Source organism: Amblyomma mixtum, chromosome 8 (assembly GCF_055824585.1).
Source record: "Amblyomma mixtum isolate Tamu chromosome 8, ASM5582458v1, whole genome shotgun sequence".
Taxonomy (NCBI): Eukaryota; Metazoa; Arthropoda; class Arachnida; order Ixodida; family Ixodidae; genus Amblyomma; species Amblyomma mixtum.
In genome coordinates this window covers 53854402-53998580 of record NC_143019.1, presented here as the reverse complement: position 1 = coordinate 53998580, position 144179 = coordinate 53854402, and the positions used below count along the sequence as shown (strand labels likewise).

Here is a 144179-nt window from a genome sequence, read left to right as displayed (position 1 = left end):
GTAAAACTGTATTCGTCGAAAGAAACCGAAAATTGCGTTCAGAAATAAACACTGAAAACAGTTCACCAAATTTTAAAACACTAAAAACCGAAAAGTTCAAACTCGATGCCAAGATACGCTAGAAGGCGGTCGAAAGTCGGTTCATTCGCAAGCAGGACGAGTAACCATACGTTTTGTCCTTTTAGTTAACTTTTAGTTAACTTTTAGTTGAGCTCTGTTGATTCACTGATCTGAAACGAATAGGGTAGTTAGAAACGTTCGCACCCGAATTACTACGAACAGATTCAGGCTCCGTGACGTAACAAATCATGCTCTGTGTTCATCATGCTGTTCATCATGCGATCCCCGTGAATAAGCATTCGCTCTGTCAAAGCGAGGTATCAAACGACGCGGTAAGTCAGAACGGCTCCCTGTCACGATCCTGATAAAAAAAAAAAACGCTTAAATTTCGCGACCGCTGAACAGAGTACTTTCCCTAATATGATGCCGTTCTTTATCTCTTTAGAGTCTGACAAACGTTTTCTTTGCCGTTGCTTGTTTTAGGTCAGATCGCGAACAGACAAGAAAACTTAATGAGGACCGCAAACGAGCTTAAAAAAGATAGAAAGGTTTCTCCTTGAAAAAGCGGAACCAAAATAAGAAAGACGGTCACTGCTACTTCGACGGCACCGCTACCACAGACACAAAACTGACAGCGTACAAGATGCTTGTACGACCCTTACTTGAGTATGCGTGTGCAATGTGGGATCCATACCATCAAAAGCTAATGTCTAAACTTGAACAGGTACAGAGAAGGGCCTTACGGTTCATTTTCTCTCAATACCGAAGGCTGGACTCCGTGACACCCCTTTATGCGAAAGCTGATTTGCCTTTCCTTTCTCAGAGGCGAAAAGAAAAAAGACTAAACCTTTTTTATTATGTCATTAATAGTTTAGTGCATGTGAGAAAAGAGCGATACATAAACGAAACAAGAACACGCATAAGCCGCAATAAACATAGTAGACATGTCCAAATAGAGAAATTTCACAAGGACTGTTTCAAATATTCCTTTTTTCCTGTAACAGCATCCGAATGGAATGGGCTGCCAAACGAAGTTGTAAATGCGCAATCTCCAGAAAAATTTTCCGTCCGTCTTGCTAAGCATATAAAGCATTAATGTATATAAATGGAATCTTTTCTTTCCTGCCATTTTTTCACCTGTATTTTATGACTGTACTTCGGTTGGTTTATTGGTTTATTGGGGTTTAACGTCCCAAAGCAACTCAGGCTATGAGGGACGCCATAGTGGAGGGCTCCGGAAATTTCGACTGTGGAGGGCTCCGGGAATTTCGACCACCTGGGGATCTTTAACGTGCATTGACATCGCACAGCACTTTGTTAACACTGTTTTATTCTTTCTACTGTATTGACTGCGTCTTGTTCCTGCTGGTCTGCGTATGTCACAAGTACGCCGTAGTGGAGGGCTCCGGGAATTTCGACCACCTGGGGATCTTTAACGTGCATTGACATCGCACAGCACTTTGTTAACACTGTACTTTGTTAACACTGTTTTATTGTTTCTACTGTATTGACTGCATCTTGTTCCTGCTGGTCTGCGTATGTCACAAGTTTGATGTTGTGCCCACTCCTATCTTGGTCCAGGTTGGACCGATAGTGTGTACAAATAAATAAAAAAACGGCCACCTCCGCAGTATCGTATCTGCGCATGAAAACAAGGCCAGAGAGACGAGGGAGTTGTGAACGAGACTGCTGAGAAGAAACCGAACGTGGAGAGAGTGAACGAGAGAGGAGAAAAAGAGGAGGCCAAGAAGAAGGACAGCCTGTTCCCAATTTGTTTGGCTTCCGAAGTAAAACAGAGCCCTGGCCGACGATCCATCACCGCTCGTCGGCTATAGCCCCCACCGGCGCTTGCGTGCGGGCAGGGTCCCGGGGAGTATAATTTACGGAATGGACTCCCCCGAGCCTATACTGCTAGCTGCGGTCTACCGAAGGAGGAGCAAGTATTACGGGAGCCAAGGAATCATTAATCAGGGACCGCTACCGCCGTCGCTGTGGCGAAGATGCTGGTTCGGATATGCGGCGAATTAGCCGTGGTTTTGGTTGGCGCTTGTCCACCGAGGCAACGGACTTTGCCTGCAAGGTTGTCGTTATAGTATGTACAACCACTGCACAGAGGAAACACTACCGAATGACTGCTCACGTCCCACAAACACAGACACCACCCTCCTCGCTTGTTTTTTTTTTTCTTTTGCTGTTCCCGGTTGTCGTCACGTGGATGCCACAGTTGGGCCGCCGAGCGTATTCTCTAGGTGGTCGTCGCAGCACATAATTTTTCTTTGAATCCGTATGACTCCGTGACGCAGTGTCTCTAAGGTGTGGCTGAAACCACTCGCCGTAATTAAGCTTAGCAGGGCCTAAATCACTCTTTCCATTCAGCTTATGCGTTTATATAGCCCGCATAGGATGTTTTAGATGAAGTGTCGCCACAACGGTTGGCACCCGCTGGACTTGCTTTCTTTTGTTCGTTTATTACCACATGTTTCACTTTTTCTTTTAATGTAAACGTCTTGAACGATTACACCACGCGCAATATGCACCTGTGTTTCTTTTCTGTCGCCCTTTATATCACCCCTTCGTTTCTTCCCTCCCAGCCCAGTTCACGGCCTGTTTCCCGGATGCCTCAGCTAAGTAGACACGCCCACTTCAGCTTGCGCCGATTCGTTTGAACCCCAAATACGGAAGTGACGGCTGCTTAACGATAACTTCCATGTATTTCCTGTTGCGTCACATCGTCTAATATTGTGCATGCCATTGCATCAAGAATTGTATTCCAAAATGAAATGTTACAAAACTTTTTGTCCAGCTTTTTCTATTTTTTTTTTGGCTGTGCACTTGCCTGACACCCTGTTTTATAATGTGTTATATAAATATCTATTTTTCTATAGCTATATTTTACATATATATCGCCCTTCAATGGAGCATGGCCAATGGATCTAAACCTGTCCCTAGCTGTTCATTCTACAATTTACATACATATTTCTCGCATATTTTTTTGCATTTAAACATTTTTTTTCTTGCAAAATTACATTTATGCTTCAAGTGATCATCAGTTTCTTTTTCTTGTTGTTTTCATACAGTCGCTTTACAGTTGAACCTCGTTATAATGAAGTTGAAGGGGCCCGACAGTAACTTCACTAGAGCCCGTGCTGACCAAGCTTCCAAGAGGATAACAAAGCGTTCGAAAGCATAAACAGGTGTTTGACTTGAAAACGGAGGGAGCTTCTACGCAACTAACACAATCGAAGAAATTATATTGAAAATTGGTTTTAGAGAAAACGAAATGGCGCAGTATCTGTCTCACATTTCGGTAGACACCTGAACCACGCCGTAAGGGAAGAGATAAAAAAGTGAGTGAGAGAAGAAAGGAAGATAGAGGTGCTGCAGGGGAGGGCTCCGGAATAATTTCGACCACCTGGGGATCTTTATCGTGTTCTGACGTCGCACACCACTCGGGCGCCTTTTGTGTTTCGTCTCCATCGAAACGCGGCCGCCGCGGCCGGAATCGAACACGGAAACTCCGGATCAGTAGCCGAGTGCCCTAACCACTGAGCCGAAGACGGCAGTGTTTCCTATTTACTGGAACATGTCCGTTTAGTATACAGAACACGGGCCCAGGTGTCCACCCAGAGTAAGACCATTATTACGTCCTCCTTTCATCATACCTTTCTCGAAGTCTGGAAATGAAGGAAAGACTCGCAGAGAAACTGCAGCTTTGATGACTAATTGTTCGAGGTACCTGTAATCGGGTAAAACTAGCCCAAGTGACACGGTCGAACCGTCAGACTTCCATGCCCCTCCTTTTTCTTTTCGTTTGGTCTTATCGGCGAGTCTCTTCAAAATAAAAGTCTAAGCACCCCCCCCCCCCCCCCGCCCCCCTTCTTCCACAAAGCACATAGAAAACCAAGCTGTCCAGCCGGTCCAGTCAGCCGTAGTGCACTCTAACTAAAGGTCACCGCGACTTCCCAATCACCGGTATCCTCAGACGCAACCACTTTCTTCCCTCAACGAAGCCCGCGAGGGCCGCACCGCCAAACTTCCGCCTAGCGTAAAGCGAGCGTGTGAAATTAGGTGCGACAGGCTCCTAACAAAAACAAACAAACAAAGAGGCCACGGACTGGACAACTCCAGTGGGGACCAGACTTTCCTAAACGAGCTCGAGCTGCCAAAAACCCCAACGAAAGTCAAACAGAATGACGTCGTGTTCGTCGTCACTCAAACACACGCACACAAACAAGGCTCTCTTGCTTCACCAGCCGAAAAACCCACCCCCCGTTGAGTGTAGTCGGGACCACCGACCGGACTCAGCCTGTCAGGCCTACACCGGTGTCGTGATCCTCGTTTCATCGAGTCCGAGAGGAGCCAAACAGCGGCGTTCTTCCGCAGAAAATCGGAGCGGGTTCCGCTTGCTGACTGGTAGGGAGAGCAAAGGTTTGAAGAAAATAGAAAAATCGAATGGGGAGAACAGAACCGCGAGTCCGTTCAAGAGTTCCGGACTGTCCGTCCAACTAATCACCGCGCCTCTCTACTCTTTGCCGGTCAAACTATGCCGGCGTCGTTTGCGCGCTTCGCCCTTGCCGGGTTTCCTCTCTTTGCCGTTTAATAGAGACAAATCGTTTAAAGCAGACACCCCGCATAAAATGAAGTGGCGTGCCTTGGTATTCTTTCTTAGTGTTCTGGCGTGGTGCGGGTGAGAACCGAAATATGAATAGAGAGACTTGCCTTCACTGCAGATTTTCCTCGTTTCTCGAAAGACGCGGGTTCAATAGCGGCAGCGGCGGTCGAATTTCGATGGAGGCGAAATTCTAGACGCCCGTGTACTGTGCGATGTCAATGCACGTTGAAAAACCCCAGGTGGTTGAAATTTCCGGAGCCCTTGGCGTCTTTCATAGCCTCAGTCACTTTGGGACGTAAAGCCTCCATAAATCCTAAATCAATAACTGGACAACTTCTCGCAAGGCATAACAAAATAGATTAAGCGCTAAAGTTCTAGGAATAGGAGAGAGTAGCGAGCAACATAATGCGAACAAGACGCAGTGTGCCTTCTTCGCATTATGTTGTGTTATCTATTATTTTGAAGGAATAGACTCATAACACCGCCACTGTGGGTACAAACACGAGTTTAAGACATCCGAAACAACCTGTAAACTGTTTCTCAATAACTGGAGTTCTCATTAACTGGCTTTCGCTTAAAAGTGGCGAGGAGGATCTTTTCTACGAGAGGCAGGGGAAGCACTTTCTCCGCAAAGCGGTGCTCACCGCCCAGTGCGGGCGACAGAGGAGTCGAGGTGGAGATGAAAAGAGGCGCGTGGTTTTTACATAAAAATGAAGAGAAGAGCAAAAACCTGCTTCCGCGCCCTCGTGTGGAGGGCTTTGTGGTCGGCCTCCGATGGAGTTCATTAATTCCTCGCCGCCGGTCAAACACGCGGTCCAGTTCGAATTAAAATCAGGTGGGAGGAAGCCCTCCGGGAAACTATATGGCGAGAGCGACCGACGTCGGACAACAGCGAAAAAGTTAAGAGGAAGAAGGGGGGTGAGTAAAACTGGGCCAAAAGATCAGGGGTCAGCAGAAGAGGCGGTCATCAAAGGCAGCGACTGATTGGAAAGCAGCGCAATTTCTTATTCTTCGGTTATTAAGGGCGGCCGCGAAGTTTTCCGGCTTCATCGCATGCAGGGCTTTCCCCTTGGTTCCTTTAACCGGAGTGGGTGGATGATGACGATGACAATGGTAAAAAAAAAAACTCAGGGGGCACTTTGACTGTCTATAAAGCACGTAGAGCCGAGAGCCGAAAGCGCTTTCCGCACCACTTTGACTGCTTCTGTGGCACTGGTGACGTCACCACTGGACGACGTCACCCATAATTAATGGCCAGTTACTAAGTAAGGAGGAATTACTAATCAATGGTTAATTATCGATTAATTACTGAACACTAACTAACTGCTCATTAATGACGCTTTAGCTTCGACTTTAGGTGTAGAACGCGAAAGCGTGCTGAAGCGCTAACAGAGAGTCCACGGAACGCCACCACCCGTTCGGCGCGATGCCTCGCCCTTTGAACGCAACGCCTTTTGAGGAGAGGAAATGGCTCAGTAATTCTCCATCTCGTCGGACACCTGAACCGCACCGTACAGGAAGGAAGGAAGGAAGTGGAGTGAAAGAAGAAAGAGAGGTCGTAATGAAAAAAATGAAAATTGCATTTGAGGAAAGGTAATTAAGCAGTAACTGTCTCACATATCTCGGTGGACACCCGTCAAAAGCGTGACACCTCTGCTGACAAGCTTCTGCTGACAACCTTCTGTCGACGATGAGGCATTAAAGGCTTTCGCCTTAGAACCTTCTCCTCTTTAATGCTTTTGGTCGCTTGAGTTCGCCGACCTAACTCATGCAAAACAAGAACTATAAGTAAAGGAATGCATACTGAGCTTCAGGGTGTATCTGTTCTCGCTTCGGCGAGCGCGGCTTCGGCCGCTTATCTGTTTTTTGAGCAGCGTCCGCTCCGGCGGACGCAGTTGTTGCTGCGACGCGCGTCTTTCCTTTCCTCTCTCTCCTTCCTCTGATCTTTTAACTCTCCTCTATCTGCACATGGCAGCGGTGGTGGCTTGGCTCTAGCCAGTAGCGGGCCCGTGCAATTTCCTTTTCATCCTTCTCTCAGTCACAACAACAACAACTTCAGATAGAGCGAAGAGAACTTTATTGCTGAAAATGTTCGAGACGAGAACGAGTAGGTGTGTTCTCAGAAGTCTGGGATAACTTGGACCGAAAGATCCACCTCCAGAAAGAGCACAATCAAACTCATCGGGAGTGATACCTCACCTATCACTCAACAAAACAGAGGCTCTTTGCCTGGACAAAACTACAAACGCACGCATAACCAAACCTGCATCAGAAACGAAAACTACTCCCTAACTTATACCCAGATATTGAACTTCAGAATCAAATTGAGATTGAGATTTTATTTTGCAGTAGTCACCGGTTGTATTCCCGGGTTTGAAGTCATATATGTGGTTTTACTAAGGCCCAGAAACCATTTGTAGGGCAGCAGAATGGAATGCTTACATTTTCATGGCAGCTGGCTGTAGTGTGTCTATAAACAAGCAGTGCATAAAAAAATCGAACACAAATTGCGCGGTAAGAAGAATAAACCAACTGCTATTGCCTAACTGAAGCTTTCCAACGCTACTAGAGTGACGAAGAGTTTGAGTACAGTTATGCTGTTTTCTTATTCCTGTGCCTTATTTACGTGGAGAAAGATCCTCAACAGTCATCAGAGGTTCGCTAACTCAGTCGGCCTTTATCACAGAAGTGGCAAGAAAGGGTGGGTATGAACATCCTATTGTAGACGATGCCGCGCATTGCAACCGCTACACTGTACGGATCGTAAATGGCCTGCACAGCTGGCTGTTTTACTCGCAGTTCTTTGATAGCTCCAATTATGAAACCCTGAAATGGAAACCACTGCTTTCACCGGCGCCACCCCATGAGATGCGCAATAAGTTATCGGCGGTGTTTTCCAAGCTTTATTTTCCGCATTTTTATCGGTGACGAGCGCTCCAGTTCACAACCGCCAGTGGTGCAACAATCAAATAGCCGCCAATGTTTGAACGAATCAGAAAAAAGGATTCTGGTACACTGTCCCCATGGCAAGATTCGCGACTGGTGTCATCAAAGATTCGCGCTTGCGAAGGCTTCTCGCCGAAGACGTATATTTTTAGTGCAGTAAACGCACCGCTCTACTTGATGTCACAAGTGGAATCTTTGAAGCACCCACTATGCTCCTTGCAGTCGTTGTTCCTGTAGCTCACCTGGGAGAGTCATTGCCCCACTACACTGGCAAGCGGCTGTGGGTTACTGTTCTGAAACTCCGGTCGGCAGCGATTGACCACACACGTGTTTGCACTCATAAAGAATTATCGCTGCATCTCCCCCAATTTTTTTGTGAGAAATGAGATTAGAAATTAGTTCATTCAAACTCGGTTAATTTTAACTGCTGGTTTATTCGAACCGGTGTTTTGGTCACGCCAGAACCAATTGTATTGAAGGGGCTCTCGTTAATTCGAATTCTCTTTAATTGGAAAAATCTTCGATATCCTTCGCGTTTTAAATTTTCGACAGTAGACTTCACCTAGGAAAGTGGTGCGATATGCAAACAACACTGCATCTCTGTTAGTCGTTTTATTAATCTTTCTTAAGCTTAGAATTTATTGACCACTCCTCCTGTTCGAAACTTTCGTTTCTACTCGCAACAGTATACTTTGTGTACGTTTCCATTTTTTCTCTTTCTGAAGGCTAGAAAACATATAAAACGTACTGCGTGTTTCGCAGTAGCAATTTTGCGTCTGCCTGTTCTCTGTTTTCTTTATGTCTGTTTTCTTTATTTTGCGTAATCGTTTGGCATTTTATAAAATTCACCGTCGCGGTGGCTCAACGGTTATGGCACTCGGCTGCTGACCCAAATGGCGTGGGTTCGATCCCGCCCACGGCGGTCGAATTTCGATGGAAGCGAAATTCTAGTGGCTCGTGTGCTGTGCGATGTCAATGCACGTTAAAGAACCCCAAGTTAGTCGAAATTTCCGGAGCCCTTCACTACGGCGTCCCTCATAGCCTGAGTCGCTTTTGGACGTTAAACACCCATAAACCAAGCCATAAACCATTTTATTTAATTGTACCTGCCGTCAGCGTGGCGTGGCGTCCTCGGGAACTTTTCAAGTCTTTCACTATACCTCCTAATGTAATCACCACAAAAATTCCTTAAATCAAATAAGAAGAGGGTCCACAACATTACGTAGTCCTCCTAACAGGAATGTTCATACATTCAGCATTACCGTCGTTGATGTCGGCGTAATATCACCCGCCAGTGAAGTAACTCAGCAACGCATAACAAAACCAAGGACGTCTCGTGGCGCGCACTGCATCCGCGAACGCCGCATCGATTGCGAGACCGCTCGCGCGCACTTGGCGTGTAGGAGAACGATCAGCTAAGAGCGCCCATTAATAACGAGCCACGCATGTGTCAATCGAAGCGCGTATCTAAACGCGGCGCAAGAAGCGAACAGGGGGTCTATACAGTGGCGGCCAGCAGCAGAACTGAGGGGGCACGTGCAACAGCCGCTCCGGCCGCTGCCTTATCGGCGCCGGCAACGCCGTTAGAGAAAAGTAAAGGCGAGAGAAAGAACATTCAAGAGCAGACTGGCTACTACGACGGAGGCGTCTACGTCACAGTCCTTTATTTTTTTCCTACCCCCCCCCCCCCCCTTCCCCCGACGCCATATACATACACGTAGGCAATACGGCGTGAGAAGCAACCATGCGCCACGCTAGGCTGTCTGTGTGTGCGTGTGTGTGTACCCGTAGATGCCGTGTCTGGACGCCTTTAAACGCCGGGGCACGAATCGTGAGGAGGCGAGTACACACAGGGGCATCGATTTGCGGCTTTCGCGCCGCACGCGGCAATACTCGTCCGCCCTTTGCATTAACGAGCTGCTTCCCTCTCCTTCCTCACTTATACACCTCTTCTCCATCGCACCTCTTGTGACGTGTTCTCAGGAAGACCGCCGTTTTCTTTGCAACACCTCATGCCCCCCCCCCCCCCCCCCCCCCCGACTGCGGTATAAACGGTGTTGGTGAGAAAGAGGGAGTAAGAAAGTAGAGGGGGGGGAGGGAGAGGAGGCAAAACCATTCCGTCACGCTACGACGACTGAGTCGATATGGAGTCGGGAACGAGCAGCTCTGCGCCGTCTTCTTCCCTCCGACGTTTCGTTTCTCTCTCTCTCTCTTCATTCGACGACAAAAGTGCCGTTTGCAATGCAAATTCCCGCTGGCGGAACGGCGCTGGTGTCTACTCTGAAAGGAACAACACGCCGAGTGCGGAGCATTCGTGAGCCGTCCAAGCAAGCTGCCGCTGCGAGAGCCACTTCTTTGTCACGGAGACTCCCGCTTTACCTCCGATGAGTTCCCCCGTCTTCAGCGCCTAGAGATTCGCCGTTTTTGCCCCGAAGCATTATTGCTACGACGCACTTGGCGGGTACTCGCGGGAGTGATAACAACGCTGGACACTGAGTACGGCTCGGGGAAGATACCTTCCTGGGCGACGGCTGTGGCAGGTGTTGGGTAGAATCGCTTGGGCACTATAGTTAACACAGTGTGGCAATTGAGATGAAACACCTGCAACGAATGGGCTACGCCATAGTCATTCTCACACGATAATATTTTAATCACATCTGGTAAGGACCCCGCCGCGGTGGCTCAGTGGTTGCGGCGCTCGGCTGCTGACCCGAAAGACGCGGGTTCGATCCCGGCCGCGGCGGTTGAATTTCTATTTGGAGGCGAAATTCTAGAGGCCCGTGTACTGTGCGATGTCAGTGCATGTTAAAGAACCCCAGGTGGTCGAGATTTCCGGAGCCCTTCACTATGGCGTCCCTCATAGCCTGAGTTGCTTTGGGACGTTAAACCCCATAAAAACCACTAAAACCAATAAACATCCGGTAAGGAGCATGGGTGTACCTCCTCTCGTGCTCGACTTCTTCACATTGACACCCCCTCCCTCCCTCTTTGTTTTTTAACGCTGAGAGCTCCATTTTTACGCGAACGAGCAAGTGGTTACTTGCAAGACAGCATAGTAAAAAAAGTGGGAAAGGAGGGAGGGGGGGGGGGGGGGAGGGGTAGAGGCAAGCGGCCGGCATAAGCCACATAGTTTAGGCTGGAATCAACAGCAAGATGGTGTTCGCATATAAGATGCTGCAGATGAATATCAGTGGAGTCGGGTATATTGTTCTCCTAGAAGTCGTAAAGAAACACAGCGGTGGCTAGAGAGCTCAAAGCAGCACTCTCACACTACAACCATCTAGGCAAGCCAAGCGCGAGCAGTAAGCGCCAAAAGAAGGTTGCAAAGTTCCCCTGATCAAAAAAATTAGTAGACCTAAGCTTAGCGGCTTAGCGCGTTAATTAGCGCAAGCTGACTGGCATTAGTGGCCTAGAGATCCGGAGATGCAGCTGCCTGTTTTGACGCGTCACAGGCGACTGTCCGGTTCGACGTCTCTACGCTACGTGCATACTAGGCCTTCTTCTGCTTGCGGTCTCGGTTCGACCGCGTTCTCTGCTCACTTTAAATAGCGTTGCTTGCGGGTTGAGTGCAGGACGGAATTAGAAAGCGCTATGCACGAACAACGACGCCTGCCTTATTCAGAGCGTTGTTCTGAATCATGAGCTGCTCCTTTCATTCCTTCCCGGCACAGTCCAGGGCCCGCTTGCATGAAGCAAATTAGACTGTCTAGTTCCCAGTCCAGCTTTCCTTGCTGTTTTGACCACATTGCTAGAATTCTTCCAGGCCCTCCGCTGGATTTGAGGACGGGAAAGGCGCGTTAACTAGTTTATTTTGTCAGTGGACATCTCAACCGCGTCATGAGGGAAAAAATTAGCTGTGGCTCAACACGGATGAACCTAGTAAGACCAGTGAATGCCCTCATAAAGTATGCACACGAAGATGAGGTGCTGCGACTGAAGGAAGGATGAAAAGGAAAGTGCATGGGCCTGCCCACTGCCTCGAGCTGAGCCACAATCACTGCCACGTGCCGACAGAGGAGAGTTGAAATATGCGAGAGGAAAGGTTGATTGATTGATTGATTGATTGATTGATTGATTGATTGATTGATTGATTGATTGATTGATTGATTGATTGATTGATTGATTGATTGATTGATTGATTGATTGATTGATTGATTGATTGATTGATTGATTGATGGTAAGCACGTACGTCGCACGCCTTTATATAGCGAACGGTGCGTCACGCGATTTTCAGCAGTTGCCAGAGTGACGTCGGCGCCGCATACGCGGCTGTGGCGAGGTTCAGCATGTCACGTGATTCGATAGTTGCGTGGCGAGCGCCGTCGGCTCAACGCGCGTAGCTGTAGCGAGGCGTGGTGAGTCGCGTGGCATGACGTCAGAGCCAAGCCTCCTCACCTCCTGGTTTGAAGGTCAAATTTCACAGCCACATGACCTTCAGCTTTGTATGGGAGGAATAGAGCTATCGCTCTGAAACACGAACGCTAGCTGGAACCAATCTTTTAGTCGGCGTTCGTGTGCGTCTCTCACGGCGTGGTTGAGGTGTCCACCGGCAAAGTGAGGCAGTTATGCGTCTTTCCTTCGCTCAAACCCAGCGGAGCGTCTAGACTGCGAATAAGGCTACAGTGAGAATCTCCGCGGTCTAAACACTCTCGTGGTTTTCAGGAAAGAAAAGGCGCACTCCTGGCTCACTTTGTGGGTGGACACAAACCGCGCAGAGAGAAAGTTCAAAAGCAGCCAGCGCAACATTACGCGCGACGCGTTACGCCTGCCGTTGTAGCCACTAAATGGCTTCTAACAAGGCTGGCGTAGCCTTCACGGTAAAACGCAGGGACTCCTTTTTATGCGAAGCATACTACTAGAGCTACACTACAGCCCGTCGAGCGCGGCGGTGGAGCTACCATTGACCTTTAGCGTGACCACGTGACAACATGACGTCACAGCAGAGGAGAGATGGGCTGCCGGCTCGCGCGGTCGGCCGCGGCGCTGGAGGCTCCACATCAGAGGCGCTGCAGCTGACCACGTGACGAAAAGCCATGTATTACCAAGCCTAGCCATCAATATGCTTCGCATCTGACTAGGCTTAACCTTAGCTAAGCCTCAGCCATTTTTTAATGTGTGTTGGCAATGCGATGGCATTGGAAGCTGTTGATGTCTTTGCCGGATGTGACTGGGGGGGCTTATGAGACCCTGATTACTTTTCCCCAGATATTCCGCAGAAAACTTATTCAGTGACTGTAGATATTCCAGTGCGCCATCTGTCACATGCCACGGTTGGCAAATGGAGGCTTCACACAAACCACGACCGGCTTCCGGTCGTGACACAGACGAACCTATCCTAGTGACGTCACTGTCGTTCTGGTGACGTCATGTCCCTCCAGCCAGAGGTGAATTCGTTGCTATCGCATAATAGCGTGTAATGCTGCTGGCACTAGCTTTCACCTGAGCCGCGTTTCCTTTTTTTTTTACGGAACTCCGCAGCTCCATGGCTAGAAGCGCTCTGTGCCGCGTACTTCCGCGCGCTCCCTGTCGGACAAAGACAGCGAGGCTCACATGATGACATCACTAGACATGACATTGATTGAATTATTGTACCAAACACTTTGTGAAACAAAGCTCGTAAAGCGGTGGTCGCACAACACACGGATGCTTTTTACGTTTCACCGCCGCATAAACGTGGTTGCCGCAGTCGCGATTCAACCCGGGTCCCCCTTCTCAGTAGCCGAGTCACCACTGCGGATCGAAATTTATTGATGCGATAGAAGCCCCACCATGAAGAAAAAGTTGGTTTAGGTTGGTTTATTGGATTTAACATCCCAAAGCCACTCAGGCTATGAGGGACGCCATAGTGAAGGGCTCCGGAAATTTCGACCACCTGGGGTTATTTAAGGTCCACTGACATCGCATGAAGAAAAAGTGTCCAGCGTCATCCGGTGTGCGTTGTGCACACTTGAAACCTGTTACCACCATATAGTTTCTTACTGTTACCTAGAGGGAAAGCTGGCAGCCCGTCTATGGGAGTTTGCATGGCGACCCCTCGAGACCACTTCAGCCACCCTGGGCGCTCAAAGCTACTTGTTGCGGAACTGCAACTTTTGGCCAAAAAATAATAGAAAAATTAAGCTTTTTGATAACTACAAACGTCCTAATATTCAATATCTTGTCTAATGATTGCAACAAACGAGCAGAAAAGCATTTAAGTGCAAAGTTTGCCCAAAATAAGAGACGACTCGCTCTCCTATTGGCCTAGTAATGAACACTATAAAAACTAATATTTCGTAATTAACAGGCGCACTTTGAAAAGTAAATAGGTTTTCAAAAAAGATGTTGTTGCTTAAATACTATGAGAGGTTTTTTAATGGCATTTCGGAAAAGTGAAACCTTTTATTGGCGTCGTGTGTCGTCGCGTTTTCACTACTATGGGTTTTGCACACTGCGTTCGCGCGAAAGTCGTCTGCGCACACACGAACAGCGTTTTCGGAATGAAACATCTTAGTAGTGCCACTCCATGTTCCCGAAAAATTACGACTGTGCCGCAACAAGTAGCTCACCGCCCCATGATGCTTTGGGCGTCCATGGTGGCTGAAGTGCAGCGCCGACAGCTTTCCCTCCAAGTAATAGTAAGAAACTCTATGGTTACCACCTGTAAGGTGGAAAGAGGCACCTGGCAAGGTTGCCAGGTGACAAAGTCGAAAGAGAAAAAATGCCCTTTCCACTTGTAGCCGACAGGAAGATTCGACGTGAATGACTCAGCAAAATGGAAAAGACAGAGTGACTATGCAAAAATGAAAATAACTAAAATGACTCGATAAACAGGACCGTATAGTTTCTAAATAGTTTCCTCAGCAAAGTTGAGTACAGACTTTTAATGAGGAAATACATGGTAAAGTACATAAGAAAATATGAAGAGAAGATAAGTAGTAGAAAAGAAAGAATTAAAAGCAAGACCTAAAGCTAACGCATTGTAATCACGTTATGATAATTAAGCGCCCGCGTAATATTTTTTTAGCCCTGCATCATGGCGCCTTTTACTACCTTCTTACACTCCCTCCATTTCTCTCTTCCCTCAAGGCGTGGTTGGGGTGTCCACCGAGAAGTTGACAGTTTGTGCGGCATTCCGTTTTTCACAACGAATTTATTTTATTGCCCTCGGCGTCACCGCTGTGGTCCGAGTTTCTGCCGTTCTCAATGATTTTGTGGTGCACAGCTAGACGGACTTTTTGTTCTGCTCTACTCGTTGCATGGGTTCTGTTTAACAACTCCGCGCAAAGTAAATTTGCAGCGTTAAATAAGAATGCCCGGAGAGATTTCTGCGGGGAGATTCAAACCCTTAGGGCAAACATCCCATTATACCTACTGGAGCAGTTTGCGCTCTTTAGTAGAACGTGCCGCAGTGAAATGTGTCAACGCTGGCTTTGGCAGCTGTTCTCTGTCCGTTCTGATCCGTTATATTCTAAAGGTGTACGTGGTCGGGCTGGCCGCGTTAGGCTGGAATGGCCATTTTTAAGGCGGAAGTCTTTAATGTTTCATCGTTGTAAGCTGGAGTTGTCGACAGAAATGTCACGCTTTGGATGGATGGATGGAAAAAAACTTTATTGTCAATAAATTGGTGTTCTTGACCCTTACGGGTCACTGGGCGCCGTGGTCGATCCTTAGTCCAGGATGCCGCACTTGACTGCTGCCATCGTGGCTCGGCGCACAAGGAATCGTTGCGCTTCCTCGTCCTCGCTGGCCAGCAAGTGCTCCCACTGCATCACACTCGGGTTCATTCTTGGCTCTAAGTCTGCCTTAGGGCAGGTCCATGTGATATGTTCTAGTGTAGGTTTACCCTGACACCACGGACATTCGTCTGCATATTGTGTAGGGAAAATGTTGTGTAGTTTGTGAAGGTGTGGGTAGGTACCGGTTTGTAATCTGCTCCATTCTACCGCCTCCTCTTTGGTGAGCCTTTTGTGTGGGGCTGGGTAGCGTTTCCGCTGACCCTTGTAATGATCGAGTATATCTGAGTACGTGGGGGTAACTGGGTCAAAGGTGCCTGTGGTGCCAAGTGCTGAGTCTGCTCGGTTGACGTATCCTCGAGCTAACTCGTCTGCTGCCACGTTGCCCCTCATCCCCTCATGTCCCGGAACCCACACTATACTATGTTTAGTGTTTTTGTGTCTTCTCGTCGTGTGTAGAATATGATTGCAATAGGTCGTGACGTCACAGTGGTGCTCCAAGTAAGTGGGAATGAGTTTTCTTAATTGCTTAATGACCCAATTAGCCTAATTAACCTTTCCTGGTCAGACCAGATAAATAAAACCGAGTAGGAAATTGGTCGAGTTCGGGAATCGAACCCCGGTCTCCGGAGTGCGAGACGAGCATGTTAACCACTCCGCCATGCCAGCTCGATGGTTTGCAATGAACAAAGGCGTGTCTAGTAAATTCAGTGTCTTCGTTCACTCCCATCTTCCTCCCTTCCCTTTACGGCGAGGTTTAGGTGTCCACCGAGATATGCGAGACAGATACATTTCCTTTCCTCAAAAACCAATTTACCCGCGAGCAAGGCGTAGAGCTGAACGAGCGATGGCGTTCTGTGGACTCCCTGTCAGGTTTGCAAGACGCTGCCACGTTCCACTCGAAGCTTAACATCTTAACCACACTTCAGTGACACAAGCAGCAACATCGCTGCGAACGGCAGCTTATCTTGATCGAGCTCCTGCTTTTTCAAAATAATTTGTGCTTCTGTGGCCTTCAAGGCAACCTCGCCGTCCCAGGCGATGGCGGATGACCCGCCGCCTCTGCTGCCTTCTGTGGTTAGCAGTGTGAACCGCACAGATCAACCTGGATGCAGTATGGATCTCCCCTCAGAGCTCCCGGGGTCGTCTAGTTTCTCCGACTCGGATGACATGGAGCTCGACGGTGGCTACATCGAGATTGTGAGTCGGCGCCTGAAGAGGAAGCTTTCCAAAACCCCGACTGAGTGTGGGCCCAGTGTGCGTACGAAGCGGGCTAACAAGTCCATTGTGACCACGAAGATGCCTAACCAACACAGTGTGAGCAAGAAGACTGCTAACGAGGCCAGTGTAAGTGAGCAATCTCTCACTTCCACAATTTCATACATGCCTGTTGAGGATTTAGAGAATCTCAACTCCATCAACAGGCAGACTTTGACTCTTCTTCTTGAACGACTGGTTCCGGGCCAAGTCAAAGAAGTGCGTATTAATGCAAGAAGGAATATCCTCTCTGTTGATGTCTCTAGCCAGGCCACCCTGGAGAAGTTGAAGACCGTGTCTGTCCTTGGCAACATACGAGTCCGCTCGTTCTTCGCTCATGGACTTAACACTACTGCTGGTGTGATTTCTGATGTGGACATAGAGATCAAGGATATGGACTTGGTGCAACTGCTATCAAGTTCTGTTCGCATAACTGACATCCACCGTTTCGGCCAATCACGGTGTGTCAAACTAGTGTTTGAGGGTACTACTTTACCATCCCATGTGAAAGTGGGTTTTGTGAGGCACCCAGTGCGTCCTTATGTGCCCCGACCGGTGCAGTGCCGAAAATGCCAGAAGATTGGACATGTAAGTGCTGCGTGTACGAGCACTAAAGCATGTCCGCGTTGTGGTGGCGTGCACGAGGGACCTACATGTGCGATTGAGCCTCCAGTTTGTGCCAACTGCAAAGGTCCTCATGAGGCAACGTCTAGGGAATGTCCGAAGGTGAAAACAGAGATGAAGATCTTGAAGAAAATGGTGAGAGACCATTCTACTCACCGAGAAGCAGCAATCGCGGTACGTCGCTCCAGGAGGAGGACACGAAACCGGCAGAAGAAATTGAGCTCAGTAAATGACGTGTCAATACATCAGGAGGACCGAGACCACTCTGCCGCGCAGAAGCCACCGCCTCCAGCTCCGCAAGAGCCAAGACTGTCAACCACCCAGGAGGACTCCGCAGAGTGGCCACCTCTACCATCGCGTACTGTAAGCTCTGTGACACGTCCGCCTGTGCGTCCGCCGGATGTGTCTACAACAGATGATCAAATCAGGGCGATGCTGAAACAGCTGATAGGCACCTTACGGCTGATAATTGCTGGAGTGGACACGCCAATTGCTAAGGCTGCTGTCCAAATTTTAGACGCTATTGAACCGGTGCTTGCCACCCTTTAATAGCAGTCAAAAATTATGGCTCTACCGTCGTCAGCACCCTCACTACAGGAGAGAATCTCTCGATCGGCAGTATTACAATGGAATGCTCGAGGTCTGCGAGGCCGCCTAGCAGATTTCAGGCAGAGGATTTTAAAGTACCGATTTCCAGTGCTTGTAATATGTGAGCCTAATATCACATCTCCTTTTCGACTGTCTGGTTATGAAAGTTTCCTCTCTGAAGCGGCTGGGCATTTGAGCAAGGTACTACTATGCGTCCGTCGTGACCTCACTTACATTCGGCATCAAATTCCTGGGGGCAGTAGCAACGAGTATGTTGCAATCACTGTGACTCTGAATGGGCGCACAATCTCTATTATAGGTGGCTACATACCACCAAGGGGTCGATTTGATGCCCTACGACTACAATCGCTACTCGACAGCGTTTCAGAGCCCCATATAATAGTAGGAGATTTCAATGCGCATCACCACGGCTGGGGAAGCGCCATTACGAACGTTCGAGGACGGGATATCGCCACGTTCATGGACAATGCAGGTCTTGTTTTGCTCAATGATGGCGCGCCGACATTTCTACGAGGGACTACCTACAGCAGCTGCCTGGACCTTGCATTTGTATCCAGGCGCCTCTCATCGTTCGCAACGTGGTGTGCTGATATTGAAACTTATGGAACTGACCACATACCAACGTATGTGCAGCTACGGTGGTTTCACCGTCTTCCAAATGCCAAAATACGTTGCACCGACTGGAGTGCTTTCCGCATTGCTCTAGAAGAAACCTGTGGTAACCTCGCTGATCCAACAGATGTGGAACAGGGTATTATTTCGGCCATGCAAGATACAACGCGCAACATCTCAGCGCCCAATTCCACAGCTCCAGTGGATGTGATCTACGCGCAGCTTCGGGCGATTCGTCGGCGCGCAGAAAGAAAATACCGGAGGACAAAGGATGTCTCGGATCTCCGGGCCTCTCGACGGGCCCAGAAGCAAATACAGCGCTATTTGGAGAACCTAGGCAAACAACGGTGGCGGTCATTTTGCAGCAGATTGGATCCCCGCAAACCACTCTCCAAAATCTGGCACGTCGTTCGAGCACTGCCGACATTTCCCCAGCAGAAACACCCTTTCCGTGCATTGGCACTTTATGAAAGACGGCAAGAACTAGAGGTGGCAGAGGATTTCTGTTCGAGAATTGCCGGAAGCGCTTCTTCACCTCGGCAGCATCGATGTGCTCCCCCCACGATGGACGATCGACTGGACATCCCCTTCACAATCCAAGAACTGAAAGCGGCTCTTTCTGCTTGTACGCATCCTTCGTCCCCAGGACCTGATGGAATAACATACAATGCGCTTCGTCATCTAGGCCCACAGGTAATGGAAGCCCTCTTAACATTTTTCAACCACTCTTGGGCCTCTGCCACTGTTCCACAGCAGTGGAAAAGAAGCCGCATTGTGGCCTTGCTCAAACCAGGGAAATCGCCGCTCGACTTAGCATCCTACAGACCAGTAGCTCTGGCAAGTTGTATTGGCAAGACGATGGAGCGTATGGTGCTAACCCGTCTAGAATGTTTCCTTGAAAAACGTGAACTGTACCCTTCCACAATGACGGGTTTCCGCAAAGGCCGGTCTGTCATCGACAGTGTAATTGATCTCGTGTCAACGGTAGAACATGAAAAACGCCGTCACAGGTTGACTGCTGCTCTTTTCCTCGACATCAAGGGCGCATTCGATAATGTTCAGCATGATGCAGTACTAAATGCACTCGATGAATGTGGCATAGGCGGACGTCTACACAATTGGATTGCAAGCTATTTGACAAACCGGACAGTCTACATGGAGACTCTTGAAGGAGACACAGCAGATCATCATGTTGCTTGTGGTGTTCCTCAGGGAGGAGTGCTTAGTCCAACGTTGTTCAATCTCGTGCTCATTGGCCTTTTCAAACAACTGCCGAAGACTGTTTCGATATCCGCCTACGCAGACGATATTTGCAAATGGACATCAAGTGTCACGCGTCCCCAAGTGCAAGCAAGATTGCAGCGTTCGGTTTCAATTACGTCTGCGTACTTGAGCCGTCAGGGGCTTGAACTTTCGCCAACTAAAAGCGTAGCATTGGCTTTCACACGCAAGTTAATGGCGTGGTATCCGGTCACAATCGACGGGCAAATTGTTCCATACGTAACACATCACAAATTATTAGGTGTTACGATAGACCGTGACCTGTCCTGGACGAAGCACATTTCTGTGCTCAAGTAAAAGCTCGACAGCTTTGCAAGCATTGTGCGGTGTATGGCAGGAAAATGTTGGGGTCCCTCTGAGCGATCTTTACTACACGTGTACCAGGCGCTGGTAGTCGGTCTTCTCAGATACAGTGCACCCGTTCTCTCGGGAGTCAGACTATTAGGCCTGCATGTGCTTGAAAGCGCGCAGGCTCGTGCTTTAAGAGTATGTTTGGGTTTGCCATGTAAAACTTCTACATGGGACACATTTTATGAGGCCCGCGCCTGCCCAGCACGAATTTATTTTCAACAGGAGCCACTTCGTGTGCATTTGCGGCATCTGACCAGGCATCGCCATCACCCCCTGACCAACATCAGTGCGGCGCGTCCAGATGCAGCCTTTTCCAGAGCCCTTAGGATGCAGCGCAATGCGGTGCCTTCGAACTACGCGCCACACCAGATTGCGGAGGTGCCACTTTGGGCAGTACCAAAACCATCTATACGGACAACAATCCCAGGGATAACAAAGAAGACGCACAATCCAACAGTCGGACTGAAACAGCTGGCGCTGTCATACATTACATCTATGTATACTAACACCCAGCATGTTTTCGTGGACGGATCCGTGACGACCACTTCTTCAGCTGCAGCGGTGATAGTGCCAGAAAATGCCTCATGTCACCGTTTCAGGCTCATGCACAAAATGTCCTCTACGGCAACCGAATTGGCAGCCATACGAGAAGCCGTCCTTTATATTGGTCACCAGCCAGCGCAGCAATGGACTATATTCTGCGACTCGAGATCGGCATTGCAGGTCGTACAAACTTATCTAAAACCAAGGGCATGCGAGCAGCTGGTTCAACAAATTGTGGTTTTGTTAGCCGAAGCTTTCCACCGCGGCCATATCATAAAGTTTCAATGGATACCGAGCCATTGCGGCATAGCGGGAAACGAGCGTGCTGACGCCGAGGCTCGGATGGCACATAGTGATGGTGCTTTCATTGAGATAGCCTTTTCTAGATCAGACATTGGAGCCTTGTTGGCGCATTTAATGCAAGCGGCAATGCAGTCGCACTGGCATGATTCGAGTCATCAACAGGACCGCGTCTGTAAGCTTGACGCTGGCTCACGATTACATTTGCCATCTATGGTGGTGCGACGTCATGGGACTTTACTCCACCGGCTACGGCTTGGCGTTGCCTACACCAAACACTATCTTCACAAGATCGGCATCGAAAGTAACCCAAATTGCGCACAGTGCCACACTCCAGAGACTATTGGACACCTTCTTTGCGAGTGCCCGAACTATACTGCTGAAAGAACAACATTGGAGGCGACTGTGAAACGACTGGACTCTCGCCCTCTCTCTGAGGAAACTCTTCTGGGCGCCAGGACGAGACGTTCTGATTGGTGCCGTGTGTCAAAGGCCCTGCTCAACTTTTTGTGTGAAACAGGCCTGGATACTCGTCTGTGACCGCCTGTGCACAACCTACATGGTTAATGACATGTGTCGGTGTTTGTATTGCTGACACCAGTTTTATGAGTTTTATGTGCGTCTACTCACCGCGATGCGAGTGCCAGCCAGTGTGGTGTGTGTGGTGTGTGTGTGTGTAGACATCACCCGAGAAACTCATTGTATTATGCCATCATCAGCCTTCATTCGCACTTTCCTTTTCCTCCTCTTCCCTTTCCCCTGTGTGGAGTAGCAGGCCAGGGCCATGTTACCACCGGCTGACCTCTCCACCTTTCCCTCATTAAAATTCCTTTCTCTCTCTCTCTCTCGCGCTCAAGGCTTTCGCCTCACCGCACTTTAGGTCAACAAAGTGCCCCCCTAAATTTTTGTGTCTGTTAAATGTGTTCATTCCCCAAGGGGACGTCGTGTATGAACAGTGTTGTATATATATCTGTCTGTCTGTTCAAATAAACATCTTTACATCTTTTTGTCTAATCAAGAATTTCTTTTCAAGTCACTATGACGCACTTACTATGATAACCGTACAGAAATACAAAGGTATACCAGTATCCAAACTTCTGGTTTCGCCTCGCGGGCCGTAATGCATTCTCTGCAGTCTTCTAAGGAGAAGTGGCAGCGACAGGAAGAAGCGAGAAAGTGACAACGTGCACAAGAGACGCCAGAACAGCGTGAAGAACGTCTTGCAAAGCGTCGTGCTAAGGATGCAGCTCGGCGACAACGTTCTACCTCGCAGAGTGGTTCCACGTCATCGGTCATCAATGAATCTCAACAATTGACTGCTCAGGAACGCCGCAATGCTACCAGGAGAAGGCAACGCGCTGAAAAATCGCCAGAAGAAAGCGCGCACGTTTGCTTACGCAATTTACCCGGTTTAACCAGAGCTAATTCACTGCCAATTTTTTTGGTTGCTTTAAAAGAAAGACCAGAAGGAATTTATTTCGAGCAGGGGGCCTCGGACGACTGCTCTTCGCAATCAGAAACGCAGCGCTAATCCACCGCAACACAGAACCTACAGACATGTGTGCTTTAAATTGAGCTCTTATTCGTTCCCACGAAAGTTCTCCTGTTTTCCACTAAGGGGAGCTGCTTAACTAGAAAAATTCAGGGGGGCACTTTGTTGACCTAAAGTGCGGTGAGGCGAAAAGCATCAAGCGCGGTGTTGCTGCTTGTGTCACTGATGTGTGGTTAAGATGTTAAGCTTCGCCTCTAAGAGTGGAACGCGACAGCGTCTTGCAATGCTGCCAGGTAGTGCACAGAACGCCATCGCCCATTCGGCTCTACGCCTTGCTCGACGGTAAATTAGTTTTTTGAGGAAATGAAATGTATCTGTCTCGCATATCTCGGTGGACACCTGAACCTCGCCGTAAGGGAAGGGAGGAAGGTGGGAGTGAACGAAAATGCCGTATTAGCTAGACGCGCCTTTGTTCATTCCAAACCACCGAGCTGGCCTGGCGGAGTGGTTACCGTGCTCATATCGCAGTCCGGAGACCCTGGTTCGATTCCCGAACTCGACCAATTTCCTACTCTGTTTTATTTATTTATGTGGTCTGACTAGAAAGATTAATTAGGCTAATTGGTCTTTATCATTGTTCTAGTGCCATCCATCATGTCCTGTCACTCATCTGTCAAGTGATGGAACTCTCTGGAATGTTTGACACAATGTCTATGAAACATCTAGCAACGTCTAATTATTAATGATTGTTAATGATAGTTAAGCATGACTAGCACATTTCGTGATACTAGTTAATGTATGGTTAGTGATAGTTAACGTCACCTTAACTAGTACACTGATTAATTAGTGTTAGGGTACAGGCGCAGTGCAGTCCCACATGCCACTTCTTAACTACTACTAATTACCAATTATTCATTTAGTCATTAAGTGCAATGATATAGTCATGAAAATCCTTTATATCATGTTCTGATGTCTTTCGATAGCCCCCGATTAAGTATTGATTGGCATATGCCCATATAAGGCATGCGTCCGAAACGCGGACACATTTGCTAACACGTCTTCGTCACGACAGTATTAGGCATTAAAGGCTTTCGCCTTAAAATGTGGAACTGTGCCGTTGAGTGAACATAATCGGGCTTCTGCGGCAGGCGGTGTGTTCTTGCATGTTTATCACGCGACTGCGCGTTCCAGTAAAAATGTTATTCAAATAGGACACTGGATGAGCGCTGTAGACAACGCGCCCCGTGTGATCATCATGTAATCCAGATGAGACTAGCCCATGTGTGCAATAAAATAAACGCTCTCACGAAGTCCAAAAGTAATAATGCTAAGCGGGACTCATATTCAGGCGCCTGAAGAAAGTGACGAACACTTCTGAGACAGCTGAGTAATAACCGGCCCGTCCTCCCTCCAGATGTCACTGCCACTCATGATGGATGGAAAAACTTTATTGAGCAAGTGAGTTTGGACCGTACAAGGTCTCAGGGCCACCGCACAGCCCTCACATTACGCGCATGTGTCCAGGCCCCGTAGGGCCATGGCACTGGCACCCCGGTTCACACAGCGAAGTTGCGCGTCCGGGTCCTGCGACGCAAGGAGGGCCTCCCATTCCTCCCATGTACCGATGGCGGGCTGTCCCTGCGGGGGAGGATCGGCAGGGCAGCCGAAGAGGATGTGGTCTAGGGTGGCGTGCGGTTCTCCGCAGAGAGTGCACTCGGGGGAAACATGGCGGAAGTGGGATAGAAGCTGAGGGGTAGGAAGAGTTCGGGTCTGGAGTCGCCTCCAGAGGATTTGTTGGGAGTGGGATAGGCGGGGGTGGGGAGGGGGATAGAGTCGACGGGCAAGGCGTGCTTGTTGAGTTAGTTCTGAGAACGTGTGTGCCCGCTCCCTCGAGAAATCCCGGCTGGGGTCGCCATTTGCCCGGCAAATAAGTCCTCGGGCTATGTTATCGGCGGCCTCATTTCCGGGATTGCCAGAGTGAGCCGGCACCCACACGAGCTCAATACGCCTATCGGGATTTAGGGTGCACATTCTCAATATCTGCCACGCAGGGGGATGGACGCGTCCGCGGGCGAAGTTAAGAATGGCTGTTTTGGAATCGCTTAGTATATAAGCCGCATTGGTTTGGGCAATGGCTATTGCTATAGCTGCTTCCTCTGCTTCTTCCGGGGTACAAGGTGGGTCTATGAAATGGGTAAATGGGGGGGCTGCTGGATGATAAGCCACAGCTACTGAACGGTCTGTACCACACGCGGCGTCCACCCAGCGCACATCCTCTAAAGTGCCATATTCTTTATGGAGAGCTTTGGCTCGCGCGACTCGGCGAGATTGATGGTATTCAGGGTGGACATTCTTAGGAAGGGGTTTCAGGATAAGCGCGGAGTGTATGGCGCGAGGGAGAGAGATGAAGTCTGTCGTGTGTGCTGGTATGCGAATTCCCAGAGAATCCAGTATATATCGTCCAGTTTCCGTGCCAGCCAGACGAAGGTACTGTGTGTAGCGATGTGCATCTATAAGTTCTTGTATAGTGTTGTGCATTCCTAATTTTAAGAGTCTGTCCGTGCTAGTGCTCTTTGGTAGGTTTAGCGCTGCTTTGGTAGCCATGCGGATAAGAGCATTGATCTTTTCTTTATCCGAACAGGAGAGGTTTAGGTAAGGAGTGGAGTAAAGAATGCGGCTAAGCACAAACGCATGCAGCACCTTGAGATTATCTGCTTCATCTAGACCGGCTCGTGAATGTGAAACCCTTCTAAGAAGATGGATGACGGAGTAGGTGGACTGTTTTAGTGCTTTCAGTGTAAGGTTGTTTTTCCCCGTGTCCTGTAAATGCAGGCCAAGAATGCGGAGGGTAGGTGTTTGCGGTATGGGAGTGTCATGCAGGTAGATAGTGATGGGGGAGGTAGGGACGCGCCGCGGGCGGATTATGAGGAGTGCTGACTTTGTGGGGGAGCATTCAAGCCCAATGTTTGCCGCGTGAGTAGCGATAGTTGTAGCGGCTTCCTGAAGGGTCGATTCTATGTCGCCATCCGAGCCGTATGTGGTCCAAACCGTTATATCATCCGCGTAAAGTGTGTGTCCTAAGTGCGGGATGCGGCTGAGAGCCTTGGCCAGGGGGATGAGGGTGAGGTTGAAGAGGAAGGGAGATAACACCGCCCCTTGCGGGGTACCAATGTTACCAAGCGTGAAGGGGGGGGTCTGTATATCATCTATATGCAGTGAGGCTGTGCGACCGTTTAAGAAGGCCCGGATATAGTTGTAGGTCTTAGGCCCCAACTGCAGCTCTTGGATGCCCTGCAGGATGGCGCTGTGCGTAACTTTGTCGAATGCTTTGGTGAGGTCGACTGCCAGGATTGCTCTGGTGTGATGTAACATGTCATTGAGGATAGCGTGTGAAATCTGCAGTAGGGCGTCCTGTGCCGAGAGGTGGGATCGAAATCCTACCATAGTATGTGGATATAGTCCATGGGATTCCATGTGTTGCGTGAGACGGGTGAGGATGACATGCTCAAACAGTTTGCCCAAGCACGAAGTCAGCGAAATGGGACGGAGGTTTTGGGCGTTAATGGGCTTGTTTGGTTTAGGAATGAAAATTATTTTCCCGTGCTTCCATTCAGCAGGTAGCGCCCCCATTTCCCAGCACTCATTGAAGTAGTCGGTGAGAAGGGAAATTGAACGGTCATCTAGATTTCTGAGCATGACATTTGTGATTTGGTCCTCCCCAGGGGTTGAGTTTCGGAGCTTGATAAGGGCTGCTCTGACTTCAACCTCCATAATGGGGGCGTCGAGGGTACGCTACATTTAGGCTTCAACTTCGGCACACCTTAAACGCAGCAAGATGAAAGAAGTATTCTGGTTTGGTTTATTAGGGTTTAACGTCAAAAAGCGACTCATGCTTTGAGAGACGCCGTAGTGAAGGCCTCCAAAAATTTAGACCACCTGGAGTTCTTTAATGTGCACTGACATCGCACAGTACACGGGCCTCTAGAATTTCTCCCCCATCTAAATTCGGCCACCGCGGCCGGGATCGAACCCGCGTCTTTCGGCTCAGCAGTTCCTAACGTCACCTGGAAGAGCGCAGCCTGTTCTTCATATCTGGGCAAGACCTAGAAACCATTAAACGAAGAAAACCCTATCGACTCTGTCGCCTAAGCTCCCAAGCTGCGTCAGGCCTTCCCGGGAACGCACGAGCAACAAACACTGGCGCTGGAGTGGGCGCCACATCCACCGCCGCCCACCCTCCTTCACTCTCACCCTCGAAAGCACCACCACCCCACACACACACACATACATTCACGGCGACGTCGGGAGAGACAATGCCCGTCAGGACTGCTCGAGTCCTTCCTCCGCCCGCCTTCCACACCCCGCCTCCCCCCCTCTCGGGTCCAGGCCCCCCTCTCTTTACGGTAAACTCGGGAAAGCGGCGGCGGCGGCTCAGCAAAGCAAGCTCCGGCCCGAGGAAACAGAGCGGGCCGCGCCGAAACACAAACAAACAACGCGAGCGGGGTGGGAAGAAGGAGAACGGGGCTGGGGTGGACGGCGAAGATCTCCACTTTCGCACTCTAATTAATTCTGTCCGGCCCCGGGCGCTCGCCGCCGCGGCCGCAGCAAGCAACCCGAGGAGCAGCCGCGTGCCGGAGCAAGCAACAAGACGAGCGAACAGGGCCATATAGGGCTGCAAACGCGGGCGCGCCTGGGGCGGACGCGCATGGAGGCGCTTGAGCGCCGCTCGCGAGGGCGCCGCGGATGGAGAGGAGGGTCCGGGGCTGCGAGAGAGAAGGGGATGTGAGAGAGAGAAGAGGAGAGGGTACCTACGCAACGCGCTCTTTGAGACGCAGGTCTGAACGCAGAGTATGTTCCTTGTCATAAATGGTTGGTTGACAGCAACCACCCGAACTAAAGACGGTTTGTTGGAATAATGTTTCACTCAATCATCCACTGCGCTGTCATGTGTATCCGCACGTACGCATCTCCCCTCCCCCCCACACACACACACATTATTCCCTCTTTAAACTCAGCTCCCCTTAGTCACTTCCGTCAGTGCACCATTAAGTTGTCCTCCCAGAGTGCGACAGTTGCCGCGCTACCTTGCACAGTAACTTATAGGGCAACTGCAGCATTTTTTTGAGAATTTCGCAATAATGGGGGATTCAAATCTATATGGGCTCTAGATAAAGCATAACAAGTGTTTTTGCACTAGCATGTAAAATAGTGACGTAATCGTCGACTGAATTTTGCGCTTCTTAATGCAAAAGAGGAGTGCAGGGAAACTCAGCGCGACGTCAGGGAAGGTACGATTTCAAATTACCTCTGTCGTCAGTCACACTCTGCCCTGACTCGTTAGACGCTGCCAAACAACTCTTCACAGGGTTCGCCTTCGGTGGCGTTGGTTTTTTCCTTCAAAGCAGGCGTTTATGCGTTGGAAATGTACCGATACCATCGATGACGTCATCATGCGCCCCCCCCCCCCCCCCCCCCCCCACTTGGCGTTGTGCGCTGCGGAGAAGCTTGAAGGGCGTCCAGATTTTAATCGGCGATTACTTCACTATTTAAAATTCTAGCCCAAAAAGACTTCGAATGCTTTACCCGCTAGTTTCACATATTCGACCCTCTTAAGCTCGTTGATTTCTAAAACATTTGCAGTTTCCCTTTAAGCTAAGGTTGGTTCTATTTGGTTTGGAGTCCCAAAGCGACTCAGGCTATGAAGAACACCGTAGTGGGGAGCTCTGGGTAACTTCAACCACCTGGGTTCTTTCACGTGCACTGGCACCGCGCAGTTAACGGGCCTATAAAATTTCGTTTCCATCGAAATGCGACCGCCGCGGCAGGGATCGAACCCGCGTCAATCGAGTCAGGTTAAGCTGGGAATAATTCCATGTGTTTCTTTCGTGGATCATGCCATGGACGGGAAGAGGTCAGTGTGTGTCAGGGAGGGAAAACGGCCCATTGACATCTTAGTCGAAATAAAGAAGAAATGAGCTTCGGCAAGGCGCGTAATATGAAGGCAAGACAACCGATGGTCGTTAACGGTAGCGCACTGTCCACCAAGAGAAAGCAAGCGTAGCAGGGGCTACCGAAGGTTGTTGGATGGACGAGATTAAGAAGTTTACGTGGATACTAACCATTTCACTGTTCGTCCATTCCAAGCAAAACACTCACAGGCACTTCATCGCTGGATCAAAATGCGTCACTGATAAACCCAGCGTAACCTTCGAGTCTGAGGAGACAAAAAGCCCGCAGGAAGGAAACATTTACTTCGACGAAAAGAGTTCAGCTTTGTAGACTCGTAAACGGTTGTTTTGTCGGTTTTCAGGCCAAACTGGCGCTAAGGTGTCCTTTTCAATGTTTCAATGTCTAATTACCGCCTTTTCGCTCTTCTGTCAATCGGTATATATGCATATGCATTCCTATTTTACATTGCCCATTCCTGTTAGTTACTTAGAAATGTTTATGGTACCTCTCTAATTGGCTCGCCTTACAAGCTTAGTCATGTGTTCTTGTAAATGTGAATGTATCTTGTAACCTTGGCATGTGTACATATGTAAATAAAATTTTTTTCTAAACATCTCACAGCAGTCCCCTAGACCACAGTGTCCAGTAAACTTCTCTCAATCTCCCGCTCCCCGGTGGAGAACTTGCTACTATTTCTCGGTTTATCATAATTTTTACGTTTCACGGCCATAGTTAGGCCTTTAATGTTGCGGGCGCACTGAAAAATAAAGAAATATGGCACCGCTCACTACCCGGAGCGGTGGCTCAGTGGTTAAGACGTTGTTGTTGCTGTTGCGATTGAAAGAAGAAAGAAATTGCACGGGCCTACCGACTAGCCCGACGTGAGTCACTGCGCTCCAGGAGCTATCCTTCGCCTTGCAAAGGTGCCTCCTCACATTGAGGGGGCATCCAAGTGCCATGTAGGTGGGGGGGGGTGGTGCTTTGACCTCACTATTTTCATCATTGCCAATATACGTTTCACCGCCACCCCCACAACCGCTGCCACGTGCAGACGTTCGTCTGCTGAGCCGTCAGGGCACGTTAAAGATCCTCGGGTGGTCGAAGTTATTCCGGGAACCTCCAGCCCGCCACCTTTCTCTTCCTTTCTTCTTTCACTCTCTCCTCCACCCATTCCCTTACGGCGTGCTTCGGTTGTCCACCGAGATATGCGAGACAGTTACTGTGTCATTTCCTTTCCCCAAAAACCAGTGGTTATGGTGCTCGGCTGCTGACCCGAAAGACGCGGGTTCGATCCCGGCCGCGGCGGCTGAATTTCGTTGAAGGAGAAATTCTAGAGGCCCGTGTACTGTGCGATGTCAGTGCACGTTAAAGAACCCCAGGTGGTCGAAATTTCCGGAGCCCTCCACTACGGCGTCTCTCATAGCCTTAGTCGCTTTGGGACGTTAAACCCCGTAAACCAAACCAAACTAGTTTTAAATATTTTCACCACTCACTAGCTTGGCCATCTCCACTTCGGAAAACAGAGTTCAAAATTCCTGCCCGGTAGGCGGACACAACCGCGCTGGCCATACGCGTCAAACAGCGAACACGTACGCTAAAAGGAAGGAGCGACTAGCGATCAAACGCCCGCCGCCAGTGGTCGCCTTCGTGAAAGGGAGCAAACGGTGCAGAACCTGAGCTTCCACCCACGAAGGAGCAACGTTGAGGCGAGCGCGGAACAGTGGGGGATATGAGGGGATGGCAGCGTAAAGGATTGAAATTCGGAGGAGAGGTGGTGTCCGTGCGGGGAAAGAGAGAGAAGTGGACGTTTGGGGGAGGAATGACTTCGCACCAGCCAATGGCAGAGCCTCCGCGTGTTTGTATGTACCGCGTTTCACCGCGACTGTCGAGGTCAGCGGAGAGACAAAGGCTTCTGGGCGCAAAAGAGCGGGAATGAAGGAAAGCCGGCCCGAAGAAGAAAAAAAGTAGCGCGCTACGCCGAGAGAACGGGGGAGGCAGGGACTTTGCTCCTGACCGGCGCAGGAACTCGTCTAATTGCGAAGGCGCCAAAGCCGATCCGATGGCCGCCGCCGCTTCTGTTTGTGACCGCCTTTGTAGAGAGGGCGTGCGCGCTCTGCAAGCCCTCTTTCGCTAGACCCGCGTACGCCCCCTCTCCCTTCGCTTCGCCTCGGGTTTTAAAATCCCCCCCTCCTTTGCACGCTTCTTTCCGAAGCGCCGTTCCCCTTATTCTGCGGCAAAACACCGTGGCGGGAGGTGATGTGGGAGGGATGCTGCTTTGGCGCTCGAGCCGAACTAAAAGAGCGACCGGAGGGTCGCTCGCAAAGCAAGCAGGCTCGTGCGGCGGGGAATTAAAGTTTGGCCTCAAAGCCGCCTCAGGGGTTCGTCGTCGGCTTGTTTCCAAAATCCGTCTTTATGTGGCGCGTGTGCGCGGGCGCGCGCGGACGAGATGAAGGACCTGTTTGGCGTGTGTCCGTGTTTCTCTTGTTTCTCCGCGACTTCGGTGGCGCCGGCCATTTCTTCGACGAGCCGTAGGGCATCTCCTCCCTCTTCCCTCTGCCTCCGCTTTGTACACCTCGGTACTGCCTCGAGGTTTCGAGCGGTCAGAGGGGATTTGCGAAAGGCAGGGCGCTGCCTCTTATGCAGCTTGTGCATGCTCGATGTGGTCCGGAACAGAGCTTTTCCCGCTCTCTCTCTCTCTCTCTCTCGCTCTGTTTTCTGCGTGGATGGCACCCGCTAAGCCTCGCTCCCTACCTCGGTCCCCCCACAACGGCCTCCGAGAAGCCGGCGAGGACCCCCCCGGGTACTGGGTGTTTGCCTGTGCGGTTATCCGCGAAAAAGGCAGTCTAACGCGCTCGCGTCCGTTGCGTCAGTTGGCATGCTTTGCAGAATGTGAGCATCGCGAAAAATTAATGCTCCGGGGATGAGTTGCGAAAAACAAGGCGACGGGTATAGTCAGAGTTGTTACTGGGCGCGCCGAGATCGTTTTCAACAAAAGCGCACAAAGTGTTGATGAGATTCGATTTGAGTGAATTATTGAGTAAATGAAACAATACCATATCTATCTACCTATCTATGTATCTACCTACCGATATATATATGTGTATATATATATATATATTGTCACGGGCGCCGGTAGAACGTTCTGTCCCTGGCGAGCACACTGGGCGGAGCGCAGCCGGCCGACCCTAGCACCGAGCAGAAGAGGACGAAGTCCGGCGCGCGACAAAGGTCGAAGACAGACCGCACGGGAGCGCTGGTAGAGTGTGGCATTGCCCCTCCCCTCTGGAAAGGCATCGACTCGATGGCTGAGATTGAGGGGGAGAGCCACGTGTGTGCGTGAACCGAGTCCCGGGCACTGAACGTGGTGAGAGTTGTTCTAGCGGGCATGGTATGGCTTGAGTCTTGCGACGTGCACAATTTCGGATGTCGGCGGGCGTCTTGAAGAACGAACACTCCCTTGCGGGAGCACTTCATACGTAACGTCGCTGAGTTTGCGGAGTACCTCGTAGGGACCGAAGTAACGGCGCAAAAGCTTCTCGGAGCGACCGCGCTGACGGATGGGGCTCCAAACCCACACTTGATCGCCAGGCTGGAAAATGACTTCGCGATGACGAAGGTTATAGCGGTGAGCATCGACTTCCTGCCGCACGCGGGTTCGTTGCCGAGCCAGCCGGCGGGCAGCTTCTGCATGGCGAACGAATGCATCAGCGTCGGCGACGGATGGGTGCGCAATATCGGGCAACAACATCGTGTCCAACATAGTCACGACTTCACGACCGTGTACCAAACGAAATGGCGTGAACCCCGTCGTCTCTTGAAGGGCAGTGTTGTAGGCAAACGTGACGTACGGAAGTATTGCGTCCCAGTTCTTGTGGTCATCGTCGACGTACATAGAAATCATATCAGCGATAGTCTTATTGAGGCGCTCGGTTAGGCCGTTGGTTTGAGGATGGTAAGCTGTGGTCTTACGATGACTTGTGCCACTGAGCCGCATAACTTCCTGAGTAAGCGTGGACGTGAACGCTGTGCCTCGGTCAGTTAAAACAACAGAAGGGGCGCCATGGCGGAGGACTATGCTGATGATGAAAAAGTCAGCAATTTCAGCAGCAGTACCGCGGGGAAGGGCTTTCGTCTCACAATACCGGGTGAGGTAGTCGGTGGCAACCACAATATACCGGTTACCCAATGATGACGTGGGAAATGGGCCCAGTAAGTCCATGCCGACTTGGTGGAAAGGAATTCTCGGCGGAGCAATGGGTTGGAGCAAGCCAGCCGGCTTGAAAGGTGGTTTCTTCCGACGTTGACACTCGCGGCAAGTGCGCACATAACGCTTGACAGCCGCAGAAAGCCTGGGCCAGTAATAACGGTGACGAACTCGTGCCATCGTTCGAGAAAATCCGAGGTGGCCGGAAGGAAGCTCGTCGTGGCACGCCTGCAAAACGTCAGTGCGGAGCGCCGTTGGAACCACGAGCAGGTAACCAGAGTCCGTCGGGCCGTAATTTCGTTTGTAGAGGACGCCATCTTGCAAGCAAAACGACGACAAGCCACGCGCGAATAGACGAGGTGGTAACGAGGCGGTTCCCTCGAGATAATCGATGAGTGGGCGCAATTCCGTGTCGTCTCTCTGTTGTTGAGCGAGGGCGGACGTGGTCAGAGCACCAATAAATAGAGGGTCATCTTCGAGGTCATCAGAGCTGGACGGAATAGGAGCACGGGACAAGCAGTCTGCATCGCTGTGTTTGTTGCCCGACTTGTAGACAACTGTAACGTCAAATTCTTGCAAGCGAAGGCTCCAACGAGCTAGCCGGCCCGAGGGGTCTTTAAGATTCGCGAGCCAACACAGTGAGTGGTGGTCACTCACGACCCGAAACGGGCGACCATACAAGTAAGGCCGGAACTTCGTTATCGCCCACACAACAGCTAGGCACTCCTTTTCAGTGGTTGAGTAATTTGCCTCGGACCGTGACAGCGTGCGGCTGCCGTAAGCAATCACGCGTTCAATACCATCTTGCCACTGGACGAGGACTGCACCGAGGCCAATGTTGCTGGCATCGGTGTGAAGTTCCGTGTCCGCCTCCTCGTCAAAATGGGCAAGAATGGGCGTTGTTTGTAGGCGTTCGCGGAGCTTTTCGAAGGCGTCCTGCTGTTCCTGTGCCCAGACGAAAGGCTGATCGTCTTTTGTCAGCCGTGTGAGAGGCTCAGCCAGCCTGGAGAAGTCTTGCACGAAGCGTCTGTAATATGCGCAGAGGCCAAGAAACCGGCGCACAGCTCGCTTATCAGTGGGAGTCGGGAACGCAGCTACAGCGGCCGTCTTGTCGGGGTCGGGGCTGACGCCCTCAGGTGTCACAACATGGCCCAAAAACTTCAGCCGTTGGTACGCGAAGTGGCATTTTTCGGGTTTTAGAGACAGACCGGCTGATCGGATTGCCGTCAATACTGCACTCAAGCGTTTGAGATGTTCTTCGTAGGTCGCAGCGAAAATAACCACATCATCAAGATAGACGAGACACGACTGCCATTTGAGGCCAACCAGGACAGTGTCCATCATTCTTTGAAAGGTGGCAGGAGCGGTACACAGGCCAAAGGGGAGCACCTTGAACTCGTACAAACCGTCGGGGGTTATGAACGCGGTCTTTTCACGGTCACGTTCATCGACTTCGATCTGCCAGTACCCACTGCGTAGATCTAGAGAGGAAAAGTAGCGGGCATGACGCAGGCGATCGAATGAGTCATCAATTCGGGGCAACGGATAAACGTCCTTTTTAGTAATCTTGTTGAGGCGACGATAGTCGACGCAGAATCGGAGAGTGCCATCCTTCTTGGCGACCAGCACAACGGGCGAAGCCCACGGGCTTGTTGACGGCTGGATAACCTCGTCGCGGAGCATTTCCTCAACCTGCCTCCGAATCACCTCCCTTTCTTTCGCCGACACTCGATAGGGGTGGCGTTGTATAGGCCTCTCGCCTTCATCAACTACAATGCGGTGTTTAGCGACCGATGTTTGCCGAACTTTAGAAGTGGTCGCAAAGCAGTCACGAAAAGAGTCGAGGATCATGTGGAGGCGGTGTTTCTGATCGGCGGTTAGGTCGGGGTTCACGTCAGTCAGAACGGGGGCGTCAGACGTCGATTCATGGGTATCGTTGAGGGTCAAGGCGCAGTGGGAGACAGAGTCACTAATTTCATCGAAATAGGCTATGGCTGTTGCTTGCGGCAAGTGGCGGTATTCGGCGCTAAAGTTGGTAACAAAAAGCTGCGTTCGCATTCCGCGGAGGGAAGCAACACCACGCGCAACGCAGACTTGTTGACTCAACAGTAACGACAGGTTACCTTCCGCAATCCCGTGAGGCGTGCGTGGGTTGGAGCATTCCACCGTAATAAACAAACTGGAGCGTGGTGGTAGCGTGACATTGTCATCACACACGCGAAAAACAGGCCTGTCGGGCTCGCTTCTGCCGGCTGTGGCACACTGAGGTGAGAACGTCACGACAAGTTCGCGGAGGTTGATTATCGCACCGTGTTCTCGAAGAAAATCAAACCCGAGGATGAGGTCCTTCGAGCAATGAGCCAACACAGCGAAGCAGGCAATGAAGGTTACACCGCGAATCTCCATTCTAGCGGTGCAGACACCTAGCGGTGTCACCAGATGGCCTCCAGCTGTCCGGATGTGCGTTCCAGGCCAAGGTGTCAGGACTTTCCTCAGGGCAGTCGCCAGACCACGACTCATGACGGAGAAGTCGGCGCCGGTATCTACGAGAGCAGTCACGCGGCGGCCATCAACGATGATCGGGATTTCAGCCGAAGCTTGGTCACCTTCGGAAAAACGCTGTGTGGGGGTGGTCGGACTTGGGGATCGTTCTCGCGGTCGAGTTGGTGCGTCAAGCGGAGACGTCTCTATTCGTCGAAAAGTCGTCGGACGTAAGGGTCGTTCACATTGTCCAATTGAAGCTTCAAGCAAAGGCGTCTCTGGGCGTCGAAAGGTCGTAGCGGCGTGAGATCGGAGGTCGGGTCGCATGCTAACGTCGGTGAGCGGAGGATGTTCGTCATTATGTCCAGTGACGGCGGCCCTACCTCCGGGGGTCGCCGTCCTCAGTTTTCCCGGCGCGGGCTGGAGGACTGCCGGACGTAGGACTGGCGGGCTGGTGAAGACAACCGTCGAGGTGACGGAGACCTGGACTGACGTTGGGCAGTGGGTGCAGGTGGGACGTTGGCCGCTAGGTACTGATCAATCTCGCGGGGTCGTTCACCATAGCGTGGCAGGGGTGCGTCTGGCGAAAAGCCGCGCAGGCCAATCCGGCGGTACGGGCAGTGACGACGGATGTGGCCTGCTTCGCCGCAGTGGAAGCACAAGGGCCTGTTGTTCGGCGTGCGCCACATGTTTGCCTTCGTGACGGGTGGGCGGTCGTCTGGCAGCGCTGCCGTGTACGGGAATCGGCGGGACGGCGCGGTAGGGGCAGGAGAGTAGAACGCCGGCGGTGGTGGCGCAGTACTTCGCAATGCCTCGCTGTATGTCATCACATAGGGCGCTGGCGGTTGGGGAGGCGGAATGGGCTGCACCGTGCGGCGTATCTCGTCACGGACAGCATCCGAGATGGCGGTCACACTAGGAGGCTGCTCCACAGAGCGAAGCTTCTGCAGCTCTTCGCGCACGATGCTCCTGATGAGCTCTCGGAGGGAGGTGTTCTCATCCCCGGGCTTCGGAATGTGGCACTCCTCAGCAGTGATGTTCGATGGACGGCCGTAGTGCGCAAACCGCTGTTGCAGGGCGCGCTCCATGCCTGCCGCTTCCTTCGCAAAATCGGCGACTGTAGCCGGAGGATCGCGCACGAGCCCAACGAACAATTGCTCCTTCACTCCCCGCATCAAATGGCGCACCTTCTTGGCTTCAGACATCGAAGGATCAGCGCGGTTGAAGAGCCGGGTCATGTCCTCCACGAACATCGCCACGCTCTCGTTTGGCTGCTGCGCTCTCGATTGCAAGGCCAATTCAGCACGCTCCCTCCGTTCGTTGCTGCTGAAGGTATGCAGCAACTGCCGCCGGAAGTCTTGCCAGGTGTGGATGGCGGACTCGTGGTTTTCGAACCACGTCTTGGCGGCGTCCTGGAGGGCAAAGTAAACGTTCCGAAGCTTGCGGTCCTCGTCCCACAGATTAAATTCAGCAACCCTGTCATACCCGTCCAACCAGTCCTCCACATCCTCAAACTTGTCACCATGAAACGACGCAGGCGTGCGAGGCGTATGAAGAAGTAGCGGTGGCGAACTCACAGATGGCTGGAAGGTCTGGCTGGCCACCGTAGAGGTCATCGTGCGGGATGGCGCGGTGAGGGGTTTGTACTCGGGAGCTAAGCCTTTCAAGCGGCGGCTTGACTTGTGGACAGGTGTCGTGTCCAGTGGGTGTGACAGGGCGCTGGAGGTTCCTGGGACCTCTTCGTACATGGATCGTACCCCGCAGCTGCACCAAAATGTCACGGGCGCCGGTAGAACGTTCTGTCCCTGGCGAGCACACTGGGCGGAGCGCAGCCGGCCGACCCTAGCACCGAGCAGAAGAGGACGAAGTCCGGCGCGCGACAAAGGTCGAAGACAGACCGCACGGGAGCGCTGGTAGAGTGTGGCAATATATATATATATATGTATATATATATATATATATATATATATCGAAATGTCTGTGTGTGTGTGTGTGTGTGTGTGTGTGTGTGTGTGTGTGTGTGTGTGTGTGTGTGTGTGTGTGTGTGTGTGTGTGTGTGTGTGTGTGTGTGTGTGTGTGTGTGTGTGTGTGTGTGTGTGTGTGTGCGCGCGCGTGCATGCGTGCGTGCGCGTGCGTGTGTGTTTAGCGCCCCTAGTACGCTGTCGTGTTTTCGCCATAACAGAAACTACTGCGAAAAGTGTACTGATGTCATATACCTTTCGAGCAGTGACTGCAGCGCCCAACGCGGCTTATATCCCCAAGAACTTACAGGTCAACGTAATGTGAAAGCGCACAATCCACAAAGTTTTATGCAGAAGTAGAAGCCAATTGGATTGCCTTCTACAATTGTCGTACCTCTAAGCACAAAAATGATTTGTGCTCTACAAAATACCTCGAAGGGTCCCTAAGATAACATGGTTTTCTTGTGCTAGTCGTGTTGGGGGCAGTATCACGTGCACAAGAAAGGTCTGGTGAGCCTGTTCGAGCGCCACTATTTTCGCCAGTTTAAGTGCACCAGTGCGGTGAAATTGGAAGGGGTTTACCTCAACATTTGATTTCAGCACCTGACACAACACGCGGGATGAATTACGTTAGAAACTGTTGAGGAGCACACCAACATGTTTCACTGCTTTTTGCTGCAAAGTACTCTGAGGGGACTAATTGGTCCGCCGTACCCATTGGATATGAATCAGATTTCTGCGAATTCAAGCGGATACGCTTGCAACTTAACTCGGATAAACATTCCTGCTTGCGCATATCGAACAATGATGTTTACTAAAAATATATTGACTTTGAAACAGTCAGGCTACGCCCGCACCGACACAAGAAAGCTTCCCTTGAAATCTACGACGAGCTTCAAACCGATCTACTTAAACATTGCCATATTAAAACAAATTGAGCCTCAGACACACCTTTCTTTTTATTTCATCGTGACAAATATCAGCCTGAAATTCCAAGTAATACTTTGCTGTACAGTCACGAGCAAAAAATATTAGCACAGATCATTGGCGATCAGAATTCGTATATCTCACCACGCGGCGCTGCGGTACGCAGACCTGCCTAACGGGCCGTTTCCATGTTTGCAGCGTAGGGGGGGACGGCATGAAGTAAGCCTTATCAAGCGTGCACCGCCCGAGCGTTGAAGTACTGTCCCTACGTGACTGTGATTGCGGCATTTATTTTGGCTCGGTTATCATGAACAAAGATGGCCTCTTTTTATTACTGTTTTTTTTATGTCCGCGATGGTTTGTCAAAAGGAACTCGCGAGAACAATAGATGATAGCGCTGCTTTTAGCCAGTAATTTTGCTAGTCCGTGACAGTCCGCTGAACCCCCCTAATACTGTAGAATGGGAACGGCCCAGCACTCTCGTTATCAGCCTCTTCGCCACCCGCAGCGCCACACGTTGTCATTCCGGCGCTCTGGTGTTCCGTCATGTGTGCTAATCTTTTTTACCCGCGACTGTACTTCCACGATATCAATAAGGTTTTCCAAGCAGTTTTTTCCTTTATAAGATCCAGATAAACAGTTTGTTAAAAAACGTGGCGCTTCGCAGACGTTTCTAGTCGTAAAGATCTCAAAATTTCTGACCGTTCGTATTTTAATTCATCTCAGCACTGAATGCCAACCAAAGCAAGTATACTCATTCCCTGAACTACTTCAGTGGTAAAAAAAAAAAAAAAAAACGAGTACCAAAGCATAGCTTCAACGTAGGACTTACGTTGTAATCAGTTATGGAAAAAACTGTCTTTGCCACAATGGCTTGGTAAATGACGTGATAGAGAAAGGCAAGGCAAGCAGACGACGCAAACCCCTCTTTACTTCAACGCAAGACACGCTCGCGCTCCGGGGAAAGCCCTCTTCTCAGACAGCCGTCTCGACCGCCTCCAGACTGAGACGTCGAAGAACTAGGCCGCAAGTAAAGAGACGCAAAAGAAAAGCCAATAGGCTCCTCTTTCGCCTCAGGCCACACTCTCACTGACGCCCACAAACAATAAAAGCGAGAAGAGAGAAGAGCTTCCCAAAACAAACAAGTGCTCGCGCAAAGGAGCACGACAGCCTTCCTCCGCAAACGACGCCAATAAGGAGAAACCGCGGAAAAGAGCCCGAAAACAAAACGCCCAGAAAAAAAAATAAAGGAACCTAACGCCTTGGGATCGCGGGAAATGGCAAAAGAGAAAAAAAAGAGTCCCCTCCTGCTGCTTCGGGCGAATAAGGAAAAGGAGAGGCTCCGATTGGGCGGATCCCCAAACGGGAGTGGAAAGATCGCTAAAGAGGAGAAAAAAATGCAAGGAAGAAAAAAAATGGAGGCATTCCCTCAAGAGGGAGGACAAAGAGGGTAAGGGAAAGATGGGGAGGACTCCTTCGCTTCTCTCCTTGAGGCCGTCTCAAGGACGACCCAAGGTCGTCAGCGCGGCGTCGGCGCTGGAGTCGCGCGCAGCTGCCGTGCCGCTTGCTCGGAGTTTCTCGGCAGCCGATCGATGCCGACAGCCCCGAGGCACCCTCCTTCCCGGCAACCGCTCCTTTCTTCTCTTTTTATTTTTTTCTTTCCTTAGACTATTTCTGAGCTCCCGGATTCGGTGGGGTGGAAATGATTGCCTTCCTTCTTCTTATAGCACCTTTCCTTTTTTCGTTTGGGTTTTTCTCTTATTACTGTGTTCTTCCGGCGTTTCGGTAATGGCAGGAGACCCGGTGACCTCTTTTTCTTCTTGTTGCTGCTGTTGTCCTTTATAGTGTTCTCTCTCGTGCGTCTTCCCTCTCGCTGATGACAAAATATCCCCGGTATTTCCTGTTTCCAGGAGCTCGCTTCCACGCTTCGTGCATCCCATTTTTTTTAATGAATTCAGAAAACACGACAGGGGTTAAAATAGAATGTTCAGCTATTGTCGTTTTAACCCTGCGCTTTATTTGATCGAGCGCTGTGCTAAAATGCACTGCTTGAACCTCACCTGCAAAAAAAAAATCTTTTCGTGCTACCCCCTGTTTGTCATTTGATTGTACAATAAAGATAATTAACAATATTATGACTAGTCTCAGTTGGTCACTGGCTAATGAGTAAAACATGAGCTTTAATGAGAAAGAGAGGGAAGTACATCCCCCTACTGACATTCAAAAGTAGCAAAATATTACCGAAGTCTGTTCGATTTTTCTTGTACACATTTCAACCACGCGAAGAGTCGCCGCGTGCGCAAGGAAGTCAGGCGCACTGGCTGTTTATTCCGTAGATAAAAAAAATAGTTTTGAACGTATCAGAAGACTAAACGCTTAGTTAGTCGTATTTTCTCCTTTTGCATTTCACATCATCATAAAATAATTACAAATGCCTCTAGGATTGAAGGAGAGCCTGAGGTTAGAAAGTTCATCTGCGAAAAAAGAAGCAAATAAACGCTCACTAATACTAGTCAAGATTGGATTTCGGAGCAAGCATTGCATGAAACATCACGGAACTGACCAGACGTTATTAGCTGTACCGAGCTGTCTGCATTTGTCCTTTTGCCGACTGAGAAATATTTACGAATGGCTTGAGGGTACGTCTACTATTTTAAAAAGTTCGCTAATTAATCCTGATTCTTGCACTTGCTCACTAAAAGAAATCTAAACGAGAAATATTCATTTATATATTTTTCCTCAGCCCCATACTGCCGTACCCAAAAGTAACAAGCTTTTGAGGCGCCTGGGAAGAGTACTTTTCCACACTAAGACTCTTTATGTGGCAAAGCAATTGCAACGCAGCTTGACGGTCGGACTAATGCTGCGTGATTTTACAGCGAACTCTGTTTTAACTTCTTTTTCTTGCTTTCGCGTCGTTGTCGACGTCCTTGGCCGCAAGGGGAGGGGGAAGAAGGAGAGGGCGGCGCCATGAAAGCGGTTCCGCGCGGAAAGTAGCGGGAGGCGCCGGAGACTCACGTGTCGTGATACAGTGGCGCCACGCGCGGCCAGAAGCTGCGCACGCGCGCATGCGCAGTGGTGGCCGTCACAGTGATAATAAAACCGCAACCGACGACGTGGCACGCCAGCTTCGTTGTGCCCGGAATACTGCAAATGTGAGGGAGGACATGAGTCCGCAAACGGGTGGAGCAGAAGAGGAGCTCGATTGAAATGCCGCCCGCAGACGCGCTGCGCTTCAAGGTCACGAAGTGCGTCCCAGACAAACAGATCGTAGTAAACACAGTCAGAGTACCGTTATGCTTTCCGCCATCATTGCGCTAATCGTTTCGCGAACATTCCGTACGAGGTGTACAAGAACATGAGTTCCGCTCTACTGCCTCAACTCCTCGCCACCATCAACAAGGTATGGATAGAAGGCGTCGTACCAGAAACTTGGAAATCGGCTATTGTGATCCCCATCCCAAAGCCAGGGAAGCCGCCGACAGACCTTGGTAATTTCCGGCCTATATCGCTTACGCCCGCTTTGTGCAAGCTTACTGAAAAGATGCTTGCCACACGCCTGTCGTGGTGGCTTGAGCACCACGGTTTCTATCATCCCGCCCAAATCGGCTTTCGAATGTCCATAGGTGCAGAAGATGGATTGGCTGTCTTGGCGTCATCAGTTCTAGCATCAACACGCAGCCACAATGTGCGTACCGTACTGGCCATGGACGTTGAAAAAGCGTACGACAATATCACTCATGCTGCTATCCTGGAATCGCTTGACTTGCTGCATTTCCCCGTTAGAGTGCGCAATTATGTAAAATCCTTTCTAGAAGTCCGACACTTTGCCATACGCCTCAGTGGTGAGGCCGTCGGATCCTTTGTGCCTCTTCGCGGCGTGCCCCAGGGATCGGTACTATCGCCCACATTATTTAATATTACTTTTATCCCCCTTGCTTGGCGCTTACATGAAGTGACTGATATTAAGTTTTTATTGTACGCTGATGACCCATCACGACCTGTTGACTCAAGCCTCCGCCCTACAGTCAGCCCTAGATATAACGTCGACTTATGCCTCTTCAATTGGTCTTCAGCTTTCAGTGAGCAAAACTACATATGTGTCAGTTGCCAACCGCTGGGGATGCCGTAAACTCGCTTCGACACCAATTCGTCTCCATCTATCCGGAACTCCACTTCAAGAAAGTTCGAAAGTCAAAATATTGGGCTTGACGATTCACGAGTCAGGAACAGGTACTGCTTGGCTTTCTCGAGCTAAAAAGCAAGCGATTCAGGCGTTAGGTCTGATTAGACGAATTGCTCCTAAAACAGGCGGCGCCCCGTCTCATGTTGCAAGGCAGTTGGTGCGGGCGGTTGTCCAACCGCGCCTCGTGTACCAAGCCTAATTCCAGCATTTGACGAGGGCTCAGTGGGATCGCCTTGAAGCCGTTAATCGAGAGGCAATGAGGGTCATCACTTGCCTTCCCCGCATCACCCCGATCGTGGCGCTCCAAGAACATGCGCAGCTGAATACTCTAGATCAGCTGGTGCAGCAAAGACGTGATGCTCGCCGGCTTAAGTCTAACCTTACACACGCAACGTGTGCACTCAGGGCGTATGCTTCCTCGCACTCCATTCGACAGCCGCCTCCGCCAGTTCTCCCTCCCTGGCATTTTGTGCAACTAAGCGATAACAAACCAACTGATCTACGTCGGCCATCATCTACCCTCGCGGCGGCGTCGTTTCGCGAACGAATTACACAAGAAGACGCCCATCTGCCGCATGGCTCCATCGTTTTATACGTTGACGCAGGCATCCACGCTTGCGAAACCACTACTGCAATTTACTGCCCTTGCAAGCCTGCCCTCAACGAAACGTCCAGGTTTCGCTTCCCAGAACCTCCTTCTGTGCGGAGATGCTTGCCGTTCAAGAGGCACTATGCTCAGTGGCCGCCGTTCCCCTACTACCTACGGCTCGCATTGTCATCCGCACCGACGCTCTTCAAGTCATACGCCTACTACGACGCGTCAGTCGCACCCCAGGCATTTGCCAGGACATCCATCGTCTCGCGGCACGCATCCTGCAGCCAATCCGAATTCAGTGGGTCCCACGAGACCTCCTGAGTTCGCAAAGCCGTGCAGATTCTGCGACCCGCCTTGTGGCCCAAACTTCGTCTTCGCCTCGAGTACTAACACTGGATGACACCACCCTCCTTTTAACAAAAAAGGAACACCTCCGGCGCCGCACACGTGCTCTAATCCCTCCGTGTGCGGTAACCCTCCCCCGTGGTCTTACCCGTGCAGAGGAGGTTGCGCTTCGGAGGATCCGGTTTGGGGTTGCCCTAACTCCGGCCGTTACATGAAAGTGGCCGCAATTCGAAGGTGTTTTTCCCCGCCCCGGGCGTCCAGTCTGCAAGAAACAAAATCTTGAGGCCGACATTCATCACCTGCTGTGGGTTTGCCCTGCGTTGAAACCGACAAGAATTCGGCACCTGGCGGCAGCGGGTCTTTCGCTCGATAATAGTGCTTCATACATCGCTTGGATACAAGGACCTCATCATCGTTCACTGATCGATTTCATTAGATCAGCAAACCTTTACTCATTTATGTAGGCATCCTCATTTATCATTACATGCCGTTTTATGCCCTGGGGCAATCAACATCGCATTAAAGAAAACAAGGTAGCGCAATGACCCACCACAATATTGGCGCAAGTGCCCGCGAAATCTTATCTTAAGCTAGGAGGAAACGCACGCAGATACAGAACCGGATTAAATGAAAAAAATAAAATAGGATGAAGCAGACGAAAAAACACGCTGTCTTTCTAACCCAAAGTATGAAGAAATGGCAGATACAATTCCATCGCCTTCGATAGGCAGGTTGTCAAGCATTGATTGAATATAAGCACTCATATCCAGCGTTTCAATAACTGTTCTATCAGAATAATCACTAGGTGGGCGCTGATCGGCTAGCGAAATCATCAGTCTTCTTTGGTCCGCAATCCTGTGACGTAATCTCGCACTCGCTCTTTTCGCGTGACCGGCCATCAGAAGGCTGCCACCCGATTTGATGGCGTCACAGGTTTCCAGTTTAAGTCTCAGTCCAGTTTGACACACACCAGGTCTGGCGGCTTTTTACACCTGCAGTTACAAAAAATAAAGCAGTCACGACCAAAACAAGCTCTGTGCGGCAATAACCAGTGTATACACCCTTATGATACAAATGTGTCTCGGCCGCCATGCTGGCGCAGTGGATATTGCGCTCTGCGGCTTACCTGAAAGACGCGGGTTCGATGCCGGCCGCGGGGGTTGAATTTCAAGCGAAGCGAAATTCTAGAGGCTCGTGTAATTCTCACATTTCGCTCATACCTAACGGTTACGGCAGATCTAACAGTTACAAGTGTAGCCAAAGGTTAAGAGTGTATTGTCTCTAAAATTCGTTCTCTGCACTCTTAGCGTACGTACAACAGCGCTAAGCACTCGATTTTGTCTCCGGAAAAATTGAACTTTTCTGAAAGAGCGCTACTAGAAAACAAGCGACGAGTCTTAAACGCGACAGAGCACTTCTGCCCTTCTGTGTCTTCCCCTTTCTTTAAACTGAAAGTTCTTTTTCTCGGCTATTTTGATGATGTTAGCAACTTTCTGCAGCCCCAATCATCAAAGCTGAACGAAGCCGGTTGGCGAAGGAAGGAAAGGGGAAGACGAAAGGTGTAGGGAAAAAGGAAATACGCCTAAGTTTTAACGGGTAGAGGCGTAGAAGGCAAAACAAAAATATAAAGAAAAGGTAACTCCAAGGCAGACGCACTGGCACACAAACAAGCACGTCTACAAACGAGACAGGTAAGAGAGCTCTACAAACGATGGTAAAAAATAGGGATACAGGTACAAAATAAAAACACGAGAAGAAAAGAGAATAAGATAAAGCAGACACCCAGCCGTCGTGGCACGAGAAAAAAAGAGAATAAGATAAAGCAGACACCCAGCCGTCGTGGCCGGGGTGGCCACAGGAGTCGTACACAGGAGCTTCACGTCGCAAACGTGAGCTGAAGCTCCTCTGCCTCTTATTCTTTTTTTCCCGGGACCTTTACTTTATCTTGTGTCTCCTGCCTCTTTTCTTCCACGAAGCTGAAGCTTCTTTCTTGTTTTTCTACTGCTCTCCTTTCTGCGAAAGCCGCTCGCCTTTTTCTGCCTTCTTTCGCTCCTCGTCACGTACGTAGGCGGCGTGCTGCTCCTGCCTGCGATGCTTTTGCTTCTGCCGCCAGGGGGCCCGTGCTGCTACTTTCACTAATTGCTAGAGCGAAAACTGGACTCGTTATACGACTCGCTCGCACACACACGCAACACACACACACACACGCGCGCGCGCGCACACACAACATCGCGCCGACGACGAGGAAGCGAAAAGAGAGTGGAAGGCCACCCTCGCCACGGAAACGACTCGTCGTCGCAAACAAAAAGAGAGTGAGGGAAGCACCGCCTCGCGGGCCAATCAGAAGAAAGCGCGGCGCGTACATAAGCTGCGAGTCCAAGGTAAACTCGCAGCACCGCCACTAACATAAGGGAAAGACACCCTGGAAGGGGGTGGGGGGTCGGGTGGAACGGCAGACGTACGAACTGCCTTCTGCGGGTTAGAGAAAAAGACGACGGAATGGCAAGCGTGAAGCAAGAGAAGGAAAGAGGAGGAGAGAAACTGACGCTTGATTCTTCTCTAGCTTTTCTTCTTCTTCTTTTTTTTTTTGCCTTTTTGCAGGCGGACGTAAGCTGGCGCATTTGCTGCTACTGCCGCTGCTTCTATGGCTCAGGTAGGTGTACAGGTAAACGACGACGCAGCAGGCGGCTAGGTTTTTCACCCGGCGAAAATACGCCGGTGTACGTGTTGGCCGGAGGCTGCCAGGGGTGTTTCTTCTGCCTAATTTGTTTCTTATCTCCGAATCTTTGCCGTTCGTCTCCCCTACTACCTCCCCCCCCCCCCCTTTCTCGCTCTCTAATTCGCCATTTTCCACTTCTTTTGCAACCTGGCTCGTAACGCTTCCAGAAATTTCGCCCAGCTAAGAGACTACGTGCGCGAGATCAAAAAGAACAAGAGATAAATAGAGCTGGAGCTAATGCGAGAGTCCGCCATAAAGCCTCATGGCAACGAGAAGCAAAACAAATTAAGGCCGGGAAACAGGCGGGGAAAAAAAGGTAGAAATATAGCATGGCTCGCCGGCAATTATCACGTTCGCTTGCTCTTTGCTGCCGCGGCTACGGAACCGGATGGTGGAATTATTTGCCTGTGCGCCGGGCATCAGAGTTCGCCCCGAACCGTAGGGCTCACGTTCCGTCATTTTTTTCGTTGTTTTATGATTTTTTTTTTGTTCGCGCCCTTGTTAGGATGCATGAATCTCGTAACGACGACGACTACTATGGAAATGAAAGGAGTTGTATCTCTCTGTACATGGGTGTACCAGGGTAGCGCAGTGTCTTCGGATGATCACAATTCACTTAGCTATTCCGCCTAATCTTGCAGCTGGAGCAACACGTGATAGGTTTGTTTTATTGGCTCCCGAAATGATAATGTAACGACACCCGGAAATAGGCAAGTTGAAGCGATCAAAAAGAACTCTAGTCATGAGAAATAGCGATTACAAATAGCAGGCCTGGATAAATATCCGGATGTCTGCAGAATGTTTTACCACAAAACAGCGGAGTTCCCCAGATAGCGCAGAAGGTATCCTCCCAAAAGCCCCCTTTTCGCCTTATGACGGCTCCCACAATTTACCTGGGAGGGAACTGAGTGTCTCAGATTTGGTCGAATCATTTAAGCGTAACATATTGCCTCCCCTAAGCGTCGTCCAGTCGTTATCTCCGGAGTGTACGGGCCCGCTGCCTACGCTCGACACAGTATAGGCTGCCACTGTGCGACAAATTACCGGCTTGTATAACCAATCGACTGAGCACGAACAGTTAAGCGTGTATCGGGAGCTACGCATCTCTCTATACGCGTCGACATTTGATTCTACCGTTCCACATGCGTTTGCCGAGTTGACGGTGTAACCCTCTCCGAGCCTCGTGCCCGCGCTGCTCCGTAATGCAGCCAGCAGTAGACAGAAAAAGAGGCGGGGGGGGGGGGGGGGGGGGACCATTTTACTAATGAACCGAAATCTCCTCAGAAAACAAAAACACAAAGTCATTCGAAACAGAAAGAGATCCCTCCACACGCCCGCGCTGGACCATTTGGCGCCGCAGGCCGACTAGGAAAAGAAAAATTATGCGGGACACGGAAAGAGGGCGAGAGAAAGAGTAGAAAGAAGGAGAGAGGGGGCAAAGAAAAGGGGAGGGTGAGGGAACGAGGGGTCGATTTCAACCTTCTCGGAATCAATAAGGCGTGTGCGTGAGAAAAGAGAGAGAGAAAAAAATCGCCTCCTTTAACGCTCCGCCCATTCTCCTATCCGCGGGAAGGCGAAAAAGAATTGAAAGTAAAGCAAACGTAAGAGATTGCGGCGGCGAAAGGGCCGTGGCAAATTATCGTAAGCAGTTCGGGGAAAGAATTAAGAAGGAAAAGTGTAGGAACTCATAAACTAAAAAGCACCGACGTTCTCGCCGAAGCCGCAGCCACCGACCTAGGGTAGAAGCCTTGGCGGCGGCTGGTGCTGCCGCAGAAGAGAGTCGCGCTCCGTTAGCCCTAAACGTGACATCTCCCCGAATGAGAACCGCGCACGTATGCTAAGAACTGCTGGCGGAGAAAGAAAAAAATAATAAATATACAAAAACGCGAGGTTCGGCCGTCGCAAACGGAGGACGCGTCAGAGGGACACAGCCAGTGTATAGGGACGAACCAGAGCTTGAAAGACAACAATAAAAGAGACAGAACGCAGTTGGAAAGGGAAGATGAATAACAGATCAGTGCTGCGTGCCACTGTTGGAGAAACGAAGAGGCAAAAAAAATTAACTGTTCTCAGCGAAGCGACGAACAGCAGAGATAGCGTCTGTTTGTGGGAAGCGTTGTTGCGTGTGAAACAAAAGCGAGGTGTCATAAAAAAAAAAAGAAAGCCAAAAGGCTGGGCCTCACATAAAGAAAGAGGAACGAGGGTAAAGGGGGCAAGGAGCTGGTCTGCAGACCGAGACGAAGATAATGAAAGAAGGCGCGCTCATTTAGTAGATGGGGCACGAATTAAGCCTGGGCGCGGAGACGAAGGCGCTACCGGAGTTCCCTTCATTCTCCCCTCTACGGCATTATTCTTTAATGCAGAGCCCTTTATGGGGAGAACGGGTGAAACATTACGACAGTGTATAGTGGTCAGGGCGCACTGGAAATGTGTTTGGCGCCGTGACTCGACGGACATCTTTGGGAACCTTTGTGCGCACAGGTTTCTTTGTTTTTGTTTTATTTTTATTTTTCGTTCCATAAGCCTCATAGTCATCCGGAGGCGGTTTAAACTACCTAAGCATTTATCCAAATGAGCGCTTGAAGACACGGACAGAAAAGTGAGACACTGAATTTTATTCATGAAGCAACGCTAAATGTGCTATTCATGAAGGATAAAACTCAGTTGTCAGTTCAGCACAACATGTGTGCGAGTCACTTATCTGCCGGTGTGTTCAAGCACTGATTTAGATAAACGCATAACCATCCAGCCCAAGAAACCACTTTGTGGCCTAAGCATGCCTTACAGGGTGGCTTAATGGGTACCCCTGAAATGTGCGACACTGGCATTGATCTTGTCTGTTGCAATATATCTCAAGAAGAACTTCTCGGTAGCTGGCAATAAATTCAACCTCAACCTCTTGCTGCATGGTTAGCTCATTGGTTTAGGGGCGCTGTTACCATAGCTTGCGCCAAAGTGGGGACAAAGCGTCTGTAAGCGTCGTGGAAGCTCGCATATTCCACGATTCCTTCCGGAGTTTTCTCAGAGCTTCATCGAGGCAGTACTGCTTGTTTAATGGCACGCGTACTGGCTTAATTTGGTCTACCACCTCGTTCCCCGGGTAGTTGTGTCTGGCGTACCCGTTCACCTAACTACCATAATCCTCTGCAGTGAAGCCAACCGCTCAAGATAAGTTCAGGTTTTGTGGCAAAGCAATTCTGCCAGGGTGCCCATGGTTCCCTATACCCATTCGCCGTAGTTAGGTGAATGGGTACGCCAGACTCCCAACTACCATTCTACGTAGTCCCCGTGTCTCATATGCACGCATGCAACGCACAGCACACAAGCACGCACGCAACACTCATGAAACACAGACAAAACAACAGACGCATGGCACACAATGCAGGCCCACAAAACTAACACCAACATCACACACCCTATACACAAACAGCGCACGCGAAGACACGCAAACACAAACTAAACACACAACACTTCGCACACGGCAGGCACAAGGCGCGAGCACCTCAACTCTCATCAAACCTCGCGCCCGGGGCCGAGCCCGCATGTTGATCATGTCGAAGCTGCTAAGCGCGCTCGCTGGTTCGCTAACGTCTTATTACGGCTCGCGCCAAAAAAAAAAAAGAAAAAAGAAACGCCCGAGACTCGACCCTCCGTTTTTCATCGACTCTGACTGCCGAGCTCGTTTTGCGCCGTCCTACTCCGCCCGGTGCCGCTGGTGGCGGAGGCGCACGGTGGTTCGGTTGCAATAATGTGGCAGTCTCGCGGGGGGCTACCGGGAGCGAGCGCCAGCGTTAATAACGGTCCGCGCGGCTTCGCCTAATTTAATGAAGGCAAGCCGAGCGAGACCCCAAGAGCGGCGCAAGTTGACCACGCCCTGGCCACCGGATGACCCCCTCCCCGCCCTCCCCTTCCTTTTCCTCTTCTGCGAGCTTCCCAGATGTGGCCGGGCTCTCAGGGTGGACGCCCCGGGTCCGCGCCCTGTAGCTTTTGCTTCTTCTTCGACGTCGTTGGCTGAGCGGTCTTTCCCGTGTTCTCGCTGATTGTCTGGGTGATGTCGCTGATGGCGATGTCTCTGGCTTTAGCGAAATGAAGGAGCAAAAGTTGGAGGTAACACTTAAGCTCCGCCTTAAGGGTATAGTGTTAATTTGTTGATTCCCATATATGCGCAATATTACATTCTCGACTTTACATTCATAGATCCCTGACAGTCCTAATGGAGCAGTGGTGCAGTGGTTAAGAGAGATGCGCCACTGCCCTGCGATGGCAGGTGCTGCAACCGGTGGAGCTCGTGAGTCCCAGGTTGCCCTTCCCGAGTGACCTCTCGTAACCAATCATTTATTTAACTGCCACCTCCCACGGTGGTCAGTATGCTCACAATCCGGTGAGCAGGTTGTGATGACGCCACACGGTCACGTGACTAAGGTGGTCCACGTTGTTTCTTGTCCGCGGATTTTTCGCTCACAACGCCGACGATGACGCAGGTGTCGGCGGCTAAGCGATGCGCCACTTACCTGACAGGCGGCTATATCAAGCACAGTCACCGGTGAGGCTTGTGAGACCCAGGTTGCTGTTTCTGAGCAAGCTCTCGAGACCAATCGTTAATTTAACTGTCACTTGCCGCGATTGGTAGTTTGCTCACAATCCATTGGACAGGTTGCCACCTACCACGGTGGGCAGATTCTGGTGACGTCATAATGTCACGTGACACAGGTGGCAGGTGGGTCAGCTGCTGTTTCACTCACAGCGCCGCCGACGACGCCAGGTTTTGTGCAGAACCGGTGCCTTAACTCTACTGCGTTAATACATAGAGCTGCAAATAAGTTTCGTCATACTTCTTCCAGAACAAAACTCTTGAGGAAACTTACTCGTAGCTCTATGTATTAATGCTACTGCGTTAATACATAGAGCTACAAAGAAGTTTCCCCGTGCTTCTTCTAGCATAAAACTCTGTAGTTTGTCTCACATCTGCCCCAGTTTTTTTGCTTGCTTTCTTCGGTACACAATCTTTACAAACACGCCCGTATTGCTGTCGTGTTGAGGAGAGAGAATCACGAGTCCTTGCAGAGAAAGGCGGCCGGCGCCGGTCTCTCCGGTAGGGACCCGCACACACGGACACACGCTCACGGGGCGTGGCCGACAGGACGTGCGCAATCTTGGGATGGACACGGGGTCGTAAAAGAGCCGCGCAGGAGGAAAGACAGGGAGGGAGACGGCGAAGGCGAGCGCCTGCTACGAGACACGGCGGCGGCCCGAAAGCAGCCGTGCGCGACGCACCGCCAGCGCGGGCCACGACACACGGGCCACTCTCGGAACAAAGGGGGGAATAATGAAAGGAAGGACCGCAGTCAAGGTGCTTTGGCAGCGATGTGCCTGTGGGCCGACGCTGGAAGAGACCGCTCCAAGCACGACCTCGTCGAGGTCAAACGAAGGTCACTTAAAAAGAGACGTATATTACTTTGAATATCCCGCAGGTGACAACTCCCCCCCCCCCCCCCCCCAGCGCATCAACTAAATGCATTCGAACCTCGTTATAACGAAAGTGTTTATAACGAAATAATGTATACAACGAAGGAATGACGATTCCCCTAGGAAGCTCGGTCAGCACGGGCTATAATGAAGCTACGGCTTCGTTATAGCCTGTAGCCCGTTATTGAAGTAGCTTCGTTATAACGAAGCTACTTCGTTATAACGAGGCTCAGTTGCAGTCTAGAGTTTGTTATCAGTGCTGTTCGAAACAAGCTTCAGAAGCCGCTATTTCGGAGTTGTAGATCCTCGTCATTTGAAACACCTCGGGGAACTCCTTGGGGATCCTTCGGGAACTTGGAATTTGTTCATTGCTTAATGAGAAGGCATACAAACACGGACTGGTGACACTACAAAAGGACCAACGCTGACGAGCTGAGTTAAAAATATGACGTTTTGACCCGCGCGCAAGGTGCAGAAACGCCATCTTTTAACTCAGATCGTCAGCTTTTGTGTCCTTCTAATGCATCCCCTCCCCCAGGCCAGATGGGGTCCCTTCGTACCTGCACCTTCACGATCTGACAACGTAGAGGTGCATCTTCAGTCAAAAGTATTCGGGCCGCGCATGGTTTCCTTCTAAGCTCTTTAGTGGGAATCTTACGACAAACTGATCATCTTTCGCCCTGAAAAGTGAGAACGCTCGTAATACTGTTCAGAGCCTTTGTAAGGGCTCCCCTACCGTAGGTAATGACTAAGAAGCACATTACCGAACCCACCCTTACGAACAAGTGAATCCCATTTTTGGCGTAGTATTTCATGGGGCACTGCACTCAACTTGACATTCAGCTCCATCTGTAGCATGGCAAACGGAAAAGGCCGTGATTGAATTCGCGAATCAAGGCTCTATCTTCTAATCATAAATTAAACGCGCAACATAAGGGTGAGTGAAAAGTCATAAGTAAACCAAAACAAGCAAGAAAAACAGCTCCTAGCACAAAGAGGGATTGCACATGTTATACAGACTCGAGCGAGGTCGGACCCATCACGACTTCGCTGTAATGATATGGAAATGACGTGTGCAGGTCGGCATGGATTCCTTTTCTATCATCGAGCCGCAGGGCGAGAGTCAAGAGAGGCTCTTGTAGAACACACCCAGGCAAGGCGAAAAAGATAGGTGCCGTCGTTTCAACTTGAGGACACAAAGGAAAGTACAAAGAGTCGAGTAAGAAAGGGGAAGGGAGAGAGGGGAGAGGGGGTTGCGCTTCGGGAGCACTATTGGCAGTCTACATGGGGCGATGTCTCAATCTGCCGAGATTTTGCGGACCAGAGCGCTCTGCTCGAACGGAGGACAGAGCAGTCACCATGTCACGCTAGCGTAATGGGACCGTCTCACGACTTACAGCCCCCCCCCCCCCTCCCCTCCTCCCCCCCTCCCCTTAAATATCGCGCTGCTGTCGGGGCGGGGCGCACAAGGGCCTGTTCCTTATTTGGATCCGCGTGCAATTGGGACGCGAGCACACCCCGCTCGATGTTGCTGGGACGTCTACGGGACTTGCTATGCGTGGGATTATGCCAGCCATATGTCATCCCGTGGTGTCAGTGAGCAATAAATTGTAAATGGCGCAGGAAGGGCGTATATGGAAAGCTGGTTTTTGAAGGGCATTATGTGTGTCTAAATTTTGCTCGTCGGCTGAAGCGGATCGAAGCGTCAATACATAATTTTCTTTCACTCAGTCTATTCAGGTATACTTTCTTTCATTCTCCTGTCTGTCTGGTGTCACACTCCACTTCTATCCTTACTACGTCTCATGAAGAAGCTAACAAACGAAACTCCTTCCCGCAATCTAAACAGAAACGAGTTGAAAAGGAGTAATCTGTCCTCTAGTGCACATCCTTTTTCACTCCCTTTTACAAAAGACAGTGCTCTAGAGGTCAACTAACTCCCTTTCTATTTCATAAAGGCCTATTCGCGTTTAGAGTGCAGTAACAGTTAAGAGTAGCGCCGATACTTGCACGATGGCTAACACTTTGTCATGTGCAATGCGCTCAACTGGTAGCAAGGCATTCATGAGTGACTTCGTACGGGGCTTTGTTACAGGCGCTCGCAAGTTCTGCACTCCATATGTGTCTTTTTTTTTCTCTCTGCATAACGTTGGCCTTCAAGGGTGGTTTTGATCAGACCATTCAAATAAATTGAGACATTCTCATTTTATGTTCTCTCCCCACATCATCTCTCGTCGTAGCCCGTATAACCTCCTTTCACCAGCTCATAGCTGCCGCCCACACAAGGGGACGGTAGTAAAACGGAAAGGTGAGCTCTTGAAAACGAAAACAGGCTGCGATATGGGGAGACGAAGGACAAGTGCTACTAACTGAAAGGTTATTGAAAAATGCATTGATAAAACTCACTCTCAGTATGCAACCAGGACCGCATGCGACATGTCCGTAAGCACTACTTCTGTACTTATCTATGACTGTGAAATTATATACCTGCATTCCCATCAGCAACGCATTCTGTTTCTTTTTGGAGAAGCGCATGGGCTCCCGGTTTTCAGTTGAGAGATGTTTTATCCGTGCCTTTTCCGATAACCTTTCAGGTGTTAGTAACGCTAGTCCTTCCACCTTCGTCTCCCGTCGTGGCGTTGTTTTTATATTCAAAGGTGGTGGTTCAAGCTTATCTATCTTCCTTCTTTCGAAAGTAAATTCTCGGTCTTCGTGTCTAATTTTCCCAATTTACAAATACGTTTTCATATAATAAATTTTAGAGACGAAATACACAGGTTTCTCCGCACCCCTCAAGTATTGCGTTGTATTGCGCAATGCGTTCTAAGTGGTTATTTCTTTGCTAGTGATCTGTGATGAAGAAAACCGAAACATTTATTTTATGAATACGTCCTGCCTATCTCTGATTGGTGTTGACGCAATTAAGGCTCAGCGCCTCCTTGGAAATGCGGAACAAGAGCTTAATTATTCTTAATGTCGCTTTCATTCTCGCTTAGACTAATACTTGTTTCACACCACACCTTGGATGCAGCATTAATGCATCTTTTTGAACAGAGAACAGATAAAAACTCAACAAACTTCATGCTTGTTGAAGTACAATAACCGCGATGTTAATTAACCCTTCCGAGCCGGAAATTACATAACTTTTGTTTTACAGCTGATTTAATAGTTGCGCTCGCTGCGGTGGCCCAGTGGTTACGGAACTCGGCTGCTGTCCCGAAAGACGTGGGTTCGATCCCGGCCGCGGCCGCCGAATTTCGATGGAGGCGAAATTCTAGAGGGCCGTGTACTGTGCGATGTCAGTGCACGTTAAAGAACCCCAGGTGGTCGGAATATCCGGAGCCCTTCACTACGGCGTCCCTCATAGCCTAGGTTGCTTTGGGACGTTAAACCCCAATAAACCAACCAACCAATAAACCGATTGAATAGTTGCTGGGACCCATGCGCCCACCACGTCACGATGGCCAGCACGTGTGCCAGTATTGAGTGCTACATAGCAGAGAAAATAAAAATCGGACCTTTTTGGTTTAACGGTTATCTCACGTTGTTAAAATTGACTCGCTATCCTATTGGGGGCAGCATACTTATCATTGCTCAAGTCTTCCTGAGCGCCTTCTGGTATATTGTAAGGCAACCACTGATAACAGGACAGCCTGTACTGAATACCGATGCATCAACACCGTTACCAAAGGAAAGGGAAAATGAATAGACTGATACGGGTGGCGACGAGCAGATTGAAACACATTAGCACCCGCAGTCCAAATGGAGCTCCAAGTATACTCCAACCCACTCCCCCTCAGCTTTCGCAGAACCACAACACGACGCGACTGTCAGGCCGCCCGATGTGCGTACTCGGATATATAAGTATGGATTCGTACAAAAACCCAATCTTCTTGAGAGACATTCCGGCCGCAACTGACTGCGGCCCGCTTTCTTGTGGCAACGGGCGATGAATAATTCATGACGCTAGCTCGATCTGCGCCTCTCCGGCGGACCAACGTCGCTACGCGACACGTTCCAAGGTTCTTTTCGTATTCTCTCCCTCTTTTTCTCTTTTATCTCCCGACGTAAATTGAGGTCGCGTGCAATTTTCCGGCTCGTATATATGGAGACTCCCAGCGCCGACCGAGCGTCCTTATGGTCGAACCGCCCCTTCCCATGCGGCGCTTTCGGCGGCAACTTCAGCGCCCCGATCGGTTTGACCTCGACCGATTGAAAACGCGGAGCACGTTTCAGACAAACTGACCCCCTGCTCTTCTGTTTCCCCGTTAGGCTGTGTGAGTGGGCCGTCAATTTTCATCGCAACCCGGCTTTTCATTAGGATATTAGGCGGCGTCACACTAAAGCAATAGTTTCTATACACTGCTGATTGATTCGAATAGAGGGCGGAACCTCAAAATTTTGGGTAGAAAAAAAAGAAGTGAAGGTACACTTGCGAAACGCTCGGCGCAATTATTGCTGAAATGCTTTTTCCCCCTATTGCTCAAATAGGAGCCCCGTATTTAAAAGAGCCCGTCTTAGCCTGCTTCGTGGGCTTCTTCCGCTGGTGCATCTTCTCCTATTCTTTCTAGCTCACCATGGATAACATGACTACCCTGTTTTCCTGCCTACGTGACAATGCATGCAGTGTACGCGCTGTTTTGAAGATGCGGGGGCTTTTTATGTTTATCCAGGCGACCTTTGACCTGCATTGTTATATAGGTCAACTCTGCAGTGCAGGCGCAACAATGCTGCCGTTAAGTGCGGACCTAAATGGGGGTGAAATTTTGGGACGCAAGCCCTGCAACGCATTTTAGGCTTTTAATAAAAGACGTGTTTAAATCAATCAATCAATTAATCGATAAATAAATCATTCAATCAATCACTGAATTAAAAAAGAAAAAACTGAGTGTTGCTACGAGTATTTAGACCCCGTTTATACCAGCCCAACAAAGTCACCTTCCCCTCATGTGAAACACGCTGAAGTATTACATTTAGTCCTTTAGTTGCCTCCTTTATGTCTCAATTCTTTGATTAGTAAGCTGTATGTCTTGCCAGCATCCTCCATCCTAAGAAACAAATTAACAAAGCGCAACGGAACGAGGACAAGAAAGAAGAAACACGAAACACAGGACGGGCGCCGATTTTATTTATTTATGTTTTTGTTGTTGTTGACAGAAAAAAGAACCCAATGTAGGAGAAATACGTTCTAAGAGGTTTCTGGTGTGGGCTAGTTGGTTCACACTTTCTAAGTAACAGATTAACACAGCGCCCATACTGTGTTTCGTGTTTCTTCTGTCTTGTCCTCATTCCGTTGCGCTGTGTTAATCTGTTTCTTAAAAGCTATGAACCAACTAGCCCACACCAGAATCCTCTTATAATCCTCCATCCCGAACACCTTTTCCGACATAACAAACACAAGCAGCCGACTTTCTCGTTAAGAAGCATTCTTTTTCGTTTCGGTTGCGGAATTCAAACTTCATGCGTGATTTTCCGTCGGATTCTCTTTGTCAATTACAAGATGGCTTCCCCGCCAGCGAGATAAAAGAAGAAAATCACAGGGGTCCTTAATTCCATTCTGTGTCGGCAATGCGATAGCGTTAGTAGCTGTTGATGCCTTTACCAGAAACGACGTTCCTTCCAGTCTGGTGACGTCTTTGCCTGGAGCCAATGAGATGCTCCGGTATGATGACGTCACTTCGCTCCAGCCAATCTGTGAGTTCCATGAACGACGGCGCATTTCGCGCCGTCGGGATTTTAATGCTATCGCACTAAAAAATAAATGTATTGATGTCTTCACCAGAAACGACGTCACTTCCGGTCTGATGACGTCTTTGCCGGGAGCCAATGAGATGCTCCGGTATGATGACATCACTTCGCTCCAGCCAATCTGTGAGTTCTATGAAAGACGACGCATTTGGCGCCATGGATCTTTTAATGCTATCGAATTAAAGAATAAGTGCATTACCTTTTCCTCCGTGTCCTTAGTACAGCGGTAGATGTAGAAAAGGCGAGAGTGCGGTTAAGACAAACGGAAATTGCTTGTCTTGAGTTGAGGCTCACAACGTTTTCCCACAGGCATCAGTGATGCTGAGAACAAAAGTTTCCTTGCAACAACGTACCTAAAATTTCGCGAGGGGATTCCATCGTCGGTTCGAATCGGATGAAAAGTAAGCAAAGTTTTCGGAAGTACGCTAAGTTCTTTCTTTCGCCGCTTCGCAGAACTCTCTCCACGAACGCTCAGAACGAAAATATGCTCTTTTCCTTGTCTTCATTCAAGTAGTAAGCCCCCGACTTTCGTTTCCTCTTACTTCACCCAAAACAACAGCTGCTTCAATTCACGTTTCATCTTGCTGCGTTTCCTCTAGAGTGTTTTGCCGTCCACGCTCCGAGCGTTGTTACGAGAGCTGTGAAATAACGCCACTGATCCCACAAGCTCTGCGGTGCTGCCGAACGAATCAAAGCAACGTCGTCGTTGTTGTCACCATGCTTTCGACGCCTCACGAATAGAAACTAAGGAGAAAGATGGGAAGTTCATTAATGAATTTTCATTTCGAGCCGGAAAACAAATCCACGGCAGGAAGAAAAGGAAACAAAGAACTGAGTACCTTCCTCATTTCCTCCCCGTCCCCGATCCGAACTAACCAGTTCTTCTCCACATACACTTTGTTGCTTCCTGGGCATTTCGCGGAACAAACAAAAGAGGCTGACGCCGCGACCCATCTTCCACGGCACCTGGCGGGAAACCCTTTCCTCGGCAGCAACGAGAAGCGTGTCTGTTGTCTCGGGGATTAAAACGGCGTTCGCGCGATTTTTCTCCAAGAACGAGGGAAGCGCTCCTAGCGGGAGAAGCAAGAAACAAGATCAGCGGCGGGGGTAAGTTTCGAGGACTTTTTTTTTTTAACTTGTTCTGAGGAAATGCGGGCTAACGAATGGTGGAGAACTTAACAGCGTTGTTGATTCTGCGTTTGCACTTCGTTTGTTGTCTCTCTTAATTCTTTTCTTTCTGGAAACGCGTTTTAATCCCAACCTCGTAGCGAAGCGGACAGGTGGCGAGCAGAAGGAAGTGGAAAGGATGGTGGGGAGGGAAGGAAACTGACGTTGTCACCCAGCGAAAAGACAACACGTTCGAAGTGAGAGCGGCTCCCTGGTTTGGGCGCTCTTGTGGGGAACCGACGAAGTGTGAACTAGCAATTGTGCAGTAGTTTCGTACTCGAGGACTGGTAATAAAACAAGAAAAGAACTGTAATGAATAATTGTTCCTCGGGTTATTCGTCAAAGATTGTATAGAAATTAAACTTTTCACCTGCTTTGCAGTGTTGCTGACGTAATTTCTCGAAACGCCCTGCACAGAATACTAAAAATAAAAACAAATGGCACTTTTGTGAGTAAGAAGACTCTGCTCCTGAATCGGGTTATAATAGATCTGCAGAGTCTGTCGAGAAGCACATTCGGTAAGTGACGACAGGCGTTTGATCTCTAGATAAGTTCTAAAAATTATACTGTAGCCTCCGTACTCTGCACTTGAGTGGTTCCCGAAATGTAATTTAACAGAAAAAAAAAATAAAGTGAAGCATTTAAAACGTGAGACCCGCCTAGCAGTCACGCCAGAACCGGTCTTCAGCCCGGCACTTGAGACCGGATGCGCAGTGGTTTCGGATCACATCCAGAACTTTCTTCCTCGAACGGCATGCCTTTTTAAGCCTCGCTAGTCATCCACTGGCGGACGCATCGGCCACGAATTGGTTTGGTTTATGGTTTATGGGGGTTTAATGTCCCAAAGCGACTCAGGCTACGAGGGACGCCGTAGTGAAGGGCTCCGGAAATATCGACCACCTGGGGTTCTCTAACCTGCACTGACATCATACAATACGCGGGTCTCTAGAATTTCGCCTCCAACGAAATTCAGCCGCCGCGGTCGGGATCGAACCCGGGTCTTTCGGGTCAGCAGCCGAACGCCGTAACCACTGAGCCACCGAGGCGGGGTTTGGTTTATGGTTTATGGGGTTTAACTTCCCAAAGCGACTCAGGCTATGAGGGACACCGTAGTGATGGGTTCCGGAAATTTTGACCACCTGGGGTTCTTTAACGTGCACTGACATCGCACAGTACACGGGCTTCTAGAATTTCGCCTCCATGAAAATTCGACCACCTCGGCCGGGTTCGAACCCGGGTCCTTCGGGTAAGCAGCCGAACGCCATAACCACTGAGCCACCGCGGCGGCGGGTCACGAATTGATCCCACGTGCGAACACCTTAGCGAACGAGACTCCGCTCCAGAACCGTTCGGCAAGAAGCCTCACTGGCCACGTGCTGCGTCGCTCCGCATGACAAACACGGGAATATCGTGCCATATTGCCACGTATCATTGCAGTGTTTGTTCGTTCACGCTCAAGGCAGCAGGAACGGGTCGTTATCACTTTTGTTCGTGGCGCGAGAAGCGACCAGACTAATCTCGATTGTTCGCAGCCATGAAAGGCTGCATCTAGGTTTTTCCAGATTACCGTAGATGATCTTGACCTGTTATCTGGAAAGTTCCTTGCCGGCTTTAAATTGAGCGATGCCGCGAGCGGCGGACATTCGTAGTTCGACGATTGACGAGCACGCTTGTTGCTTACGCCGCCGCCGAGTGATCCAGTTCTTTTGCGGGCGCAAGTCAGCCCAAATAAAGAGCTTCGTTTTCAAGTCTTTCTGGTGTCTTCCTGACCACTGGACTGCCGTCACTACAACGTGACATCTGGTGGAGGTGCGGGGTAGCCTTTCATGTTCCGGACACCCCCAACAAGTCGTGACGCCAGCCCTCTGAGTCATCTACCGCAGGACCTGAGTCCAGTCCACCGCGCAAGCCGACGCCTGCAAGGGGACGCACCTGAGTTCGGGACCCTGCCGGACCCTACCCGGAAGCGAAAGCAAGTACCAACGTCCATCATGACCTTGCCCCAGACGACCACTCCAATCATTCTGCAGCAGCCCCGGGTGCCACCAACCTTCGACGCTTCGCCTGGCGCCGACCCCGAAGAATGGCTGGAGCAGTTCGACCGAGTGGCTGTCTTTAACAACTGGGACGATGCCATGAAATTTAGGTACGTCTTCTTTGCCCTGGAGGGACCAGCAAGAGTCTGGTTTGAGAATGAGGAAGCCAGCCTCGCGAATTGGGCAACCTTCAAAGAGCAGCTTCTCAAGACTTTCACAAACGTCGTGAGAAAGGAGAGAGCCCAGCAGCTGCTACAGTCTCGCATACAACACCCAAACGAGACCGTTGCAGTGTACACTGAGGAGATGAAGCGTCTCTTCCGGCGTGCCGACTCGAACATGAAGGAAGAAGAAAAGGTCAAGCTGCTTATGCGAGGAGTTAAAGAACAACTCTTTGCCGGTCTCGTACGGAACCCACCGAAAACCGTGGCGGAATTCATAGAAGAGGCCTCCACGATGGAAAAAACACTTGACGCCCGAGCCCGCCAATATGAGCGCCAGCAGCGCGTTTTTTCAGCGAACTGCCTGGACGCCGCTAACAACGATAACCTGCGGGAGGTTATACGCCAAGTAGTACGAGAAGAGCTCCGACGATTGCTGCCAAATGGGACGCAGCCGCAGGTTTCACCACTTACTGACGTAATCCGGGACGAAGTTCAACAGGCCTTGGGTGTGACGCCGACACCCACGCAGCCTCTGCAGCCCCCAGCCATGACTTACGCCGCAGCTGTGCGCCGTCCTGCACCTCGACGACGGGACCCAAGCCCCTATCGCCCTCAGCCAGCTGCGTTGGACCGCCGCCCACTCGCCCCAACCCGCCCATCCTACGAGCGACGCGCGCAGCCGAGGAAATGCGACGAGTGGAGAACTCCCGACCAGCGCCGCCCACTATGCTTCCACTGTGGCGAAGCCGGTCACGTCCTCCGGCACTGCCCATACAGGAGACTGGGCATCCGAGGGTTCTCTTACGACGCTCCACGACCCCGACCCGGCCAGCGACCAGCCGAAATCGAGGAGTTTTTGCGTCGGGAAGAATACTCATCGCCGAGCCGCCTATCACGTTCCCCGTCGCCATCGTCCCCGCGCTTTGTTTCTCCTAGCCGAGGCTACGCCGTGCGTGGACGCTCCCCCAGCCCCCGAAGGTTAAACTAAATAAAGCAGCCTCTGGAGGTGAGGTTGCTTCTAAGCGCAATGACAAAGATCCTCCATCGACGAGTACTCAAGACCATGCCGCCACTACGACGACAACACCGACGACGACAACACCGACGACGACAACACCGACGACGACAACACCGACGACGACAACACCGACGACGACAACACCGACGACGACAACACCGACGACGACGACACCGACGACGACGCGGCCAGACTTGAAACTTTTACCGCTGCCCAGTGAAGTAACGTCGGAGTACGCCCACCGCAGCCTTACTACTCGACGAACCCGAGATCGGACACCGAAGACAACGTACAATACGAGAACGCGAACAAGTGACCTTGAAGTTACGGTCGACGGTCACGCGGTTACTGCCTTGGTCGACACTGGAGCTGACTACTCTGTCATGAGTGGCCCACTCGCTGTCCGACTCAGGAAGATAACAACAACTTGGGATGGCCCGCTGATCCGCACCGCAGGTGGCAACCTGATTACGCCGTCTGGACGCTGCACCGCGAGAGTTAGTGTAAACGGGAGAACCTATGCGACAACCTTCCTGATCCTACAGCAATGCTCGCGAGACGTGATTTTGGGAATGGACTTCCTGAATGAACATCGAGCGATCATCGACCTTCGATCTAAGTCGATCAAGCTTTCCACGGACAAAGCCATATCTGCAGCGACGACAGCGACTCATCCCGTTGCCTTGAACGTCCTCGACGAAGCATTGAGCGTGCCGCCCCGGTCAAGTGTCGTCGCCTGCATAGGTACTGGAGACATCGAAACTGCCGAAGGCGTCATCGAGGGGAACACCCAGCTACTCCTGGATCGAGGACTGGCCGTCGCAAGGGGAGTCGCCCAAATCCGAAATGGCCAAGCCCAGGTCTTGCTAACCAACTTCACCGAAGAATACCGGCATCTAAACAAAGGTACGACGATCGCTTTCCTCGACGAGCTGGCAGACATCAGAGACATATTTGCCCTACCCGACCAACCCGTAGAACCATCTGACCAACGCCATCAACCAACGTTTGATATCAACCCAGCATTACCACGGAGCAGACAAGACCAAATACGCAGTCTTCTTCAAGAGTACAGCGATTGCTTCTCATCAGCATCGAATGTGCGACGAACGAGGCTTGCCAAGCACCGAATTGTCACAGACGAACACGCCCGACCACTGCGACAGAGCCCCTACCGCGTATCGCCGCTAGAACGCCAAGCTATCCGTAAGCAAGTTGAGGAAATGCTTCGTGACGACGTTATCCAGCCATCAAGGAGCCCCTGGGCAGCACCAGTCGTCCTAGTGAAAAAGAAAGACGGCACCCTTCGCTTTTGCGTCGATTACCGCCGCTTGAACAGAATTACGAAGAAGGATGTCTACCCCCTCCCCCGCATCGACGATACATTGGACCGGCTGTGCAACGCTAAGTACTTCTCATCGATGGACCTGAAGAGCGGCTACTGGCAAATTGAAGTCGACGAAAGAGATCGCGAAAAGACTGCGTTCATCACGCCAGACGGACTCTTCGAGTTCAAGGTGATGCCATTCGGCCTCTGCTCTGCCCCAGCGACGTTCCAGCGAGTAATGGATACGGTGCTCGCAGGCTTGAAGTGGCAGATTTGCCTAGTCTACTTAGATGACGTTGTTGTCTTCTCCTCAAGCTTTGAAGACCACCTCAGAAGGCTTCGGATAGTGCTGGAAACGATCAAGTCTTCAGGCCTGACACTGAAACCAGAGAAGTGCCACTTCGCCTACGAGGAGCTGCTGTTCCTTGGTCACGTCGTAAGCAAGGATGGAGTTCGCCCCGACCCCCAGAAGACGGCTGCGATCGCAGAGTTTCCACAGCCTAATGACAAGAAGGCTATACGCAGATTCCTTGGATTGTGCGCTTACTACCGACGATTCGTCAAGAACTTTTCGCGCATCGCTGAACCTTTGACTCAACTTACCAAGGCTGACGTGCCTTTTAAATGGGAAAGGCCACAAGAGGAAGCTTTCAACGAGCTGAAGCGCCGCTTACAGTCCCCTCCTGTGCTCGGGCACTTTGATGAAAACGCCGAAACCGAAGTTCATACCGATGCAAGCGGGGTGGGCTTAGGAGCGGTCCTCGTTCAGAAAAATGGCAGACAGGAGAAAGTTATCGCGTACGCTAGCCGTTCACTGTCGAGAGCCGAAGCCAACTATTCGACGACAGAGAAAGAATGTCTCGCCATTATTTGGGCCACGTCCAAATTTCGCCCCTACCTATACGGACGACCATTCAAGGTTGTGAGCGATCACCATGCTCTGTGCTGGCTGGCCAATTTGAAAGATCCCTCCGGCCGCCTTGCTCGTTGGAGCCTGCGTCTTCAAGAATTCGACATAACTGTAGTCTACAAATCTGGCCGCAAACATTCCGATGCTGACTGCCTATCGCGAGCCCCCGTAGACGCAGCACCGGAAGAGGAAGACGACGATGCTTTCCTAGGACCGGTAAGCGCCAGCAGTTTCGCGCAGCAGCAGCGCTCGGATCCTGAGTTGCAAAGCCTAGTTGATTATTTGAAAGGCAAGACCGCCTCGCCTCCCCGGGGGTTCAAGCGCCAACTGTCGTCCTTCGTCCTTAACAATAATGTCCTCCTGAAGAAGAACTTCGCTCCCAACAGGACAGTACATCTTCTTGTCGTGCCCAAGAATCTTAGGCAAGAAATTATGCAGGCATGTCATGATGAGCCGACTGCAGGGCATCTCGGGATTGCTCGCACGTTGCACCGCATCCAGGAGAAGTACTATTGGCCACGGCTAGCTACCGACGTTTCCCACTACGTGAAAACGTGCCGTGAGTGTCAGCGACGCAAAACGCCTCCGACCAGACCAGCCGGACTCCTGAACCCCATACCACCGCCAACTAAGCCCTTTCAGCAAATAGGGATGGACCTCCTCGGCCCCTTTCCGACCTCTTCATCAAGAAACAAGTGGATCATCGTGGCCACCGACTACATGACCCGCTACGCCGAAGCAAAAGCGTTGCCTAGTGGTACCGCAACAGAAGTCGCAAAATTTTTTGTCGAACAAATTCTGCTGCGACACGGCGCCCCGGAAGTGCTCATCACAGACAGAGGAACGGCGTTTACAGCGGAGCTGACGCAAGCCATTTTAAACTACAGCCAGACAAGCCATCGGAGGACCACTGCCTATCATCCACAAACCAACGGACTCACAGAGCGTCTGAACAAGACCATCGCAGACATGCTCTCCATGTACATCGACGCCGAACACAAGACGTGGGACTCCATTCTGCCCTACGTGATCTTCGCTTATAATACTGCCGTCCAGGAGACAACCAGGTTTACCCCATTCGAGCTGGTATACGGCAGGAAGCCCACGACAACACTCGACGCAATGCTCCCGCACGTTTCTGACGAAGACAACCTCGACGTCGCCGCCTACCTTCATCGCGCCGAGGAAGCCCGAAGACTTGCGCGGCTTCGCATTCAAGACCAGCAGCACACCGACGCCCGACGCTACAATCTGCGCCGACGAGACACGCATTACAAGCCAGGTGATCGTGTTTGGATATGGACGCCAGTTCGCCGCCGTGGATTGAGTGAAAAGTTGTTGCGACGCTACTTTGGCCCGTACAAGGTTCTCCGTCGCATCGGTGACCTCGACTACGAAGTCATCCCCGACGGCACGACAGCATCTCAGCGACGCCGCACACGCCCGGAAGTCGTACATGTCGTACGCCTGAAGCCATATTATGAACGCTAAAGGACTGGAAGTTTTCATTGTCCGTGTTTATTTTCATTTTAAAGCATCGAGACGATGCTTCTTTGGAAGGGGGGTAATGCCACGTATCATTGCAGTGTTTGTTCGTTCACGCTCAAGGCAGCAGGAACGGGTCGTTATCACTTTTGTTCGTGGCGCGAGAAGCGACCAGACTAATCTCGATTGTTCGCAGCCATGAAAGGCTGCATCTAGGTTTTTCCAGATTACCGTAGATGATCTTGACCTGTTATCTGGAAAGTTCCTTGCCGGCTTTAAATTGAGCGATGCCGCGAGCGGCGGACATTCGTAGTTCGACGATTGACGAGCACGCTTGTTGCTTACGCCGCCGCCGAGTGATCCAGTTCTTTTGCGGGCGCAAGTCAGCCCAAATAAAGAGCTTCGTTTTCAAGTCTTTCTGGTGTCTTCCTGACCACTGGACTGCCGTCACTACAACGTGACAATATGTTTCCTGTGCGCGCAGCCATCATACGCACCCGGCCGCCAGGCACACTGTGTTTACCTTTCCCGCCGGCCACCGTTCCTTAATCTGGCCCGTTATCTTCAAGTATCGCAGAGGGGGCGAGCCAGGTGTCCGGGCGTGTCGCAAGAGAGCGTCGTACGCCTCTCGAGATGCGAGCTGTGCCCCGATAGCGCGGGCGCGCGCAGGAGTATTAAGAGAGGCCGTAGAAACGCCATCTGTCGCCTCGAGAGGCAACGTACGCGCCGAACGGAAAACATCGGCCTGGCGTCGAACGCCAGGCAAAGAGTCTGGGCGTCGTATTGAACGATGGACGGCTCTCTTCGGTGCCTTATCGGACATGGGACGAGGCGGCATTATTGCGGTCGGCTGGGAGAAAACCACAACTTAGGCGGCAGGTGTACAGAGGGCAAAACACATGCCTAGAACAACCAAACTGGCTGTTCCGGAGCTCCCAAAGGCGCTGCGACCAAGAAGGAAAAAAATGACGATAAAATTCTATGAGTTTAACTGCACATGTTTACATCCAGACCATTTTAACCAAACCTTATCGCTAGTTATCGCGTGTTAAGCCCAAAACACGCTCAGAGCGTGTTCTATACATGCGTTTTGCCCTCTGTACATACAAACACAATCGCTTTCTCAAAGTGCAACCCTTAGGAAATGGGATCTATTTGGTTCTTTTCATACTTGTTTTTATGCCTCTTTTTGTATCGTTTTTTTTTTAGCATACCCTGGTTTACGCGTACTGTGATATTGATTTCATCGAAAACATGTTTCGGTATTTTCACTGTTGTGATGTTTGCTTTTCGGCACGGTGAATTACAGCTCGGACCTTACTCGTCGACTTCGGGCCGTGTTATAAATGCGTGACAGTGAGCAGAGTGAATGAATATCCTCTATAGCGTCTCCTTCGTGTTCTCTTTATTGTCTCCCTTACTGCCCCGCTCGTTCACATTAGAGAGATCTTGAATGCAAGCTACCAAATGTGTCTTTTGACAGGCCTCGAAGGCCTGTCGAAAGGTAAATGATACGTTAAATGCTTCTCTATTTGAAACTCCGTCTAATGTAAAAGAAGACAGAACAGAAAAAAAATAGTTGCCCGAAAGGAAAGCACACTGTACACAAGGCCGGTAATCTGCACCGCTGCAAGGGAAGTCATATTAAGGATATAATACTCGCCTGCCATTGAATAAGCTAACCATGTTGAGTGCGCCTCTCCGATCGCCACCTATTTTGAACTTCATTGCTGTATTCACTCCAGCCCGACCGTTTCAGCTTCCTTTCGATCAGCTTGCATATAAATCCACGCACAGTTAATACACACATTGCATAACTGCTGCTTAAAGCAGCATGTACTCATTTATGAATATGACGGATTTCATGTGGTTTTGCCATTGAGCACCAAAATTTAGCACCATCTTCGCGGATCTTTAGTATAATCTTCAGTCTTTGACGCAGAGAAGCTGCACTGAACTTAACCCAGTTGCGTTACTGGTCACTTTTAAAAGCGACACTCAACGCAGTAAAACTTCGTACAGCTTCCCAGCCTTGGACTGAAGCAGGTTAGTTGCTTCGATATCGGCGCCAAAAACGCAACTACAGTGACGCATTACTACCAAGGTACAGCTCAGAGACAGTACAGAGAAACAACCTATCTCAACATCATCCTTCGTGAACTTTTTCTAGTGGCATGTTCTGAGTAGGCAATTACTGTCGAAATGAACATATTGCGGGCAGCTGTTATTCACAAATGCACGGAACGAAAATGTAAAATCCATCTCTCTGCGCAATATTTGCGAGATCGGAAAGTATCTCTCAAGTAATCGATGTTTCTTGAATGCATTCCCAAATCCTCGAAGCTATCAGGTGCTCAGGTCCGGTTCTCAGTTGGCTTGTGTCTTAAGTGCCTCCAACTTGACTGCCCTGATTAACGTGAGCACTGCGTTGGACAATTACAGGCTAAATCCACGGCCACTTTGTCGATTCGAGACCATACTTCGTAGCAATCCTTGCTTCATTATTTTGCTGTCTTGCTATCGGCAAGCATTCGCTTTGATTCCAAGGAAAACTATGCGCGTTGGTTGCTAGCTGTTGAGTGTAAGCACCCACAGGCAATGTCTATCATTGGTAAAGATGCAAAAATAAATTGGGAAGAATTTTTTTACGAAAGTACATTGTTTCTTACTTTATTTGGGTTCATCGTTTTCGTTAGTAACAGTAAAGTAAAACCCTTACAAGTGACATAGTTCTTAACTCGCTATGTGCTGGTTATCACTCTTTCAAAATTGTCTATCCGTCCGCCGCGGTGGTTGAGTGTTTATGGCGCTCGGCTGCTCACCCGAAAGACGCGGGTTCGATCCCGACCGCGGCGGTCGAATTTCGATGGAGGCGAAATTCTAGAGGTCCGTGTACTGTGCGTTGTCAGTGCACGTTAAAGAAGCCCAGGTGATCGAAATTTCCGGAGCCCTTCACTACGGCGTCTCTCATAGCCTTAGTCGCTTTGGGACGTTAAACCCGATAAACCAACCAAAATTTCTGTCCTTTTGATTTGTGCTTATGTAATTTAGCCGATTTGCTATATAAGCCTTAAGTGCAGTATCATTAATATAGTAATGATAAATTAGCAACGTTATCGTTCATGTCTTTTGGAGACAATCTTCGTAACGTAAGTTTCGTTTCATCACTACTTCTTCCTCGACGTCTGCGGTCCTCGCTGTAGGAGTCATGGGCAAAAATATGGAGGTGACAGCGAAATGTCGCCTGTTATCGATCCCAGACGAGGAAAAAAAGGAGTAGCGAAGGAGAGCGCGAAGAGTGGGGGGGGGGGGGGGGGGGGGGGGGGTGCTTTGCGGGCTCGCTGTCTGCGGAGCCCGGGCCCGCCGAGAGGCGCTGCTGCGGCGAGGAGGCATCGATCTCTCGGTCTCGCCCACGCGCGCGCCCGGCGACGTCTTCACGGCGCAGTCTCAAACCTCTCACCGAGGAGGCTAAGAAGAGCGCCTGGGACCGCCCTTCGGGAGCGACGCACCTTAGCCAATGGCGAACGCCGGCCCTTCGCCTCCGCGCCTCCCATTGGCTGGCGCACGTCTTGAGGCCCGGGGCGGCCTCCTTCGGCGATTGGACAAGCTCCTTAATCCGGGTCGCGCCCAGTCTCGAAGATGTCTTCCAATCTCCACGGGTCCCATCCCCGATGCGGTACCGCCAAGGCTCACCAATGAGACGGCGACAAGGAACGTCTCAGCTCCGCCCCCTCCTCGTGTCACGGCAAGAAGCGAATGAAATGATAGTGGCTCTGACACTGCTTCTTGTATTTTCGTGGAGACGGCGAGAAATATGATTTGGCTCGCGATAGTGAGAAAGCGAAACGAGTCAGCATATTCGGTAAGGGCAAGCAGGGTTAAAGCCCGTTATGCAGTGCCTGGAATCGAACAGATTGTGCGAATATTAACTTTTATTTCCTTCTCAGCTAATTTTCGTAGGTTTCAGCACAGGTATAAAGCGCTTACAACCGCCAAAAGCAGTTGCTAAATTCTGAACTATTCAAAGCGTTCCTGAAACCGCTCATACTGTCGAAATCGTAATGAAAATAAAAACAGCAATACCTAGTAGTTGCAGGCACATTTTCACAACCTAAACTTCTTGGATTATGTTGTAAAGGTAGTCAGGGCGTTGTGATTCCCAATAAAACAAAATGTTGGCCGCATTTGTTGCTAGGTGTGGCGTATCTTAGAAGACACTGTGCAGAAAAGGACTCTCTGTACATCTTAAACACGTTTCTGACAACATGCCACGGTTCGGCGAGTGCCGTGGGTTACCTACAGGCTTGTTATGATCTCTGGACATCCCAGAGCAGTTCTCACAAGTGTCTCTTTGCCACTTGGTAGATCTCACAAATCGTGCAGAGTCAGTCGTTGCCAATCTCATTGCGCCGCATACTTCAAGAGCTAGAAGGGCCGATAGCAGAGTTTAACGGAAGTAAACCTCCATGAAACTAACCGTACCAAACATAAAAAAGCAACCGCCTGAAATGCTTTGTGCCACTAAAGAAATAGTCCATGTACTGTTAGCACAGTATTTTCCCTGATGTTCTCAATGTTCCAAAATAGCAGCGCATGTGGAACCAGCACTCAGATGCAAATGATCGTTGTGCCGGACGGCGGAACGCTCCCAGTGAAACCCACTTCTGCAGCCCCGGAATTGGGGTCTCAATAAAATGTTCTCACTATGTCAAGTGACAGCTAAGATCATGAACGTGTCTGGGTTCGCCAAAGCTTGCTTTGCCCCAAACACACTCTTACTGCAGTGAAGCCAATTTAAATTAACAGGAGCTCGGCGGATATTTTGGAAAGCTTGCTTTTCTCCAGACATAAACGTGAAGCAGTGAAACTAACCCCTTGTACAAAGTTCGACGATTGTTTTGTTGTGGTTGATTTTCGCTGTTCCCGCGCACTAATTTACATTATTAACGGTGAAGCGACTCCTGAGCTATGACGCATGCAGTATCAGAGGATTTCACTCAGGGATATTATATACAGAGTTGGGCTAAACCTCCTATAAGAGGTGTTCGTCGTGTATGCTTGTGTGCTCGGCAAAGAGTGCTTGCTTTGCCGCAAGTATTGCCTTGCTGCGGCGAAGACGCCTTTTTGAAACACAAGTTCGGAAGTTGCGGAGTGTTAATTTTTTTTTTCCTTTCCAACTTTTCGCTTTGCTTTCACCGTTACTGAATGCAGAATAGTAAAAAAAACTTTTTGTACTACTCCGACACCTGGACCGTGGGTACTCGACAGTGGAGCGCACCGGTTTGACTTCGACTACCTGGAGAGGAGTTCCTTAATGTGCACGGAAATCTCAGTACACGTTTGCTTTTTTTTTTTTTAATTCAACTCCATCGAAGCGTTCGAGAGCAGAACGCTACTGAAGTTAATCCCTCACGACGCCCGCTCCTTTTGTACTGATAAAAAAATTCTATCACATGATCACTGCCGTAAATATAGAAATATATTTTTGACAACTAATGACAAGATGTCGTACCCACGACCGCAAAATAAGTAACCCACCCTCTCGGATGTCGTCTATAGAAGTTGCAGAACACTAGACAGGGTAAAATCAGGGGCAGTTCGCAACCAAGCGCAACCTGCGCTTAATTTCTTTTCATTGGAGCTTAGACAACGCAAAGGATTCATCTTTTAAGCGAACATTGCACCTAGTATTACGACGCCCACTGACGGTTCGCTGGTAACTTTAGACGGTACAATGCTCTCTTCAAGGCTACACTACACTATATTAGTGGTCTATCAAGGCACGTATTTATTCATTACATTATTTAATACATGCAGTTGGCCTCACTTTGATGCCGTAACAGGATCGGGTTCACACGAGATTGAAGGAGCACAGAAAAAAAGAAACAGCAGAGAAGCGTTTTTTTTTTACTTGTTTACACAGAAGCACGGGTGATTGCGCACAGTGTCAGTGTTGTCGCTAAGAATTTTCGAAGTAGCCTGTCAAAAGCGACGCAGATGTTTCAGGTAACATCTGGTTTAAAATTTCGTAAACCAGAAAAAAAAATTTCGTGACTACCGAGCGATGTTGTGAGTGTGACATCAAATGATGCGTTCTTTCGTTCTTTAACGATGTGATGCGATTGTGATGTGTTCTTTTGAAGTGAGATGTACATGGCGAATGCTTTATGCTTGTAACTCTGCCTGCGAGCGGAGGTGTCATGTGTGCTTCTTTTTTGTACATTCCCTGCTCCTCCCCACTGTAATGCCACGGCGCTGTGGGTTCCTTAATAAATAAATAAAAATAAGTAAGGTAACGAATTTGAATTTCCGATCACAGTAGAGAAAATAGGGAATTTGAGCGCATCACCATGTAATTCGTATTCAGTTAGACGTTTTGAATGTTTCGCTCTTGTGACGCCGGTATTTGGCTCAAGCAGATATCTAATCTTATCAAGTTTTGTACTGTCATTCGTATAGGCTGGAACAGCGCAACAGTGCTTTTACATATTACCCCGTCCGCATGAGACGCTCCGCAAAGAAAGGACGTCATGATCCGAGCTTTCTCGCCAGCGCGCCTTCGGAGAGCCGGTTCTAGCCGGTCCACTGCGACGCGGTGGAAGGGGAAGGGGGGGGGGGGGGGGGGAGGGGGGGGCCGGCAACGACGAAGGCGCGGGTCTCCTAGACGTTCCCATGGCAACGAGAGCGCGCCTTGCCTTGTTTTTCATCGCCACGCTTGAAGCATTCCGTTGGAGGAAATTGCGCGACCGACCCAGGCCGCCGCTGCTAGGCCTTCACCGCGCACACCGAAGAGAGAGTGAAAGAGAGAGAGAGAGAGAAAAAATAAATGAACGCTCTCTCCGGCGCGCGAGAGAAGCAGATTGCGAAAGAATCAAGATCGGGACTGTGCTGTGCTCGCATTCCTCATTTTCTCTTCTGCAGACTTCGCTTACAGAGACTTACCTGTACGGAGACACTGCTGCACAAGAAAAAGCCTGTGAACTCAAATAAAAAAATGTTGTGCAAAGACAGTGTTTGTGTACAGTAGCACTGAATTCGGCGCGTGACTTGCGACTTGAAACTAACGCGTCTTGATGAGAAGCACTGAATACCAGAATATACTGAACGGAACTCAAGCTTTCACTATCCAGTTTGAATCCTCGATTGTGAATGGCGCTCGTGCGTTGCAGTTCGTATTGAACGTGGCTGTAGTGCATGAATAGTAGACGATTTGAGGGTTGATCGAACACCCTTAAGTCTGAAAATTTGAAAAGAGTAGGCCATGGTGGCGTGTTAGAAAGACATCAGTGGCTGTGCGACCTTTCGCGCAGCATTACAAGCCTCTTTCAGAGAGATATATTATACTTTCTTCATTACATTCTATCAGTTTTATTTGCAGAGTAATCTGCCGAATATTAAATCAAAGTTCCACTGTAATTCAAGGCTGCAGTGTTATAGCTTACAAAAATGACGATAAAAAAAAACCCCTGAAGTTCGATAATCTTGAATGTCATAGCGCCGAAGAAAGATGGAAACCATACGTAAGTACATCTAAGGCGAATACACACTAGACGGATCATCCTATTTGGCTTCGGCGTATCTTATTTGGCTTCTTAAGTTGCTCTTTCATTGCGGTATTGCTTTAATTTCAACAAATCAGCCAGAACAACGACAAACGTTGGAAGGGTTTTAAGAAGCCAGCGAAGCTCGGTTTTCTGTTGATGTGATCAAATAACAGAGCCAGAAGGCGCATGTGCAAGTTGACTTGAACAAAGGGGAACACCGGTGATTATGGCGGGACTATAAGATATAGCCGGCCATAGTATACAGCTAGCGGGAAACGCGTACACTAGAGCAGAATAGCCCCTTTACAGATGTAAAAATAAAATAAAGCCGGTTATGTGATAACTATGAATTATGGGAACATAAATTATAGCATAGCTATGTGCCTTATTGTATTTTTGCATATACTGCCTGTGGTTGTTGTTTCTGCTTCTAAATGGTTTTCGCCACTGATGGGGTTGTTAGCCTTAAAATTATTCTCCCGGCAATAGCTCCAATGTAACGGCACTTAAATATTGATTGTAAGAGTTTTGGCACAGATCTGTGACCTAGCACAACTACACCTACGGGCATATAAAACACCCAGAGAAGTCATCAATTGCTGCTGTCAATATTTTGAGATAAGAGACTGCCCCTGTAATGTGGTTTCTCCGTGTCATACTAACCTTTCATTTTCCCCTATTATTCTAGGAGCTGTGTTTTTTTGACGAGAGCGAACAAGCTGACAATTTTTATTATTTACATGGGCATGCAGGGCGAAGTCGATGCGCTGCTTTTCACGTATGGGAACAAATAACACCAGAACTGTCGACATAATGCACAGCAAAACACACCTGCAGCACACAATATACATCACATATAACACAATTCACACGACCGAAAAGGCAACAGTTAATATAAAATAAGCACTAAGCAGTGAGCGATCACGAAGACAGTAAAGGAAAAAAATATACAGATAGAAAACAATAAATATTCAGTAAGAACTCAAGGACTCAACAATAAGATCATAATCACAGACGCATGAAGCTAATACGCAAAATTGGTTGCCAGACAGCCAACTACAGCCATGAACTAGTAACGCAAAAACCAACGTGATCCCCGCCGCGGCGGTCGAATTTCGATGAAAGCGATATTCTAGAGGCCCGTGTACTGTGCGATGTCAGTGCACGTTAAAGAACCCCAGGTGGTCGAAATTTCCGGAGCCCTTCACTACGGCGTCCCTCATATTCTGAGTCACTTTCGGACGTTAAACCCTCTAAATCCAACCAAGCCAAACCGAACATAGGAGATCATTCGTGGAGTAAATCAGGTAGTGAATCTAGCGTCGAGTAACTCCCAAGCATTCCCCTGTCCCAGAGGAAAGCTAGTTTTACTTTCTCCAACGAACATTAGCGCTACTGCTACTGAGCGTGGCGACCATATAAGCCCCCCCCCCCCCCCCCCCCCAACTCTTTTTTTTTTAACCGGCTGCAAGCGGCACAGAAGCAGCAGCAGCAGTGGCGAAGGCTTCCTCCCAGGCCCGGGCACGGCACCGCTTCCTTCTCGCAGAACCGCAAGCGTGACCTACTTCCGGGCCTCGAGGAATATCGATCAGCCGCCCAAGCAACGCTTCAACGCTGCCGTCCCTCCTCCTCCTAGCAGCAGCCTTACGCCGAAGAAGGAAAAGTAAGAAGTAACGAAACGAACAAAAAAGAGGAGACGACGCCAGCGCCGCGGTTCGGCCAAGTGGGGAGTGCGCCATATACATCCTCCTCTCCCTATCCCCATCCTCTCCGTATGGACCGCGGGCTTCGTCCTTGTGCTCTTCCCGTTTAGTTTTTTTTTCTACTTGTTTTTATCGTTGCAGAAGATGTGAAGCGGCTTGTTGCCGCATTTATCGGCCCGGTACTCCTCCCCCCACCAATCACCACGACCGCTGTCCCTTTGTCAGCTCTTTTTGATGTGTTTGCAACCTCCCTGTGAAGACCACCGAGAATCAAAGAAATGGGAAGCAGATAGACCGATTGCGCACTATCTTTAGTGGTCTTTTGCTCTAGATTACTCTGGTTGTGTGTGTGTGTGTGTGTGTGTGTGTGTGTGTGTGTGTGTGTGTGTGTGTGTGTGTGTGTGTGTGTGTGTGTGTGTGTGTGTGTGTGTGTGTGTGTGTGTGTGTGTGTGTGTGTGTGTGTGTGTGTGTGTGTGTTTGGTTTTGTGGTTTTGTGGGGTTTAACGTCCCAAAGCGACTAAGGCTATGAGAGACGCCGTAGTGAAGGGCTCCGGAAATTTCGACCACCTGGGGTTCTTTAACGTGCACTGACATCGCACAGCACACGGGCCTCTAGAATTTCTCCTCCAAAGAAATTCTAGCCGCCGCGGCCGGGATCGAACCCGCGTCTTTCGGGTCAGCAGCCGAGCACCATAGCCACTGAGCCACCGCGGCGGCTTGTGTGTGTGTGTGTGTGTGTGTGTGTGTGTGTGTGTGTGTGTGTGTGTGTGTGTGTGTGTGTGTGTGTGTGTGTGTGTGTGTGTGTGTGTGTGTGTGTGTGTGTGTGTGTGTGTGTGTGTGTGTGTGTGTGTGTGTGTGTGTGTGTGTGTGTGTGTGTGTGTGTGTGTGTGTGTGTGTGTGTGTGTGTGTGTGTGTGTGTGTGTGTGTGTGTGTGTGTGTGTGTGTGTGTGTGTGTGTGTGTGTGTGTGTGTGTGTGTGTGTGTGTGTGTGTGTGTGTGTGTGCGTGCGTGCGTGCGTGCGTGCGTGCGTGCGCGCGCGTGCGCTTGTAAGGACCGGTCCCTTACGGGCTGATCCAAGCATACCTGCTGTCCCTTTACAGCCTAATAAATGTTTTCACCACCACCACCACTGAAATTCGTCTTGCAAATGGTAACCATCTAGCGAGCTTTTTATAGCGATGCATATGCTCCGTCTCTCTTAATAAACTAGCCTAGGCATGTGACATCTTCGGGCGGCACAGCGAAAGCCTCCCTCGACAGGGCCAAAGCATGCAGGTCTTCAGGTATAGCTTCTAATGACGGCCCGTCTAACCGCATTAGTTCTTAGCACATTCCAGTGCGTTGCAAGGCGCTCTCTAGCCGCTCGGGACTGAGGGTCGAAGGTAATTTGGGTGGGGAGGCATCAAAGTGTGTGTCTGATACCTGCACTGCTGAAAGAGTGCTTTGTTTTAGTTATGTAGCATTAGGACACCCTCTTCAGCGGTTTCTGTCCATCCACGTCAGTCCCGAAGCTTTTGGGAAACCGCGAGCAGAAGTAAAAACTTACCATACTTATAGCCTCGAGAAGTACTTAAACACTCGGAGGAACGAACATATCAGCTTCGCTTGCCGTTGCTTTAGGTCGCTCAACCATCGTCCCAGCCTTTCTCCCCGGGGGTTAAACTGCCAGCTTCTCGCTCTGTGTCCGCCCCGCAAGCGCTAGTTCCCGCAGCTGCGCACTGAGGGCGCCACAAATTTATGGCGTTTGCGCTATTTAGCGTCACTATGCAAAGAGGGCGCCACGAGCCAGCGCGCTTTACTAAATCTGGGTCCACATGCTAACGCATTCCCAACCCAATTTATCGCACTGATCGCCTGTGATTTTTTTTTTTTACCACCCAGTTGGCCTTTCTAGTTTGGTTTCGTGGTGGGCTTCGCCTAATGAAGCATCTCTTCTCTGAAGTGTCTGTCGAAAATAGGCAGCCATCCAGGATTTGTTATCCACACCCAGGTGTGGTATGAAACGACTGCTGTCACCCAAACGACTCCCTAGTACGTATGAGTCTCTCATTTAGCCAGTAGGGGCATCAGAAGAATTTAAGGATCTTGTTCGTTCGTTACTTCAAGGAAGGTTTCCAAACCCTTCCTCTAGTGAATTCGGCGTGGAAGAAGACCAGGAGGCGTGCTTCTAGATGATGATGATAGAAGAGCATATATTTACAGCATACATGTACATGTACATGTAAGGAGTAAAACTGGAAAACAGCAGACATAAATTTACAAGAAAAACAAACTTTGCGCTACTTTACTCATCGACCTAGCAGGTTAGAGCCTAAGTAGCACTGTATTACATGCTAAGCATGGAGCCCCTGCTCAGGCTGGACTCCATCCGTTCACTTCGGTTTTTATCCCTTAACAAACAAATAGGGGCGGTCATTTCCAGTGGCCTGCCACAAGCATCAATTCTCCTATCAAACATATACCTACCCCGTGGGTTGGCCTCAGCCTCAAACCCAGGGTCTCGCTAAGAGCACAAACAAAATAAAAACAAATGCAACACTACTCTCTCCTCAGTAAGGGCATGCACATCCTCTCCCGTCGGGGCTCTCCTTCCGACCTGTCCCAAGCACACCGCCGCCCCCCTCTCCACTCGCGCTGCAAGCCACATATGCGTACCACCCGTCGTGGCGGATAAGAGTGAGGAATGGATGTCGTTCCCCACATCGCCAAAAAAACGCTCTCATCGTCCTTTCCTGGGCGCTCTTTGTCGGCTCGGCAAACTAGCTAAGGAAGGGTTCCTGTTTTCCCGCACATTGGGTGAAGATGCGATAGAGACACCGTAGTTGGAATCACCGTCCCTCAAAGACGCCCCGGCTAGGCCCCACGGCAGCGCACGCAGCTGTGCGACCTTGGGTGCCTTTCTGACAATGGCCTACAGCGTAAGGGGGGGCGGGGGGGGGGGGGGGGGCGCGCCCCGTGAAGGTAGCAGCGGTGCGGTGCGTCAAAAGAGCATGTCCAACTCCCCACCTGCATTGTGCTTGGGAGGGCTGTCGTTTATAATGGACAGCCACTTCCGCGGGGGCAGTGTCCTGCAAAGTGGTTGCCGCTGGAAATGAGCGGCGGCCTTACAGCATCTTTAAACACAAGAATGCAGCGCCCCGCCGCGGTGGCTCAGTGGTTACGGTGCTCGGCTGCTGACCCGAAAGACGCGGGTTCGATCCCGGCCGCGGCGGCTGAATTTCGATGAAGGCAGAATTCTAGAGGCCCGTGTGCTGTGCGATGTCAGTGCACGTTAAAGGGCCACTGACCAGGGTCCGGACATTTTTGAAAAACAAGCCCACTGCATAGATGAGGCATCGAAGATAACCTCTGCAAAATACTAGAGCCATGCGCGCCCCGAAAAGCTGCGAAAATTCAAATCAAAGCCCGTTCGTTCTTTCCTTCCTTCAAAAACGGGCCCGGCCCACTACTCTGCACCCCGCTGACGTCAAGGGGGGCTACTTTCGCTAAAGGCACTCCATTGGTGCATCGTTCTGACTGACGGGAGAAGGTTGGGCGTAGCCTTGGCGTCGCGTCGTCTGCACAACGCTTTCCGCAGCGCCTTCTGTTCTGACTCATGCCTACAAACCCGCATGAAGGAACAAAAAAAAAAAAACTGCGGAGGGAGCGTGCGGCGACAGCCTTGAACCCTAGCCATAAAAAGTAAAAAAGTAAAAAAACAGTAAAACTGAGGGAGTTGGCTCGCCCCCCCCCCCCCTCCCCCCCCCCCCCCCCCCCCCCCGCCGTGATCCCGTCACGAGACGCTCTGCGTGCGCGCTCCCTTCTCAGTTTCTTTTCTTCTATGCGAGCCCCCCAAAACAAGGTTTTAATTAGTAGTGCAGCATAGCCTTTCCCTCGCTCGCCCACTTTACCGCTCCGCACACATACCGCTTATCTTTCGTGCATCTTGCGTACGCCTTGACTCCAATGAATGACATATGCTTTGGAGCGGAGAAAAGACACAAACACACAGAACACAAACACGCATGGAGAAAAGCAAACGGGCGGTTGCCGGGTCCGCGCTTCGCCGTGTGTTTCGAACACAACCGACTTCCGCCCCTCCGCTCGTGAAACGGTGGGGAGGCCTAAAAGAAAATGAAAAGGTGGCTCGTTAACTGGGAATGACAAACAGATGTATGAAAGGATGCGCTCGCTAACAAGTCTAGGTGGTCGAGCCGATCGCGCCTCTCGATCGTTCAGTGTGCGGAGAAAATGCAAAAACCAAGAAAAGAATTCTATTGAAGGCGGGGCCATGACGTCGCCCTGTGACGCACTCCACAGACACCACGCCTCCGGCTTACACCGGAGAAGGAAGGGGTGATTTTGCCTTGCCGAGCCTACTCGACGAGGAGCGGGAGAGAAAAATTTCGAGGAGGGAATGGAAGGAGAGGAGGCTCGCTCAAAGTGAGGTAGAGAGTGTCTGCTGGCCGCGGGTGGGCAGGGGGCCTTTAAAGAACCCCAGGTGGTTGAAATTTCCGGAGCCCTTCACTACGGCGTCCCTCATAGCCTCAGTTGCTTCGGGACGTTAAACTCCAATAACCAAACCAAACAAGAATGCAGCATTCTCTTGCTTTCAGTGATTTGTTCCCCTAGAAGAAATTACGTGCCAGTCCACTAGGTCACCCAGACCTTTATTCAACGTGGCCAACTTTTCAAAGGGGAGCCATGTATTAAGGAAGCTTATTTTTGAAAGAACCCTTGTTCCTTCGGCCTAGCATCATAACTCGCTGCCTTCTAAACGACATACAGCTTCAAAACGTTTTGCAGCAATCACAAAGGTCGTGGAGAAAATTTGGAATGCATGTTTATACAGCCTGCTTACAATTCCGGGGCCTGAAATGGGAAGAGTTTGGTATAAGAGTTACTGAAGAGTACCTGAGTAATTTGCGATTCGCTGATGACACTGCCTTGCTAAGCCACTCAGGACAAGAACTTCAAAGCATGAACTGCAAAGTTAGACAGGCAGAGCAGAACGGCGGGGCTAAGAATTAACGTGCAGAAAACCAAAGTAATGTTCAACAGCCTATCAAGGCAACAGCAGCTCGCAATTGGTAGCCAGGTGCTGGCAGTAGTAAGAGAATGTCTACTTAGGGCAGGTATATAGTAACCGCTGATCCGGTTCATGAGAGGGAAATAACTAGAAGAACAAGAATGGGGTGGAGCTCATATGGCAGGTTCTCTCAGATCATGAATGGCAGTTTACGAATATCCCTCAGGAGAAAAGTATACGACAGCTGCATCTTACCGGTACTCACCTATGGGGCAGAAACATGGAGGCTAACAAAGAGGGTTCAGCTATTGCAGAAAAAATGCACAAGCAAATTGGACGTAGCGAACTTGACGCTCCTCCTAAATGCTTCTTGGCATTCTCGAGAACCAGAACGCAACCCAACGTGCACAACTTTATGTGTGGGTGTTGCGTAATAACAAATACGAAGCAGTTGGGTGAGAAAGCCGTGGAACCGACACTTTTACCAACAACAGTAGTAGGATAGCAATAATGAAATATTTGAGAGAAAACTATCCGAATGTCACATTTTTGCAGGACCTCATTTCGTAAGGGGCCGAAATGTGGACGCCAGGAATCGAAGAGAGACAAAAGGGTTGAGAGTGCCATTCGTATGTTACTTACCAACACAGTCGTTACCATTAAAAAAAAAAAAGACAAACTTGACATGAAAGGTAGGTTATTTTTTTACTCAGAAAATTAAGAACCCAGAAGATAACTCTATTTTTCAAATACCAGGTGATCTTTTCAGCGTTTGCAGCTTATTATTTTAAAAACTGTGAAAGATACGTTAGTGCGGTTTTTGCAGGTATATTGTACATCAAGGCGGACATAATGCAACAGAGTTAAGTAACTAAACGAATAATTAAAAGTAACTTATAAGTTACTTCACTATCATGGTTGTTACGGGTAACGGAGAAGCAGGGTTCGACTTCAGAGATAAACTTTGTTATTTTTTTACTTTAGGCTGCAAGATTATAATGAGAAATTCAATGCCGTCAACATTTAAGGTGAGTCCAGTTTTTAAACTTTCTCTCTCGTTCATGTAGTTCTAAAATACCAGAAGGCAGAAATACGCATTTCAATGCTCTTTGAGTTGGCTTGCCAGCGTTGCAGACTTATAAAACGCCGTTGCTGTGCATAATACCGTCGCCGAAGTCAAGTCATTTGATTCTGCGTGTTAAAATACATTAACTGCGCCTGCATTTGCTGCAGCAGAAAGGCGGGAGATGCAATTTTATAAATATGGACATGGGAAAGCGAACTCAACGAGATTTGAAATCCGTATTTTTGACGTTCGATATTTCGAATCGCACTGCCGATTAAGAAAATTTGAAAACTGTTCTCACCTTCAATGTTGACGACCTTCAAATGCGCAACATAATCTTGCCCCTAAAACTAAAAGTTACAAAGTCGATTAGATAATTTTTGCTAAGATCGCCTAATTATCCAGTTATAACTAGTGTATAATGTCCGCTGTGCTGTACAATTAACCTGTACGGACTACGCCAACGTAGCTCTCATATATTTAAAACAAATATCTCTAAACGTTGAAAAATCGCACTGCATAAATACAATACAATACACTCAATACGCGTATAATCTTGCACAAAACCCCACCATCCCTAAAAATTGTATATCACACTACTACTGCACATACCCCAACGTAACACAAAAATTTTGTAATTAAATGTTAGTTTGTAGCTAGTATGGTTCAATAACAGCGTTAACTGCATTTCGCGTTCAACAAGACATAAATTTAGTCCTGCAGCATGGCAAGATTACTACAACGATACTACTTAAAAATCTAATCCCAGAGCAACCGTAGTTTTCTTGTGTCCTTAAATCGGACAACAGAATTCCGTCCCACCCACAGATAGACATAGACTTTGAAAGCAACATTGAACACAGTATTGGATTGAAAACATCCGAGAAACAATTAAATTGTTGACGCAAAACACGGGCTTTTATTTAACGTAATGCATCAAAACCGTCAAAGGATGAAAAACGCAAAACTGCAGCTGTATGACAGCAATGAGTCTCAGAGAGCGCAAGCACGAAGCAAAAATATTATTGAGCATAACTATAGCTGTGAGCTGTGACTTGCAAGGAGGGTCAGCCAGCAGCAACAAGTAATGGAATTAACTTAAGAGGGATGCTTGCTTGATGCTTGGGAAGTTGCGTTCCGTTAGGCAGCTGAAAGGGAACCAAATATACATACACAACAGAACGAAAGGATTTATAACAGAAGTAAGACAAAAAATTCATAGGGGCACTTTGTTGACCTAAAATGCGGTGAGGCGACAACCTTTAGCGCGGTGTTGCTGCTTGCGTCACTGATGCGTGGTTGTTAATTAAGTACACAATTATTTGTAAATCTTAAATGCTGGAAACACTGGAGGGCGTTTGGGAGGCATCCGTCTGATTCGACGCCTTCCTGCGAACACTCTCCAGCGTCCTAGACAAGGAGAACTAAATATGCGTTGGCAGGAAGTAGTGTAGCCATTCGCATGCTCGGCTGCGGAACGGGAGGATGGTGGTTCGAATCCCGCCGTGCACAAAGGTTGTTGTTCTGGTCTGACTAGATAAAGCGTGACGCCTCTGCTGACAACCTTCTGTCGACAACGATGAGGCATTAAAGGCTTTCGCCTTGAAACAATGGAAGTAAAATAATCCAAACAAGAAGCATCCGCCGTGGTGGCTCAGTGATTAAGGCGCCCGGCTACAGAGCAGGACTACCCGGGTTCGAACCCGACCGCGGCGGCCGCATTTCGATGAAGGCGAAACGCAAAAGGCGCCCGTGAGTTATGCAATGCCAGTGCACGTTAAAGATCCCCGGGTGGTCGAAAGTATTACCACACCGATCGCAGCTGGCACACGGTCACATTCCTGGCGCTTGTCACGTGGACGACGCGGGTCACGGGGTAACACATGACCAAGTTATAACCACGTCACATGATCATGTGACCGATTGTTGCCGGTCTACGCTTTTATTCGAGAGTTTTAAGGTGAAAGCCTTTAATGCCTCATCGTTGTCGACAAAGGGTTATCAGCAGAGGGGTCACGCTTTTTCTAGTCAGACCATTAAAAAAAAATATTTCTCCACGATGGGATTCGGACCACCATTCTTCCGTTCCGCAGCCGAGCGGGCTAATGGCTATGCTACTTCCTGCCAACGCATACGTAGTTCTCCTTGTCTGGGACGCTGGAGAGTGTTTGCAGAAAGGCGTTGAATCAAACGAATGCCTCCCAAACGTCCTCCAGTGTCTCCAGCATTTAAGATTCACAAAAAAATGTGTACTTAATTAACACCTTAATCACACATCAGTGACACAAGGAGCAACACCGCGCAAAAGGCTTTCGCCTCACCGCACTTTAGGTAAACAAAGTGTCCCCATGAATTTTTTAGCATAGCGTAGACGTATTCCGGATTATCAGGCGGCAATCCGGCACACGTCTACGTTAGTACGTATCCGCTGTGCTAAAACTCTTTAGCGCTGGCGGTCTGAGCTTCTAATCCGGTGTGGAAAGCTCCGTATAAGAGCTTCAGAAGTAAAAATGAACAGAATTGTTTTCAATGCGCTTTTAAAGATCCCTGCTAAGCTCCTGGTCCCATCGCTCACTACGTACAACCATCGAGAACGATCGAATTGCGAAAGTGGTACGTGAAACATACAACCATCATCATCATCAGCCTGACTACGCCCACTGCAGGGCAAAGGCCTCTCCCATGTCTCTCCAATTAACCCTGTCTTTGGCCAGCAGCGGCCACCATATTCCCGCAAATTTCTTAATCTCATCCGCCCACCTAATTTTCTGCCGCCCCCTGCTACGTTTGCCTTCTCTTGGAATCCACTCCGTTACCCTTAAGGACCATCGGTTATCTTGCCTTCGCATTACATGCCCTGCCCAAGCCCACTTCTTCCTCTTGATTTCAACTAGGATATCACTAACCCCCGTTTGTTCTCTCACCCACTCCGCCCGCTTCCGATATCTCAACGTTACACCTATCATTTTTCTTTCCATAGCTCGCTGCGTTGTCCTTAACTGAAGCTGAACCCTCTTTGTTAGCCTCCACGTTTCTGCCCATAGGTGAGTACCGGTAAGATACAACCATTTCAATTTAACGCAAGAAGAAATACATTCGCATCGTACCTTCGGGATTCCGTCGTTGGCGTTGGAGCCGCTCATCAATCCAGATCATCCCCACCAAAAGGAAGTTCAGCCGCTCCTCGCAGGTCTGCAGGTGGCGATCGAGAGCCTCTTGGGCGTGCTCCCATACGCCACGCATCAAGTTGGCCATCAGCCTCCGCATGTCGAGGAGCGCGCGATAGAGGTGGAGTAGTTGCTGCCTTCTCCAGATGCCGTGCTGGCGCGCGAGCAGGTTGCGGCGCTCTTCCGTTTCGGCGACGCATTCGTGACTTTCGAGCCGTTCGGCGCGCATGATGCGGCCGCAGCCTCTCTCGCACTGCACCAGCCTGCCTGGACACAGCCGCCGTCGGTGGAACATTATGGCGGCGGCGGAGTGCAGGAGGGCGTCACAATAGTTGCAGCGAACCATGTAGGGATAAGCAGCAGCTCTCCAACACCAACTGCGGCGGTATAGGAAACCAAAGGCGGAGTAAATCACTCAGTGGACACCTTTAACTACGCCGTGAGGGAAGGGAATAAGGAGAAAGCGGATGTTGATTTCGAACACTTTGGTTTCTATAACACTCGCTCACATCGCACAGCGATTGCAGCGAACCATGTCGGGATTAACATAACATCAGCTCTCCAACACCAACTGCGGCGGTATAGGAAACCAAAGGTGGAGTAAATCACTCAGTGGACACCTCAACCACGCCGTGAGGGAAGGGAATAAGGAGAAAGCGGATGTTGATTTCGAACACTTTGGTTTCTCTAACACTCGCTCACATCGCACAGCGATTGCAGCGAACCATGTCGGGATTAACATAACATCAGCTCTCCAACACCAACTGCGGCGGTATAGGAAACCAAAGGCGGATCAACTGTATCATTCGGGGACACCTCAAACACGCCGTGAGGGGAAGATAATAAGGAGGAAGCGGAAGTTGATTTCGACCACTTGGGTTTCTTTAAAACTCGCGCACATCGCACAGCGTTGTGAACCATGTCGGGATTAGCAGCAGCTCTCCAACACCAACTACGGCGGTATAGGAAACCAAAGGCGGATTAACTGTATCATTCGGTGGGCACCTCAAACACGCCGTGAGGGAAGGGAATAAGGAGGAAGCGGAAGTAAGCGGAAGTTGATTTCGAACACTTAGGTTTTTTTGACACTCGCTCACATCGCACAGCGTTTGCAGCGAACCGTGTCCGGATTAGCAGCAGCTCTCCAACACCAACTGCGGCGGTATCGGATTCAATCACTCGGTGTACACCTCAACTGCGCCGCGAGGGAAGGGAATAAGGAGGAAGCGGAAGTGAGCGGAAGTTGATTTCGAACACTTGGGTTTCTCTAACACTCGCTCACATCGCACAGCGTTTGCAGCGAACCATGTCGGGATTAGCAGCAGCTCTCCAACACCAACTGCGGCGGTATCGGAGTAAATCACTCGGTGTACACCTCAACTGCGCCGCGAGGGAAGGGAATAAGGAGGAAGCGGAAGTAAGCGAAAGTTGATTTCGAACACTTGGGTTTCTCTAACACTCGCTCACATCGCACAGCGTTTGCAGCGAACCATGTCGGGATTAGCAGCAGCTCTCCAACACCAACTGCGGCGGTATCGGAGTAAATCACTCGTTGTACACCTCAACTGCGCCGCGAGGAAAGGGAATAAGGAGGAAGCGGAAGTGAGCGGTAGTTGATTTCGAACACTTTGGCTCACCTCGCTCAGCACACTCCAAACACGAGTACACCTATATGGGAGTGAAAGGGGAGTAACCTGTCCTCTAGCGCATTTCCTTTTATAGAAGGAAGTGTTTTAGAGGATAGATTACTCCCTCTTTACTCCTTTCTTTTTAGTGCGCACATGGGCATCTTTTACAGCGAAAGCTGTAGTAGCTTTGTACAGGCCACTTAGAAATAGCAATTTAGGGAGTACAACGGTTCCCCATACAAAAAGTTCCCCCTGAAGCTGTCTCTACCTCCATAAAAGGAAAAAGGAAACCTGCATCTTGGCTGTACAATTCTGCCGCTTGTAAAGAACCCCCCTACTCCAAGCCGATGCAACCGTGGAAACAGCGTTAGTTCTCTCTCGTTAATCAATATTCACTGCTGCACGGAACTAGCGGAATACAGTGGCGCACGTGGTTCTGAAGAAGGCCCAACTGTTTAAGCAGGGCTGCTCGTTTTCGAGTACCCGCAGCGTATTTCATAAAACTCGAGTTAAACCCGATTTCTAAACGAAAATGCCGCTTTGAGAGATCGCGCGTTTTACAAGGCACACACAGCTGAAGGCATCGCACAAAAATTGACGGATTTGTTTCGCTTATTACAAAACTATGATTATTGTTTTCGATGGCTGATCTTGGACACTCATAGGCTCGTGAGCGTTTGGTACGGCTGCTGTGATATTAAATTAACATTTTGTCAATGTACAAAACGGGCAGGTCACGCACCGATATGGACGTGAAGCGTAAGAAATTGGGAATGTTTGGGATGAAGTAACTGTAATATATGAGAGTGAAAAATCGGATTTGGTAAACAGTGTTTTGTGAACCTGCCATTTCCATGTTGTTTCCTGAATAATGAGCAAAAAATTGTCACATTTAAAGTCCCGTGCAAAAGCAGCCGCTTGTAGAAAAAAGTGTTTTCATGCACAAAATTACCCCCCCCCCCAAAAAAAAAAAAAAAAAGCTGAATCATGAAATTTTGTGCTTCTGAAAAGACCAATTTGCATCCGAATCAGCCTGAAAATATATAGCCCGATTTTTACCCCTGAATTCCGCAAAAAAAAATCAATAAATAAAACCCAAGAACGAGAGGCCTTATGTATAAGGGATACGTGTCCCGTCCGTGGATTCTTTCGACTGCACCGTCGAGGGAAAATAAAGGGGAAGAAAGGTCGGGTAACGGTTACGAAAGAGGAAAAGAAAGGGAGAACGCTACCCTCGGTCACGCCGAATACAACGGGGGTACGGGGGTGGGGAGGAGCAAAGAGCCTCTCTCCACTCTAAGCACGGCTCCCTTTCTCGCCGGGGATCCACAGCTTCGCAGAGATCCCCTCGCGATCTTTTCTTTTTGAAGGCCGCCCCGACCGCTCCCCTTCGTCGTTCTCCGTTTCGTGACATCGGGACTACTTTGGGCCCGAGCTCCTAGCAGCACGGGAGGGGGGGGTCTCGCTTCCCCCTGCAACGCGTACTTCTCTGCCGAGCAGATGTGCCGTGCTCCCTTTGACATAGAGTCCGGCCTGCGGCTTTCCTCCAGCTTCTCCCCTTTCTTCCTTCTCCTCCTCTTTGTTCTTCTTTTCTGCCGCCTCCCCTCTGCTGTTTCTCCCGGTGTTTCGATGAAAAGACACAAAGGAGGCACAAAAGCGGCGGGAGAACCCAGCACCGGTGTGGGGAGATGCAATATCGGACGTCCCGCGACCGGAGAAGGCCTCGTGCGAGCAGTGATAATCAGAGACGCGACGCCGATCCACCCGAATAGCCCCTTCCACCCTTCCCCCGCACCACCACTCCCTTTCTGTTTTTTTATTTTTTCGGTAGGGCTCATCTGCATGGTCACTAAGTGTTATTCGTCTTGGCTGCGTAGACACCAGGGAAGGTCGCTTGCGTCTCTTAAAAACGAGGTTGTTTGTTTCTAATCTACCAAGTTGTACCTCGTTAAACGAAAGGGAGGGGGCCCGGCGATTGCTTCGTTGTAGCCGTAGCTTCGTTACAGCCCGTGTTGACCAAGCTTCCAAGGGGAATCGCCATTCCTTCTTTATATCCATTATTTCGTTATAAACCGTTTCGTTACAACGAGGTTCGACTGTATTTCTTGTGTTGAGTTGGTGTCGCTCATATATATAGAAAATAAGACGAGAGGGTGGTTGGGGTTGCAAAAAAAATGGATGCATGTCTGTCTTTGTTTTTTGTCTTCGCTTAGCATTGTTTCGTTTTTTTCCTCATATATCATTTTTCGTAGCAGCCATTATTGTGAGGGCACGCGGGCGCGCTCAATCCGGACGATTATAAGTCGACCCTCGTTAGAGTGAAACGGTTTATAACGAAATAATTGATATAACGAAGCAGTGACGATTCCCCTGGAAAGCTCGGTCGACACGAGCTAAATCGAAGCTGTGGCTGTAACGAAGTAACCGTAGGGCCTCTTCAACTTCGTTATAACGAAGTTCAACAGTATATAGAAGTACACAGAAAGCGCTATTTGTTTCAAAAGGTGCCGCCACTGGGAACGCCTAAGGACTCCGGCAGTGTTTCTATTACAAGTACTGCCTTGTTTATGAAATGTGGCTGCTAACAGTAGGAAAAATGCCTGCACTGATTCAGTGTTGAATACCAAGCGGTGTGACAGCGACTTTTTAACAAATTATAGTAAAGAATATGTTTTCGTTTTTTTACCAACCAAGTTCGCAGTCCCGCTTAAGCTACATGGGCTGCCCAAACAGCTACCAAAAGCAGGATCCATAACATAAGAGTAGCGCAAAACCAGGACGAAGGTGAAAACCAGGTGAACCAAAAGCAGTACTCGGGTGCTTGCGCACACGTTCACCTGAGCTCGTTATCACGTGACCCCTATTTCTGTCTTCTTTCTCTAAATCTATTATGCTATTATTTTTTTTCTTTTGCACCGAAGCAGCCCTGAAACGACGACGCGCAATTAACGAGCTGTTGCGGCTAGGTGCCAAGCACTACAGGCCACTAACTCTTGCAGGAGGTGAGCTCTCGCATGACTCAGATGTTGCGTGGACGACAGAAGACAAAAAAAAGGGAGGAGGGGAGAGAAGGTTTGTTGCTTAGACAAAACAAGCCGCCACGTTTTACAGGGACCCAAACACAGGCGTCTTTGCAGCCAAGCAACCAACGGCAGCCTGATCAGTGTGGTGGCGGGACACGGTGATGAAAAGCCATAAATTCCGACCTGCTTCGCGCACAATCGGTGGGGGATTTGGGCGAAGGGATGAAGGAAGGGGGAGAGGGGTGATGCAGTATTCTCTTTTCAAACACACCGGCCCATTTGTATGACAAAGGGACCGGCGGGCTCGTACGGGGAACGCGTGTCGGCCGATGGCACGCCCACACTACCCCTCGCCCGCTGTGCTTTCTATCCCCCCCCCCCTTCCTTTTATAGGAGCTGCCACGCTCGATGGTGACAATGCGTCTCTGTGCTTCTAGGGAACCAGAAACACCAGCGTGTGTCAAGCAGGAAACTGGGAAATTACACGTGGCCGTACGCAGATCTCACCATTGAGTGTGAATTGCAACACGCTACCCTTCATAACGGCCGGCGAGGAGGTAGCGCCACACGGTGCGCGTTTTATGAAGTTTCATCGCTGTCGTGTAGTTTTGGAATGGTTTGCTGCATAGAGGTTATTTCCCGGTGTTTCTAAAGCAAGCAAACATTGGCTATTGGTCAAGGCTAAGCAAACACGCGTTGGTCTTTGAACTGTGTCTCAAGATTAGGCTTCTAGCCTTCCAGACGCCATAAGTTAAGAGACGCGTTTACCGATAGTCGCCACAGCTGGCTCCCTACCCCAAGAGTCTCAACCTTCATTCGTACACGCGAGAGCTTCGTAATATCCGGGACTTTCTTTCTTTGTGTCTTCGAGGCCCGCAATGTGCAGAAACTTTCGCTCGTTGTATATCAGTGCACGGTATCCTCTTTGCCAAAGGCGGACGGTGACCAGCACCCAAATACGCCGGCTCTAGGCGCTTGCTTCGCGAGGTCAGGCACGACGGCAACCCTGGTTTTTCCCCCTCTGCAATGGCTTAGAATCTATTTTTTAGTACACGGCATTACGAGATGACAGCACTAGGAGATGTCATGGCTCGCATCAACCCTTCCCTCCCGCCCCGCCCCCCCTTCCCCCCCCCCCCCCAAAAAAAAACAAAAACAAACGTACATACGCTTCAAGGAGACTCGCCGGTGCTTTGGTGAGCATTAGTCAAATCCCGAGCACCGGATCGAATGCCCGAGCTTCGATGCCTTTGCTTGGCACGTGTGCACAGGTCGTCGCATAATTGCGTAATCCTTACCTCTCGTGCTCAGTCTCTATTTCTGTAATTCCCCGTTTCGCTTTCAGTAGTGGAGAGTAGCAAGCCAGAGGCGGGCTCCTCGGATGACCCCTCTTTTTTCTCTTCGCATTCATGTTTCTCTCTCACCCAAATATAAATTAGTAAAGGCAGGATTGCTTATAACACAGAGGGCTATCACGGGGAGTGGCTGCGATTGTCTCTCATTTGAACGAGAAATTTCGGACACAAAAAAAAAACTTCCCGGTCTCTCCTCTTTTGACTCTCTCCCTCCGGATCGATGAAGTGACAGTGGTAGTTGCACCGCCCATCCCACGGCCACTCTCAAGGCCACCCTGAGCACTAGACGGTACAGTATCAAAAGCACCCCTTTCGATTCTCGTTGGTCATCAGGCGGGCAGGCAAGTTTTCTGACGCGACATAGCACGCCATATGAAGTCACACAAATACTTCTCGCTGTAAAAAGCAAAAATAAAACCAAACGCTGCCCTCCTGAGCTAAGTCAGGCTGTCTGGAATCACCATTGCATCTGCAAGCACCCGATTACATGTAGACAGCCGACGCTTCGCAGGACATCTACTCATGGGGGGAGATTTTCACTGAGCACGTCTCGTTCGTGCAGGGAGAGAAACAGAAGGAAACAAAGGGAGGAGACCTGGACGGAACCCCGCACGACAAAGACCATGCCTCCCGTCTATGGAACTTTCCCCACCGCCGCCAAACTCAGCCCCCTACTCTCTTCTCCCATATCCCAGGCCAGACGTACCCCTCCACGACCTCCTCACACGCATCTGTTGTTCCCCTCTTTTTTCCCTTCCTCCTCCTGTTCGGAGAACTTAGGGATCAGCACGTGGTAGGAGGGAAAAGGCGTCCCGTGTCAAGGTGGAGGCGGCGGCGGCGGGACCCTTCTCCGCCGCCATGCCAGCTGAACTCCCGCCCTCGTTCGGCTTTCCCGCGCCAGTATGAGTCACGAGGGAAAGACAGAGTTGCAGGGGCCGATCAAGTAAGAACGGGGGATCACGACCGGCTGGTAGGTGGGAAGGCTCCGCGCGGGACCTCGTCGAAAAAAAAAAAAACGCGTCTGCTGCCGTGGCTGCAAGCCCCTGTCTGATTCCTACTTTCTGATGCAAGTTATGGGGAGGTCAAAACTTGTTTGTTCTTTAATTAAATGTTAGAGTGCTCTACAAAAGACGTTAGGGTCCTTGGGCCGCATTACACTCCGCCTGCTTTTCTTTCTTTTCTCTTCATTCTCTCATTATTTTATTTCCTCCCTTCCCTCTTTTTCGTCTTTCTTTCTTACTTTTCTCTTTCTTTTGAATTCCTTCATTTATTTGTTCTTTTTAATGCGACAGTTTTAACAGCATCATGGGTGGAAAAAACGTGTTCGTCATAAAATTCGCCCATTGGCTGGAACAAAGTGACGTCACCAGACCGGAAGCGACATCACTTCCGGTAGAGGCATCAAAATCTCGGATACAACTTGAAGTCTCCAGTGAAGCTCCGCCCACATTTAGGACCGCCGCACAGAATTCTTCCGCGACAAAAAAGTAGTCCTTCGTTAAAACTTTTCTTGTTACCTGAACAAGAAGCTAACCAGAAGAAAAAAAAATATAAACTCTAGAATTTTGACACCTGGCTTGTTTATTAAAGTCAAACATCAAAAAGCTGATTTCGTTTACTGTTGCGATTGGCTATCGGAGTAATACAGGACGCCGCGGACCGTGACCCTGTGTTAACAACTGCTGTTTCTTTTTTTTTAGTTGTATCCTACTAATACCGCGTTGCCAAAACATAATGTAATTACGTGCACCTCTTTGTAATTCATTGTCTCATTTTCCTTCTCTAGCGTTTTCAATAACTTCACCCCCCAGTTTCGCCACAAGAAAGAAAAGAAAACACAGTAGGTGCTTGTGTAAAATAACTGTGCTCTCTCAGTGCACGTTAAAAAACCTCAGATGATGAAAGTTATCCGGAGCCTTTCACTAGGGCGTCCCTCCATAGCATGAGTCGCTTTGGGACGTCACACCCCGTGAAACCAAACCAGAATAGATCGAGACTTGTTGGTGCTGCAGGAGCCCTGTTAGCACCTCTTAGGCTGGATTATTATCAGGAAAGCGTTGCCCAAGGAGAAATTTCTTCGAATTACGAAGGAGAAAGTGATCACTGGAAGCCAAGTGTGGACTGCAGGTTCAATACTTAAGCGCCACAATCTCTGATTGAAGCTTGTGATTAGCGAGAAATGAGCTGGCGCATTGTCGTGAAGAAGCAACAAACCTGCCGACAACTCCTAACGACTGCTTCACGTATAAGGACTTCATTATTGGCCTAGGCATAGGTATCTTCACTAATTGTTTTGTGTAGCATGCAGTCAATAACAGAGCACCTTCAGCACCTCAATAAACTGTTGCCATGTTGTTACCAACTGACTGCTGCACATGAATTTTTTGCAATTATTATTATTATTATTATTATTATTATTATTATTATTATTATTATTATTATTATTATTATTATTATTATTATTATTATTATTATTATTATTATTATTATCTACAAAGTGGCAATAAACATTATTATTATTATTATTATTATTATCAGTGGCTCTTTATTAATAAAAACTTTGAGGTCACTGCGGTGTCCGCATTGGAGCAATGCAAAAGCGAAACGTCCACGTACTATATCGACGTCCTTCGCTATTTTGACATCCAAGCGTAATTTTCGTGTGGAATTAATTAATTACAACTAATTAACCAAATTTTTCCCCTGCAAGATCTCATCACACGCTATCTAACGCAATCAAACTTTTGCACATTTATCTGGACGACACAATCGTGCGGAGAAGTTTTGATGACGCGACATAGTCATCTAATGATTTCGCATTAATAAACAAAGGAGGGAAAAGATGTTGCCTGCCGCGGCATCTACAGTATTTTCATTGCATGGTCTCTTGTTCGATCTCCGGATTCTGGCGGTGGACCCATGTTTCATTCTCCTTAGCAATTGCAGAATAGAAGTCTCCTGTATTCTCTCTAAGCGCATCTAAATTATCTCGCCTAAAATGCTGGCGACGTTTTCTGTTTTGTTTTTACTCAGGCCTCAACATTAGCGGCACCCACAGCAACTGACCTTGGACATGATCCAAGATCATGATTGATACAGGAAACCGTACCAAATTAAGTGGTAATTTCGGAACCTGTAAACTATGACTATGGCCCAAAGATTTTCCAAAATGATAGCTTCCGCTTTACGGCCTATTTCTTCCGAAGACTCTTCGACATGGGGCACTGAACTCAGATCACTTTCAATTAATTTCGAAACTTATTTCAACCTAACAAGCATCAAAACTTCTTTGAACGTTCCATAGACGTCCTAAACGTCCATAAGACATCCATGGGAGTTTCAGTACCCATTGGGAAAGGTGTATGACGTGATCACAAGTGACTCACTCTCGGCAATACATGCTTCTCGGGCCACATTGGATCGCATGTTCTTGTTAGCCAGCACATAAACGCGGGTGTTCATATTTACGACATACCACGACAAAAACGGCAAACAATATGACAACATCGACAACGGATACCGTAAGTATATGCAGGCCAAGTGGTTTTATTCTGAGCCTTAATGCAGCTATAATAAGTCCCTCGGAAAGCTTTAAGCTCCGGAGGTGTGAATCTGAGCGTTTCTCCCACCCTTGACAGATTCAGAACACTGGTAATACACAGCGGGTCACACTGCATGGCCCAGAAAAAAAAAACTGTGAGCTGTATATATTTATATTTTTTTGACACAGGTTGTACCAGATTGAAGGACTATGGTTGTACATATAAAAAAAACTGCAGAGATATGGTCCCTCGTAAAGTTCGCCGCAAATACGAAAAAATATGAAAAAATAAAATTAAGCACCAAGGTCACATATAGTTGCGTTGCAATATGGCCGCAAGCCAAATTATAACTTTCCAAATGGTCGACAGAGTACACAGTACATGTCGGCACAGGTGACAGTGGTTGTGAACAGCACTATACCTAAGTCTAATTCCTACACGTTATGAATCACCTTGGTGGATCAAACCCAGTTTGTAGCGGTGCTTTTTCTTTTTTTAATTTTCAGATACCTGGGTTTTCTAAGCTACTGAATTAAGGTTTTGTTGTACAAGCGCTTCTTTTTGCCAGCACATGCCTAAGTTTCGTGCTATATTACTATATCATTGAAGTTTCAAGCACTCGTGATGGTCGTGCAAATTGGGCTTTTTTTTTTTTTCCTTGTGACAGCATTCCTTTCACCGTAAAGTAGTAATCTACAGATATAAGTACACGCCGTATTCCAGGATGAAGTCCAGCAAGGTCAGGTGGTGGGGGGCCGAGATCCAACTTAACGCATAACGCTCAATTTAACGGCATTGACTACGCATTTTTTTCATCATTTTGTAAATGTTAACCTGTCGGCACACGTAAATTGGATTCCGTCACTATGCTTTTCATTTGACCCCAGCTAGCTTTTGTGCATTAAAACATGCCCTTTCACTATATTTATGTGGTCATATGCTCACCAAAGTGAAAGAATATCTTCAGCAGGGCAAAAAGTTCAACTCAACACAAGCGTCACTGCTGAGCTAGCTGAGCGACGGCGCCAGCTCGATTTCGAAAGCAGACGACGCAAATCCTAGTTCTATACTTTTTCAACCGAACGAAATTTACTTGAAAATAAAAAATATGAAGTAATATTACCGAATAATTTTATTACTGACTCGTAAGATTATTGTTCAACGTTAGAGTCACTTCTAAATTTATTTACGAAACTGCGGCTGCTGCCCGCACAACTGCAGCCTTTAGCAACATGGCGGCGTTCGTAGCATTACTGAAACGGGGATCTCTCCGTACTATTTATCGGCTTAAAACAGTGAATGAAAGCCACGACGCCCTGAAGGTAAGATACACGATATCCTACCGTGATTCTTTTCTTTCTGCATGCGCTACTTTCTGAATATTTTTCTCGCCAACAGCTGTGCGCTGCATGTGTCCTCCCTTGAGCAATGACCTTAGAAGTTCATATCAGTGTCCTGAATTCGCTTTTACTGGCGCCAAACTATTCACCGCTTTCTATGACAGCTTAAAGCATAAATGTCTGGCTCAATGATCTTTTCTTTACTTATTACGGTTAAGTTGTGGTGTGTGATTAAACGGCCTGAAATATTCCTTTGGTTAGCGATCGTCCTTGCTTTCTCGTTCCTGCGGGGCAAAAGCTGTTTATAGTGAAAGTCCGAAGCTAGGGAGAGACGACGTTTCCGTTCATACATTTTATGCAGTACTCGCAAGTGCGTCTTCTTTATGGATCAGCCAAACATCCGGAATCGCATAGCTGGGCGTGCATGTAACCCACTTACTGGTTTAGAAGGCGGATCAATACTGCATTCGGCATCGACTTGTAGCCATACATGTTGTGCTTTCGCTACATTTTTGCTCATGGAAGCGTTGTATCGCTATCATTTACTTGTCCTCAGCCCTTCATTATGTCACCGGTTGGTACGTAGGATATTTAACGGCTGCCTTCAATTCTTTGCACCGAAATTGAGATGTTTCTGAGCACGCTGCTAGCTGTTGCAGGAAAGCAGAATCAATTGAATTAATTGTGAATGAAAGTTAAGGTAATTGAAGCCTCTCATTTAACTAAGCACTCATTTTTGTCACCACAGTAAAGGAATTTTTTTTTTTGCCTTGTGGCTTAGTCACCTTATGATGCAGCCGTAGAAAGTGTTTAAATGCGAGCTTGAAAATCCTTAAGAAGCGTAATGCCATATTTGTTTCAAGAATTGTGTGTTCTTCACAAGTATGCTAATAATCATAGGAGTCGCCGTGAAGGTGATGCCACATGTTATTCTGCGGCAAGTTGTCTTTGTCTCTACTAAATGGATAATATTTCTATAGTCTAATACAACTCAAGAACACAGCGGCAAATGCCCCTCAAAGGTGCCCCTACAGCCACTGATTTCAACCAATTCTCCCCTTTCCCCCTTGGTCGATCCCCTTGCGCCGGCTCGCATGAAATTACAGAGGGCGGCAGATGAATGGGGAATAACTGCAACTTCAGATTAACCACAACGCCATAAAAATGGTTGATGTTGTTGACGGGAGGGTCTCCTTTGAGCGGCATCTGCCCCTTCTTTCTTGAGTTGTATTCGTGGCTATAGGGCTGTTCACTGCAGGACTACAATTTCTGACCTTTCACACGTAGCACAAAAGTTGTTTCGTTTGTTAAACAGAGAAGACAAATTTCAAAGTTACGGCACATTGAGGGGGCTTGGGTGCTGATACTTCAGTGGCTTTTGGAAAATCTCAATTCGTGCAAACTTAACCTGACCTTTGTTACAGCGTCTCTTCTGCCCTTGAGGTGTGGTGACACCTTTTAGTGTTCTTGCAAGTTATTTTAGATGCTTTCCAGACAAGCAGGGCAACACATTTTCACTCTTTTGCGTAATAATGTTTGAACTACTGAAATTTTCCCGCAGTTTGTATTTATTTATTAATAAAAAAACTCACACGAATACGGGAGTTATGACCTTTGGCAGAGTTGAAAGTATACGGTGCAGGGAACAACCAAAAAAGGGCCAAAACATTTGGTCATTCCCTTTAACAACATAGAAAACAAGGCATCATTCGGTCTCGCACAACAGCACTCGGCAATCTGTTCCATTCCCTTACGGTCTTTGGAAAAAAGACATTCTAAGCATTTAAGTTTTCATCACGAAAACACAAACTTTAAAATCATGGTCAGCTTGATTGGATTTGTTAAAAGGTTTTTGCACATATTTCTTGCGTTCAATGCAAGCCCCTGGCTGATAAACAGCATCAAAAGCTTGAAGCTCAATTTCTTTCAGTGCATGTTGAGCAATTCCCAATTCAGTGCTTCTTCTGTACCTGACACACTGCACTCATCCCTACCTGTGCCAGATACAAAACGAGGGGCAAGATTATGCACCCTCTTCAGCTTATCTTTATCGCGTGCTGTAAGAGGATCCTAAACCGTAACAGCGTATTCGAGAACCGACGTAACGCAAGCCTTGTAAAGAATGTCCCAACATGGTAAAGGATAAGTGCCAGCATTTCAGCTAAGAAATCTGTGTCAGTTCAAGTCTGGAGTGAAAGAAACGCTTAAGCATTTAAATTCGAATACCTAAACCAATGTTATATTGTTAACGGCATATGAGTGCACACCTGGATTTTTCTTTTTTGCAAATTTCATATGAACAGTTTTGGGTGAATTCAAATTCATATTCCACTTTCCACACCACTCTGAGATTATCTTCAAATCTTGAGATATTTCAGGATCGTGATCACAAGAGACTGCTCTATAGAGGATGCAGTTATCCGCAAATAGCCGCATTCGAGACTGTTCCTTCGCTAATGACATTCACATAGAACAAGAACAGTAGTGACCCCAACACTAAGCCCTGGAGAACACCGGACATAACATCCACCATCAGAGACTGCACACTATTTACTACCACTAAAAACCTCTGTTAACTTAGGTAATCCCTTACCTATGAAATTGCTCAAGGGCTAATATTATTACAGATCATTTTTTTTCATTAGTAAGCAATGTGTCACAGTGTCAGAGGCCTCTTTGAAATAAACACATAGTCCATGGTCAGACACTTGCCCGGTGCCTTCTCCGGGCCATGCACAAATTCAGTCAACTGCATTGTGCAAAACAGGCCCCTGTCTCACATATAGAATCATATATGAATGTGATTCTATATGTGAGACGATACTGGCATATAACAATGTTAGCTTAACAGAATGCAGCAGTATTTTCTTTTAGCATGCAATAAGCATGCACACGGGCCTCTAGAATTTCTCCTCCAAAGAAATTCAACCGCCGCGGCCGGGATCGAACCCGCGTCTTTTGGGCCGTGTGCTGTGCGATGTCAGTGCACGTTAAAGAACCCCAGGTGGTCAAAATTTCCGGAGCCCTTCACTACGGCGTCTCTCATAGCCTTAGTCGCTTTGGGACGTTAAACCCCACAAAACCACAAACCGCAATAAGCATGCTTTTTTATTCATTTCTCTTTGGCAGTTGTGATGCAAGTAGCGTTGTGTAAGAGTGAATTTATAGTTTACTCTAAAACGTTAGGTTTATGAAAGGCCTTGTTATGATAGATAGAGGATATTCACGTATGTTACAGTGCAAAGCATTCTGCTGTTTTAGCACCGTGTAAAACCTGGTTGTTTCAAAGAAAATTCCATGCCTGTCTGTGCGTACAGTTTCCACAAAATTGTATACGGTGCTGTTGTTGGCAACATTAGCCATTTTCATATATAAAAGGAGATAAAAAACAGTTAACTGGGCCCCATGTGATTTAAATTTACGGAGCCCTTCACTACGGCGTCCCTCATAGCCTGAGTCGCTTTGGGAAGTTAAACCCCCATAAACCATTAGAATGATTGCATGAATGCACTCTGAGAGGTATTGCAGTGATCACTGTGAACCGAGGTGCCGCTGGTATGCACATCGCCACACTTACTCTCTTGCTGTTGCTGGGACAGTTGCACAAACTGCGACACCATTAGAGTGAAAATGAAGTGCAATGGGGCTGGTAACATCAGATGAATACCCCCTGCATTTTTGGCACATGAGGTTTCTTCGGATGAAGCCAGTAAGCTTGTATAGTTATAGCGGGGTGTTGATGGAGCATACTGTGAGATCAGAGTGCACTGGCATGCAACAGTCTGTAATTTGAGAGTTCTTTCATGTCTGTGATTGATCCTTACAGTGCCACTTTTGCACCGATATATGATGCGTCTGAGTTTCAAATACCCTTGACACCAGTGCACTTACATCCTTGAACTGTGCCTTGTTCACTTTCGATATGACCCAGCTGTTGGTGTTTGTGCATGTCAAACCTGTTTGACGCAGATGTTTGTGCATCTCAAACCTGTTCGACGCAGCTGTCATAGCTGGCATGTGGCCTGCAATGCCAAAGTTTTTTTGTAAAAGAGACACCGCAGACCCTTACCTTCGTATTGCTTGGGCATAGGCATTGTTCCTGCCGAGGTGAAATGGACGGTTTAATCAAAGAGCGGGTGACACCTCAATCAATCAGTCAAGCATTTCACTGGTGGGAAAGCCAAGCAGCAGGAGGCATGTGCCCATTAAAAAAAAATTTGGCAGAAACACTTAACGCTGCTTACTTGTGGGAATTCGAAAGCATTTCTGTCCCTGGGTGCATTGACACCCACCCACACCTATGACACCACCTGGAATGCTGGGTGATGAACGGTTGCATCGCAGTTTTGACACAAAAGTCTGGGAAGGCATATAATATTGAAGGTGCATTTGTTGTCAGTTCCAATCCCTGCCATAAGCTCGCCTTCAAATTGACTAGCACGTGTAAGCTATGTGGAACGAGATATTTAATGCCGCCACCTGAAACGCAGTATGACAAACGATTGCTTCACAATTTTGCTACAGATGTCGGGAAAACTGGCACCACATGGAGGTCGGCCAGTGGCGGGTATATATAGACGAATGACACGTATAGGATTGTCTGAAGTGGCGGTGCTCGTCTTGCTGTGTGCATCATAAGGCTGCTTGATGACGTCGCCCTATTTTTCTTGCCATCGCTGGGATTTTCTATACCATCTGCAAATACTCTTGCATGGCGCCAGCTTTTCTCTTATAGGACTAGTAATTCTTTCACAGTTAAAGAAGTCGGTTGTTGTTAGTACCGCGATTCAAGCTCGGTACCTCCTCCATAACAGGCAGATGCAGTAGCACTAGACCACTGCTGTGGTGTGCAGTGATGTCAAGGTACAATAAAGGTGTGCAAGTAATGTTGAAACATTCATTTCACTCTCTTGTGATTTCTGTAGATCGCTGTTACTGAATGTGAATTAAAACTTGATTGATCTAAGGTGAACAGTGTACACATTACTGTTCAGAGCACAGTATTTACGTCTGTGTGGGATTTAGGGTCTTTTTGTTTCACGATGCTTTGATTAAATGCTAAGTGCATAACTGCATGAATTTGCTGGAACAACTAATGCACAAGGAGTCCCCTGGTTAAACAAAAAGCGTGGTAAATAAATAAAGGAATAACATTATAAAGGAATAACATTTTGCCCTACTACTATGCCTCATAGGAGTATCTGCCTTTATGCTAATGTTTTTTTCTGCATATTGATGCCCTTCTTCCATCTTTCACAGATTCAACAGCTACGACATTTGACCTCATGCACAAGTAAGACCTTTGCTTGAGATATTTTTAAATGAACGTGTAACATGACATAGTGCCAAATTTCTGTGAAAAAGTTGGACTTAATTTAAAACCTGGTGCTGCTTACGTGTGACAAAAATTTGTAAAGCCTACGAATCTAGTCTTTCAGGAGCAGTTTTATGCTGCATGTAGGGTATGATGGTGCGATGTGAAGTTGATGTGGTAAAATGGACAGAAATAACTGGTGCGAACTTTACGCTAATAGAACCTATCTAGCTCTCCTGTTATTAAAGGATTACAATGTTCCTACAGTTTTCATTATGCCTGTGTTAGGGTGCTATCGTTACACATAAAAGGCAACATTGATTCAGTGTTTCATGCTATTTCGTTTGTCCTGGCAAATGGAAATAGAAAAGCGAATCTTTGATGAAAGAAAGCATGCCCTTCAAGCAACGATTTGGTGGAACTTGGTGCAGTCCTGGTAGCAACACACATTCTCTGGTTTAAGTCAATATGCTAAGGAACGAAGTCAATAGTTTTTGTGTTTCGGAAGTACTGCTCACGTCTGAAACACTTTAGGCAGTTTGATTGTCGAATATAAAAACACTTAAAGGGACATTGAGGATAGTTTAAATAAACTAGGATAGTAATAAATAAACCCTGAAAATGAAGCGCCCTACTTACAATCTAGTTCTTAATTCTGACAGTTTGCATTTCAGTGACTGAATAAGCTGTGTGTTTATGTGTGCTGAAGATGCAACTGAAAATGCCTATTGACAAAGCACATGTCAAATTCAAGCCTGCAAAAACCCTGCCTCATTACTGCACGAGGGGAAAGGATAACTTGCTGTTAGTCAACGTCAAGCATTTGCTTAATATGCTCATTTTTATAGTACCATTTTGTCTGGGAAATCTAGGCGACCTCTTCGTCCAAATCCGCGGTACTATCCGATACAAAGCTATCCATGCTCATGAGAAACAGATATATCATCGCCTGTTGAGAGGGAATATCTAGCTGACAGCTCTGAGGATGTGTAGCGGGACTGCAGCTGTGAAAATACGTCCTGTAGTCACAGTGCGTAAAAATGAATTTTCATTGGAATGTTTCTGTTCAATTGCGGCAATCATTTTCATGTGGCAGTGGCTTGCATAGGGATAGATAGGCACAGGTCTTTCTCAAGTAAGATGAACAAATAATTTGGCTTTGTGTCTAGCAACCACATCTTTTTTTAGCTCTGTAGATCTCTGGAGTTTATTCTTTGATTTCGCAGTTGTAACTCTCATTTTTTAAACATATAAGGGTTCTTGGCTTAATTGTTGGTTATTGGTGCATTGCCACCTTGGTGCTAAATTTTGCTTTTTGTAGTCGTGCTTTCTGCTTGTCTGAATTTTATGTTGGCATCCAGAGTAGCTATGTGAAGGCTGCACCTAATGTGTACGCAGGAAATACTAGTCTTGGCACTTGAACCCTGTATCTGAAAGACACTCTGACGCCTTTAATGTTTAAAAGTTTTCTGCAGCATAATTTCTACTCTCACTTGTTTAAATAGTCATAACGTTAAATTAAAAGTGTCTGCAGTTCTAAGCGGAAGACACCTTAGTCGGTGGCAATAATTTAATGCTTGAAGGCAACGTGCAGCAAGATGTTGGCAGGAACACAAAGTAGAGAGAAGTAGAATGGAATACTAGATGAGTACTCAATTTGCACGAGGCAAGTTATCAGTGCTTTATTAAAATGTGCACGATCATTCCAGTCAAGGCTCTGCATACAAATCTGCCAACCTCGGCTGCTAAAAAGCTATAAGTGCACCTGCCGTAAAGAAGGGCGGCCTCTCATATCAGCTGAGCTGAGACTCGGGGCTAGCCGCAGACAATGAAACAAGGCCATATTGCCAAGATAAGGATTGGAAGGCTAGACACCGGTTGCTATCTGCATTATCACTTGCGTCGTAGTATGTGGGTGGACTGCGTCAAGCTCCAACTCACAAGAGGATTGAGTCGTTGCGAGCACTTTCTCGCCACTTCTCTCATGTACTGAGATTTCGGTACAGGTTAAAGGTCCTCAGGTGGATTACATTAATTCAGATCCACCACTATGGTGTGCTTTATTGTGTGCAGCGTTGCTCTGGCACATAAAAAGCCATCAGTTGTTTATATCTTCACTAATTTGCTTGATACTGTAAGAGTGGCATATGCGTTTCCATGCTTACATGTGGCTACAGTTGTTTTTCTAAGGCTTTGCCTTGGCAGTACAATATGCAGATTATGATCTCTTACTGTGGTTCTGTCCCATTGCAGCACATCTAAATGTGTTAATGTAAACTTAGTGCAATGGAAAGTCACTGTCATTACAGCATTGCCTACAGAATGTAGGTCATGCTCGGTTAATGGCTGATGTGTGAAAAAATATATATAATAGCAGAGCTTGTGATGAAAAAGCAACCATTGCTGTGTTACATTTAATGGAACATTGGGCAAATTCATCAAATCTTCAGCATTGAATCCAGAGTAAAGAGCATGAAAACTGCAGCGGAGTTAGAGAACTGTTGAAGTGTAAGTACCTCATTCTTAGCAGTTGAGTTCTTTTTGTCAGTGCACGTTAAAGAGTCGAAATTTCCGGAGCCCTCCACTATAGCGTCTCTCATAGCCTGAGTCGCTTTGGGACGTTAAACCAAATCAACCAACCTATCAGCAATATTTCTCTCTTTTTTTTTGCTTTTATAGGAAATAAGATGGTTCAACATGCTGTTGTGATTTGTAATGCTGGTATGCTCTGATCATTTGTGTACATATTGATTCGGTGTTTTCTTTACACACACTCATTTCTGCTTGTGGAGAACACGAAATCCCCACTGTGCCTTAAAAAACTGAAACCACATTGTTCAGAAGTGACCTTTAGGCTGCTTACTCCATTATGTGTTGTCAAAAGCCCTTGCAGTGAACAGTTGTTGTTTGCACCCGTTGGAGAAAAAAAATGACTGAATCACAGTTTCACTTCGTCTGCCTTGGCAGGTTCAAGTCGCTGCATCTTTGGTCCACTTGCAAGGGGGATTTTGTTCTTTCAGCTCTGCCACTCCTCTCTGATTGTTGTCGTATGTTCAAGAACTGAGAGATTCTGTGGTGATAGAAGGCGTGAGGTGAAAGCATTTCAGTTTGTGTTGGCCCAAGTTGCCGGGTTCCATACTTCTGAGTCTGCTAACCGCGTCCAACCGACAGCCTCTTGGATAAGCAACGCTAAATCCCTGCGTGAAAGCTGTACTTGAGAAATTAAGCCAAACGCCGTCACCCAACCTCTCCCGAGATAACCTCCAGCCGCGTCTTTTCACGGCACGAAAATCAAGAAAATCCACCAGGGACAGAAGCGTACGCGGGACAAAGCCAGATCGCGTGGTCTGTTTCCTGTTTCCCGCGAACGCTAAGGAGAGCAGTAACTTAGTAAAGGTTGCGTGATAATCACCTCCGCTTATCTCCCCCGTTTCGCCTTCAATTTGTTTCCTCCGTCACTGCTTCCGTAACGATGAAGTGACAGATTCATCACGGCCGTGCACATGTCGGCCCTGTGCGGCGCGTTGTTGCGTCGTCCGGCTTATCTGTAGCTTTTTTGCTTCTTCGCGACACGGTGCGAGGCTGAAGGAGAAGTCCGGAGTCGTCCCCTGATGGATGGAGGGGCCTGGCCAGCGCCGTGCGCTAGCTCCAAGAAGCGTCCGTTACGCGTTGGCTGCCTCTGTCCGCGGTCTAACGTCGGAAGCGCCACCCAGCGTCGTCGTCGTCGTCCGGGGAGTGGAAGTTTTTCTCGGTCCCGGCTGTGCACGGCGGGGGTTTCTGTTTTGCGGCGGGGCGGGGCCGGTTTTGTTGTTCTAATTAGCGTGGCGGCGGCGGCGACGCTAATTTGAAAGGATGATGCACCGCCGCCGCCGTCGGCTGCGCCCCCTAACGAGAATGAATCGCGTCCAGCGGTCGCTCGCTGCGTGCACTGTACGTTGTGGATGTCTGCTGCTGTTTGTGAGGCGAAGGAGTCCGCAAGGAAGCCGTCAGGGAGCGCCTCTTGCCAGATTATGTGCCGAGTCGACGTAGTCGTCGCTCTGTGCCTTTGGTTTCGCCGGGCAAAAAAAAAAGTTTTTTTTTTTTTTCAAACTTTCTGGTGCATCCTCTTCCCCTTGACGGCAGCTTTCTTTCTGACATCTGTCGTCTCTGCGGCTCCGGCCATCCATCATCGTTAGCTACGTTTGCGACCTCGTTTGAGATTTTGATTTGTTTCTTTTTTTGTTTATCGCCGGAACTAAGCGCTTCGAGTACGGATGCCGTGACTTGCGGTCGCTCTGCGTGTAAGTATGAGCTCGGAAGGGAAAGGGGTATATAGGGAGAGCCAGCCGGGGAACTGGGGAATAGTGCGAGCACCACATCGAATATGACGCTTTGCCTTTGCGGGTTTTTTTTTTTTTCTTTCTTTCCTTCTTTTTTGTCACGTCGTAATGTGCGCCGAATCTACTTGTGAGCGTGACGCCACGCACAAGGCGCCAAGTCCCTCTCTCGACCCAGCTAGGCTTTTTCAAAGTTTTTGCAGGAGAGTGCGTTACGTTTCAGGAGTAATCCATCCACTGTTAGTGGAGACTGCTGCCTTGCTTGAGTGAGATGAAAACTCTTAAGGCTCGCAGTTTTTAGAGTGAGCTTATGGTGAACACCAATCGCAGATTCGGAGCACTTCCGGATCAACTTTTTCTGCCCTTTGTCGTAGCAAGGTTGTTCCGGTGGAAGATCGGGAACGGCGATCGCTCGTTCCAGTGGCACGTTGGTGGCAGTCGCCGAGCCAAGATGGCTCCGTACTGCACTCCCGAACTGCGCCGCCGAAATCGGCGGACTCGGCCGGAAGTCTTTCCGTTCCTTAGCAGACTACGCGCGCGGGAGAGCGCAAGGTACGCTGGGTACTTTTCTCCGTCGGCGGCTCGCGAGCGCCCCCGGCTTGCTCCGGCCGGAGCAGAAGTGTTCGAAAGGCAGGTTTGGAGCGGATGCTTTGTGCCCTATTCGAGCGTTCTGTTCTGTAATTGGGATCTGTAATTAAAATTCACCGCAAGATTTGCCATCGAATGGCACGAGGACTGCACGTAGCGAGTAGTCGGTTAAGGCTTTGTATGCGAGTCTGCGGGGTCTATTGGCCTAACGAAGAGTCCAAGGAAAGGGAATGCACCCTGGGCTGGACCAGGTGAGGAGATGAGATTCGGGACGTTGCTGGGCGTAGATCACTTGCACCGACACGTCATAGTGGCCGCCATCTTTGATACCATGAACGAGCGCTGCGAAATGCTCCTCGTTTTGTCTAATCCGCTTTTTGCAACCGACGTTTGCTCTAAGTTGTGCGTGGACCACCATCGTGGCGGATGTGACGTCAAATGTAACGCGTCCGTTGGTTGGTCGCGACTGGCGCGGAACAGGGCTGATTGAGATCATTGGGGGCATAGTTGAGCCTTCAGTGGATGTGAATTGGTATTGGTGGTGATTGTAATGCTGTGACTATCACTTGCGGCGAAACCAACGCGGGTTCTGTAGCGCGACATTCGCTGTCCATAGCCCACCTATAGCAACCGCGGTGGCTCAGTGGTTATAGCACTCGGCTGCTGACCCGAAAGACGCGGGTTCGATCCCGGCCGCGGCGATTAAATTTCGATTGAGGCGAAATTCTAGAGGATCTTGTACTGTGCGATGGCAAGGCACGATAAAGAACCCCAGGTGGTCGAAATTTCCAGCGCCGTTCACTACGGCGTCCCTTGTTGGCTGAGTCGCTTTGGGACGTTAAACCCGCATAAACCAACCCGTATCATAGTCTACCTATGGCTGGTAGGAAGTGACGTTGCCAGATGGGAGCATTCCCATTGGCTGGAGGAAAGCGACGTCACCATACCGGAAGTGACGTGAAGGCATCAACGACATTGCCAACGCACAATGGAATTAGGCGTCCCTGTGAAATTTTCGCTTTTTTATCTGAGCCGCTCGGACTGGCGCAAGCACACATCCGAGAGAACGCATCGCCGTTCGTTATTTCGTCCGTGATGATACCGATCGCCTTTCTCTCGCTCTCGGTGGCATTTTATTATATATTTTTTTTTACCCCGGTCCTCGTTTCCCGCATCCATCTTCCGTAATCGCGTTGTTTTCCGTCGTTATTCACTCTCATTCTCTCTCTCCCTCACAGGTGCGAAGGCCCCGAAGCGGCAAGTTCACAAGCACACCTCGCGGTGAGTTGTGCCTCTCTTCTGAATGATGCGTCGTCGTCGTCGACCTTTGGGGTTTTCCGGTTGTGGCTGCCGGGGGGAAAAAAAAAAGCGCCCAGCTCGTCTTTAGTGTGGTGTCTGAGGGCTCTCTAGGCCTCTGTTTAAGGATGAAAGCGTAAACGAAGTAAACTGTCCTGATTCCCGCATTCTTTCTTTATCTCTCTGTCTCTCTTCCTTTTTTTTTTTTATGCGAAGCATACTACTTTAGCTACCACTTCAGCCCTTCACCGTGATTATGCGCCTCCAAATCACGTGATACATGACGTCACACCACGTGACGCGATGACGTCACGGCAGTAGAGAAACGGGGGCCCACCTCGCGCCGTCGCTGTGGTTGTGCGCCTCCAAATCACGTGATACATGACGTCACACCACGTGACACGATGACGTCACGACAGTGGAGAAACGGGGGCCCACCTCGCGCCGTCGCTGTGGTTGTGTGCCTCCAAATTACGCGACACGATGATGCTTCGCATTCTCCAGGCTTAACCAAGTTAAGCCTCAGCCATTTTTTTCCTCCCTTCTGGGTATCGAAGTGGCTGCCGGAAAAATGGCGCCTCCCAACCTGTCATTTGTACTGTGACTCAGGTGTAATTTAGCTATAGCCCCTCCTTTGTTTGATGACAGGGACGATAAAAAATCACTCTCCCCGAATGTCTCGGTGTTTTCTTTTTATTTTCATTTTCATCATTTTTAAACAGTAGAGTCGAAGTTAGAGGGCGGGCTTCGCGGCATTGCACGCCTGCCGTGCGTGAAGCACGCTTTAAAGGCGGATTGTTCATTTTTCCTTCGTTCCACCCTAGCGCAGGTAGAAAGCGCATCTTGCGACCGTGCAATCGCCGATCGCTGTTCCGGCGCCGTTCGAGGCGACGCGGGGAGATATTTTTCAATCTTCACGGGTGGAGGGGGGGGGGGGGGGGGGGGGTGCTTTGGAAGGAGACTCGCGCGCGCGTCGTGTTCGACGAACGCATTTGTCACTCGGCAGCGAATTCTCCACTTCTCCTTTCCGACTGTTCGTTTGTTTGTTTTTTTGTTTCTATCCGAACGTTTTCGGCGTTGTACTCCTCCGGTCGTGGGAGCTTTCCGAAAGCTCTTCCCCTGTGTCCCGAAATGAAATCCAGCTATAGGGAAGGCGCGCGGAGAGCGTAGTAGACTTGACACAACACCTTTTTTTTTTTCCCCAGCGTGGTTTACGCGCCTTTCTCGGGCGCTTTAAAGTTTCGTTCCGAGGATTTTTGAGCCACGGCGTTCCGGGCGATTTCATAACGTCGCCGACGAGCGAACAATAGTGGCGCGCACACCTTGGGAACAGGCTTACAAAGAAAGGAGAGGAGCGGACCAAAACAGGCGTTTGGCTGCGGGGAATATGGGTGAAAAGGAGAGAGGGATGCAGGAAAAAGGAGAAGGGAAGCGGTCTGGAATTCGATGATCTCGCCTGCCCGTTCCGACGACGGTGAGTTGGTGCCGAGCGCGCGGGCGGACGTCCACTTTAATGCAGCAGCGTGGAGGCAAAAGCCGTGAGCTGCGCTTGCTTTTACTTTTGTATATTGCTTCTGTCGTAAGACCGATCTTTATTTGCAGTTTTCCTTTTCGGCCGTCCGCAGCTCGCAAGAAATTGCGAAAAGGTTTCGGCGCGTTGAAGAAGCGGAGGCGAAGCGATGGGGAGGAGGGAAAGAAGAATTTTTTTTTTTCGAGGAAGGATCGTCGCGACGACGTTCGCGACAACGACGATGTTACAAAACGCTTTTTGAAATATGGCGCAGTTCTGCCTCGTCGCAGGAGAGAAAGCGAGAGGGTAGAGAGTGGGAGAATAGAGCCTCATCTTCGTCGACGCCGTCCACCACTTTGGACCGGAATGTCGAAATTTTCCTCGCTTTCTGAGCCACCCCCCCCCCCCCCCTCTCCTCACCTGTCGTCTTCCTTTCGTTCCCCGCCTTTTTCGTCGAGGGCTTTCTCGCGCGATACACGAGTTCTCGCTGTATGGTAGCAGCAGAGAGTGAAATGAATTTCTGTGCGCTTCAGGCGAGGGAAGAAGAAAGCTTGGGAAGGTGGAGAACATGGAGGAGATACCGGCTCTCTCGTATCATCTTCGCTGGCGACGTACGTAGCGGTGCGAGCGACGGTATGCGCGCTATAAGCAAAGCTCGCCTCGGTGGGTCGCTTGCTTGGCACGCCGTTTTTTTTTTCCCCTGCTCTCAAGGTTTGAGCCTCGCGGGGCTCGCGCGATAGGCGGCAATTTCCCTCGGAGCATTCTTCGGAGCGAGCGCTGCTGGGCGCCGTTTCTTTTCTTCTTTTTTTTTTTTGCCCGCGTGTTTCTTTTCTTCCGTTCTTGGATTTTTCGCAATAGCTTTTTCTCGGGTTGGTCTCAAGGTCGTGGGTTCGCTTCCTGGCGGCGCCAGCGCCTTCACTACTGCGGAGGAACGGCAAACACGTGTGAAGGCTCAAGATTGGAAGTGTGGGAGAGAGGGGGGGGGGGGGGGGTTGAATGCTTGCGTTTTGAGAGTGACCGGCATTTTTCTGGTTGTTCGCTCAGCATTAGCGCAACCCGCCGCGGTGGCTCAGCGGTTATGGTGCTCGGCTGCTGGCCCGAAAGACGCGGGTTCGATCCCGGCCGCGGCAGCCGAATTTCGATGGAGGCGAAATTCTAGAGGCCCGTGGTGTGCTGTGCGATGTCAGTGCACGTTAAAGAACCCCAGGTGGTCGAAATTTCCGGAGCCCTTCACTACGGCGTCCCTCATAGCCTGAGTTGCTTCGGGACGTTAAACCCCAATAAACCAAACCAAACTCAGCATTACCGCGGCTTGCTCGCAAAGAAGCGATAAAGGGGTTCGCTGGCGGCGGTCGTTTCCTAAAGGTTTCTGAAAGTTGAAAGACGGCTGCGAACAAGCGATGAAGAAAATGACAAACATAAGTAGAGTTTTCTCGCGCGATCCGTTCAGAGAGGAATATGTCCCTCTCGAGGAATATGGCCTTCGAGAGAGCCGTTCCGCGGTCTCCTCCCGGCGTGAATATGTACATGCGTATACCTCTGAGTGTTACCGTTGATACGGGGGATGGCTGTCGGTTGTCATCGTCGTCGGTTCTTTGTCGGCGCCGATGCGTGAACGTCAAAACGGCCCATCGACGATTCCTCGTGTCCGACTGCCTCTTCATTCTTGTAATTCTTTGTTCACTGGGGATGCATTGGAGGCGATTTTTGACTGTTTTTCCTCTTCCTCCTCCGGCCCCTTCTGAGCACGAGGAACCGTATTCCGCGACTCCCCCGAGATCGGTTTTTGCCTCTTTTTCTTTTTTTTTTCGGGGCAACGAACGAATTCACTGACTTTCGAAAAGAGTGAAAACAACCGGGCAGACGGAGGAGGATACGCGCGCTGCGGGGATGTAAGGGAAAGGACGACGCTAGCGAAGGTGTGGTAGAAGGGGGGGGGGGGGGGGGGGGGGGGGGGGGGGGAGCAGTGAAAGCTGTCGCTGTCCTAAAGATGGGACGCGCCGCGCACCGCCACCACCGCCGACCGCGGCTGTAGTGGCACGTGTTTTATCTCAGTGCCTCGCGGCGCCGCCATCGTCGGGGTTTTGCAAAAAGGAAACGCTCCATTGGAGGCCCGGAACGCGCTGGCGTGCGTCGTCGGCTGAAAAAGTAAGAAGCGCGCGCGCTACGACGCGCGGGGGCTTCAAAACGGTCGGCGATGATCACGACGACGGCAGGAAGGCGGAAGCAACGGTGCTGTTGAAAACGGCTTCGTTTTCGGGGCGCGCAGTGGTCGTTTGTCGCGCAAACGAAAGCGGGAAAGAAATGTTGCGGCAGTTGCTGTTGCTGTACTTCCGCTTCAGGTGTGCGCGCGACAAAGTAACGGCGCGCGGTTTTTGCGGGTGCGTGCGTCCGACGTAGACGCGGCGAGCAAATAAACAATCGGGAAATGGAGGAAATGACGCGTCGCGCGCGCGCGTAGGCTGGCCACGTGTTCAACGCTTTTCTCTTTCTCTCTCTGCCTCCCCCCCCCCCCCCGCCCTTCCCGCCGCCGTCCAAAACTCGGCCGTTTTTACTGGGGGAAAATCTTTATCGGACTGGCGTCCCTATGTTGCCCCCCCCCCCCCCTCCCCTCCACACGCACGCGCGCACACATACGCACACGCACGCACACCATACCACGCTCCCTCTCGCTTGATGTTGCTCTTTTAGGGTCCGTCGTGTTCCGGGATCTTTGCTTCGTTTCCGGCGGGAAAAAAGGGTTACGGAAACCGGTTCCGCTCTCGCGAGATCCCGGAAACTGCGGGAGAATCTAGGCTTATTGTTTGGGTGGTTGTTGGGCTAACTACTGGCGAAGTGTTCTGTGGCCTGTGCGTTTACAACCCGGGGGAGGGGCGAAGGCCCACAGTGGTTTCAGAAATCCTTATTTCTGTTTTTTTTTTTTAGGGAAAGGGGGGGGGGTGTTTTCGTAAACAGCGTCATCCCTAATTTTTGTTTTATTTCTTTTAGCTTTGAAAGACAGCTCTTCTTGTGTAGTGTCTGTTTATTTATTTATTTACAATACCTACAGCGCCCTAACGGTCCTTATTGTGGACGGGAAGGGGGGGAGGGGGGGGGGGGAGCCAAAAAAAAAGAGAATCAAGAGTAATCTGTACTTGCATAGATACAGATACCACAGGACTCAGGAACCTCAGAGGAAGTTTTATCCCTGGTTTTTTTTTTTTTTTTCCTATTTTGACACATGTTTACTGATTTAGAGATAATACTTGCTTTTTATTAGCAGGAGACCATGTAGGCTGGAACCCATTGCTCTTGAAGTGGCGGACAAATTTGTACTGGTTGATTAGCCTGTGTATTGATGTAGGCTCCCAATATGCATTAATATAAGAAAAAAAAAATTGTTGTTACAGAAACTATTTAGGTAAATGGTTTCTAAACCATTTAGTGTTTTTTTTTGTTTGTTTTTTTTGCTGCAGTGATATATAGTTGAATCCTGTTATAATGAAGGTGATCAGGCTCGGCAAATAATTCATTATGGCCGTAACTTCATTATAGCCAGTGTTGACCGAGCTTCCGAGGGGAATCCTCATTTCTTCGTTGTAAACCGTTTCGTTATAATGAGGTTTGACTGTAGTTGTTTTTCATAACTTGAAAAAAATTGATAGGTGGAGTAGTTTGTATCGGCTTTTTTTTAAATTACTTTTCCTGTAACAGTGCAGTGATTTAGACTCGTTTTTAAGCATTTAAAATTACGTATATGGTTCGCTGTTAATGTTATGAAGGATTTAACCGTGCTAATAATGAGGTATAAAAGTAAGGTTAAGCTTCGCTCAACTTCTCAGGCATGTGCGTCACTGTAATCTACTTTCTTTGCTGTACAAGATTCCTGTCTTGTGTGCCAGCCACAAAAGAGTGTTTTTATTTTTTATGCAGGTCGTATTTTATTTAGATTTAGGAGTGCTGGAGATCGAAGCTATAAGTGGGTATCCCTCTCGCAGCTATCTATCAAGTGCAGCCGCCGCGGTGGCTCAGTGGCTATGGTGCTCGGCTCTGTCCCGAAAGACGCGGGTTCAATCCCGGCCGCGGCGGCTGAATTTCTTTGGAGGAGAAATTCGAGGCCCGTGTACTGTGCGATGTCAGTGCACATTAAAGAACCCCAGGTGGTCGAAATTTCCGGAGCCCTCCACTACGGCGTCTCTCATAGCCTTAGTCGCTTTGGGACGTCAAGCCCCATAAACCAACCAACTATTAAGTGCAGTTTTGGTCGCATGTATCGCCATATTGCTGTCACACCATTTTTGGTACTTTTTTTATTCCATCGAGATAGTGTAGTTGCTAAGTTGGTAACCATTTTTGCTTAACTTTTCTTAATGCTTACAGCTGCATGTCTTCTAAGGTGGCACTTGAAAAACAACTCTCTTCAGGGATACTTCTGTTTGGCTTAAAAAGCATTTAACTTATCTTGATCACACCGGTTCCAGCGTCGTATGCTTTGGGATAGTATCCGTACAGTGTCTTATGCTTTTCTTGTGTGCATGATGAAAAGTAAGCCAACAACATGAAATTCCTGTTACCTGGCAGGCAACCTTATTCCAGAACTGCCTGTCGGGCAACTGTGATACACTGGCGTACTTGGATTGTCTTTTTTTTTTTGCATTCTGAAAAAACGTACTTTCTTGCATTACAGATGTTTACCCAGTGCCAACAACTGGAACGCACATTACCTGCGACATATTTCGTCAACATCTGCTCTTCGTGAGTATTTTGTCATAGATCCCTGCACTCCATTTGCAACATTGTTGCATGCTGTCATCATGTCATGTGGGTCACAGGCATAAAATGAGCTCATTTCTTTTAGGCGACGAGTTTCGAGTTATCAAGTGCCCACAACTGGCCGAGTCCCTGAGTGAAGGCGACATTCGATGGAACAAAGGTCAGCTGGTTTTTTCTGCATCACCGTTTTTTAGTGAACATGAAATATATCTGAGATATCACTCTTTCCCAAGGCGCCACGTAACGTCAAATAACAGATTTTACCTCGCGGAATATTATGCTGACTTCTCTGTTGTGCCTCTGCACTGGAAAGCACTGTTATTTAGCTAGAGCGCTGAGTCGGGCAGTTTGGTTTATTACCCCTGAAAAACAGTACAAGCACAAAACACAAACACAGGCAGACAGCCCAATAGCATGTATGTTATTACTGTGCTCTTTGAAGATATATACTGCGACCCAAGATGAGGACATGAACATAAGATACACACAAGCATTGTGTGATTGACACCTCTATGTCTCTTCTCTCTGTCTTGTCCTCGTATTGGGCTACAATGTATTTTTTAAGTCCTGCTGCTTATGAGTTGTTTTTCTAGGTAATCTGTCATTGTTTTTATTGATGGCACACTTCTGGTCTAAACTACGTTCTTTGCACACCTCAGTAACGCGTTTTGCATGGGCACCTGTTTTCCAGCTGTTGGTGACACTGTGAAAGAAGATGAAGTCATCTGTGAGGTGGAAACAGACAAGGTGAGAATGCACATCTGTTTTTGAATTGTTTTATGCCATCCCTTGCTATATTTTGAGGCCAGATTAAGTTTTGCGTGCGTAACGTGTGGAATGCTTTGCTTGCTTTGAGGTTTTTTTTAGGCTCTCAGTAATGCATGCCTTCTTCGATTTGTTGATTGGAATAAAATCACTGTTGACTACATTCATTCTGTTTTCCGATTCCTGCGTTTGATGAAAACGAAAAAAGAAGAGAAATCAGATTAGTGCTCTTGTGTAGTGCATTGTATTTTGTGCCAAAAATGCCTCGCCAAGGGGTCTGCGTTGACAAACTTTCGACTACCGCAGGCCAGTAACGTACCATGAAAGGAGAACAGAGGAAGGATGCAAGAAGTGAATTCTAGCTAAAAAAAGATCTAAGTGAATAATTAAGAAGATCTGGTAAAGAGAGGAACTTAAGAAGTAATTTCTGTTACTCTTTTCTCTTTTTTTTTACTTCACTTCATTTCTTCTTTGTTTTTGTATGTCACATTCAAAATTTTTAGGCGCTTCTCTTGAAAAGCTAACTATTGCCATAGGCAGGGATTGCAGGACGTTGAAGAATTCTCATCAGAGGGTTAAAAGAATGATGGGGGGGGGGGGCACAGGTTGAAGCCTTTAGAGTCTGCAGGTAGCACGGCAAAACTGTTCAGGTCGCACGTTTGAGACTGCTGCTGCATATGCAAGACTTAGTGTTGTGGATGCATGGCTGTGCTGTACAGTAATTAGTTTGATATATCGTCACAGCATCCACAGTTCTGTGGATGTGAAATGCTAGAACCACCCATGGTTTATGATACAGTCTAGCCCGGTTATAACGAAGTCGGCGGGAATCGGAAATCACTTCGCTATATCCGCTATTTCGTAATATGCGGACTACGGAAAAAAAATGCAAACATCGGCATACCGATTTATTGCCGCTGAAAGAAGTCGTCCAGCGTCCCCTGAACACGTTTCGCGAGTGCGGACTTCAGGATTGCGGCTTCCATACCATCCAACTGTGAAAAAAAGATCTGGTCGAACTCCGGACTCCCGAGGTACATCCGTAGCGTGTCAACAGCTGCGATGGCCGCTGCGGAGGCGACCGGCTTAGGGGCACAACTATCATCGTCGCATTCGCTGTCGGAGGCGCTCTCCGCCAAGGTCTCTTCCATGACACTCCCGGCAACTTCTTCAGTCGTCAAGTCCTCGGTGGCAACAAGGTCTTCGTCGGCGAAAACGAAGTCCATGTGGCCTAGACCCGCAGGCACAAGGAGAAATAGAGAACCGCGATTGGCCAAGACGGCCGCTCTCTGCGACGTCATCGAAAAAAAAATATTGTCTCTGCTCTTTTTTACATTTTTCCCCTGCGCGGCGTGCTCTACCGCTCTACGCCGTGACGCCGTTCAAGGACGGCGCAACACGAGACCGGCGTGCCATGCGATGCAGTGAAGCAACCTTTCGCTCCGCAGGAGAGCAGACGACGCCACGAAAGGATGCCGTCAGCCGAATTTTGCTCTTATTTTCGCGGAAAAAATCGCCTCAAGGACGCAAAAATGTGTTGATTGGCAGATTATTTTCCGGTTGGTATTAAATCTCTTTGTTATATCCGCTGACGCGCTCTTATTTACTTCGTTAAAACCAGACCCAAAATGTATTGAAAATGCAAAAATGGGAATGGGAAATTGAAATCCCTTCGTTATAACCGCTATTTCGCTATAAGTGGCTTCGTTATAAACGGGCTAGACTGTATTACCTTTTCGCAGAGGACCTCATGGGGGCAGCATTTAGCCATAATCCCACATCACTGTGTCCCTTGTCGTCTACGTTGTATATTTGGTGCGTAACAATGCACTGATAGTTGATATTTAAAAAAAAATTACTTTTTCTCAGGTCTATTTATATATAACCTGGTTCAGAGCAGGCCTACATGTTATAAAGGCGCTATCCATCATATAGCTGCTCTGTCCATGCAGACCTCGGTGCCCATTCATGCACCAGCTGCCGGGGTGGTCGCTGAGCTCCTCGTGGAAGACGGCTCGTCGATCCAGCCGGGCAAGGACATCATGAAGCTCAGAGTCGGAGGAGGTGAGTGTGCGCGCTTTGCATCTCTCAGGCTGTGAGGCACGAAATTTGGGCCTAACTGAGGCGTGCCACAGTCTCGTCCTTTTCAGTAGCTGCCGTTGCTGTTGCCTGTAGCTAGACGCTGCTACAACAAAGTTATTTAAGTCTTCGCAGTGGTGCGTCATGCGACCTGTGTCATCAGGGACCTGAGAACTCTGATGTCACTGGGGTGATTTCAGTGCTTTTGACTCAAAATGAATTTTAACATTTTTATAGCAGTTGCACCCTTGTTTTAGGAGGCAGTAAAAGTGTAACCAAGGGGGAGTGATTACAGGTGCTACCTTTTGAGGTGAAGCCCTTATTCAATGCTGTAGAACATGTATGTTTGAATGGTATTAATGGACCGTACTCATAGTATAAATGAAATGGGTCCTACAAGAATGTGATGGCCAAATGGCCCACATAACCTGCCATGTACGGATGATGATAGAAGGTAGTGGAGCCTACGAAATCATCAGCTACAGTTTGGGGTGCACGGAAACATTGCAGGCTTGAGCGTCTTGTAGCGAGGCCAAAAGTAAGAGTTGTGTTCAGCTCACGTGGCCATCATTTTGTGGTGCTCACTGTCTCTCCTCAAAGATTCCCTATTTACACTCAAAGAATGTGCTGCCTAGATGCAAGCTAGCTTCTGCCACTCTTGAAGCGTTTGATTATGTGGCAATGAAAGGAAGCGAAGAGCTTTGATCCAGTAAGCGCAGCAGTTTGTTTTTTCTCTTCAATTGGCTTGTCTTCATCTTCTTGCATGCTAAATCGGGGTCACCTGTAATCTGTATTCAATCCTCACATTCATTCACATGCTCTATGTGCTCCTCACAGTGTTGTAGAGGCTGACCTTTCAGTGATCACTGAAAATAGCATTGTGTGTACATTTTAGAGCATTAGCTCTTCTTAGTGCATTCCTCAGTTTATGCTTCTCAGCTCCATGGCTCGCCTGGCGAACTTGGCAATGTGCCAAGACACTACCACGCCCGTCCTCCCGGCAAATGTACTTATGTTTAGAACACCAATGAGGCGCTGTGGAATGGGCACTGTGCACAAGGCAACATGTGTTGGAGTATGTGCACTTAAGCATCACACACGACAGCTAACGCTCAGATTCGTGTTACGCACTTGAAACAGTCTTGAGCTCTTTTTCTTTGCTAACTCTTTCTCCTGCACCCCATCCTTGGGGTAAGAACTTTGGGGAGAAGAAGTCACGAGCACACTTGGGTGACCATGGCATGTCAGAAGGAAATTAGCATTAAGAAAACGTAACATCGTAAAGAGGGGCATAAACGATGAGGCTAAAGCTTGGCACCGGTCTCATTGGTGCGATGAAGCTGCTGACAGCATGCGATGTTTTTACTGTACTTTGTAGCATGAGCATGAATGTGTGGGAGCATGGTTGAACCAGTCAGGCATTTGGCTGAGCCATAGGAGGAAATTGGGCGGCCAGATGCTTTTTCGCGTGTGAAGAACCACCACAGGAATCAGACACACGCACAGGTTGCTCTGGAATCGGAAACAGTGGCATGCTTTCCTCCCTTGCTACCAGATGTCGCCAGCAAGCTACTGGCTTCGTGCACTTATGACATTATCTGGTTACCAGGAAATGTGTCTTCTCCAGAAGACATAAAAAAAAACCCTGCCCTTCCAGCCAAAAAACCAGTTGTGCCGGACATAATCTGGCACATCTGCAACGTTCCAGGGGAGATGTTACAGACGTGCATAACGGCAGTATTGCCAGGCTATGCATTTTTATCATAATTTCTTTTCTTCTTTCTTGAGCTCATCAGTACTATCCGTGCATCCTGTGGCTCTTGTCAGCACTCCAGACATGGCAAAAGTTGATCACTCTTCTCAGAGACTACAGATGTGGTGGTCTTCTAAAGAAACAAGAGATAAGCAAGGTGCCTCAAGGAGCTGTAATGGTGGCACAAAACCAAAATAAGGATGTTGAAAATCAGCCCACTTCATCTGTGGAAGAAGATGCCTTTAGTGTGCTGAAATGTTTATTTCCACTCTGCCCCCTTTCTCTCGAAGGTGGGGCAGAGGCAGCCTCCGCACCTCCTCCACCATCAGCATCAGCAGCACCTGCATCGCCACCACCTGCCGCTTCAGGAAGCGGCGAAGTACGGACCATAAAGTGCCCACAGCTGGCAGAGTCGCTTAGTGAGGGGGACATTCGCTGGAGCAAAGGTGGGTTCTTAGTTCTGTTTCTACTCATGTCAACCATATGTTTCGTCTTTTTGTTTTCGTTCCCTGTGTCTCTCATTTACTGCACTTGTCATGGTTCTTCTTATGATTATCATCATTTCAGTTCCAGGCTTCCATGTTAACCCTTTAAGGCGCTTTGTACACAATTGTGTAGACAGCAAACTCACAGCTTTTTCTGAGAGACTAGTGCACCTAGCAGTGATTTTATTGTTTCAGTTGAACTGAGTAGCCTTCTTGTCGCAAATAAGTTGGTTTTTTGTGCCATGTAGCGATAGCAGTAAATAATATTTCACTCAACAGTGGGCTAGGCTTTGTCCACCATTTTTGTGCAGACAGATTTTGTTGCAAGTAAAAAAATTGATTGTTTTTGCTCAATTTCGGGCGTTATGTGCATATTCGAAACGCTAAATGATTCCACGATTGCTAGGGTGCTTATCTGAAACATGCGAACATTTCGGTGTTACTATTTCTAACAAATCTGGCACTTTGTACGGAATTCTGCACATCGTTGTACAAACTTACCTGCTGGTCTTTCACGCTCAAAAACTAGCAAAGTTATTTTCTTGAGGCCTAAATATACTACTTAGGTGAAAAAAATAACTGATTTCAATAAAACAAAAAATGGCGTCTGAAAGGGTTAAGCTGCATTGAAGTTTAGATTTTTTGGAAGCTCTAGTTGTCTGTAAACTCACAGCTGTGTGTTTTTTGATCTCAGTTGCTGCATTAGCAAGCAGATCTAATAAAAGAAGATGCGAATATACATTAAGGCAGCTCTCATGCAGTAAACACTGAAATTATGGTGCAAACTTTGCCAGTTCGTTGCTACAACTCGCGATATTTAAACTAAGCCACCTTTTATAACATTTTGGGCCCAGATAATAGCAAGTTTTAGAATAGGGGGAGTCCCCCTATTCTAAAACTGGCTATTATCTGGGCACCACAGCTGGGTGGCTCAAGGCTGCCTGCCTCTATGATGTTTTCATTTCTTTTTTCTGCCCATTAAGCATTTTAATTGTACTCACTCCAACCATTGAGGTTCAGCATATGCTCAAAAAGTTATATGTACCCTTATTTGTGAATAAAGCATCTGCAGAGGAGGCATTGTGCTGTGTTCATGTGCTAGCTGATGGAAAGAAAAATTTTTCTCATGACAACCTCTGGTTTTAAGAGACACTGGCTAGAAGTTGGGCAATAGATGTCTGAGATTAGTTGGAAATGTGTCCTGCTGGAAAGGATCTGGGCCCTGATTATATGTTATGGTACCGTTGAAGCGTAACTAACTTGATTAACCAAGTCTAACACAGGAAATACTGATCATCAGTGTTAACGTATTCAATCACTGTGAAGATTCCAGCATCCACTCTTTCCTCTTCTTCAGGTGTTGGTGACACCGTCGCTGAAGATGAAGTAATCTGTGAAGTAGAAACCGACAAGGTACGGCATGGCATGTTGTCTGCTTCTGAGGTCTTATTTTGAATACCGTATTTTCCAGTGTATAAGATGCAACTTTTTTTTTTTTTTTTTCAAAAATCTTGCTGGTGCGTCCTATACAAGGGTGCGTCTAATACAAAAATTTTTCTTTTTTTTTTTTCGAGTTCAGAAATTACTCAGGTTCATGTTCAAGCATTTTTCACCGAAAAAGTATCACTACCAATAACACATTTGTAACACGGTTAATACTTCAATACGGGGACCACCGCGCACAACACTTTTTAGGTGAACTTTATCATGAAATGGCGGGGATGACGACTTCCGGGGTCACAAACACGTGACCGTTTCGGAGGCCCCAAGCAAAAGTAATGTGAAATGCCAAAAGATGGCGACAGTCGCACTTCTCGCCATTGTCAAGACAAGCCAAGACAGGCCGGTGTTCTTTTTAGCCACCCTTTGCAACTTTGTTTGCTCCATGTACGTAGTATACGTACGAAGTGCAAAGAGAATGTTTCAGTCGCATTGCCTCCAAAAATGAGCGCACTTTTTGATAGCGCATTTCGAAGATGAAAACTTCGAGGGCTTTAAGTATAAATAAAATGTTATTATGGACATATAGGAGAGTTCCGTTTTTTCTTTCTTTTTTCTATAATGTGGGCGGGTATGGCGTGAGTGTTGCCTTTTCGATCGCCTAGCGTTGCTTAAGAATTTCTCACATGTACGGTGAATTTTGTGATGGTCGCGCAAGCGTGTTTAATTAAGCCTCACTAGCCTAACTAGGTAAATTGGGGTGCGTCTTATACATGGGTGTATCTTATATACTAACTTTTTCAATGACAGCCTGCATATGTGGCGGGTGCGTCTTATACACCGGAAAATACGGTAGATCACTGTCTGCTCAGAAAGTAAACCTACTTTTGTGGCACCACTCTGTCACATTGTGTGGGCTGCAGTCGGAGTGTCACACTGTAGTGGAGTTTCGATGATCCAAACTCGATTGTTTTGCACTGATGTCCAAGTCCCGCTAAAATTGCTTTATTTGAACAGGTGAAGTACGCCATCCGTTAAAGTTCAGCTGTAACTGCTACGTCATTGGATGGATAATACGAAAATACTTATTGCCAGTGCATGTTCTCTCTTAAAATTGGCTCTCGATAATTCAAACCCAAAAGGTACCACAAAGTTTTGTTTGAATTGTGGGCTGTTGAGATTAAACGTAACCTTTTAATGCACGTGATGCCTTTAGGACCGAGGCATCAGTTCAGATAAATCTGATGTCCAAATTAAATGAGCCGAAATTAACGAGATTTCATTGCACTTGTACCTCAACCAGCCTTATGCACCAATATCTGTTTCCTTTTAACCCTTCCTTTTTTTTTATTTGTTGTGGCACGGGTTCTCCGACTGGATTCTGGGGAACCCTTGGGTTCTATGAAAGCCACCTCCAAGCGAACCCCTGCCTTATGGCTTACTTAAAGGTGCAGTGAAGAGGAATCTGAATTCGTCCTTTTGCGCGGGAACTCAATCTACACGTTCCGAGCATTCTTAGAAACTTCGATTTATTGCCCTGTGTGGCCGATTTCCCTAATTAAATCGGATTAACGTCTGGCTCTCGCCTTTTTTTTTAATTCTCCCCATACGGTGGGCGGAGTTGACCAACGTGTGGAATGCCTTTCAGCCAGCTCCGTGGAGGCTTGCCGCTCTGCCATCGGCGGAGTAATACATAGTAATCCGTAGTAGCAAATAGTCCGCACGCATTTTTATTTCTGCAGGCTTATTTTGTGGCTATATTATCTGTGAATAAAACTATTTATTCACGGAAACCTAAAAAACAAAATAAAGTGAAAGCAAAGCCTCCACAGAGCTGGCTGAAAGGCACTCCACGCGTTTGTCGACTCCGCCCACCGTACGGGAAGAATTAAAAAAAATAAGGCGGGAGCCGGACGTTAATCCGATTTAATTAGCGAAATCGGCCACACAGGGCAATAAGTTTCTAAGAATGCTCGGAACGTGTAGATCGAGTTCCTGTGGCAAAAAGACGAGTTCAGATTCCTCTTCACTGCGCCTTTAATAAAAAAAAAAAGGCTTTAACCTTTGGAAGCACAAAATTTGACTTGAGCAAGTCTAATACAGGCTGCTGTTCACAATTTTGCTGTTAGGAGCTGTTCTGGCTCATTTCTAGCCACTAAAGCACTGTGTACCGATGCCGAGTATTCTGGTGAGCCCTAGACAGTCGCTGAAAAGTACAAAGTGCCTGCTGTCTCGGCCGTATGTCCTTTAGCCGTCTGTGGCAAGTTGGTGCATCTTGAAGGATAGTGCACATATTGGGACTAAGTCCAGATGTGAAAGCTGTGAGTAGAGTACCACGTCCACTGTGCATAGGGCCCCGAAACAAAAAGATGATGGTTATGAAAAAGATTAAAAGGGCGAACACTGCAGTTTCCCGCAGCAAATAGTTTTCCATCGTGCACTTCCATTGAATTTCGATAAAGGCGAAATTCTAGAGGCCCGTGTACTGTGCAGTGTCAGTGCACGTTAAAGATCCCCAGGTGGTCGAAATTTCCGGAGCCCTCCACTACGGCGTCCCTCATAGCCTGAGTTGCTTCGGGACGTTAAACCCAAACAAACCAAACCAAACCAAACTATTCCAGCTTTTTTCATTAGGCTTAGGAGTATTGAAAGCTGAGGACCAGTGTCAAAACGTGTAACAAATCATTTTTTGCACTTTGAGACATGGTAAGATGAGAAGAAGCAAGCTGCCAATTGTAGTTGTTTTTGTAATTTAAAATACTATATGGTTATGAAGCGTTCTGTCATGTGCATGCATCCCCCGCATTGAGAACTCCACTTACCGTATTTTCCGGTGTATAAGATGCACCTGCCATATATGCAGGCTGTCATTGAAGAAGTTGGTATATAAGATGCACCCGTGTATAAGACGCACCCCAATTTACCCACAAGGCTAGTAAGGCTTAAGTAAACATGCTTGTCCAACCATCGTGAAATCCATCGTACCTGTGCGAAGTTCTTAAGCAACGCTAAGTGATCGAAAAAGGCAACACTCACGCTGTACCCGCCCACGTTTTAGCAAAAAAGAAAAAAAAAAACAAGAACTCTTCTTATGTCCATAACATTTTATTTTCCCTTAAAACCTTTGCAGTCTTAATCTTTGCATGCGCTATCCAAAAGTTCGCCCATTTCTGGAGGCAATGCGGCTGAAACATTCTCTTCGCACTACGTACACGGAGCAAACAAAGTTGCCAAGTGTGAATAAAAAAAAACGCTGGCTTGTCTTGGCTTGTCCTGACAATAACGAGAATGCGCGATTGTTGCCATCTTTTGGCATTTCACATTTTTTTCTTGGGGTCTCCGAAACGGCCGCATGTTAATGAACCCAGAAGTCGTCATCCTTGCCGTTTCATGACAAAGTTCACCTAAAAAAGATGCGCACGGCAGTCCCTGTATTGAAAAATTAACCGTGTTACAACCGCGTCATTGGTGATATTTTTTCAGCGAAAAAAGCTTGAACATGAATCTGAGTAATTTCTGAACTCGCAAAAAAAATGCGAAAGATTCGCATATTAGACAAACCCTTGTACAGGACACACCAGCAAGATTTTTGAAAGAAGCCACATCTTGTACACCGGAAAATACAGTACTTCCCCTCGCAGTCTTGGCATAGCCATCATGCTTCCCACATGTTGCATCTCAACAGTTTTACATATTTAAGGTGCAGTGGCTTGGTTCAAAAAGGTTTTGCAAACCCTAACCGTAGCAAGACCATGGATGGCATGCAGCAACTTAATTTTAGACAAGTTGTGCAAACCTTGACTCTTCGCTATGCAACTACACAAGCAGGCGCCCACATTTTACCTTGTACCAACCTGTGAGGAATGTCGCCTCCACTCCTTATGAGGGGTGTCCTTTATTTGGGACCAAATTTTCCTAATCTGAGAGTTTCACAATGTTCCAGTGTACAAAGATTAAACAATGCCTAATGAAATAAACCAGACAAACAAAAGAGATCTAGTGCAGTCTTAATAATATACGGGTCTGATCAAGTCTTTCTAATGTTCTACTGTTCTCCACTGCATGCACAACTGAAACTTTGCGTCAGAAAAGAGAAAGAGCTGAGTGAAACTGTTTTGTTTCTCATTGTTTGTTCTTGTTCTTACCTTCACGTCCACTTTTTATATGAGGTTGTCATTTCTGGCAGTTCATTTCATCAGGTTGCATATCTCCTTCCATATTACGATTGTTTGTCCATTTACTTTTATCTCATACCTGTAATGAAATGGAAAGGGGAATGAGGGGCTCGTTATAAATATGAGAGAAGCCAACAGCCACAGAAACCAAGGGGCACAGGGGATTTTTAATTAACTAATTTATTTTGTGGTGTTGATCAATTCAGAATATCACTGAATATGTTATCGTTTAAAGCTAATTGATTAGAAAAGCAGAAGAAAAAACAACCACATGCCGCCGGTGGGATCCGAACCCACGACCTCCGAATTACGCGTCCGGTGCTCTACCTCTGAGCTACGGCGACGGCTGTCAAACCTTCTGCTTTCGGGTGTTAGGTTAGTATTTGTAAACATAAATACCCCCGAAAGCAGAAGGTTTGACAGCCGTCGCCGCAGCTCAGCGGTAGAGCACCGGACGCGTAATTCGGAGGTCGTGGGTTCGGATCCCACCGGCTGCATGTGGTTGTTTTTTCTTCTGCTTTTCTAATCAATTAGCTTTAAACGACAACATATTCAGTGATATTCTGAATTGATCAACACCACAAAATAAATTAGTTAATTAAAAATCCCCTGTGCCCCTTGGTTTCTGTGGCTGTTGGCTTCTCTCATATCTGTAATGAAATGGTTTGCTTATGCTTCAAACGCTTGGCTTTTCCAGACATCGGTGCCCATTCATGCCCCAGCTGGCGGAGTCATCATCGAGATCCTGGCACCCGACGGAACCACGGTGCAACCTGGCAAAGACATCTTTAGGTTGCAAATTGGAGGTGAGGCCATCTCACTTAATCCATCACTTTTTTCCACCGCTGTCCATGGCTGAAACAGCAGTATGTTTGCATTATGGAACTTATAATAGTCTCTACAGCATGTATCCTTTAAATGCTTGAGTTTCAGCATCACCTGAAAGCACTATTGAAATTGTTAATCAGGCTTTTAAGGGGGGAAGAGGGTCTTATAAATATAAATTTTTATTAATTAAGTTACAACCATGAAATCTTCAGGGAACATGTATTTTTGCATGCTGATTCCAAATATGTAATTTAATTTTATGTACAAGTCCTTGTGCACTTGTGCAGTATGTTAGGTAACTTTTGCCGAGAGTTTGAAAGAAATTCTACTGCAAGGAACTTGCTAGACTGCATGCCATTGGTTTCTCTTGACATCAAGCTATGCAATAAGGGTGAAATCGTCATCCTGCCCGTTGGAGAAGGTCAGTTATAGGATTTTGAAATTATCAGTTTCTTCCCACCTGTGAACTGGCAAATATAAAACCCTGTAACTCAACTTCTATGATAGGCAGGGTAATAATTTTGCCCTTATTGTATAGTTTGATGTCAAGAAAAGCGACATGCTTCCTAGCAAATTTCCTTGAACTAAATTTATTGAAAGCTCTCGGCAAAAAGTAAATTAATGTACTATATAAGTTCACAAGGACTTGTTTTACATAAAATTAAATTATGTATTTGGAATCAGCGCGCAAAAATACATGTTTCTTGAAGATTCCATTATTGTGACTTCATTAACAAAAATTTTTTTTTCTAAGTCCAGCTTCCCCCCTTAGGCTTAGAAATCCTCCATATCTTGACTTTTCACTCCCTTCCTGCCAAACATGCATGCGAAAAAGTCTGCAGTTTCGCGGCCCCTCAAAATATGGCCACATCCTACTAATTATGACTGGCTGAATAGGGAAACAGTCTCGTATAAGTAATTACATTATGATTAGTAGCAAGGTAAAGTAGTTAAAAAGAAGGAAGGGGTGTGGGGGTGTTCATGCGCATGCATGGATTTAGGTGCTCAAGGAACCTGAGGCGTGTGTAGAACATGGCTTGAAAACCCCTATTCTAGGTACTGTGTGTTATATAATACTTCTTGATTCAACTGTCTCTTACAAGAACTCTGAGGGTGAATAAGTCCGAACTGAGGGACCTGTCGCTAAAAACTGGTCCCATTCCTGTTTTTATAGTTTAATAATTACATTATGATTAGCATCAAGATAAAGTACCAAGCGCCAGAAAGTTAGGTGGGCAGATGAGATTAAGAAGTTTGCTGGGATACGGTGGCTGCAAAGGACAGGGTTAATCTTCACTAAAACGGAGCTTTTATAAGAGACTCAGATTGCATGGCACGGATCCCAGAGTCTATGCTAGACCACCATTCACTTCAAAGCAGTGGAAGCCTTTCCTTTTCAGTAAGGTCATCATGATTGAATCCACTAGTGAAAAGTTTTCAAACATAATTTTCTTCATGATGAATGCGTCTTTTGTTGTTTTTTTTTGTTGTTTTTTTTTTGCCGTACTGACGTGAACGCAGGCAGGAAGAGCCAGAGAGTCAATATTTATTGAGAATGATAATTCGCTGTACTTGTCATCAGTGTTCTTCTATATAGTATGGAAGGAATGTGCAAGAAAAACAGGCCATGGACTGTTTACAAATAAAAAAAAGTTCAGGCACTATCTCGTCATTGAGAGTTGGTGTAAGTGTGTAATGCACTAGAGGAAAGGCGAAGCGTATTCTATGAAAGCTCACAGATATTAATAGCCGTGTACCTTCGGCTTCATGTTCTCTGCAACCTTCTCCATTCTGGTGCCAAGGTCGCCCACTAAAACCCAATTTAGGCTTTAAAATATAATTGATTGAGGAGCGAGCTTGTTCTAAACACGTGCAGAGTTCTGCTTCCCAGAGCTGCTACGTCACAGGCCCTAAGGGGGGACACTGGTATTGAAAAAAAAATTTTTATTAACGAAGTCACAGTTACGAAATCTTCAGGGAACATGTATTTTTGTGGGCTGATTCTAAATATCTCATTTAATTTCATGTAAAACAATTCCTTGAGCACTTATGCACATTTTATGCTAGTATTTTGCGGAGAGTTTTGGAGGAAATTTGCTGCGAGAAACTCGCTGTAATGTATGCCATTGGGTTCTCTGGACACCAAGAAATACAATAAGGGTGAAATTGTCTTCCTGCCTATCATAGAACTTAAGTTATAAAGTTTTGAAGTTGTCGCTTCAGAAATGAGAAGAAAAGTGTGTATTCCTGTTTCTGAAGTGGCAGCTTCAGTACCCTATTACTCAAGTTCTATGAGAGCCATCCAATTTTTAGTTCCAGCATGTAATCATTTCACAGCTTTTGTGATTGGCTTACAATATTGTTTTGCTTTTGCCCTTCTCTCTCTCTCTCTCTCCCCTTTCCTTATTTTTTTGGCAATAATGCCAAGAATCATCAGCCTGTTTTTTTATTAGATTTATACAGTGGGTAACTAGGGAATAAAAATGTAATCAGGATGAGCCAAGGCTTAGCGACGAGCTGAGGAAATCTGCCTCTATGACACAGCTGTGCCTGGCACAAAACAGATATTTTAGCTGGAGAAACAGGAAAGATGGGGAGGTTAGCTTGTCCTTTTCCAGTTGACTATCCTGCATTAGGGAAAGGATTAAAGACTCGGGAACAAAAGAGACAATAAGAGACTATAAAGAAGCGCTTACGCAATGATGCACATAAATTGGTGATAAATAATAAGTGTCGAGTCTCCTAGCTGACATGGCAGTGTGGAAAATGGGGAGCAGTCTCCCCCGGGCATGGTTGTTGTTTGTCGTGCTCAGCTTTGGCTCTGTCGTGCAGGTGTGTGTTCATTGTTTCCTCATCGCACGTTTGTTGGCAGGAGCTGGCGGTGCACCTGCCGCCGCTCGTCCAGCAGCTGCACCGACACCAGTGGCCACTCCCCCTCCTCCTGCTGTTGCATCATCAGGGCCAATACCAACAACGCCGCCACCCACACCAGCAATGCCCTCAGGTAGGGAGGCACGCTGCCCAGTGAGCGTCTCACATGCAACTTTAGCTACACCGGGCGTGCCATCACTCTTAGATTCTAAAGATGCAAATGATATAAAGATGCAGAGATTGTAAAGTTTGTTATGGAGAGTTGCTGGCATACTTGTTTGGAGCACTCCCTCAGCACACATCAGAGAACAGAAAGCAAAATTACTCAGTGGCTGATAGTTTCCCGACACCATGGTCGCGCCCACGTGTCCCTTAGGTCTGTGTGACTCCATTCTGGTGCATAAGAATTGCGCCTAGAACCGAACAACTGTGGCAACACATTGCTCTGTGCTCAAGTTTGATCAAAATTTTGGTATGGGCTAGTCGGTGGCTCATCTTAAAGAAAAGTAATATACAGCTCAAAAAAACAGGGACAGCAGGGATTCATCCGGTTTTTTAAGTAGCTGCTCATGCCTTCCCATGATTGTCGGGCTGTGTGATATCCGTTGGAGTGGTTTTGACGCTGGCGTTACAATCTTATGGCGAATCATTATTTTTTTTGGAAATGTGGTGGCCTGTCTGTATTCAAAGCTCTGCCGTTTTCAATAAAATTTCAGTCGTTAGTTCAGCGCCAGTCCTGTTGTTTTTGTCTTCTCTACTGTCCCTGTTTTTCGCGCTGTCAAGTTTGATACCCATCGACTGTATACTGTGCTAGGACTACTCTGGACAGAAAGCACCACAGGAGAGGTTGCTGTGATGGGTCTGACTGCTCTTCAAACACCAGAGTCTCTCAAAGAGGCGCTCATGGGGTGCATGCTGGTTGAGGAGAATGCGCTGGCAGGACACTGAGACGGTGCGAGCGCATTGTCCTTGATCAACCTGCCATGCTTTGCTGCAGAATGCAAAGCAAAGTAATGGACTTGCTGTTAAGCTGAGGATTAGGTTGTCTTGCCTAGCCTTTTTAAGGGGGGACGAGGGTCTTAAAACTTTTTTATTCATGGCTAGAAACTTATGAAATTTTGCACACAGATGTGTTTTTCTCTTCTGATTCCATACATGTAATCATATTTGAGCTGGTGGTCTTAGATCTTACAAAGTCTAGAATGTAATTAGATAATTTCTTACACAGCTTTAATGAACTCTCTCATTGCATTTTGTTGCTTTTATTTACATGAATTGATAGCCAGAGAGTTCCCATACCCGGTGACATTCTTCATTTTTCTCTAGAGGCATTTCATCCTGATATTATGTCGAGAGTAAAAGGTTGCAGTATTTTACACTGCAACTCGTTAAGCTAACTGTAAATGGCTATTTATACGTGACTGAAACAAAAAAGTAAGAATGTCATCGGGTATGGGAACTCTTTGGCTATCAATTCATGCAATTAAAAGAAACAAAATGCAATGAGAAAGTTCATTAAAGCTGCATAAGAAATTACCTAATTACGCTCTGGAATTTAAGATAACTTTTGATATAAGAACACCAGCTCATTTATGACTACATTTCTTAAATCAGAACAGAAAAACGCATCTGTGTGCAAAATTTCATCAGATTCTAGCCACAAATAAAAAGGTCAGTTTTAAGACCCTCGTCCCCTCTTAAGGAGACGGCAGGACACAAGACGGTGGTGTGGTGTGCTGCAAGCTGTAGGCAACAGATGCCATGCGTCTCTCTGCAGGGCCAATGGCCTCCATCCCGGTGTCCAGCATTCAGGTACCTGGGCCAGCCGCACAAGCTGCCCCCGCTGCCGCCGGTGCCGCACCCCTAGTTGGCGCAAGAACCGAACAAAGGGTAAGTAAGATACTATTTGTCTTCAGGCTTACGGTTCGGTTCACTGCAGATTATGTGTCCAGTGTCACTCAGCACTACCTGCGAAAGCTTTCCATTGGGTGGCTCAGTAGCTTATCAGGCACTGTTGACCAGGTTTCTGAGAAAGCTGTATAGCTTTCCTTTGTAGCCGTATGGCTGCGCTCGGGTGGACGTCAATGAGTAATTAGTACTCCCTTATTACAAATCTACTCCACCTTGGGGGATTCCCCTAAACATTTGGTCAGCACTGTTCCCACTTCGAGTTATTCATCAATTCGCTCTCGCCCTACCATAAGCTTGCTGTCCCAGTTAGCTCAATTGGTAGAGCGACTGCTCCGGTGTAGCGGTGGTCCTGGGTTCGAACCCCGGACCAGGACGAATTTTTCTTTAACTACGAAGTTTCTGAGGAAGCTGTATAGCTTTCCTTTGTAGCCGTGTGGCTGCGCTCGGGTGGACGTCAGTGAGTAATTACTCCCTTATTACTTATCAGGCACTACACAGGTAGCTTGGTTGCACCATTGGTGTGCTTCTGTTAGAGCTTCTTATGTCGTACATTTTCCTGGCTTGACTGTTTGGAGTATTTTGTTTCAACTTCGCGAGAGCCTACGGAACTGCACTGCTTGTGGCTTCCTTAGGAGGACTTTTACGACAATAGGGTTGGACAGACTTTGAGTTGCAATGAGAGTTATTTTTTCTCTTTTTGTCAAATTTGTCCCTCACAGCTCCACAGAGTGATGTTTATAATCTTTTTCATGCTTTAAAAGATTTTTTTTTTTATAGTGACTCTCTTGCCTTCAAATTTCACAATGCAGCAGCACGAAAAAACGAGGACAAAAAAGACACAGGTACGACAGGACATATGCTGCTGGTACGACAGGACATATGCTGCAGGTACGACAGGACAACATATGTTCTGTCGTACCTGTGTCTTTTTTGTCCTCGTTTTTTCGTGCTGCTACGTTTTCAAGATGGATCAATACCAACTGGCCCAAACTTCAGTGCTTCACAATGCAGGCAGGCAAGATTGATATGGTAGCCTGCACTTACATAACCAAGGGAGTCTGTGGTGAGGTTACAAACACACAGCTTTGCATGCAACACTTACAATAAGCAGTCAGCTAGCACTTTCCTTATTTGGGCATTGTCTATCTCTCGTTGGGATTCTGTACAGTTGAGCCTCGGTATAACGAAGTTGAACGGGCCCAGCGACTACTTCGTTGTAGCCGTAACTTCGTTACAGCCCGTCTTGACCGAACTTCCAAGGGGAATCGTCATTCCTTTGCCAATATTTCGTTATAAACGGTTTCGTTATAACGAGGTTCGACTGTAGTGCTTTTGGTGTTCACCGGCAGAAAACAACTTGCTACATGAAATGAATAGCCACTGCCTTGACTCAGTGGCAAGAGTGTTTCACTACTTAGCTCAAGGTGCTTAGCACAAGGATTCCAACTCCCAGCCACTGTTCTTGAATTTAAAAAGACAAAATGCAAAAGTACTACTAAGGCACTGAAAGAGGGAAAGAGAGTTTTTTGAAGAGAGGCAGAAAGGTCGATCTGAGCGATGCTTACTTGGCCTGCTACCCAGCATTGGGATAGGAGATGAGGGAAACCAATAGGATTGTGATGGGTGATGATGCAGGCTGATGAAATATGCAAGCATATTAACATATCAGCATATGATCAGCAGGCTGGATTGCAAGCACAAGTCGAGACCCACGTTACTTGCAAAATGAATGAGCACTCATGTTGCGTGGAGAGCTTTCCAAGTCCCCGGCAAAGCGCCCAGTACAAGGTCCCCCCGGAAATGGCCTGCCTTCAAAGTCCAAGTGGCCTTAATTACTCCGGATACCAGAGCCCTCCACTATGATCTCTCTCATTGCTTACAATGCTGGTTCGGCTTGTAAAAATCCACAAATCGCTTGTGAAACAAAAGCGTTCGTTAAGAGAGAACGGAGAATTTGGGTGTCTCTCCCCTTCCATTGTTTTGCGGATGTGGGAAACTGTGTTGGTTTCGGAGTTTTATTGCAGGAGTTTAGACCCCTGCTTGTGCATTGAAGACACCTCTCCCTTTGTTTCTCTGCAGGTGAAAATGAACCGCATGCGGCAAAGAATCGCACAGCGACTGAAGGACGCACAAAATACATACGCCATGCTGACAACCTTCAATGAGGTCGACATGACGTGAGTGCAAACCTTTGTTGTGGGAAAAGGTCGACGATGCTTACAAAAATGCTCTGTTTGGGTTGCAGCAGGGTGTGAGCACTGCATCTTTCATTTCTTAACAAGCTCTAGCCGCTGCAGTGGCTCAGTGGTTATGGTGCTTGATTGTTGACCCAAAAGACCCGGGATCAATCCCAGCTGCAGCGGTCGCATTTCGATGGAGATGAAATGCTAGTGGACCATATACTGTACGATGTCAGTGTACGTTAAAGAAACCCCGCTAGTCTAAATTATCCAGAGCCCTCCACTGCAGCGTCCCTCAGGTCACCTTGGGATGTTAAATCCCGTAAATTAACCAACCTTAGCAAGCTTTAAATTTGGATGCACTCAGAATCTGGTCTTGAGCTCTTTGTGAAACTGCGTGTGTGTAATTATATTGTGATTATTCTGACCTTCTAAATTATCCAGCAAATACCTCTGCCTGCTTGTGAAGCTGTTCCACCAAACGAAATAACTTAAAGTGTTGACACAGAATTAGGTGCCTGTTTTTCTTTCCCATTGGCGGTCGCTTAAATTATAAAGTTTGTTTAGAATCTAAATATTTTTTTAGTGCTTTGTTTCTTTTCATGGAATAAGGTTGCCATCAAACTGGGGATGCTGGGAATTACAGGTTGCTTAATGACATCGTAATAGTGTGGTATGTTAGTTGAGCTTAGTCACAGAGCTGTTGAACAAAGCTATACTAAAACAAATATCTATGTGCAGCGTAAGATTAATGAAATTCATACATCTTTCCTTTGTCACTCGCATGTCTGTGTACAGGTGGATAGTAAAAGGTTGTTTTCCTTACTAACTGTTTCCGCACCTGAAGTCTTTTTCTGTAAAAAAAAAAAAAAAAGTGCTTAGGTGTAGGAGCAAGGTTTACATAGCTTGATAGTTTTTTGGGGGGACTGAAAGATTCTTCACCCTGGAACTTCCTTTTGAATGAAGTACTTGGGGACACACTACATAGTTGAGTGCTTTTGAGCCTCTGACCATTTCAGGGTTTGTTAAAAGAAGTTATTAGGGGTATCAGAGCATTGTGTACTGATTTGCGCCTGTAATCATTGAAAAAAAAGCGCACTGTATTGCTGCTTTCGATGAGTGATACAGTCAAACCCACTTATAACAATACCGGTTATAATGATATATCGGATATACCGTATTTACTCGCATAATAGGCGCACTTTTTTTCCAGAAAATCCGGCTCAAAGTTCGGGGTGCGCCTATTACGCGGGGTAAAATTTCCGGAAATTTTTCGACTCGCAAAATTGAACACACCGCGTAAACGCACTCGTGTACGGGCCGCACCTCATTTTCGCGAAGAAAATGTAAAAAAAAAAAAAAGGTCCGTGTAAGGGCCGCACCGAAACTTTCGGAATGCACGCGCCGAGGCCTCCGCGATCGGCTCCGGCTGCGCGCAACGGGCGCTTGATCGCGGAGGCCACACACGCGCACAGGAGCTTCCAGACGCCGCCCAAGGCCAAGCTCATCATCATCATCGTTTTCCTCCGCCGCGAGCTTTCGCTATCTATATCGCCATCAGCATCTCCAGCTCGTTTTTTTTTGTTGTTGTTGTTGTTGCTGTCAAGTGCCGGGATTTGCGGTAGCGCGATAGTTATCGTGGTTTATAGCTTTGCCGCGGAGCGTTGATGTTTTAGCTCGACGGGCAAGAACCTTAACAGCTACACGGCTGGGAGTTTGCTCTCGAACGCGGCAAGCGTGCAGCAGGTCGGAAAATACGACGTGCCGAGAAGTGCGGCGTCCCTAAATTTTCGTACGCGACTTCAAGCGCCGAGGTTTTCGCGGGCCTAAGTCGGGAACGTTTCCGGCTGGAGATGAAGCTTTCCAAACAGACGTTTAAAGTGAGCATCCCTGAAAACTGTGTGCGGCTGTTCTACGCGATGTCGTTGTACGTGCTGTGGGTCCGCAGCAGCTGCGACGGCAGCAGCACTAGTAGGGACTAGTAGTCAGTTCAGCAAAAACTTTGTTAAAATAAAGATTGGGAAGCGGGGGGTGGCGAGGCGTCGGCTTGCAATCGTGTAAATACAGTATTGATCACAGTGCCAAGTTCGGGGTGCGCCTATTATGCGCGGAAATAAAAAAATCTGATTTTTCGCGCCATAACTAGGGGTGCGCCTATTATGCGAGTGCGCCTATTACGCGAGTAAATACGGTAACAATGGTCAGTAGTGGCACCGTCAACTTTTGCGTGTGTTCTGTGGTATTTTCAGCACAACCCTGTTATAACAATTATTGGTTATAACAATGGTATTTCCATGGCACTTCAGTATTGTTATAAGTGGATTTGACTGTAATTTAAAACATGGTGTCATGTTCCTGAACTCACCATTGCTTGCTTAGCAGAGTATTCCTTGACTTCTGATTTCATTTATGGCTGCCTGCCATGGGCTAAACTGTTATGTGGCTGAAAAATGACATGAAAACTAATGTAGACGAGTGGCACGTGTTATATTGCTAATCATTTGCCCGTGCTTGCATTAGTAGGAAGTTCATATTCTTTTGTGTTGTGATTCCTTGCTGCTATTAATGCACCGTGTCGGTCTCTGTGTTGCACTGTGGCTGGGTGCTCTGTTAACCTTGTAGCGCTGCTCAGCAGACAGTGCTGTTTCTACTGCAGTGTGTAAGCAGTGCATCAGTGCTCGTATTGGCCAGTGAACGCTTTTTATTTATTTATTTATTTATTTATTTATTATTGATACCCTCAGGGCCAAAGGCATTTCAGAGGGGAGTGGTTACAAATTACAGAAAGTGAACAAAAACAAAAATTCAACATACAAGCGTCATGTTCCTGGTTATACAATTCAGTAAAAGAAGTAAGCATAATATGTAAGTGCAAGGTAAGAGAACAAACAAAGGAAACTAAAGTAAACAAAGGAAATGGAGAATGATAAGTACATTTGTTGTGAGCCTTAGTATACAATGTTAGCTAAATTGTTACGGAAGCGCAGGGTGTCTTGAATGCAGGCTGTCGATCCGGGAAGGTGGTTCCAATCTGCTGATGTACGGGGAATGAACGACTGAGAACAAGCTTTTGTTTCGTGCGACGTTATACCGACCTTGTGAACGTGATCTAGCCGTGGAGAGATGAAAGACGGAGGAGATATCAATTCATCGCGTAGATTGGGACAGTTGTAAAAAATTTTATGAAATAAACATAACCGTGAAAATTTTCGACGGGAGGCTAAGGGTGGGAGGTTGAGCGTATTTTTCATGGAGGTGACACTTGCAGTACGATTGAAGTTAAGTAGGATGAAACGGGAGGCGTTTCGGAATGGCATTCGACAATCATTCATGTTTAAGTCAACTATATGGGAATAGGGAGCTAATTGAGCTGAAGCTGATATTCTGCCACCCCACTGAGACGTGGCTGACCACTTACACCCTATATTTATGGGAATGAAATGCAATCACGCCTGTGGACTGTGCGAGGTCAGTGCATGTTAAAAATTTGCAGGTGGTTGGAATTAACCAGGAGCTGCCCCATACGGTGTTCATTGTAGCTCTCGTGCCACTATGGGACACCAAACCCCCACATGTTGTATACCGTAACAGACTTCCATGCCCTCTGCAATGAAATTTCTGACTACACCACTGCTCCTACTGCATGAGGACGTCATCACCTGTGTTTGCAGTTATGACCTCTCTCTCGTAGCGGGGTTCACTGAAAGCGAGGTTGGTTGTTTCCTTCGCCTGGTGCAGGAGCGTCATTCAGATGCGCAGCAAGTACAAGGATGCATTTGCCAAGAAGCATGGCGTCAAGCTGGGCTTCATGTCTCCATTTGTCAAGGCTGCAGCATTCGCTCTGCAGGACCAGCCGGTGGTCAACGCTGGTGAGTGCGTTGTCAGCACTGCAACCAGGGTGTTTGTGGGGATCTTCCGAGGTAGTCCATGCGAGAAAATAATTGAAACTTTAAACATGGAAAAATTGTTCGGCACCCACCTGAACCCAGCTGGGGACTAAAGGAAGGCTTGTAAACCTTACTCAAATCGCCAAAGAAAAGTTTTATCCTGCTAAGGGGCTCAGGTCCTGGGCTGCCTCTACACTAGGGCAGTAACTCTACCATTGTGCTTGGCTGGATCATGGCCTGAATCTTGGTTGGCTCACTTGTTGGAGCAACTGATCATAGTGAAGCAGTGATACTGCGTTAAGTTTATTACACTAGGACAAATTCATCTTGTACTATGATGAATTTGGTAGGCCACATAGCTTTTTATTTCAGTTCTCCTCATGTAAATGTAAATTTATGGTTGTTATTTCTTTGTTGCTCAAAATTTGAGTGGAAGAATTTTATGTGTAATCTCACCTTGCTAGTACCCAAAATTGGTAATACCTATTTATGCTAATGTGGTACTTGGTCCTCAGGGTAGTGCTTCTAGGGGGTAGCCAGCTTTCTCACTGTGTCTTTGCATTCGATTTCACCTGCGCTTTTTTGTTCCATTTCTGCACGCTCTTTTAATGGACGGAGGCCTTGTAGACGGTGGAGGTGGGAGGTTAAGTGGTAGTTGATGCTTGTTGAGGGTAGAGTTGGGTGGTTGGTTGTGTATGGCGCTTCTCGTGGGATCAAGGGTGGCAGTGAGTGGGTATAGCTAGGGGATGGTGTTCCTGTAGTGTGGAGGTGGAGGGCGGGGGCTCCTTACTTTGGCTAGAGGCTTTACTTCACCGGACACCAGATTTCTGGGGTTTGATATTAGCACTGCTCCCTGCAGTAAGTGCACGCTTGCGGTAACTGCCGTTTGCAGACAATCCTCGAGCTCTGCCTGAGCTCTGACCATCGTGTCTGCTTCCCGTGGTCCACCTTTTGTGCCGGCTTTATCGACCGGTCCGCTGTTGTGCGTTTGCTCAGTGCTCTTCTGTTGCAGTTAGTAATTTTGTATGTGGGCTATTGCTCTTATAATGCAGTTTGTTTTCCTGGTTTTAATGCCTTCTATCTCTTTGTTCCAGTCATCGATGAGCAAGAAATTGTGTACCGTGACTACATTGACATCAGCGTGGCCGTTTCTACGCCAAAGGTGTGTGCTGTTACATTTTCGATCTGTGGTTGACCACTGTTTGTGAGATGTCGACATGGTTGCAGAACAGGATAATTGCAAAATTATGGGAACAATGTGCTCTCCTTCTATCATCATCCCATCATGAGTTAATGGTAGCCAGACGGGTTAAGTGGTAAGGCTTTTGAAATATAAATGGGCATAACCAACCACATAGGCTTTTAAATTTTTGTGGTCTCACCACAAAATATTAAAAACAAGTTTTTAGGCAGAGAAAAATTTCAATGCTTAAGAAAAATACTGGCAAAGAAAACAAGCTCATATGGTAAGGGCAACTCCTAACCTGTTTGTTTGTTTGTTCGCTCGCTTGCTTAGCAGAACAACAAACTATGCATTGTTTCTCTGTTTTCATTTCTTTTAAGTAGTAGTTAGCATTGTGTCTGAGCCCACCAACTGAAGCTTCTTTGAGGCAGCATAGTATGTTAATCCCCTTAGTCGCTCAGGTTGTAGCTGTCCCTTTTTCTGCATTTCACTTCCGCGGAAAGCTCAACGAAAAGCTGGGGCCAACAGGCATCTGCCATTTTGTGCCCAGGCACCCGAAGCTCGCCTTTGTGATCCAGCTAGCACGGTATCTCGGAAGAGCATTTATCGAAGAAAACAACCGCAATGACGTACAGTCAGCATCAAATGAAACGTAAACAACATTTGAAACGGGAAAAGGATAACAGGAAGATTTTAGTAGAAGAAGTCTGAAAACGAATGCACCTGATTCTCACTTCAGTAACGCAAAGACTGCTGCGGGGAAGTTTTAATTTACTCTGCCTTTATTTCTTTAGCAGCATGCGTTTTTGAGTGTAGGTTCTCGCATCCAAATTATCCCGTTTGCTTTTAATTTGACACTGATGCGAGCATGTGCACAGTCGTTACATGCTCAGAGAGCGGCAAAAGATGCAGCAGATCCATCATAAAGTGATATATTTGACGCACACCTAACATGGAATAATCACGTCCAACTCATTCTTAAAAAACTTGCGAAAGGTGTTGGCATATTAACAAGATTACGCTTTTTCTTACTGCGGGCCACTAAGGTGCTATTATATAATTCACTATTTTTATCGCATATTAACTATTGCCACCTGGTCTGGGGTACCACCAACGCAACTAACATTACTAAGCTGTTATTATTAGAAAAGAAAGCTGTCCATGCAATTGCTAACGCACCGCGCCTCGCTCACACAGAACCACTTTTTAACAGACTTTCCATAGCCACCATGAATTCCATACACAATGACTTACTCCTTAGGTGATTTATAGGAAGCAAAAAACAGGGTAACAATTTATTTCAAGAGCTATCTAACCTCACAAGAAATGCTAACGTTTACGATACCCGGCATAACGAAACATGGTACATTCCAAAAACACGAACTAACTACGGAACCCAGGCACTAAGTTACAGACTGCCATCATTACTCAACTCACTCGGCAATATTACATGATCATTTGTGTCCAGCGATAAATGTCTGTGTGGTAAACTTTTTCATACTGTTTGATTTGAACTGTGATAATTTGTAATAGTTTTGTATTTTCCAAATTCTGTTTTGCATTTTTGATTTCTACTTCATATTGCTATGTTGAATTGTATAGTAAACTATTAATAAGCATTGTTATTGTAACATATCTTAATCACTTATATTCCAAATTGACTTTCTTAATAACCCTCATTGCTACTTCATACTCCTACGTCGAATTGAGTACTAAACTGCGTTTTTTAAAGGTGATCTTTGTACCATTTCCTAATCGTTGCTGTTGTCAAATTGTGTTTGTTACCAGAATTCATAACATATGTAGGCTTTATTAATAGGGAACATGGGCCCTGTCAAGCCGCGCTTTTTCCGGCTTTTTGCCCATGTTCCCGACATTGTGTACACATGATGTCAAATAAATCTGTCTGTCTGTTTGTCTGTCTGTCTGTCTGTCTGTCAGAACCACCTCACACACCAACTTCCGAAACATTGTAGCTGCTTGCACAACCTTGGCATAAGATGATGGGAGGCGGGGGGGTGCTCTGTGTTGCCAGACGCCTCTGTCGCAGTTGCCAGACTGGCAGCAAGATCAAAAAAGTGCCGAAATCTCCTACAAGTAGATATATGGCTCTGCATAGCAGTAGAGAGACGAGTTATCAAACAAATTTTACTTAGAGATTAATGCAAAAGATCAGGTGGCACATAGGGAATTTTGGGGCTTTACTTTCTTTTTTTTTTAACTAGGCCACCGAACTTTAAGCGCTATAGTTTTGAAGGTCCGGTTCGGTACAAAAACCCAGTGTCGGCTTGACTGGAAATGCCTGATTGCTCGAGAGGGAAGTGATGTGTAAAAACAGTTTTTCTGAAAAGAAAAAATGGTGGTCAAACGGAATCAAACTGCTGTCCTATGGGTCGGGAGCCAAGCATATTACCTCTACACCACTGAGGAATGTTCGTCCAGTGGGATAAATATAAGCCTTGTACGAGCACCTCACACTGCACAGTTGGCAAATTACATTACAGAACACTTAGTTAACTAGGGCCACTAATTAATGTCACCAATTAATATGGATGGTGATGTGTAATAAAGCAGTATGTGATGGCAACGCGTGTCGAAGTCTGTGAAAAAGTGTGCCAAAACACCATGCAGCCATAGGGACCTTTTAATGCTATTGCATCGTGCTTCTAACATGAACATAAGGGTCTCCCAAGTTTTTCTTTCATGTTGAGTTATTATCCTAGGTCTTCTCTGTAGCCTTTGTCAGTTTTGCCAGTGACTTTAAATGTTCCGAGACCTTGGGAGCCCACAGAAAAAATTTTTGGCGACTTTGGAACACATTCTCAAAATGGCGATACGTTTGGTGCCATCACACTGAAGCATAGGCTGCAGTTCTGGGCTTTGTGGGCTGTGTTCTGTGGAAGCGAATGCGTTGAGCATTCTTGTTTCTGTAAGAAAGAAATTTTTTGTTCTGCAAAATAGGGTTTTTAAACCTTTGGCATGTAGCCTTCCCCTGCTGACAGCTGTCGTGCTTGTTCGCTCTATTCTCCAGGGCCTGGTCGTTCCTGTGGTTCGCAACTGTGAGCGGATGAACTACGCCGACATCGAGAAGGCCATCTTCGAGCTGGGCGAGAAGGCGCGCACCGGAAGCCTAGCCATCGAGGACATGGATGGCGGCACCTTCACCATCAGCAATGGTGGCGTCTTTGGCTCCATGTTCGGCACGCCCATCATCAACCCACCCCAGTCGGCCATTCTGGGCATGCATGCCATTTTCGAGCGGCCGGTGGCAATCAATGGAAAGGTTTGATTTTTGATTTTGATTTGTTTCCTTTCTGATACAGAAAGAGGAGCAAGAGCAAAAGGCGGAACGCCTGACGATGGCTCTTGCCCCGCACACAGTTTGGCACAAACAGCCATTTAACATAGTTTTACACGAAAAGTTCCACACCAAGGTCTTCGGGGGGAAATAAGAAAAAGTCACAGCACTGAGGGGAAAAAAAGGGTGAATAAATTATGCGAGAAAAAAAAAAGGCGTATGTAGCAAACAATAGACCGTACATGCCAACACAGAATACCTAGTGCAAAGAAGCACAAGCAAGTACACAATTCTGAAACATGGTTGTTGCAAGTTTAGCAACATGATAGCAAAATCATAATAGCAACATGATAGCAAAATCATAATAGCAACACACAACAGCCAGCAAGGTTCAAAAAGATAATGCACTCCCAGAAAATAAAACTATGGACAGAAACATCGCAGATTAATTGAATTCTAAGTTATTTTCGAGCAGCAGAGCTTTAAGCGTGTTTTTAGAGACATTAGCACTCAGATCTGTTAATTCTTGCATTTTGTTCAGAAGGTTAGCTGTTTGATATTCAATAAGTTGTCGCCCATAATTCGTCCTTACTTTGGGTGGCCGTAATGTTTCCCTACGAAGTGAGTATGCAGGAGCTGCACTAGAATTTCATACACTGTAAAGCTTCGCTTTCTTTATGTACTGAAATAATTTGAAATAATAAACTTGATTGGCCTTTAACATTTTATATTTCAGAAAAAGCAGTCTTGTACGCAGTAATTCCAGTGGGCCGCATTTCAGTTCTTGCAGCCATTGTTGAGGCTCTCGCCTGCCGTTGGCCAGAATTGGCTTCTTCTTCTGCGCACATGCTTGTTTACTGACATGGTTAACGCATCACATGATGAGCATGCTGGCTACTCGATTTGTCAAAATATAAAACTTTGTTAATTTATATTAGGCCGTGCAATGTGCTCACTCCCCTGATCCACGGGATCAAGTGCCAGCCACAACTTTGCCGTTTAAATGGAGGCAAGATGCAAAAAGCACCTGTGTACTGTGTGGTGTCAGTGGACACTAAAGAACCCCTTAGAATGGGGGGGGGGGGGGGGGGGGGGTGCTTGAAAGTAATCTGGAGATTCCTTCCACTAGGTCACCTCTCTTAGCCTATGTGCAGCTTTGAGGCATTAACCCATACAACAGAACGGAATTTACTCTTCAAAATTTCATAAATGTACTATAGGGGAAAAAAAGTAAGCTCTCTATGGGAATAACTACGATGCTTTGCCTCAAAACAGAAGGAAATGTCATCATCAAACTGTTACATTTTAAGAACTAGCCTGCCTGCACTTTGTTGCGATCTTTCCAACCCTGTGTTTGGCGCATGATAGCCTCAGCAGCTTATGCGTCGTAAAACCCAACACACGAACCAACCATTTCTGCACTTTGGGCAAGGATAAGTGTTGCGTCAGCCGACTGGAGATGCAGAAGTCTAAATGTACAGATGATTCTTCAACATGACAACAAATGGAGAGCTGTATACATGAATGGGAGATTAAGAGAGCATTGGAATGCATGCACAGAGCTGATCACTACCATATTCCACCTTGCAATGCACCGTATTTTCCGGACTATAGTCCGCGCTCAGTGTACACTCTGCAGGAGCACATTTCGGCTTAAAATAAAAAGTTCTTGCTTGGACAGTCCATGCCCGGTGCATAGTCCGGAGGGACAAATTTCAGCTGAAGATAAGTTTTTTAGATTACTGTACAATCTTTAAGCAAGAATTTTATTGTCAAGCTGTAAAATTCTGGGACTTGCATAGACCCCGTAGAAATCAGTCCTAAAGCCCGCCGCGTGGTGGCTCAGTGGTTATGGCACTTGGCTAGTTCCACATAAGACACTGGTTTGATGTCGTCTGTGACGGTCGCATTTCATCGGAGGTGAAATGCTAGAGGCCTGTGTACTGTGCGATGTCAGTGCACATTATAGAGCCGCAAACGGTCAAAATTATCCGCAGCCTTCCACTGCGGTGTCCCTCGTATCCTGAGCAGCTTTGGTCAACTTCAAACCCTATAAAACCAGCATCAGACTAAAACCTGTCAAAATTACTTTCCCCGGGACTGTCAGTTAAGTCGAGCATGTCGGCTCCGACAAAGGTCGTCCGTGTCTTCATTGCCTCCAGAGATTAATGCCTTTTGTTGCAGCCATTCCTAGTCCGGCTTTTGTGAAGTCATTGATAACAACTTCAGCAGCCATTGTACGAGGCGTTACTTTGCCGCCCCTGACGTTATTCATCGAGGTTTTGCGCATATGCTCACAATCCTAGCACTGAAAAGCAGCTACCGTGGGGAGCATTCGCTAGCATATCAAAGCTGATTGCATGTGGCAGCTGATTTCGCTATCTGACTTACCACAGTAAAAACGTCATAGGTGCTGTCGGGCTACATATTTTTTACTTTGACAGCCACGCTAGGCTTCTTTGACTCTGACAAATGATCTTTAGTAATTAAGTCATGTGTAGTCCATACCCATTGATAGTCCGCACCGTGCAAAATTTCAGCTTTTAAACATCTGTAGTCTGTGGACTTTAGTCCAGAAAATGTGTAAATGAAGCCAAAGCATAAGATGCATTATAACGCAATAAGCATAACATAACATAACAATCCTCTGCTTGCTTTTTCACTTCGCAGCATTGCAGATAGTCATTGAAATAGGAATATATTTTTAGTGGTACATGCATGCAGGATGTTCCATTTTATTCAGAATAGTAAAAGCTTTTACAAGTGGAGTAATACACCGGCCCATATCCCTCGCTCCCGCAGATTGAGATCCGGCCCATGATGTACATCTGCCTGACCTACGACCACCGCCTGATCGACGGCAGGGAAGCCGTCACGTTCCTCAAGAAGGTCAAGGCTGCGGTCGAAGACCCTGCCGTGCTCATGCTTGACGTCTAGCGCCAGAATCAAGCCCCTGGACCCACCCCATGCTGATGCGTCTGGATAGTTTAAACGCGTAAGCATCGCTGGAAGAGTGGGCATGTCACTCTTGCTTTGCTTGTTACTATCATTTGTCTAGCTCGCATACCACGAGTTGGCAGTACTGACGTTCGTTCTTTCTTTTTTTTTACAGGAGAGGCCTATATACATGCCCCATGGATTACGGATGTTCCTCAAAGTCTCTGCGATTTTTTATTTAGCTCTTTGCTACCGTATTTTGAGGAAGACATGGAAGCTAGGTGTAGGATTCGGTGGGCACCGCCGACGTGCAGAAAGTAGTAGCAGTCCTGGTGCCACGTCTGTGTTGATGTACAGGCCAGTGTTATAGCAAAGAGCCTTCTTAACATGATGGGACGTATAACATGCAAGGAGATGGAGGCGTCTGTTCATATGCTTGCCGGTTGCTTTACTAGAGTATTTTCAAAGGCAGTGTGAAAGAGCTGGGAGGAACTATTTCTTTGTTTGTTTTTATCTTCTATCAAGATCACACTTGGTAGGTCAGAATAATGGCCATGATTCATTAAAACCATGTTACAAAGCGTTAATGTTGTATGCCGAGCTTGTGTCCGAGGTTTTTCTTTGCAGGATGGGGTCAACCTTTTGGAGTTGAGATGTGAAGTGGTGTCTGTATGCCTGTGGGATTTCTCGCGATAGCGGGGGTGAATTGTAGGGGGATCTCAGTGATTGTGGCCATGCCAACTTCGAAGTTTTTATTCATCGTTCATGTGCAAGGATCGTGAGGCCGGGCATTTAGGTGTGGGTGTAATATCACTTATTACAAACTGTAGAGCACGCAGACTTGTTCGGTATGTTCAGTAGAGAGGTGTAGTGAAAGTTGCGTATGGTGAATTTTTGTTGATAGCTTGTTGCGCACAAGTTTATTGAGAGAACTACTGCAAAATAAAAACACTCACCAATTGCCACTGGAAAAATGCATTGTGAGCCATGTGGCATTCAACAGAATAAATTTTGCAAATTGCTGTAACGTGCAGATTGCTCCCTGTAGACCCCGGTGATAAGATCCCATCCATTTTTGTAAATTACTTCGTGTGTGCAGATTTGTGTATAACTGTGCTTAAAAGAAAGTCAAGATTGAAGCAAGGCACTCTCAATGGCCATGGTCAAGGACAGGTTGGGTTCCTATCCTATTTCAGATTATCAAACATACAGGTGTTTAAAAGGCAACTGGGAGATTTTCCAACATTTTGAGTTATCGCATCACATTGGTTGCAGTCGCATGTCACCAGTCCAAGGAATCGTGTTCCAAAGCACGAAGTAGAACTGTTTTAAAACAGCGAACCAAAACTCTGTTCGTGGCCAAGGACAACGCTTTGGTTGACTTAGCAATGATGTCACATATATTATTGAAAAAACACTTGTACGCACATTGGGTGGCTGCGATATTGACAGGAAATGACCGCCACTCCATGGAGAAAGGAAAGAATTTAGGAGAGGCCGCTACATCATATCCTTTGAATCCGGCGCGAGGGCCCCCTCCCCCCCTAGATGGCCACTGTCCCAGCACGCTAGTGAGTCCCAGTCTGAGAACACTTGACATCCAGTACACTTTTTGGCGTGCCGCTCGACTAGCGAGGGCCTCTCCTAAACTTCCTCCCTCTGTGCTTTGTTCATAAAATGCCTAGACGACGTAATACAAACCTCAGAATTTGTGCTTCAAATGGGGAGAGGGCAATAACAGCAATAACGTGCGATTGATGTTTGTGAAATGGCAAACGCACTGCTGCCTGCAAAAATTCCCTGAACTAAGGCCTCGGAAAGGACAAATGAGATCAATTTGTGCAGGAATGAATTGCTGTTTGGCTGCCAAACTTAGTGGAAGTGATCAGGCCGGAAAGGAAAGCCTACAGTAAAAGCTTCAATAAAATACATGAATCTAGAAAGCAGAAGCAGGTGATCCGCTTTCACTAAGCCGCGCTGAGAACGGCTTCTCACCTGCGGTCGGTGGGAGGCCGATTCACACGACAGGCCGCTGGTCCGCATCTCGCGCATCACGTATTCACGCGTCACCACTATGCGCAGCGCGCTGTCGGCCCGCGGACCGGTCAAGCGCGAAATGTCAAGTGGCTTTCTCCCAGCGGGAATT

At 48.0% G+C, this 144179-nt stretch overlaps 1 protein-coding gene across 1 annotated transcript; it reads left to right on the top strand.

Moving 5' to 3' along the window:
- The first annotated feature begins 94340 nt into the window (after positions 1–94340).
- On the top strand, positions 94341–142081 carry LOC149332462 (dihydrolipoyllysine-residue succinyltransferase component of 2-oxoglutarate dehydrogenase complex, mitochondrial-like). The gene is made up of 17 exons (XM_089558068.1): positions 94341–94447; positions 99725–99758; positions 105922–105964; positions 112156–112223; positions 112327–112401; positions 112933–112988; positions 114959–115070; positions 117129–117284; positions 118681–118736; positions 123636–123744; positions 126639–126770; positions 128415–128527; positions 130628–130725; positions 134467–134597; positions 135710–135777; positions 138830–139081; positions 141899–142081. Exons 1-17 carry the CDS (start codon positions 94358–94360, stop codon positions 142031–142033), a joined length of 1728 nt encoding a protein of 575 aa, XP_089414194.1. The 5' UTR covers positions 94341–94357; the 3' UTR covers positions 142034–142081.
- Positions 142082–144179: the final 2098 nt, after the last annotated feature.

Coding starts and splice junctions, on each gene's coding strand:
- LOC149332462 (XM_089558068.1), top strand. CDS start 94,358: ATGGCGGCGTTCGTAGCATTACTGAAACGGGGATCTCTCCGTACTATT. Junction 112,224..112,326: donor TTCGTCAACATCTGCTCTTC/GTGAGTATTTTG, acceptor CATTTCTTTTAG/GCGACGAGTTTCGAGTTATC. Junction 118,737..123,635: donor GTGAAGTAGAAACCGACAAG/GTACGGCATGGC, acceptor TGGCTTTTCCAG/ACATCGGTGCCCATTCATGC.